The sequence below is a fragment of the Talpa europaea genome (genome assembly GCF_964194135.1).
Source record: "Talpa europaea genome assembly, chromosome: 7".
In the NCBI taxonomy this organism is placed as follows: domain Eukaryota; kingdom Metazoa; phylum Chordata; class Mammalia; order Eulipotyphla; family Talpidae; genus Talpa; species Talpa europaea.
In genome coordinates this window covers 136,702,281-136,840,134 of record NC_140074.1, presented here as the reverse complement: position 1 = coordinate 136,840,134, position 137,854 = coordinate 136,702,281, and the positions used below count along the sequence as shown (strand labels likewise).

Sequence of the window (137,854 nt, the reverse complement as noted above, 5' to 3'; positions counted from 1 at the left end):
TGGCTTCAAATGACTTGAGAAATACTTATGTCATAATGTTAAATGAAGGAGGAAAGACATAAAATTGTAGACATCGTGTTATTCCAGATATAAAATGAACATAATATGATTGATTTAAATTTTAAATACCAGACAAAATTAAAAGCATGTGTTAAGTCTACAGTTACTGACACGCACTTAGGTGATGACTTGTCGTGAAGGGCAAGGGAAATACTTACAGTGACAGCCACACATTGGTGCTTACTCAGAGGGGAAGATTATGACACAGTGTGGTCTTGTGTTTCCTCACCCAGTTAATGGAGTTCATTTGGTAATTCTAAAATTTCACGTTTATACTGTCAAATAAATGTCACGTTTATAAATGTCACGTTTATGTCTAAAATGTCACGTTTATACTGTTTACACGGATACAGCACCCAGAGCACACCTGGAAACTGTGTCCCCTTCTTCACTGACATCCAACCAGCTGCCCCAGTCTCGTGGGAATCTTGTGATCACAACATGGGAATAGAGGATATTATCACACACGACACAGACACACACGAATAGGGATGCCCCAGACACAACGAAAGTGACAGATGGTCTGTTATTATCTTACTTGAATCAGGTTATGTTCAAGTGTGTGATGCTTATAGATCTTTTCTGGTGGTTTCCTTTTCCTAAATACATTCTAAAAATATGATTTAAGAAAAAAGAGAGCTGTATTTGGAAGTTGATTTTTTTTTTGAAAAAATGTTTTATTTATCCTTTGTGCTGAGCTATAATTTATAATCTTTTTAAAAAGATTTATTTATTTATGCTACAAGAACTGGGATGCAGGCCAGAGTTGCAGGGGGTTAGAACAGTCACCAGAGAGAGCGCGGGGAGCAGCACAGGCAGACGGACCGAGAGCACCACTGAGGGAGCAGCGGGGAGGCAGGAGAGGTCTGTGCCCTGCAGGCAGCTCCCTGGCCGGGGATCGAACTCAGGCCGCAGAGGCTGCCGACAGCTTCACAGCGCTGACGCTTAACCCTGCGCCACCTGGGAGGCCCGGGGATTTTATTTTTCGCTGAAAATATTTCATTCTAAGTGAATTTACGTCAGGTTTCAATTTAAGAGGGTCGCTCATACCACGCAGATGCCTTTCACGACGTATGTCCAGGGTGTCCCGGGCCACAGCGGGAAACCCACCCTAACCCTGACCCTCACCATGACCCTCACCATGACCCTAACCCTGACCCTAACCCTGGACAGGGTGCCACTGGAGAGAACGCCCTCTTCTATATGGGCGCCCCCAGGAGCCCGCGGCCCTGTGCCTGGACAGGCCCCACCTTTCCAGCCAAGCCCTCCCGCCACCGCAGGGCTCAGAAGACGACCAGCACACGTCCAGGTGCTTTCCAGGGCTGCCTGGGAAAGACGGGGGCCCCCCGGGCACCCCTGAGTGCTGCCCCTTGCTTAAACCCTCCCTCCCCCTGAACCCCTGGGGCACAGCTGCCCGCAGCCCGTCTCTTCCCGCCAGTCAGAAACCGGCTTTGCCCGCAGCGAGAGGCCGCAGGACACGCGCCGGAACCGCACAGCTGCGGGCACAGCCCCGCTCGGCCGGGCAGGGGGTGCTGAGGCGACGGCGCGAGGCGGGGGGGGGGGGGGGCAGCGTTTCCTGCAGCTGGGCCAGGGGCGCCTGCAGGACAGCTTGGGGTTCCCAGCACCAGAGATGCATGTGAGTGCGTGTGAGTGTGTGTGCATGTGTGTGTGCATGTGTGTGCACACGTGCATATGTGTGTGTGTTGCATGCACACGCGTGGATTTACAGACGTCTACAGGGCAGGGCAGGCGCGATCCCACAGGGGGCACCGGGGTCACCGAGGCCCGCCGGGCTGTGTCACCACAACAGACTAGAGCCGCAGGCGAAGCGGGGCTGGGGAGCCCCCATCACGGAACAGCCCCCCACAGGCTCGGGAAGGGAGGAGCGCGGCAGAGGGGGGTCTGGTTAGAGGTCGAAGGGGGACTTGGGGCTCAGGACGGGTGACTCGCCCGCAGCCGGGCTGGCAGCTGGAGAGGGGCAGAGAGGATGGGCGAAGGGCAGGGGCGGAGCTGGGGCAGCCAGGGCTGCGGGGCAGGAGGGGGTGGGGAGGGAAGACGTGCAGGGGGGGCAGGGGTTCTGGATGAGAGGGGGGGATGGAGGAGCAGGAGCTGGAGCCTCTCCCTGCAGCTCGCGCCCCACACACACACCAGACAGCACCCCACACTCCATAAGTGCGCTCAGCCCCCCACTTCCCTCCCCTGCTCCCCTGTCTTTCAAGCCGCTGGCCCAGGGCCACCCTCGGTCTCGGGAGGAGGAGCCGCCGGCCCCACGACACCCCCATCTCGGACAGGGAAAGGCAGGCGGGAGAACGCGGTTTGCACCGGGAGGGCAGAGCGGAGAGGATGGCTGGAGGGAGCCTGGGGGCCCCTGGGGCGGGCAGAAAGCCCGGGAGTGCTCCAGAGGGACCCTGGGGAGGCAGGGAGGGCGGGAAGCCGGATGCCATTGGCCACAGGCTCCTCAGTCTGAGAGGGGAGCCTCCCTGGCCGGGGACCCGCAGGTCATGTAGGTGAGGCCGGGCCCTTCCTGCTGGGGAAAGGAGGAAGAGCAAGCGCCAATGTGGGGGTGCAGGGGCAGGCAGGTCCGTGGGGCGCGTGTTACTGCCCAGCTGGGGCAGAACTCAGAGAAGCCAACTTGCCCGGGTCAGCAGACGCTGAGGTCCCCTGGTGCAAAGGGGAGATGACCCTAAGGAGACACAGGCCCAGGTCCACGGCCTGCAAACGGGCCACGGTGCTTCCCCTGGGGCACAGGGGCTGCCTTGGCCTTGCGCTGGCGGGCACAGCCACACCGGGCATGGAGGGCAAGGCGCTCTGTGACCTGCCCGGTTACAAGGTCGCTCCGGGCCAAGGGTGCGGCTCGGACCCTCAGGCTTTCCAAAGCCATTAGACACCCCGAGCCGTCCCTGAAGGCTCCTCAGGTGCCACCATAAGGGGGAGGGTTCTGACCTCCTCTGCCCTGTGGTGGATCGGGTTCCAAAGCTCCCAAGGCAGCTTCCCTGCCCCAGCAGCACCCCCAGGATGAATTTCCAAGGCTTTTGGCAGCTTGAGTCCAGCCCCCCACGCAACCCCCTCCGAGCTCCTTGCCCGTACACCAGAAACCAGAAATCCTCTGCCAGAGCGCACCCATGTCTGCCTGCTTGGGCACGGAGCCTGTCCCAAGGGCTCTCCAGGCTCGGCCATGGAGGTCTTGGGCGGCGGCACTGAGTCCCAAAGCCGGGAAGGGAGGTGAGGGAGCCAGCTGGCAGCGAGGACAGAGGGCAGAGTAAGTCAGGAGCTGCAGGAAGGAGAGGGAGGAGATCCTGGCTCTGAAGTCCCGATGTGCCCCCCAGTGTGGAGCTGGTGCAGCAGGAGGCAGACACACCATCCACGCAGCAGGTGGAGAGGCATGTACCGACCTCGGGGCTGACGCTCCTCGGGGGTCACCAACAGTGATCCTGAAAGACAGCACGAAATCAACATGGCAGTTCACACGCAGGGATGAGGCAGGCCTGGGGGTGGGGGCACGCACATGCACACGCCAGGCTGCAGGGGGCCTTGCTGCCCCAGCCAGGTAAGACACTGGCCAGCAGCTAAGAATAGGACCTCACACCGTGGGGCTGAAGAAAAAGGGCCTCACACCGTGGGGCTGAAGACTTTTAAAGAGCCTCACACTGTGGGGCTGAAGATTCCTTGTGCCTCACACCGTGGGGCTGAAGATTAAACTTCCCTTTGTTTTTTGCTCTTGGTCATAAAAAGAAAAAAACTCGTGGAATATACACTGGGCAATAAATTACACATTTAAGAATATTGTAAGTACATGGCATGGAAAATTATTTGCTTATAAATTGAACACTGAATAATTTGGCTCACTTGACAATGGGAAATAATTGTTGTGCAAGGGCATGTCTGATAAGCAACCCACAGCTGGCCATAATATTCCTCATATGGAAGTTCCGTAGAGAAACCTTGTAATGAATCACCAAGTTGATTACGCTAGGAGTTTCTAGATAGAAAAAAGTTCTAACAACTGATTACCGGAAAGCAACTGCTCTCTGGCTACAGGCCATATAGATAGCAGAGTCTCCTGATATTGAAGCCTTGGCCATAGGGCGGTGCCAAGGACTGTTAGCTGACCTAGGTAGTTGTTTAGGCTGAAATAATGAGTCTAAATTTTAATTATCTATTAACTTTTTTTTATAAAGAGGCACGTATTTTATTTATTTGTTTGTTTGTTTGTTTATTTGTTTGTTTATACATGCACTGGGTACAGTCAGAAGTGCGGGAGGGTGAGAGAATTCACCAGAGCCAGAGCGGGGAGCAGAGCAGGCAGAAGGACCGAAGGACACTGCTGAGGGGAGCAGCGGGCGGCAGGAGAGGTCTGCGCGCCATGTGGGACCCTCCTCCGGTGGCCGGGGAGCAACTGGGGATCGAACCGGCGCCGCAGAGGCCACGGGGAGCTTTACAACCCAGTGCTCCACCGCTGCGCCACCGGGGAGGCCCTCTATTAACTTTTAAGGTTGTTTCTTTTCTCAAAAACACATAGGCGCCAAAATGTCTATGGGAAAGGAACGTACTAATTGTTTTTGTTTTGCTTCTATGCATATGATGATGTAATCCCATCGCTTGCCTTAACGTATAAATAAAGACCCGCTGAGACCCTCAGCAGGAGATGCTTGCACCAATATAAGAGTGTCTGTGTCTGCCTCGCTCCCCTTCCCTTAAGCCCTTAAAGTTTGGCCTAGGCCGTCTCATCCTTTCAGGGACACCTGACCCGACATTTTGCCGAAAGCTGGTCTTCGACAGGGCGAGAAGTGGTAACTCGCGGCCCGCATCCTGCCTTCCAGGGCGCCCCCATGGCTGCTGCTATGGCCCCGCCCAAGTCTGCACCTGCCACGTCCTGCCTCAGAGCGAGGCAGTGCCCACCGTGAAGGGACCCCCCCCCCAGCACCGCGTCCCAAGGGGAGTGGACACCAGGTGGGCATCTGCACTCACACCAGGGCACAGCAGGCAGGGCCACTGCGGACAGCCAGCTGCATGGATGGACACTTGACTCACGCACGTGCACACATGCGCGTTCACACGTGTGCGCACACACCTACACATACACTCACACTCAGTGTGCACACTCACACATATACACATGCACATCTGCTCACACCAGTACACACCCACATGCATGCTCATGTATGCACACATACACACTCATGCTCAGTGTTCACACTCCATACATACACAGGCATATCTGCTCACACATGCACACTCCACAGTGCACACACACCTGCCCAAAGGCGCACATGCACACAAACGTGCACATGCATCCGATCACATGTGCATACCTCTACAGTGCACACATATACACACACCCACATACACATGTGCATACTCACACACATGCACACATCAGCTCACCTGCCCACACACATGCACACCCATCCACACTCACATCTGCACACACGTGTATTCACACATATGTGCAACCCACACAATACTCATGTGCACATGTGCTCACGCAGAGATGTACATCCCTGCTCACACATGTGTGTGCACTCATAACACATGCACACTCAGAGCATTCACATAACACGCAGTCACACACATAACAAACATATTCACATGTAACACACAACTACAACCAGGCTCACTGACACCCACACTCAAACCCACAGTCCTCCCCCCAGATTATCCGGTCTCCACTGACAAGCTCATCCCTGCCAGTCCTCTCAGTAATGAACCCTGTGATGTCCAAACAGACTGTGCCGATGTTCCAAACACCTGCGGGGTCAAAATTTGGATTCACTACTTTGCCAAAAGACTTATAAGGGATACCAGGTTATTCAGAGAGGAATCCCGTGCTGCCTGTGATAGGCTCGTCCCAAGCTCTGCGGTGGGGACGGACGGTCACTCAGCAGCAGGCCTTACTTTACATGGGAGCAGCAGCCTCGCTTTACATAGAAGCAGCAGGCCGCAGTTTACGTAAGGAGCCACAGGCCTCGCTTTACATAGGGGCAGCAGCCTCGCTTTACATAGAAGCAGCAGGCCTCGCTTTACATAGAGGCAGGAGCCTCACTTTACATAGGAGCAGCAGGCCTAGCTTTACATAGGGGCAGCAGGCCTAGCTTTAAATGGGAGCAGCAGGCCTCGCCTTACATAGGAGCAGCAGCCTCGCTTTACATGAGGAGCAGCAGGCCATGCTTGCATGAGGAGCAGCGGGCCTTGCTTTACATGAGGAGCAGGGGACCTTGCTTTACCTAGGAGCAGCAGGCCTCACTTTATACAAGGAGCAGCGGGCCACACTTGATGAGGAGCAGTGGGCCTCACTTTATAGGAGCAGTGGGCCTTCTTTACATGCGGAGTCACAGGCCTCATTTTACATGAGGAGAAGCAGGTCTCACTTTACATAGGAGCAGCAGGCCTTGCTTTACATGAGTAGCCCTGGGCCTCACTTTATAGGAGCAGTGGGCCTGGCTTTACATGAGGAGCAGTGGGCCTCACTTTACATGAGGAGCAGTAGCCTGGCTTTACCTGAGGAGCAGTGGGGCTTGATTTACATGAGGAGCAGCAGCCTCACTTTACATGAGGGGCAGCAGGCCTAACTTTACATGAGGAGCAGCAGCCTCACTTTACATAGGAGCAGCGGGCCTTGGTTTATCAGAGCGGCAGTCCTTGCTTTACAAGGATCAGCAGCCTTGCTTTACATGGGGAGCAGCAGGCCTCACTTTATAGGAGCGGTGGGCCTAGCTTTACATGAGGAGCAGCGGGCCTCACTTTACAGGAGGAGCAGTGGGCCTCGCTTTACATGAGAGGAGGCATCAGGCAGGGCTGTAGTGGAATGACCCTTGAAACGGAATCGGTCAGGTGAATGGGGGGCAGGGAGAGGAGGTTGTCATCGAGGGGCCGCGGGCCTGAGACAGCAGGAGTAGATGGCAAGACTCTTGTCAGCTCGTCTGGAGGCTTGGACTTTAGCCTGAGCGTGGACAGTGGGAGCCACTGAAGAGCTTTTTGAGGCTTTAAATAATGACGTGACAAACAGGTTGTCTTGTGAGGGAGCGAGGACCGAGGGAAGGACTGCAGACAGCCCTTGAGAAACATCTGGTTCCTCCCTTTCCTCTCCCCAGCCAGGTAAAGATAGGAGGACATGAACCAACCCACCCAGGACAGCAGCGACGTGCCCTTGCCCTCCAGGTAAATTCAGACCCCAGGCCCAGCTTCAGAAAGGACCATCCACGGATGAGTGGGTCTGGCCCTGCCTTGTCCAGCAGCAGGTGGCCAGCCCACAATCAAGGACTGTGGATTTTATGGACACACATGACCAGAGATGTGGTTCTATCTTTATTATCAACTTCATGTTTTCCAGTTTCACTGGAAATTTGAATTGAATTTGAATTTCCTGACTTAATTCCTCTCTTTGATTCCTTTATAAAGCATACTGGCACTATCCTGCAATTAAGTCACTTAAGTGCAACATTTTTTCTGGTGGCACCATGAAGGAGATGACAAAAGGATGATCTTACTTAGCATTCCATCAGCGGAAAGGTGGATTAGTATCCTAATATTATACTATCAATAACTTGTCATCTATTATATGATAAAATTCCTTTGCCTTTCAATCTGAAACATTCTTCATCTCTGGAGAACAGACCTACTTTGTCTTTTTAGAATTTATAGAAAATAACAACTACATTTTTTATTACCGCTCTGTTTTATGAATGTTCCATAATTGAAAAAGAGTAACATATCTACATGGGACTTACTATTTGTATATAATTCATAGATTCAATGCAGTTCCAATAAACATCTCAATTGCATTCTTCAAAGAAATGGAACCAATATTGTTGAATTCATATGGAATCACCAAAAAAATCTCTAATAGTAAAAGTTCTCCTGACTAAAAGTGGGAAGAATGGAGATCTTACACTCCCAGATGTCAAACAAAACTACAAAGCTATTATAATAAAAACAGCATGGTAATGGAACAAAGACAGAAACACGGACCAATGGAATCAAATTGAAAGCCCAGAAATGAAACCACACACATATGGTGAACTAATCTATGACAGGGGAGCAAAGATTATACACTGGAACAAGGAAAGCCTCTTCAGTAAATGGTGTTGGGGGGACTGGGCTGCAACATGCGAAAGTATGAAACTAGCACCTCATGGCATACACAAAAAACAACTCAAAATGGATAAAAGACTTGAGTGTAAAACCTGGCACCATAAAATATATAGAAGGGAACACAGACAGAACACTGCATGACACAAACCTCAGAGACACCTGGAGGATCCCCTCCAGAAGCAAGGAGGACAAAGGACAGTGTGATCAGCTGGGGCTGCATCAATCCACATCCTCAGCACAGCAAGAGACAGTCATCAAAACAGAGAGACACCCCACTGAATGGGAGAAAATATTTATACACCATATGACAGATAAGACATATCGAAGACATATCTTTGATATCAGTCCCTGATAACTACAAAGAGCTCACACAACTCAACAAACATAAAGCAGACAGCCCAGTCAAAAAATGGGCAGAATAACTAAAAAGAAGAAATAAATGCAAAGAAATGCAAATGGCCAACAGGCACAGGAAAAATCGTTCCTTGTCACTACTATCAGGGAAATGCAAATCCAAAACCACAATGAGACACCACCTCACACCAGTGAGAATGGCCCACATTAAAAAAAATGGAAACAACAAATGCTAGAGAGGATGTGGAGAAAAAGGAGCCTCCTACACTGCTGGGGAGATGCAAACTGGTCCAGCCACTACGGACAGCTGTGTGGAGGTTCCTTAGAACATTAAAGATGGATCTGCCACATGATCCAGCAATTCCACTCCTAGGAACCTGCCCAGAGGACACAAAAATACTAATTCAAAAAGAAACCTGCAGGCCTTGCTGGTGGCACAAGGGGTTAGTCTCAGCACTATGAAGCTCTCCGCAGCCACTGCAGCACAAGTTTTATCCCCGGCCAGGAAGTGACCCATAGGGCACAACAGACCTCTCCTGTCTCCCCACTGCTCCCTCAGCAGTGTTTTTCAGTGGCTCCGCCTGTGCTGCTCCCCACTCTCTCTGGTGAGTCATCTCACCCTCCATCCCCCTCCACACACCTCTGGCCCGTGCCCCAGTTCCTATATGCATAAATAAATAAATATTTTTAAAAAATAAACCTGGGGCCTCCCTGGTGGTGCGGGCAGTTGAGTGCTGCACTGTGAAGCTGTTCACAGCCCCTGCAGCATGGGTTCCATTCCAGCCAGGTGGCGAGAGTCCCACATGGTGCAGCAGACCTCTCCTGTCTCACCCGCTGCTCCCCTCAGCAGTGTATTTCTTCAATCTGCCTGTTCTGTTCCCCGCTCTGTCTCCAGTGAATCCTCTCATCCTCTCGTGCATCTAGCCTGTACCCTGGTTCTTGTATAAAAATAAATAAATCTTTTTAAAAAATAAACAAATAAATAAACCTGTATGCCTGTGTTTATTTCAGCACTATTTACAATAGCCAAGATATGGAAACAACCCAAATGCCCCAAAATAGACAAATGGATCAAAAAGCTGTGGTATATTTCTATAACAAAATATTACTAAGTGATCAAAAAAGACAAACTCGTTCCACTTGCAGCAACATGGATGGAGCTGGAGGGATTATGCTAGCCAAAATAAGTCACAAGGAAGAGGATGAATATTGGCTGGTTTCACTTATATGTGGAATGTAGAGAAACTGAACAAACAGTGAAGAAAAAGACAAACTGGCAGGCTGACCAGAGATCTGAGGCATGTGGGGAGGGGGAGGGAGGGGGGTGAATGCAGGGGAGGGAAGAGCACCAGGGACTGTGGTGACGGCCATGGGGGATATGGTGGCGGGAGCACTACGGGGACCACTCTGGAGGGGAGAAGCCAATCACTGCACAAAAATGTAAGGAAAAGAAAAAAAAGAAAGGGGCTTCCAAAGGCAAGGAAGGCCCTAAGATACTACCAATAAACAAATGAATCCAAAGGGGGTCTCACCCTGAACACTACTGCAGGCACTGCCAAAGCAGCCCCGCCTCACGCCTCACCAGCTGCTCCGGATGTCCCCCCAGGTAGGCATGGCAGCTAAGCCTGCTGTGTGGGAACAAGAGGAAAGGCTGTGTTGAACTGCAGTCTCTCAGGGTCACCTCACGTTTGGGATTAGAGCTGTTCTAGAACTATTAAGCAAATTAGGGGTATCTGCATGGGGCTCTGTAGTGGCAGGAATGGGCACAGGGTAGGATCTCTACGACCCAAGCAGACAGGGTAAAGGAGGAAAGTGTCCTGGAGCCCTCAGTGGCTTTTGCAGGCTTTTATTGGGATTACCAGGTATACGGCAGGCAGGGGCACTGGGGGGCCGGGAGGCTGGCAGGCCTCCCAGCCAGCCTTCACTCTATCTGGGCTCTCCGGCAGCGTTCTCTCTCTCTCTCTCTCTCTCTCTCTCTCTCTCTCCTCTCTCTCTCTCCTCTCTCTCCTCTCTCTCCTCTCTCTCCTTCCTCTCTCTCTCTCTCTCTCTCTCTCTCTCTCTCTCTCTCTCTCTCTCTCGGCTTCTGTTCTGCTTCTCTGTTTCTCTGCTTCTGTTTGTTCTCAGCTTCTGCTGGCGTCCCTGTGACGCTGCCCTTAAAAGCCCAGTCTTAACCCAGGTGAATCCAATCGACATATGCCCACACCCTATTCCAGGTGTCTGCCATCAGGCATGCATTTAGGACCGCAGGGTTCTGTCATCTATCCCAATGGCAGGAGGGCAGAAAAGCCTGATACTTTTACCTTACCCTACAGGCTCAATGACACTTTAAAGTTTTGTTCTGTGTTGTTTTGTTCTTGTGAAGGAGGGTGCTCCGCACCCACAGAGCCATCCTGAGGACAGAGAGGGGAGGGGGTGCAGCCCACAGTCCTTGCTTCCCTGGCCCCCCGGGGAGGGGGATGTTCCACAGTTTACCCTCATTTGACAACCTCTGGTTCAGCACAAAATACAGAGATTCATGAGTCCAAAAGTATCTGACCCTTGTGCGTATTTGTGATCTTAGAGAAGTTCCTGGTCTCCTTTCGACCTCAGGGCCCACGACTACAGAGTAGGACTGATACCACCATAGCGTCATGAATAGAGCTCACGTGAATTAAATAGCACGTGCACTGCGATGCTCAGGTAATCTCCAGCAGGTGCTCAAGAAACGCTGAGTCCTTCTCCTTCCCAAAGAAGTTGAACTTCTCTCCAAAGCAAGCATAACAGAGGGATGGGCAAGGAAGGAGGTAACAGCAGTTTAACACATTAAAAAGGTTAAAAAGTAAAGTGCATTCAGCAAAAGAGACAATAACAAAAACAAAGAGAAACCCCACCGACTGGAACATTTTTGCACACAACACTAATGATAAAGGACTGATCACAAAAATCTACACAGAATTGATGAGACTCAACAAAAACAAAGAAAATAACCCAGTCAAAAAATGGGCAGAAGAGCTAAAAAGAAACTTCTCTGAAGAGGAAATGCAAATGGCCAACAGGCATATGAAAAATGTTCAACATCACTTATAATCAGGAGAAATACAAATCAAAACTACCATGAGATACCATCTCACACCAGTGAGAATGGCACATATTAAAAAAACTAGCAACAACAAATGTTGGCGAGGGTGTGGAGAAAAAGGAACTCTCCTGCACTGCTGGTGGGAGTGCAAACTGGCCCAACCACTGTGGAGAGCTGTGTGGAGATTTCTGGACCTACTAAACATAGAGCTTCCACAGGATCCAGCAATTCCACTCCTAGGTATTTACCCAAAGGACACAGAAACATCAATTCCAAAGAGCACCTGCACCCCTATGTTTATAGCAGCACTGTTTACAATAGCTAAGCTTTGGAAACAACCCAAATGCCCAAAAACAGATGACTGGATCAAGAAGATGTGGTCCATAGACACCATGGAATATTACTCAGCATTCAAAAAAGATAAACACATGCCATTTGCAGCAACATGGATGGCGCTGGAAGGGATCATGCTTAGCGAAATAAGCCAGAAAGAAAAAGAAAAATACCGGATGGCCTCACTCATAGCAGAAATCTAGAAAACCTAAATAAGGGACCAGGAAAAAGAATAACTATAAGAAGAAAAAATCAAAATCAACAAACAACTATGAACCAGAGACACTCTATGGGGGGTGGGGGGTGGGGAAAGGAGGGATTGGGGTCAAAATAAGGGGGTTGTAATTGTCTGGGGAATATAAAAATAAAATTTAAATTAAAAAAAAGTAAAGTGCATTATCTACAAAATGCCCAGTCCCAGGTGAATGAGACATTGTGGCTTATTCAATCCCTGAAATAGGAGGAATCCTCTTAGCGCCAGGTATCAGCAGAGAAAAGATCTCAAGAGCTCAGGCAAGGGCCCTTCAGTGTCTCAGATGATTCCCCATGAAGAATTTTCCACCCCCACTCCCCATCCCCCACGTTGGTGACAGCACCCCGCTGTCCTGCTGTGGGGTTTCTCAGGTGTGTCCTTCAGTGATTCAGAGAGGGTCATTGCTTTCACACCGAGTCAATTTATAATAACCCGTTTTGGAAAACCAAAGACTTGCAGCCAGAGTGTGGCAGCCACGTGGCTCCTGGTCCCTCAAGGCTCAGGAAAGCCTGGATTCTATTCAAGGGTTATTGCAAAGTCGCCTCATGGGGCAGTTTCCAGGGTCAAACCCCCTTCAAGGCTCTGAATGGCCACATCACCTGCAGCATAGGTAGTGACGCCTCGGCCCCCAGGCGTGGGCCCAGGCTCAGCCCGGGCAGCACCTCAGACCCCATGAGAAATGCAGAGCCCCGGGGGCCACGCAACCCCCTGGGTCAGAACCTGCACCCCGGGAGACTGGGACTCGACTCTGCCCTCCTGCCTGCCGGACCTGGCGTGGGGCGGGGGTGTCACGCCGGAAAAGCTGACCGTGCGCTCCCCAGATTGCACGATAAACGGACCAAGACAGCCCAGAGCCTCACCCCGGCGTCTCGACGCGCAGCGCCGGAGGCAGCAGCCCGGCCTTCTCCGGCGGCCTCCGGGGCGGGCGGCGAAGCGCGTCCACCAGGACGGGCCCCCGCGGCCGGCTCCCCTCGCTCCCTCCTGGGCGCCGCCCCTCACCGTTCTCCGCAGCCGTCCAGGCGCCGCCCCTCGCCCGGGTCCCCGCGCTGCGTCCCCCCGCGCGCCCTCCGGGCGGCCCCGGCCTCGGGCCTCGGGCTCTCGCTGCGTGTAGCTCACCGCGGCCCCTCGGCCCTCGCGCCGCGCCGCGCCCGCCCCGGCCCGCCCCGGCCCGGCCCGGCCCGGCCCGGCCCGCCCCAGCGCCGCCATCACAGTCTCGGGGGCCGCTTCACGGCCTCCCCGCCAGGGGGCGCCCCCGCCGTTTCTCTGCCTTTGTGCCCCCCCAGGACGCTCCAGCGTCCCCCTGCCCGCTCATGGGCCCCCTCTAAGGCTGCACCTCGTCACATGCACACGCAGGGGTTCCTCGCCCACTCCCGGGGTGCTCCTGCCGATGCTGCCAAACATGTGTCACTATGAAGCAGGTGCTGGTCAACAGGGTTACCCGTAAGGATCATGAGTATTTCAGCATCTCCTCAGGTCGCTTCCCAAATACACAGGATTTCCACAGCAGGCAGCGCACAGCGCCTGAATTCACAGTTCCCTGCAGAACGTTGGCACACTGATTCTTTCCTCAGGAATGGATGAAAGCACATATTTCACCTCACCCTGGCCAACATTTCATTCCGCCTACCAGTCAGTCTTCAAGATTTTGATGCTACCTTTGCACTAGAAACACGTACACAAGGTTTTATTATGCATAAGAAATAAATACTTTAGACTCTCAGAAAAGGAGCACCATTAGCTCAGTAGCACTAGTAAGTGAAAATTTAAAGTGGCCCAAATCTTAGGTGGCCCAACGAAAGAGTGAAGGAACAGAACCACAGCAGGATGCCCATGGCCCTCCACGCACATGTTCCCTGGGGACCTCGCGATCGCATCACCTTCACGGGATCCCTCAGCTGCAGCCTGAACGCAGCTCTGGCCACGGGATGGGAACCGAGGAGGCGTCACCTCAGCCCTCCTCCTGTCTTCCCCGTCACCATCCTGAGGCTGGATGCAGGCGGCTCCCTGGACACCGAGGACAGAATCACTAAAACGAGAGCCTGAGTCCTGTATAATCATGTGGACACCGCCTGCCAGGAAGGCACCGGCACGGGAGCAGCGGGATCCTAGTGGGTGAAGCATCTGGAACTCCATGTTGAACAACAGCTGGGCTCACTGGCTGCGGCCATGACAAGTGACTTCTTCAGTAATAAACATGTTCTGACACTGTTCAATGTGTCATGTTTTTGTCTTTAATCCTCTCATTCTATGCCATTCTTATGCCATTCACCCCATCTTAAAGAAACTGATTTGCCCAACATGTATTTTAGGGGTCAGAGTTCATAAAGAGGTCAAGCCTAATTATTTGGGATCATGGAGGCATCAGAGCTCATGAAGAGGTCAATCCTAAGTACGGGGGGGTTATGAAGGTCAGAGGTCATGAAAAGGTCAACCCTAAGTACTTGGGGTCATGGAGAGGTCAGTGGTCACAAAGAGACCAAGCCTCATGACTTGAGGTCATGGAGAGGTCAGAGGTCATGAAAAGGTAAACCCTAATGACTTGGGTCATGGAGAAGTCAGTGAGTTCAGTATAGATTTCGCTGAAATCAGAGTTGAGCCTTTCTGGCGACTGTGTGGAGGACGTCAGGGAGGTGGTGTCTGGGTGTGGAGGGAAGCACTGGTGTGTGGGGGGCACACCAGCTGACTCTGTGCCTGTGAGTAGGGCAGGGGGAGAAGGCAGACGGTGTGAGCACCTGAGGTGCTCACAGAATGATTTAGTGGCCCGACCTTGACCCTGGCCCTGGCCCCGGCCCTCTTGTCCTGGGGCAGGCAGAGGGCTTCATGCAATGTCCAGGTGACTCGACCTCAGCAGCGAGCAGCTGGAAGTCACTCAAAACCAGTCGGAACCAGCAGCAAAGACAGGGTTTGCGGCGCCGCCCCGGGGGTGGCAGGAGAGTCTGCGCCTGGACAAACAGCACAGCTGGTCCACGCAGTGTCCACTCGGGGGTCACAAGATGTACTCATACTGCCATGACTCCACCAAGGGTCTCCTGATGGCCGAGAACCCCACGGGGGGCGTGGTCGTCAGCCCAGGCCTCGCTCTGCAGGGCGGCTGCGAGCGTCAGGCCCGCCTGGGTGCAGGGCGTGGGCTGAGCTGGGGTTGGGGGCCGCCTGCCCCCGCTGGATGCTGGGCCCTGATCGCCTAAAGGGAGCGCTCCGCGTGCTGGTTGGCACACCCCAAGGCCATTTCCCTCACTGAAGCAGCTTTTCAAAGTGTTATCTGGCCCCAGGAATGTCGAGCTGAGGCGACAGGACACCAGCACTGGGCTAAGTTCTGGCACGGTGGTCAGCGCCCCTGCTGCCCAGCTCCCCCAGGGCCAGCGTCTCCTGCCATGGGCTCACCCGGCCCGACACCCTGCTTTCAGGGTGGCTCTGAGCCAACACCGGATGTGGCTTCCATGGAGATGGCCCTGGGCGTTGCCAGCAGCCTGGGGATTGGCTGCGGGAGTCGCTTAGTGTCCCAAAGTCACCATTTCCTCCTAATCTGTGAGGGGACCCCGGTTCCTGACCCAAGCGGTGTCTGGCATGGCTATGGGACCCACCATGAAGGTGAAGTCCCCCTGCTTGCACCCCAGCTGCACACCCCCCAACATGATTTCAGCACATAGGAGGAAGAGTCCCCAGCAGGCCCCTGCTCCAGGAACGTAACACTTTGGGGAGCGGTGGGGGACAGAGACCCCCCTAGGCCCCACTGGATGTAGTGCAGGCCCCAGGCCTGTGCTGCTGTGGAAGTGGCCCAGCGGACTCCTTGTCCTGGGCTGCAAGATGCTGCTCATCACGCTCAGGCCAGGGCTGGCAGGAGCACCAGTTGGCCAGGACCCCTGCCCTCGGTGCACCGGCCACAGCAAGCCACAGGGTGGCAGTGGGCGGACCAAGCCCCCAGCACTGGGGCCTGCCTGTCCCATTCAAGTCCAGTCTCCCACAGTGAGGCCCACCAAGAGGAGGGAATCAGCTGACCGGCCGTCCCCCAGCACCGGAAACACACACCCCTATGGCCATGGGCCTGGTGGAGAAGACCCAGGCACCCCACAGCCAGGGCCCTGTGGACAGGGCAGGGCCAGCCTCCAGGGGAGCCCAGTCAGGCCAGCCTGGAGCAGCGATGGCCCTGGGGAGCCAGTGCCGGGGAGCAGAGAGCAGAAGGCCTGGTAGGCAGTGGCCTGCCTGGGCGGCGAGGCAGGGCCCCAGAGCACCGGGGCCCCCCTCCCTGGCTCTGCCCTGCTCCCTAACGGGGTGGGGGTTCTGGGGTCTCTTCCCTCTCGGTGTTTCACTCCAAAGGTGGGTGTGGACACGTGGGCTGTGCAGCTCAGACAGGCCAGCTCGGCTCCATTTCTCTGATGTGGCCACTGGGTTCTGGGCCCTGGGGTGGTGCTGGCCGCCTCTGGCTGACCTCCCGCTGTGCGCCCAGCACCCGTGGGTGAGGCCTCCCCACCTCAGCCCTCTGTGGGAACTGAGTGAGGGCGCTGGGCAGCCACCACAGCCCCACCTGCCCCTCAGCGCTGCGCGGGCTCCCCCCAGGCCCCCTGCTGCGCAGCGGGGCCTCTCCTCTCTGCGCACCTCCGCGCCCCCACCGCGGCAGCAGGCCCGGGCGCCTGGCGGCTCTGCCGGGCGCGGGCGAGCGAGCCCGCCGGAGCGGGGCAGAGGCGCGGTGTCCCCCCGGGCCTCCCTCAGCTTCAGCTTCCCAGGACGGAGGCTGTTTCCAGCAGCGGGGAGAGGGGTGTTCGGGGTGGCTCTCTCTGGGGTTCCCGTGGCTGGGGAGGGCGAGGGACGCCAGCTCAGGCTGCGGGCTGGGGCGCTGCGGGGGCCGCGCCGGAGGCGGTGCAGCCCCGCGCCCTCTGTGGGGTGAAGCTGCCGCGCCGCTGTCCTCAGGGTCGGCGCCCCCGGGGCCCGCGGAGCGCGTGGGCACCCGGACAGCGAGGGGCCGCCGGCCCGGGCGGGGCGGGGTGCAGAGGACGGCCGCCCCGAGGGGCCGCCCCGAGTGGACACAGCGAGGCCCCGGGGGTTGCTGCCGGGCCCGCGCTTCACCTCGCAGGCTGCGCCCTGTCCGGGCCGGCGGGCTCGGCGTCTCCACCGGCCCTGGGCGTCCGTCCCTCCCGCCGCGAGCGGCCAGCGCCCGGCGGCCAGCAGGGGGCGCCGCGGGAGCGCGGGAGCGCGGCCTCAGGTGGGGGCCCCGCCCCGCACCCCCTTCGCCCTCCGCGGCCGCCGGCGGCCGGGGCTCCAGCGCGGCCTGGTCCCCCCAGGCCCGCTGCCTGGGCCGGAGGCGGAGGCTGGGGCAGGGCCCAGGGCGGCCCGGCGCCGCCCGCCCGGACTCGCTGCCCGCGGCCCTCCCCCGCCCGGGGTGCGGGCGCGCAGGGCATGTGCGCGTGTCGTGTGTGTCTCTGGGTGTGTTGTGATGTGTCATCCCTGGGTGTGTGTCTCGGGGTGTGTGTCTCTGGGACGTCTCTGTGTGTGTTGTGATGTCATCCCTGGGGGGGGCCTCTGGGTGTGTGTGTCTCTGGGTGTGTGTGTCTCTAGGAGTGTGTGTGTCTCTGGGGTGTGTGTGTCTCTGGGTGTGTGTGTCTCTGGGTGTGTGTGTCTCTAGGAGTGTGTGTGTCTCTAGGGTGTGTGTGTCTCTGGGTGTGTGTGTGTCTCTGGGTGTGTGTGTCTCTAGGAGTGTGTGTGTCTCTAGGGTGTGTGTGTCTCTGGGTGTGTGTGTGTCTCTGGGTGTGTGTGTGTCTCTGGGTGTGTTGTCTTGGGTGTGTGTGTCTCTAGGGTGTGTGTGTGTCTCTAGGGTGTGTGTGTCTCTGGGTGTGTGTGTCTCTAGGAGTGTGTGTGTCTCTAGGGTGTGTGTGTGTCTGGGTGTGTGTGTCTCTGGGTGTGTGTGTCTCTAGGAGTGTGTGTGTCTCTGGGGTGTGTGTGTCTCTGGGTGTGTGTGTGTCTCTGGGTGTGTTGTCTTGGGTGTGTGTGTCTCTGGGTGTGTGTGTCTCTGGGTGTGTGTGTCTCTAGGAGTGTGTGTGTCTCTAGGGTGTGTGTGTGTCTGGGTGTGTGTGTCTCTGGGTGTGTGTGTCTCTAGGAGTGTGTGTGTCTCTGGGGTGTGTGTGTCTCTGGGTGTGTGTGTCTCTGGGTGTGTGTGTCTCTAGGGTGTGTGTGTGTCTCTAGGGTGTGTGTGTCTCTGGGGTGTGTGTGTCTCTAGGAGTGTGTGTGTCTCTGGGGTGTGTGTGTCTCTGGGTGTGTGTGTCTCTGGGTGTGTGTGTCTCTAGGGTGTGTGTGTGTCTCTAGGGTGTGTGTGTCTCTGGGTGTGTGTGTCTCTAGGAGTGTGTGTGTCTCTGGGGTGTGTGTGTCTCTGGGTGTGTGTGTGTCTCTGGGTGTGTGTGTGTCTCTGGGTGTGTTGTCTTGGGTGTGTGTGTCTCTGGGGTGTATCTCTGGGTGTGTCTGTGTCTCTGGGGGGGGGTGTGTCTGGGGGTGTTGTCTCTGGTGTGTCTGTGTGTGCTGTGATGTGTGTCATCCCTGAGGTGTCTGTGTGTGTGTGTCTCTGTGTGTGTTGTGATGTGTCATCCCTGGGGGGTGTGTGGTGATGGGTGTGGGTGTCTGTGGTGACGTGTCTGGGTGTGTCTGCAGGTCTGTGTCATCTGACCTGTCCACTCAGCATCCTCATGCTGTCCACGATGCGGGGGCGGGGGGGGCAGCTGCTCTGACCCAGTCCCCTCCCCCCCAGGGCCAGCGGACCCTCCAGCACACACCCAGGGCTGGGCCGGGGTGAGGGTCCCACCATGTCCCTCGGCGGTTCCTGTCGGGCTCTCAGACCGGAGGACGCCCAGTTCATCCACCAGAGCCTGGTGTCCGCCAGCCTCTCTGTGCCGGCCCCGGTGGCCCCTGCGGGTCCTGGGTGGCTCTGGAAAGGGCTGCTGTGGAGACAAGCCCCCTCAGGCCTTCAGAGCAGCGGCCACTCTGCTGACAGTCAGCAGAAAGCCCCGCTGCCTCGCTCCGAGGTCACATGGCCCGGCTGCCTGCACCAGAGGGTGACTCAGCTGCAGAAGCTCGGGCTGCACCCACCCTCCCGGCCCTCCCCGCCTGCTTCACCCACGCAGCCACGGGCCTCTGCTTCCTGCTCGCCCAGCCTGAGGCCCCGGGGCATGGAGGGCCCGAGGCCCAGCAGGGGTCAGTGCCCCGGGCTCTGGCTCAGTCAGCTCAGCCCACCCTCAGGGAGCTGGGCAATGTGTCCCCGGGGAGGCCCCGGGGAAGGTGGGGGATGAAGCTGAGGCTGGCGACCCCAGGGCCAGAGGCTACCAAGAGCCTCTAGTGGCCAGGCGCTCCCTGCAGAGCTGGGCCACAGGCCTGGCCAGCCTGACGGACACAGGGGGCAGTGAGAAAAGGGCTCTGACCCTGGTCTAGGCGGAGCCCTGGCACCTGCTGGGGGACAACTCAGCAGGGTGACGACGAGGCGATCAGCCCAGGGTGACGAGGAGATCAGCCCAGGGCGTCCAGGGAATGAGCTGGTGGAGCCTGCCTGATGTCCGCTCGCCTGCCGCGGGACTGTCCCTGGGACCTGGGGCCTCAGCCAGCCTGGACAGGGCCCCAGGGTTCTGGCCATCCTCGGGGAGGGCAGGCAGCATGTAAGCCAGAGCTGCCCCAGACCCCGCTGGTCCTGCCCGCCCTCCCTAGGGTCTGGGGCCCTGGTCCTGGCCCAGCTGGGCACATGGGCCAGCTGCTGTCTGGGGTGCTGGAGGCTCTGGGGATCACACCCCAGCCCCTTCCTGCCCCCAGGGGCGCCCAAGGGCTGCTGGCAGTGGCCAGCTCTGCAGGATGGCAGGAGCCAAAGCGGCCCTTGCTCACACCAGGACGGGGCTCTTGCTGAGAGTCGCCCCTTCTGGCCAGTGCCGCGGCCCCGGGCCTCACCAGCCCGACACAGGAGAGCCCTGGGCTCCGCGGCGCCCCCTGAAACCTCCCATCAGTGGAGCTGCCTCCCCAGGGGGCCGGGCATGCCTGGGGGCCTTGGGTTGGGAGCTGGGAGCTGGCCGCGCGGGCTCACAGCCACCAGCTGCAGCCCGGGCGCCACTGCTCACTGTGGCCACCTGAGACTGAGCCCCCCTGTGGACGAGCAGCCTGGGTGCTGGAAAGGGAGCCCACCGACAGGAACCCGTCTGGGGAGCATGCAGGTTCTGGGGACCAGGGGGCAGCCCCAGGTGAGGGGGACATCAAGTCTGCAGCTGGGAGCGGGCTTCTCGGCAGGCTGCTGTGGGGCGCCCCTGCCTCTCCCAGCCGAGGCATCACCAGGGGCCCCCGAGCCCGCAGAGCCGCAGCTGAGGGGCCACACCCCCCCAGGAGCAGGCCACCGGCTCGCCCCTGGCTGGTCCAGCAAGGCTGCCTGCAGGGCCAGCTGGGGGGGGCGGTGGCGGGGGACGCAGGAAGACCAGGACCCGCCGCAGAGGGTGCCCACCCGGGCAGCGAGCCGGGGCGCACACGTGAGGGAGCAGGGCAGGGGAGGTTTGGCGGGTTTTAAAGGCCTGTGCGCTGGGGCCGGGCGCCCTGTCGGCTCTGAAGTAGGAAAGGAAACCGCTGCCAGCATCCGGGCCGCTCTCCAGGGAGACCACACAGCTGTCTGTTGGGGTGTCCTGAGAAAGACGTGTCTCCTAACAGCCCTGCCCCACGGGGTTGCTTCTGCACGCCCTGCACACCCCGATTCCTCTCAGCCAGGAGCAGAGAGCCCGGCAGCCACCCCCAAGCCGCCCTCCCGCTGCGCTGAGACTTGGCTGATGTTGGGAGCACGGGCTGGTGAGCGGGACACCAGCCTGCCCCGGTCCCAGCCCCAGGCCAAGAGGCCATTGGGCAGCCACGGCTTCCCGGTCAGGTCCTGGTTCAGGACAGGCAAGCCCCACGGAGGTGCCCCCACCCCAGGAACTGGAGGCGGGCGACTCACAGGACTCCCCAGTGGCTACTGTCCTGGTCACGCCTCCCAAGGGGCCTTCTCTGCTCTGAGCTGCATTTCCCTGGAGCCCTGGGGTGCGCACACTCCCAGCCCTCAGTGCCCCAGTCTCTCAAGGCCAGCGTCCCTGCCCATGCCCCAGTCAGGCATGCCCCCTGGTGACCTCAGGGCCACCGCCGTCCCTCGCCCCCTAATGGCCACACTGGGCTCGGAGGGCACCCTCCCGGCCGGCCGGCCCAAGCCGGGACTGAGGGGCAGCTGGACATCTCTGCCCAGTGCCCAGCACAGTGACATCCTCCACGCTGTCCAGAGGCCTGTGCCTGCAGGCGCTGCCCTCCCCTGTGTGTGGACATGACCCTGGCCAGCCCAGCAGGCACCGCCCACAGCCATCCCTGGCCGCAGGGACAGTGTCCAGGGCCCGCCGACCCGGAGCCGGCCCCGCGGTGGGCAGGGCCTGAGCAGGAGCCCAGGCAGGCAGAGCCTGGCGGTCAGGCCCAGGGCCCTGACAGGACCCCCACGTGCCCGGCCAGCCTGCGCATCCCCCTTCCTGTCGCTGGGATGAGCCTGGCTCCTGAGCTTCCTGTGACAGTGCGGCTCCCGCACATCCGCCCTGAACTATTTCTGACTGATTTATGTATTTCTGATATGAGGAAGATATCAACTTCTGTTTTAGTCAGTTTTACAGGAAAGTGCCGCAGCCACTCAGCCCAGCAGCGTCCGGCCCTCCCTGGCGGGGGCGGGGGATTCTGAGGGCCCCAGCCGCTGCGGCCGGCACTGCCTCTTGAACAGGGTCTCTTGGGGCCACCAGGGGTGGGGTAGAGGCCCCAACAGCCCCCGGAGTCGCTTCCAAGGCCAGCCCCTGAGTGTGTGAGGGCCCAGCACAGCTGGGCCAGGCCGGTCTGCCTCCTGCCGTCTGCCCACTGGGGCTGGTCGTATGCCCACGCCCTGGCCGCCCTCAGCCGCTACCCTGCCTACTGCTGGCCTCAGCCTCTCCCTGCGGGCCCAGGTGACCACCCGACTCCCAGCTCCTCGCCGGCACGCCGCAAATACCACGGGAGGCCCCTGCACAGGGTGGGACCTGGGGTCAGCTGGGGCAGCCCAGACCCAGTCAGTCAGGGGCTGGACAGAAGGACAACCCCATAGGGCCACCAGATGGCCTCCATGGAGGGCTGGTGCCCAGGGCCTCGGCTGGGGTGTCCACACCGTTGGCACCATGGGCCCACGCAGCGCAGAGGCCCCGGGAGAGCCGAGATATGAGCGGGTCCAGGGGCAGCCGGGCAGCCAGGGCGCCGGGCCTGCTCGGGCAGGAGCGTGTCTGTCCCTGGCCTGTGCCCCCAGCTGGTCGAGCCCTGGCTCCTCCCAGAAGTCTGCAGCTGTCCTGGAGGGGGGCACCTCTCAGGCCGGCCGTGTGGAGGCGGTGGGCTGTCCTCCCCCCCGGTCCACCCTCGTCTCTACAGGAAGACGTGGTGGGTGCCGGCCTGGGAATCGCTGGGCTGGACCCTGAAGCTGGACCCAGTCACGGGAAGGCAACCGTCCCCCACACACCGCAGTCCTTTCAGGGAACAGGACACCGAGGCCGACAGGGCGTTGACTGCAGCCGTGGCTGTAACCTGTGTGCTCCGGGCGCAAGATATTTAGGTGGAATGAGGGAAAGTGGTTCCACTCCGTCTCACCCCAGACCCAGGCTAGAGGCAAAAAGCACCTTGCACAAGCACCAGGACCACAGGGTCAGGAGGGGTGAAGCCAGGTCTGGGGACACGGACATCGCCCAGGCGCCCAGGGCCGCAGCCACAGAGCCGCCCCCCAGGTTGTGGGGGAGGACCGCAGGCACAGCTCTGAGTGGGCAACGCAGGGCAGAGGCCAGAGGCCGGGCAGGAGGCAGCGGTGCGGCCAGTGAGGAGGTGCCGTCGGGCCTGCCTGGGCGCTCGGAGCCTTTCCGGGAGCTGAACGTGGAGTGGACACGCAGCTGGAAAGGTGTCTGTGTAGGTGCTTAGGCAGCGCCGAGGACAGCTCTCCCGGGGCGACCAGAGCTGGGGCCCTGCGGCCTGGGCCCTCAAGGGCCATGTGAGCCAGAGGCCGGTGGTGACCCCCGGGGGCCACAGCCAACAGGCAGGCTGAGCACAGGGGCAGGTCCTGCCCTGCTCCCAGGCCCCAGTGACCCCCCCACCCCCACCCCCTGCCACGGTTTCCATCCTGGTCCTCACCAAGGAGCCCGCACAGCCCCTCCCTCTGCCCCCGTCCAGCCAAGGCCAGGCCCGGTGTCCCTGCCTGGGGCCCTGCAGGGCTCCCCGGTCCCCCACCAGCAGTCCTTGTGGCTGGTTCCCTCAGGACCTGATGAGGTATGAAGGCCCAAAGAGGCAGCAGACACACCACCCGGCTGCGGGGTCGGGGGCCGGGGCGCCCAGCTCTGGGGTGAGGGTGGGCTGTGCCCTCAGCAGCGCTGCTCCCTGTGCCCGCCTCCCTCCCGGCTGCCGGGGCCCACGTTCCTTCCGGCACAGCCCCTTCTCTCCTCGGGCTGCCCTGGAGTCCCCGGCGCCACCCCCACTCCCATCGGATGAGCTGGGGGGCTTCCGGCGGCGGCTGTAACCCACACCCACTATCAGCGTTATTTGATCCAGATGCTGTGGCTGTGCCTTGGGGCAGGGTCCTGCGGGGGTGGGGGCCGAGCAACCAGAGGAGATCTGAGGGGGGGACCCCTTCCTGGGAAACTCAAGGGACTCGGGCCAGGTGCTTTCCCGCCCCGCCAGCCCTGAGGGTATGGGGGTGTGAGGGCGTGGGGTGCGAGGGCGTGGGGTGCGGGTGCAGGGCTGCTTGCTCCCTGCCTCTCCGGGCCCGGCTCCAGGCCTGAGGAGGGGCTTGGCCCCGCCACGTGCCCTGGGCCTGGGGTCAGCCCCGGAAGCTGAGAGGCTCTCAGGCACCCCCGGGGGCTCAGGGCCCATCGGAAGCTGCCCCCCAGCCCTGCCTCCTCCTCTCCTGGCTGCCCCCATGGGCGCTGCCTCCAGCTGGGACACCGGGCCAGCTGGTCTCTGCTCTGCTGGCCGCCCTGGGCTCCTGACTCACTCAGCATCAAGCCAGACCCCCGGGCAGGGCTGCACCCCACACCTCAGGCAGTGGGCCCCGTGCAGATGGCCCTCAATGGGGGTGTTCAAGAGGCCTTCCTCTGGGAGCCGCCAAGGGCAGGCGGCATTGGGCCTGGCCTCAAACGTGGTTCTGGATATTTAAGAACAAAATATGGTTGAGGTTGGCGCGGCCGGAGCCGAGTTCCTCCAGCCGGGCCAGGGCTGCCTGTCCCGGCCGGGGTGTGCCTGCCGCGCAGAGCTGGGCCCCGGCCAAGAGACACAGCCCGTTTCCTCCGGGGGTGGAGACCGCAGGCCGGGCGGGGAGGACGGGCCCAGGGTGAGGGGGGGCGCCCTGGGCAGGGGCCGGGAGCAGCAGGGGTGCTGGGCTGAGAGCGGGTGTGGTCCCGGCCACCGTCCCGGGCCGCCCGACCTCTGCCGGCTCGCCGCACTCTCCCTCACGGGCCCGGGCTCCAGGCTGACCCTGCCCGCGGGCCCGGCGGCCACAGCGTGGCCCACACCAGCCTGGCCCCAGACTCCGTCGGGGAGCAGGGAGCCGACACCCAGCTAGAGGCAAACCCGCCGGGCCCATCTCAGTTCCTGTCCCCAGACGGGGCTGCTCTGGGCTCCCAGTGCCTCAGCCCCTCCTGCTCCTCACGGCCCCGCCTCTCTGAGACCCACTGCCAGGCCCCCCTCAGCCCCCACGCTGCTGAAACGGGGTCTCCCCAGCCCGCCAGCCACCCCAGGGGCACAGCACCCCATCCATCAGCCATTCTCAGGCCTCCCCCAGGCAAGACCCTGGGGTCTTTCTGGGTGCAAGGTCACAAGGGGGGGCAGGGTCACCATGGGGGTGTGGTCACCACAGGGGCAGGGGGAGTGGGGTGACCACAGGGGAGGGGCAGGGTCACCAGGGGTGGCCAGCGGCCTTGAGACCCTCCGTGAGACCCTCCTGGGAGCACGAGGTCCAAGTTAGAGGGACAGGACCGGAGACCCTGGCCCCCCTACATGGGGCATCCCGGATGCCTCCATCTGCCTGGCCCCACTCGGAGGCCGCCCAAGGGGCAGCGCGGCCTGGCGGGCTGTGGGCAGGCCAGCTGCCCTCCACTGTCCCTCTCACTCCCGACTGCCCCGCCCAGGCGCAGAAGGGGAAGTGAGAGTGGGGGGCAGGCGGGGCTTCAGCGGTCTGGGCCGGGCGACACCCCCGCCCGCGCGGCTTCCGGTGAGTGCACTCCTGGGGGGGCCTGCGCCACGCTCCCCTCGCCTGGCCTGGGTGTGGGCGCCGACACACCCCAAGACGCGGCGTCGGCCGAGCAGTCAGCTCACGTCACCCGGGCCGGCAGGGACAGTGGCCGCGCGGCCATTGCGCTCCCCAGCAGACGCCACCCGGTGGGGACAGCGAGGGCCGGGGCCACCGGGAGGCCAGTTCTGCACACGCCCCTGCCCAGGCCCTCCCCGACCGCGGAGGACAGGGCGCCGAGGGTAGTGGGCGATGGACACGCCACGACCCAGCCCCGCCCGCTGCCGTGGCCCCCGCCCAGCAGGGCAGCAACGGAGGCTGCACGGGGCCCTGGCCTCAGCCTTCGTCAGCCCCCCGCCTGCCGGGCCCGCCGGCCCCTGACTCCCAGCGGAGGGGACACAGAGAAGGTGACCTGCGTGTCCCCGCCAGCCTACCGGGAGACAGTGCCCCATGAGTGGGTGCTGTCCTCGGCCAGTGCCCCCCAGTTCCCTCCCCAACCATCGCCCAGGAGGCCCCGCCAGCAGGACTCTGGGCAGGCCGCTTCCAAGGGAGGCTGCGTCCCCGCCACGTCTGCCCCAGGCTGCGCTCCTGCTTTTTCCCGCCTTCCAGCCACACCTCCCAGCCCGCCAGTGTCCGCGCCTGCCCGCGCCTGCGGTCAGCTGTGAGACAGACAACAAAGCCCTCCGGCCAGCAGGACCAGGTTCCAGCCGCGCATCACACTCACTCCTCACCCGCCTCTGCTTTGCTCTGACACCAGGGTGTGAGGCCTGCGGCCGCAGCCAGCCCAGCACCCCAGCAACCCGTGCTGGCCGCCAGTGAGCTCTGGGCTCCAGGAGGCCGCTGCCGTGGAGACAGCTGTGGCCATGCGGTTGCCACGGCAGCGGGCGGCGCCGGGTCGCAGCAACATCTCACCTCTCCCACTTGCCCAACTGCTGGTTTCGTTTGCACAGAAGTTCTGCACCGAGCCCCTGGCCTGGCTCCAGGGCAGGCCCTGCCAGCCTCTGTCCAGCTCCAGCCACCACCCAATGCAGAAGGGTCCAGCACTGGGCTGTGGGTAGAGGAGGCTCTGATCAGGAAGACCCTGGACTCCTCGGGCAGTGACCTGAGGTGCTGCGAGGCTTCGTCCAGGAAGAAAGAGGACAAGAGGCTGCAAGATCCACCCAGTCCCCCGTGCCTGTCCAGCACCACCCACACTTGACCCCCCCGTACCCACCACCAGCCCACCGCGCCCCCACAGCATCCCCAAACCTCCCAAATGGCCTCCCCTCGGCCACAGAACCCCTCTGGCCACCTGGTAGCCCACGCCCTGGCCACAAGGTGCCCCCCCGCCCCTGAGCGGCAGCGCCCAGGGCTCAGTTGGCCCCTCCTGGCCACGTGGCCAAGGCCCTCCCAGTCTCCACAGGCCCAGGAGGTCAAGCCCGTCCAGGGCCGTCAGCCCGGCGCTGCCCCGCGGCCACTCACCGACAGAAGACACGGGGCGGCCGCCGCCCGCCTCTGGACCCAGGTGGCCGCGGCTCTCTGGGCACGGTCCCGGCGCTGCAGCGGGTGCCGGGGGCCGCGGAGGGCACCGGCCGGAGGGCACCGCCCAGCACCGCCCACGGGGGCCAGCGCGACCCTCTCCCGCCGACCTCGCGTCCCCTCGGCCGCCCCGACGGACCCCGCCCCGACGGACCCCGCCCCGACGGACCCCGCCCCGACGGACCCCGCCCCGACGGACCCCGCCCCGACGGCGGCCCCGCCCACCCCGCCCGGCCCCGCCCTCCGCCGTGGCCCCGCCCCTCCCGACTGGCCCCGCCCCGCCGTGGCCCCGCCTCCCCCAGGTGCCAAAGGGCGCGGGCGCACCCACGTCACGGGCGCCCGACGCTCCCCGACGCTCTCCGGGGTCCGGCCACGCGCAAACGCCGCCCCGCGGACGCCACGCCCCTCCCCGCGCGCCCCCAGCCCCGGCCCCACGGCGCCCCCGCGGGGGGTCGGGGCTGGCCGGGGCTGGCCGGGCGCCTCGCAGACCCTCCCGCGCGGGGGCGCACCCGGCGGCCGCACGCGGGTCACCGGCCCGGCGCCTCCGGGAGCGCCCCTGGGGCGCCTGGTCTCAGGGAGGCGGGGGGGCACGCACCCCCGAGCCGGCGGGGGGGGCCGGAGCCGCATGAATGAGCCTCTGTGCCCGCCCCCGCGCGGCCCGCGCCAGGACGCCGGACGGTGACCGGCCGCAGCCCCCGCGCCGTCCCCGGGGCGGCCGCCAGACCCGGCGCTTCAAAGCGCGCGGCCGGCAGGGCGCGGGCGGCCGCCTCTGGGCCCGAAGCCACGGCCGGGCCCGGGCTGCCAGCGGCCGGGCGGGGGGCAGGGGCTGTCGCGGGGACCTCACGGTCAGCGTAGAGGACAGAGGCCCTGGGACGCCCAGGCCCTCAGCCGGCCATGGCCAGTCCCTCCGCACACGTGGGACACGGGCATGTGGGCACACGCGGGCACACGCGGGCACACGCACAGCTCAGCAGCCTGGAGCAGGGCTCGGCCTCCCCGCGCCTGCCCCTCGCGGCGCCGCCGGCCTCCGCCACCCTCAGCAGGGCCCTTCCAGCGGACACCCCGTGTCGCCAGCTCTGGCGGCGCCAGAACCGCTGCCCCGCAGGCCTGCCCCTGAGCCAGCCCCAGCCCCTGCTCCCAGGCACATCTCGGGCCGGCCAGGCTCGTGCCAGAGCCCCACCAGCTTCCTGCATTCCTGGGCCCTGACACCACCCCCGCCCGGCCGGCCAGATGTGAGCGGCCAGGGCTCCCCGCCCCTCCCCCTCCACGGCCGGCAGCGCTGGGGTTCCCTCCCCGCAGCTGAGCCCGCCGGGAACTGCTGCGTCCTCAGGGCAGGAGGGCGGCAGGTGACCACAGGGCTCCCCGCGGCTCGTCCAGCTGACTCCAGCCACCGAGCTGCCTGGACCTGGCCCCCTGGAGGGGCCGGGGAGCCCCATGGTGGGGGCCCGGGAGCCTCCTGTCTGGCTGACGAGCCCCCCAGACAGCACCACAGAGCCCAGGGCCCTGGGGGGAACTGGGCCTAGGCCCCTATCCTGGAGAGGGTTGGCCCCTCTGTGACCTCCAGCCCCTGCCTCTCCGGAGCTGTGGCCTGGGGGCTCTTGGGTCCCTGCCCAAGACTCATGCGGAGGCCCCCATTCTGCTGGCAGCATTGCAGCTTGTGCCTCTTTCTGGGGTCATCTTGCCCCTCGGCATTCTGAATTCTGGGGACACCACTCTTGGGCTCCAGGACACCACTGGGGGGCACGGGGCAGGGCCTGCTGTACCCCGGGCCTGGGCAGGCTGAGTGGCACAGGACACGCTGTGAGGCGTCCAGGCCCTCGCAGGGGTCTCTACCCCCAGGGGACAGGCCTCGGCTTCCCGTGCATGCTCTGCCCGGGCAGCCCTTCCTCCCAGCCCCTCCAGGGAGTGGCCGGAGCTGGACCCTGCGGGCAGCGGGGGCCGTCCTCTCCTCCAGGCCAGATCATCCTGGCCCACGAGCTGGGGAGCCCCAGAGTTGCTGGCCAGCTCAGGGCCTCAGGACAAGGAACAGTCACACAGCCCTGCGCCGGCGGCCCCGGCACCTGCGGCTCTGAGGGCTGTTCCCTGCCTCTGACTTGCCTCCGCTTCCGCCTCAGAGCCCGCAGGCCCCTCCTCCCTGGCTTCAAGCCCACAGACCCCCAGGCTGTGGCTCGGCCCGAGCGGGGTCAGCGGGCTGCGGAGCACCCCCGCCCCGCTGGAGCGTCTGGCCCAGGTCCACCAGCTGGGGCCGGACAGCTCAGGGGCAGAGCGTCTCTGTGGTCCCTCCTGCGTGGCCTGCCTCCTGGCTGGGGCCATGCTCCCTGGCCAGAGCTGACCACTGCAAGACTCGCATTGCACTGGACCTGGGGTCACGTGGGGGACAGGAGCCCCCAACTGGGTGGGCGGGTGAGAGGCAGGGCTGCAGGGCGGCGAGCAGGGGGCTGCTCCCCTGCAACCCTCTTGCCATGCCGAGGCACCTGCTCCCCTCTCTGCCCCTCTCCTGGGTGGGTAGAGACAGCCCTTGGCAGTCAGGGGCCTTGGAGGAGCAGTGACCGCCTGGGCTAGGGCCAGCAGTGGGGCCAAGCAGGCGCCTTCATCTCTGGTGTCGCTGCTAGCGCAAGTGGGTGTCGGGCCGTGGGGCCAGCAGGGCAGGAGAAGCAGTGGTGTCCAGGAAGGCTTCTGTGTGGGCACGGAGGGCGGCTGCCCTGGGAGGGCTGGGGCAGGGCCAGCGAGGCTGCTCCCACAGGCCCTTGTGGCCTGGACGCAGACCTGAAGGGCCCGGAGGGGCAGCCTTGCGAGGAGCCAGGACTGGTTGTTACTTCAGCCTTCTCTTCCTCCTGACAGACGGTGCCAGGGATGTGCGCGCCTGGGCAAGCATGGTCCAGCCGCTGTGGCCACCCTCGCGGATCCAACTCAACCTGGGTGTCGTCACGGACCCCTGCTGCCTGGGCTGCCCCGACACCCCTGCAGGGTCCTGCCGGCCACCTGCCCAGGCCTGCAGTCAGGGGGAGGACGTGCCGTGCCGGGGCCAATGACCCCAGCCACACTGACCACAGCCCAGGGGCTTTCAGGAGGGACAAGGCCCTGCCCTCCTCCCTCCAGGGGAGAAACCCTGGGGTGGGAGGGACCCTGGGGAGGGAGGTGTCCTGGGGAAGGGGAAGGGCATTTGGGGGGGGGGGACCTGGGGGAGGGGCCAAAACCCAGGCTGCGCCCCAGCCGGCCTGTCCAGTATCACTCCAGGGTCCACCGCTGGGTCCCTAAGGCCCAGCTGAGACCCTGTGGGGACCGCTGGTGAGTGGCCCCTTCTGGGCTGGGTATCCCAAGTCCGAGCCCAGCCCCCGCCCCCACAGCAGAGCAGGAGAGGTCTTGACTTTCCTCCTGCCCCAGCTGCCCGGCCCACACGGAGCAGGGAGGGGTGGCCTGAGGCTTGGAGTGTGGGGCGCCCCAAGGCGCAGGTACAGGCAGAGCCCAGCCAGGAACAGGCCTGAGCATGTCCGCAGACAGGACAGCAGCAGGGGCACACATGGGACCTTCGGGGTCGCCAGGGGAGGCGGGATCTGGACAGAACAGGAGCTGCAGGTGGGCCCAGGGGGCCAGTGGGCGCCACCCACAGAGGCGAAAGCAGGAGCTGCCCTCCCCTGAAGTAGGTGCAGGGGGTGACTCAGGACAGGTGACCCCAGGTGTGGGCAGGTGTGTCCCAGATGGAAACACCTGGAGCCAGAGATGGCCTCAGGCTGGGAGGACCCCACCCCCAGTGCCAGGGGTAGCGCAGGCCTGAGGGCTTCTCCTGCCCTGCTGGCCTTGCAGACCGAGGCTCCTTCCGGCAGCACAAGGCCTGGTGCGGCGGGGGGGCTCGTCAGGGGGAAGGGGTGGCGGTGGGGGGGCTCGGCACCCCTCAGCCTCCAGCAAGACATTGGGTGCCTACGGCGGTCCTACAGAACACTGACCAGGCACGGGGCCGCTGGCGTCCTCAGGCCTGGTGCGCGCTTCCCCAGGATGGACACACAGGGCAGGAGGTTGGCCCCCGCCCTGCCCTCCCCACAGTGGCCGGAGCTGTGCCCCACCAGGCTCCTCACAGGACAGCACCTGCACAGGCCCGGAGCTGCCCGCCCGCCACGGGTCAGGGGTCCTGAGCCCCGCAGAACTCAGACCATGCAGCGCCGCCCCAACTGCCCCAGCCCTTCCTGACCCTCCACATGGGTGGCGGACACTGCCTGCGCCCTGGGCCTGCTGTGGCCCCAACCCCCCGAGGGCCGCCAGCCCGAAACTGGAGCCAGCGCCTGGTCGTGCGGCACCTGCTCACAGACCCACCCACGCCGGCGCACCTGAGCCGGCACACCTGAGCCAGCACACCTGAGCCAGCACACCTGAGCCAGCACACCTGAGCGGCACACGACTCCCCCCTGTGGCCACACGCTGGTCTTCAGCACCCGCTGGTCAGGATCCCTGAGTGCTCACTCCCTGTCCGCTCTGCAGTCAGGAGGCGGCGCCTGGCCCCGGGGAGGACTCGGCGCAGACCAGACGCCTTGCCCGGGGTGGGAGCCCCCAGGCCAGACCAGCAGGAAGTCTGGGTGCGAACTTGTTTGGAAATTGGGTCCTGGTGGGCAGAGTCGTCCTGGGTCGGGGCTAACCCAGGAGCAGGGTCCCCAGGGAGGGGACCGGGCACACTGGCAGATCATGTGACGCTGAGGGGTTGGCGAGCAGGTGGGGAGGGGAGGCCCCTGCCAGCTTCCAGACAGCCGCAACACCTGGGCCTTGGCCCTCAGGCCTCTAGACACAGATGGAGCCCTCTGGGGCACAGAGGCTCGAGGTCTGGGTGTTGCAGGGCCGCCAAGGACACCTGCTCATCCTCCGGGGCCCTGGGGAGCCCGGGCCTCGCAGTGGCTCAGGCGTTCAGGGCGGCCAGTGTCCGAGGGCGGGCACCACGGGACAGGAGGAACAGGGAGCGTCTGGGGGCTGGGCGGGAGCCTGGGTGCGGGTCTCAATCTCCGGAGGGGCCGTGGGCCCGGAACCAGGGATCGCACATTGCAAACCAGGCCTGGAGAAGACACGGAGTATTTATGGATCCCTGCCCTAGAGATGGCCCTGGGGCAGCCCGGGCCGGCTCACCACACGGGGGCATTTCCTGCGGACACTTCTTTTTAAAAAAAATATAATAACTTAGTTAGCATTTTACATGCAGCCAAGCAAGGGCAGGGCGCCCTGGGCCACGTGGCCCTGGGGTCAGGTGCCCGCGAGGGCGGCCGGGCCCACGTCCTCAGACCCCACCTGGCAGGGGTTCAGTGCCCGCTGCTCTGCGTCCCTGTATGCCCGCTGGAAGTCCTGGAAGCGGGGCGCACAGCCCAGCTGGGCCTCCCCAAAGTGCATGTGTCCGGTGAAGAGGAACTCGCCGGGACCTGGCCGCACCCCGCACCGCAGCAGTGTGCTCACTCGGCCCCGCCAGCCGCCCTCAGGCGCCGGCCGGAAGACGCGGCTCTTCTGCCGGTATACCCGGCTCACTCGCAGGTGGATGGCCGAGGCCTGCCGCTCCGGCTCATGGGACACGTCCTGGATGGCGCCGCGCACGACTGTGGGGGGGAAGGAGGGATGAGGGGTGGGTGAGGGGGCCACCTACCCCACTCCCCGCCCGCCTGCGCCCAGAGCCAGCCACATGCCCGCCGGCCAGTAGGAGCCACCCTGGACCTGGGGGACCACGCAGCAGAGCCCGGGTCCACCGCTCCTCCCTCCAGGCTGTGCCCACCCAAGCCCTGCCCAGGCCTGGCCCTCCCAGCCAGCACCTCCCAGGGCCAGTCCCAAGTCCACCACCAAGGGCACGAGCTGCAGGCAGGCAGGCCGGTGGCTAGCGGTCACTCACCGAAGTCGCTGGTGCAGGCAGCCAGCAGCACCTCTGCATCGCTGCAAGGTCGGCAGGCGGCTGTGAGAGGGCAGGGTGGTCAGCAGCCCACGCAGGACCCGGTGGCTGCCATGGGCACTGCCCGTCCTCGCTGCCCACCCCTCTCTGCCTCGTGGCCAGGTGCGGGGGACGGGACAGTAGATGGGCTAGGGGCAGGTTGCATCCAGCCGATTCAGGGAACACCTGGGTGCACCCCAGAGCGTCCCTCACCAGGCCAGGCTACCTGCACACCCCCGACCCGGGTCCCACCACCCCACGGGGCCACAGTGGTGCCACCCACCCTCCTGCTGAGGCCGTGGGGCCTCCAGCTGACCAGCAGGTGCAGAGGGGCCCCGCCTGGCCTTGGGCTCCAAACGCCCTTCGTAACACCCTTCACAGTCAGCCCAGCTCTCAGCATCCCCAGAGGGCCCGGGGCTTTCCGCAGCCCAGCTGCCTCCCGTGAGGGCCTGCACCTCTGAGGGCTCGGCTGCGCTGGCGGAGCGAGAGCAGCCTTCCTGCCAGCCCCCACGTCCACACCCGAGCCTCTGTTGCACCTGCTCTGTTTCCCAGTTTGGCGCGAATCCCCAGACGCCACAGGCGTGAGCATGCAAGGAGACTCAGCCGCCCTGAGCCGGGACGTCCGGCACCCCCCCAGCACCCCTCCCCCGCCTCACCTGACTGCCCACCGCCAGGCTGCCCACCGCCAGGCTCAGGGTGGCCACCCCAGGCGGGTGCAGTCCCTGCTGGGCAGAGCAGGGTCCTCGCAGGCCTGGGGAGCGTGCCCCGAGGCTGCGTCCTGCCCGGAGGAGGGCGCGTCCCAGCTTGGCTGAGCAAGCGCCTGACTCACACCCGCCCACCGCGGCCGCGTCTGACGCGGAGCAGAGCCACGGAGCAGGACAGGCCTGTCGAGGCCCGGAGCCAGCCCGGCCCAGGCCCAGGCCGGCGGCCAGCGCCTCCCACCGGCCTGCCCCGTGCCTGCCCCCACGGGGTCCTCGGAGGGTCACGAGTCGGCTGGGGAGGGGCACAGGGTCCCCAGAGGGGGCTTCCTGCCCGGCCACATGCCAGGGGTGGGTGGGGAGGGCCTGTCCCAAGGTGAGGGGGCATCTGGAGATCCCGCACGGGCAGCCCGGGGCTGGCGGGGCGAGAAGCCGTGAGCCCCAGACCCGCGGGGTGCAGCGCCACGACAAGCCCGCCGGCCCGGCCAGCCCACCTTGGAGGGCGGTCAGCGCACAGGCCAGGCGAGCCGTCCGCCGGCCCCGAGGCTTGCGTCCCGGGTCTGAGCTTCAGGAGCTGCGAAGCTACGGAAACAAACCCTGATGGGCTGGGGCCCCGGGCAGGGGCTGGGGTCTCGGATGAGCCCTGGGGGTGCACAGGAGACGGGAGAGGGGCCAGTCAGGGAGTGGGGGACAGCATGTCCCCAGCCCGGCAGGGGCCTGCAGTGGTGCGTCCAGACCTGCCAGGTGAGCGGGAGGTGGAGGGCGCCGTGTTGACCGGCAGCCAGGAGACAGGGCAGGGGATGCAGGCCGTGGAGCGAGGCCCAGCTGCCCAAGGCCCACGGCCGCGCTGCCCCGAGGTGACCCCATGGGAGCTCGGACTCACCAGTCGTCCCCTGCGCCTGGCCTCACCCTCCCTCCGTCTTCCTGGCCAGGAAGTCAGGGAGCCACACCCTCCCTCGAGCCAGGGCGGACGCCAGGGCCACGCTGGGCAGAGGAGCCGCCAGGGCAGGCCCCCAAGCGCCACCCACAGGGCAAGGAGCTCTCCCTGTCACTCCTACCCTGGCCACTCGGCCCCATCAGGCGGGGCTGCCCCCAAGCTCTCAGGTGACAGAGGGGATCCGCAGAGGGGCTCTGAGGTCTCCAGGCAGGAGGGGAGGCCTGTGGGGCCCAGGTCCTCCCAGCGCCTCACTGGCCCAAGCAGCAGAGCGAGGAGGCCCTGTTCTGGGGGCCTAGCTGTGGGTCCAACGGCCGCCCCAACCCCAACCCAGAGTATGGGAGGGGCCGGGCGGGCCCCACTCCAGCTGGGAGAGAACCCCGCAGAAGGACTGCACCCCAGACTGCACAGCCGCCTTGCTGGCCGCACCCGTGTGCCGTCTCCATGGCCCAGCTGGTGCCCACATTCCTGGATGTGCTGGGCCGGGAGGAGCCACTGGCCGCCTGGGCTGACCTCAGCAGGGGTGGCCAGGGCTTTGCCCATGGCCCAGCGGCATCTGGCCGCTTCCTGCCACCCCAGCCTCCCGCCAGGGAGCAGCTGCCCTGGCCTCGCTCAGCATTGGTGCTGCTGGCGCATGTGTGCCGAGACTGGACGTGAGGCCAGCAGCCCAGCACCCCACACCGGCCGGCCGCAGCCATGGGCTCTGTCCTCTCGAGATAGCACAGGCCAGAGCCAAAGCCTCATCCCCAAGGGCGGGGGATGGTGGCCATCTAGCCCCAGGACAAGCCTCGGACCTCCAGCCCCAGCAGGGGTGGGAGCCAACACTGCCCGCCAGGGGCACCGGAGGCTGGGAGGAGGGGACAGTCCCCCGTGTGCGGCCGTCCGGGCACCACCACAGCCCCAGACTGCGCCAGCACTTGGGTGTGGGGGCGCGGGGCACCTCAGAACCCAGCCCCTCCAGCCTCCCATCCCACGCAGGCCAGCTCCCATGCTCACCGGAAGGCGCGTGCAGGTGGGAGCCAGCGCGGTGGCCCGTCAGCTCGTACTGGAAGCCGGTGGCCCTGCGGCTGATGTCCAGCTGCGGAGTGGCCTCCACGAACAGGCCGCCCTGCTCGAAGGGGAAGCACCGCACCTGGCCAGGCCCGGGCTCCCCGTCCCGCACCAGCAGCTTCAGTTCTCCAGTTTTTTCCAAATAAATATTGGCCCCCGAGGCGTCCTGGAGGGGCTTAACGCACAGCGTCAGGGGCCGGAGCGGGGACAGGGTGTTGGGCCGCAGGTTGACGATGAGCGCGCCGGTGGGGTACATCCACTCCACGGCGCCCGCGGCGCAGCGCAGGTACACCTGCTCCACCTCCTTCCTGTGCGCCTCGTGCGTCAGTCCGCTGCGGGGGAGGGACACGGTCAGCAGGCGCCCCGCCCCAGGCCAAGGCCCCGCCCCCACCCCAAGGGGCCCCTGCCACCATCCCGCAGGAGGCCGGCCACCGCCATGTCTCCTGCAGCTCGGGGCCACCCAGCATCGGGCAACAGTAACCCCGCACATCTCCCCACAGGCTCCCCCAGCGCACCTGCTGCAGGACTCCAGGGCTGCAGGCCGGCAGCTGACCCCTCCCTCCAAGCCCAGTGCCTGCACCCCTGGCCTAAGGCGCACGAAGTGGGGAGATGGGGGAGAGGTGACAGCAGAGAACAGGGCTCTCCTGCATCAGCCCAGCAACAGCAGGGGCAGTGGAGGGAAGGGTGACCCCAGCGCCTGGCCCCCTGCAAGAGCAGACCGCTGGCTGCAAGGGTGCCCTACTGAGTCCGGGCAGGATGGGGTGCCAGTCCAGCCCATCGCCAAGACACCACTCTCTCTCCTGAGAGGCCACGTGGCTTCTCTCTGCCGACCACACTTTTTAAAATAAACTCAAGCATTATCACGGCCAGCCTGGGGTGGCGGGGAGGGTCCGCAGGCAGCGGGGGCCTGCAGGAAGCCGCGCTCTCAAGTCCGCGCGAGCCTCACTGCCGTTGTGCTCCACTGGCTGCTGGGCGCTGGCCGGGTGGGGCAGGCCTGGGACGTGGCTGGTGTTGTGTGGACAAGGCAGAGCCCCGAGGCCGGCCGGCGGGGACACACTGCAGCCCCGGCACCCGCACCAGCGCCCCGCAGCCAGCCAGCTTTCCCGCATGGGGCCTGGTTCTGATCGGGGCTCAGACAGGTTCCCCCACATTCTTGGGATTTTTATGTGGCGTGAACAATGCCGCATTGAGTGTCCAGCCAGCCGAGGGAGCCCAGTGACCGCCACGGGGAGAGGCCCATGTCCTCGGCCCAAAAGCCTCACTGCCCGTGGATAGCCAGTGGCAGACCAGGGCTGCAGTCCGCCCGCAGGTCACCCACCGCAGGCCTGCAGGGCCGCGGGTGCAGGGCAAACCCGAGGGCCAAAGCCAGGGGACGCTCACAGGCCCTGTGAAGCTGGGGCAGCACCTGCCGGCGCGTGTGGGGTCAGGCCACGGGCGAGGGGCTGACCGCGCCATCATCGCCCACTGGACACAGCCAGGCTAGTCTGCCCCGGGCGCCCGGCCCGGCCCCAAGGGCCAGTGGGGGACCTGCCCCGTATCCAGGCACCGGCCCTCAACTTTCCCCAAAACCCCTCCTGTCCGAGGGATCACCTCCCTCCCGGCAACCCTGGGGTAGGGGAGCCACACGATAGGCCGTGCACCCCTCACTGAGTGGCCTTCATCAGGCAGCTCGCACCCCACCTGGTGGGCCAGAGGGAGCCCCATGGGCACAGGCGGGCACCCCACAGCCGCCCAGGATGGAGACCTGAGTGCGCACAGCGGCCCCTCACCTGCACGATGCCCATGGCGTCCCCGGGACCAGGTACAGGGTGAAGGCCCACGTGGGCCCAGGCCCACCACCTCCCCTCCCCCAGCACCGCGGGGCCCACAGGACGTCAGGCCTCACGGCCTGCCCAGAAGGACCCCAGAGAATCCAGCCTGCAGCAGCCCTCCGGGTCTCCAGCACCTGCGGGCAGGAGGAAGGCCAGAGCCACCAAAGAAGCCAGCACTGCACCCCCGATGGTCAGCGTGGGGCGTCCCCGACATTCCCAAGAAACGCGGGGGGATGAGGCAGGACACAGCTCCACGTGGACCAGTGGGGCCCGGATGGTGAGAGCTCGGCTTCCGCAGGGGGAGCGTCCAGTGGCGGCTCCAGGCAGACACTCCTGGAGCAGCCTGACGGGCAGAGGGCAGGGCATCCACCTCGGGGCCTTGGAAGGGTGGGTGGGTGGCTCCTGCCCACGTCACCAAGAGGAAGTGACAGCCGCTTGTTCGCCCCGTCAGGAAGCCCTCGATGGACCCCGGGAGCCACAGGCCCTGTGGCCAAGCCCCCGCGCGGGTGCAGCAGGTGCGGCCCTGCCCCGCCCCGCCCCGCCCGGCCCTGCCACAGCGGGAGTCCATGGTCCGCCTTTATGGCCACGGCCTGATAAAGCCCGTCCCAGGCCCACTTCGCTGCTTGGAAACTCAGGAGCACGTCCCGGCGCATCACATGCGCCGGCGCTATGGAGAGCCGCTCCCCCGACCGGCACAGTCGGCTGCACAGCGGCAGCCAGGCCCACCGCCACCCCGCCAGCTCCGTCGGCTGCTCCAGACACGGGCTGAAAAGTGGGGGGCAGTGCCGCCAGGCAGAGGGGGCTGCTCTGGGAACACGGCCCCGACTCCTCTCTGGACCCCACCCCAAGCTCCCCCGCCCTGCAGCCAGGCCTGCCTTTGGGCTAAGCGGGAGAGGACTGGAGGGAGCCCACGACCGAGGGCGCGCCGGCAGTCCTGAGGGTGCACAGGCACCCCGCTTCTCCTGGCAGGGACAGGAGGGAAAGGAACTCCTCCCGCTGCAAACACCCGCCCGGTCCGGCTGGAGAGCCCTGACCGGCTCTCCGTCCGGCGGAGACGCAGGCTCCCAGGCCAGGACTGGGTTTCTGTTTTTAATCGGCAGAGGCAGGACACCCCAAGGCTAGTGTGGGGGTGCGATGACTCGTCCGGCAGAGGCTGTGGGGCGGGGAGCGTGGTTCGCAGCAGGGGAAAGGGCAGGCCAGGAGTGTGTCAGCCGGGGCTCGCGGCCAGCTCCGCTCTGGGGCTGCCCCCCCTGCAATCTCAGTTCCTCTACCCTGCTGGGGGGGGCAGGCGGGCGCCTCCCCACGCAGGGCCCGCAGGCTCTTCGAAGGGGGCGGGAAGGGGGCGTGGGGCGCGAGGCCGGGGCCCTCGGAGCACTGGGGCTGCCAGTCCCCCGGAGGGCGCTGCCCGCTGCGGGGCACCCTCTGGGGAGGGCACCAGGGGACCCCGCGAGGCCCGGCGCGAGGTGCCCGGAGCCTCCGGCCAAGGGGCTGGGCGAGGCCCGCTCCGGGCACCCCGACGCCCAGGCCCGGCCGGCCGCAGCCACGAGGCGTCGCCCCGCAAACGCGGGCTCCGCGGCGGCCCCGGCGCAAAACCGGCCCCGCGGAGGCGCGCGCAGGCCCGGGCCGCTCTCCCGCCGGGCCGCGCCCTGGCCTCGCCCGCGCCCCGGAGCTCCTCGCCCGTCCCTGGCCGGCGACAGCCCCGGGGCCGCGGGCGGCGGGGCGGGGGTCGCGGCCCGCGCTCCCCAAGGGCGGCCCGACCTTCCCCGCGGGGCGCAGGTGTCGCCGGCCCCAGGTCGCCGCCGCCGGGCTCGGGGGACCCTTCCCGCTCGCGGCCGCGCCGCCCGCAGGGCCCGAGGCCGGCGCCGACCCGCGGGCGCCCCAGCGCGGCCGGCCGGGCGGGCGGCGAGGGACCCGGGGGCCGCGCGGGTGTGGGCGGCCGGGCGTCCTCGCGCGCCGGGCCGGGCCGGGCCGGGCCGCCGCGGGCTCTTTTGTTCTAAGGCCGGAGCCGGGCCGGAGAGCGCGCCCCGCCGGTGCCGGCTCCGCGCCGCGGCCCCGCGGGCCGGAGGGAGGCGCGAGGCGGGGGGCGCGCGCGGACTCACCTCCCCCGCCAGCTGCAGCGGTCGCTGGAGTACTGGGCGCCCGCGCCGGCCAGCAGCGCGGCCAGCAGCAGCAGCAGCGGCAGCAGCGGCGGCGGCGGGCCGGGGCCTGGGGCGGGGGGCCGCGGCCGCAGCTGCCCCGCGCGTGCCCCGGCCGCCCGCGCCGCGCCCCGCATGCCCGGCCGGCTCGGCTCGGCTCCCGCTCGGCTCGGCCGCCGCCCGCGGCCGCGCGCCCGGAGACGCTCGCCCCGGCGCGGCCGGCGGGCCGGGCTCCGCTCCAGGCGGGTCACGGCGCGCGCCCCTCGCGCGCCCGGCGCGGCCGCCCGCCCATCCCCGCCGGCCCGGGCGCCCGAGCCGCTCGAGCCCCGGGAGCGCGCGGCCCTGACCCGCGTGGAGCCCCGCGTGGAGCCCCGCGCCGCAGCCCAGCCGCGTCTGGAGTTGCAAGTCCGCGGTCGGCGTCCCGGCACAGCTGGGGGGCGGGCCCGCCGGCGCCCCGCCCCGGCCCGGCCCGCCCCGGCCCGCCCCGGCCCGCCCCGGCCCGCCCCCGCGCCCCCGCGCCCCCCGCGCCCCCGCCGCCCCCGCCCCGCGCGCCCCGGCCCCGCGCGCCCCGCCCCGCGCGCCCCGCCCCGCGCGCCCCGCCCCGCGCGCCCCGGCCGGCGCTGGGCCGCCGTGGAGGGGCGGGGGCGCGCGAAAGGCCGGAGGAGTCAGGCCGGACCACGGAGTCGGGGCGGGCGGGGCGGGGGCGCGGGGGAGAAGGGGGGGCGCGGGGGACGAAACTGAGACCCGGGCCGAGCGCCTGGCGGCCGGTGCCACGTCTAAGCCCTCGCGGCCTGCGGCCCCTCCCGGCCAGGCGCCCGCGGTGCCGGCTCTGAGCCCCCAGCCTGGGCGCCAGCGTGTCCTGCGCCTGATCCCCGCGGCCGGGCCTGCTCCCCGCAGGTTCGGCGGGGTCCGGTTCTGCTGAGCGGAGACCCTGCTGTGGCTGATGGTGTAGCCAAGTGGCGGCCGGTGCGCCCTGGACACCGCCCGAGTACAGGAAGGCCCCGGCCGGCACCCTCCTGCGGGCAGCGCCGCCCCTGCGGCCGGCCGGGCCTCGGGACAGTGCAGACCGGCCGCTGTGCTCTCCGGCCGATCGCCTTTAACGAGGCAAACCGCCCCCCATACTGCAAACGCCCTCGGAGACCCCAGGACCCAGCTGCCGAGGCTGAGGGCTCAGCCAACACCCAGAGGGGCACGGCAGCCCGGCCCCGGGGCAGCGTCTCCTGGCCCGGTGCCCCCGAGAGGAGGGCGAGGGCCTTCCGGGCAGCACCACGGCCGTCCAGGCCCTGCTCCAGCCCAGACACACTCCAGGAGCAATGTCGCTGCCCCCGGGGCTCCCTCACAGTGATGTGCAGGCCGCAGCTCCTCAGCTGGACGGGGGGTGGGGTGACCACACTGGGCAGGCTTGAGGCGCAGGGCCCAGCATAGCCAGCGCAGGCCTGGGAGGGGGAGGCGGGCCTCGGGCTGCCAGGCGAGGATGCCGGCTCACCCTGGAAGGAGTCCGCCTGGCCCTAGGACTGAGCAGGCCTGTCCATCCCCAAAGGGTCCTCTCACAGCGTGGAGGGGTGGGATGGGCTGGGGGCTGCAGGACCCCCGTGTCACAAATGCGGAGGTGGGCCTGCTAGGGCTTCGCCTGCCCGCCAGCCCTGGTGGCGGAGAGGCCGTCTCTGGGGCCCTGGAGCTGGCCAGCCCAGGCCCAGGGCTCCGTGGCTGCGGGGAGCTGCTGCCCCCAGCCCAGGTGTCCTCTCTAAAGCTGAGAGGATAGAGCAGGCGCAGCCACAGGTCGCCCCCGAGTCAGCACCGCCTTGGGCCCGCACGTCTGCTGGGGGCTGGGGGGCTGGGAGGGCCTGGCCTTGCTGCTGTCAGGCCTTCTCCCTCGGAACCTCCCTGGGACGCAGGTGCCTCCAGATTCCTGGAGGGTCCCTGAGCAGGAATTTCCAGATCCCCTCCTGACAGGCGAGGGTGGGGCTGCAGCTGCAGAACTGGTTGCCCGGCTTCTCAGGCCTGGCAGGTTCCTGCTGCCAGCAGGCGGCCTCCTTGACAGCCTGCAGGCCCTGGGGGCCGAGGAGGGGGCCGTGGCTGTCACCCAGGGCCCAGCCAGGACACAGACCCCTGAGGGTTCTGCCTGGGGGGCCTTGCCAGTCACAGAAGAGGGTCCCCCTGGCAGCGAGAGGACCTTGGGGCTGTTACTCCACCATGGCTGGGCTGGGGAAGCAGTGGGGGCCTTCCCAGTGCTTGTTTCACCTGATGAGCCCCGGAAAGGGCCATGGCCAGGCCACCCCCAGGGGAGGAGCTGGACATCGTGGTGTCCCGGCTGGACCCCTGGCTTCTTTCCGGCCCCCAGCCTGAGGCAGCTGAAGCCAAGGAGCAAAACTGCTCCCCACCAGGCCTGTCCTGCACCCCAGGCCTGCAGGGACCCCTGCGGACAGCAGCCACAGACCCAGGCCCCCAACCCAGGGCTGCCTTGACCACGCCCCCCCACACCCAGGGGCCTGGGCACTGAGAGGCCAGTAGAAGGGCCGCAGCAGTGAAGGCTGAGGCCTGTGGCCACCTCCAGCTCCCGGGCCCAGCCTCATGGGCAGTGGTGGCTCTGTAGGTCGAGCTCACCTTACTCACCACTTCTGGGTCAGGACCCTTGCCACCCGAGAGGGCCGCATGTGGCCAGGCAGGGAGCCCGGCAGTCGCCCATCCACTGTCCCCGGTGCTGTCCCAGTCGGAGCCACCTCGGGTCTGGCTGACTGGGCTGCGGGGCCAGGTCTGCTTTTGTGTCCTGGGCACCTGCCGGGGCTTCGGGGGTCCACATGCAGCCGGGCAGGCGGCCATGGCCCCAGCTCGCCAGGGAGGGGTGGCGGCAGCTCTCGCTGGCCCACGGCCCCCAGCACCTTCAGGACCTCCAGGTCATGTTCCCAGATGCCCCCGGATGTCGCACTGCTTTGGGGACCAGCCACCCACACCAGCTCACTAGAGCCTTCTCGCCCCACCCGCCTCTGCCTTTGGGGTCGTGGCCTGGTTCCAGCCCACCCCCTGTGGTCCCCGCCCCCGGCCTGCCCGCCCCTGGTGGGTCCATTTTGCTGATCTCTTGCGGGACATGATGGTTGAACTTGTAGTCGGTCGACAAACAGGCCCAATGCTATGATTAGACGCGCAGGCGCCGCAGGAGCCAGCAACGTGTAATTACAGCGCGGCCACGCCCAGCTGCGTCGGAGCTGGACCCCACAGCCAGCACAGCAGGGCGGGCTTGGTACTGGACTCCCCTCCACCGGACCGAGGGCCCCGCCTTGAGGCAGCGCCCAGCAGGGACTTGGCTGGCAGGGAAGCTCTGGGAGCACCTCAGGAGGGGCTGGCCGCAGCAGAAGGTGAAACCGCACCTGGAGGGGTGGCGTGACATCGAGTGGCCTCCAGGGCTGACCACGGGTGGCCAGCAGGTCTGCACAGGGGCCAGGGCTGTGAGTGTCCGGAGTCCCCAGGGGCTGAGCCGGAGCTGGGCCTCTGCCTTCGAGGCACTGACAGCCCCCGGGGCTGCCTTGGGAGGGGGCGCGGGGTCCTTCCCCACCAGGAGCAGAAGCCTGAGAGGGGGAGTGTGGTCAAGCAGAACTCTTCCCGCAGAGGCCCAGCCTCCGCCCCTGTCCCCACACCTGCCCGTCTGCAGGCCCTGGGCCCAGGCCGGTGGCTCTGCCAGAGGGAGCATGGCCCTAAGGGTGTGCTGGGGCAGTCTCCAGGCGCGACATCTGGAGGACAGGGCCCTCGCCCAGAGACCCCCTTCCGTGCCGAGGCCCCGCCCCTCTCCCTGCGCTGGGCTCTAGGCCAGAAGTAGAAGCCTCCGTGCTCCCAGGGGGTGCTCCCACGGGGTGCTCAGGGGGCCGCACCCCACTGGAATCGGGCTGCAGCCACAGCACGCCCTGACCGCGCTGGCCACTGCGTAAAGCAGCTCCTTCACCTGCTCACTCAGGGCTGCCGGGCTCACCACTGGGCCAGCTTGACGGAGGATGGAGACGATGACGGACCGGGCTCATCCTCCTGGGTCTGCCGGAGGTGGACACCAGCCCCTGGTGACCTTTCAGTGGGCGCCAAGTGGGAACAGACAGTGGGGGGGGGGCATGGGGCCGAGCCCCGGGTCTGAGTCAACTGTCAGCGTGCAGGGCAGTGGCCCCCAGACGCCACGGGGCCTGCAGGCTGCCCCCAGGACACAGCAGCCTTGGGAGTGTCCAGACCCAACAGTGTCAGTCCCAATGGAAAATTGGCAGGAGGGCACCTGCCTCTCAGCCCCGGGCACCTCTCCTTCCGCACATGTGTGGGCAGGAGGGGGCAGGTGTGGGCACGAGTGGACTTGTGTGGGCACCTGTGGGCAGCCCTCCCGCAGCCCGAGCGGCCCTTCACTGCATACGCGAGCAGGAGCGGCCAGGGCCTGGCGCCATCACCCGAGGCCGCCTTGCTCGCTGCAGGGAAGTCCACCTTCCTGAGCATCGGGGTAAGGGCCACAGCCCCTGCTGGGCACTGCCAGGAGCCTCAGTCCCTGTAACTGTGTCTTCAGCCTCTGCGGGGCTCACTGGACAGTGCCGCAGCCCCAGCAGCTGCGTCCTGCCCTGAGTCAGCCCATTCACACCCCGATCCCGGCCAGGCCTGCGGGGACCAGCCTCTGCCTGCGGGGTGGCCGTCGGGTCGCTAGGTCTGGCACAGAACGTCGATGGGGCCTCTGGGCATGCCAGGGGATGGGGGAGAACCAACCCCACCCCTGTGGGGCCCTCACTGGGGTACCCCGGGCTGCGGCAAGGGCTGGGGGGGACAGTGCACATTGTGTTCACTGTCCAGGAACTGCCACCCCAGGCTTGCCCTGCTATGTGCCCGGGTTGGCCCTGCCTGGCTGGCACAGGCAGCTTTGGGTCACACCCGTGACTCAGCGGGGCAGGCAGGGGCGGCCATAAACACTTCGTCCAGGCCAGCAGGTGGGGCCGAGTCTCCCGCAGCCTCCCGCCTGCAGGAGGCCAGACAGCCAGTGACTCAGGGTCGCCCCCTGCCAGGAGGTAGTGCAGGGAGGGCAGCCCGGGACAGGAGGGCCACTGCCCCCTCACCCAAGGTCCTGTGGGGCAGATAGCCCCAGCCAGAGCCGGGGAAAGCAGGCAAAGCGGCCTGGGGGACGGGGCGCCCCGGGCACCTCAGCCACCTGCCCAGTGGGGCCAGGGATGGGGTGGTCCAAGGGGTGCTGGCCACCTGCATGCTGCAGGCCCTGGAGACCGTGGCTGCATCAAAGCTGAGGCTGGGAGGGGCGAAGGGGCAAGCCGGAGTGGGGACCCCAAACCCCACTAAGCCGCCTGGGTGCGGGCTGTGGCATGGGCGGGACGTGGCTGCAGCCAGAGCCGGCCCCCTGTTGGACCTAAACCAGGGAACGCAACGGTGAGTGAGGCTGTGGCTCCAGCGGGGAGGACGGGAGGCTCCAGCTGGACCCCACTGCAGGCCCCGCCCGCCCCGCCGCCCTCGCACCCCGAGGCGGTGCTCGCCCAGCTGGACATACCCGCAGGCCAGGGCACCACGCAGGGGCGGGGCTGGAGGTCTGGGGCACCTGGAGGAAGGACTCAGGTGAGGGGCACCCTGTTCCGCCTGGATGGGGCCTCGGGCCCCTGGCTCCGGATGGACCTGCCTCCAGCCCGCAGGCTGGGCCGCCCCGGCTAAAGGACACTGGGCAGCGCTCACGGCGCCAGAGCCCTCCCTGCCCTGCGGCCCCACCAGGACCGTGGGTGGGCGCTGCTGCAGCTGTGGGACCCCCAGCCCCCAGCACAGCTGGCATCATTTGGGGGCACCACCTGTGCATCCATCCACCCTCCCCTCTGCAAAGGGGTTTTGGCATCCCAGCGTGGACCCCACGGGGGCCGGCACACACGGCTCGGGGGCAGGGATGCGCCAGCCCAGGGCAGCGAGGGCAGGTGTCTGCATGCCCGGCCCAGGGGCTTGCGGGCAGCAGGGCCTCACAGCCTCGGGTGCGGCCTGGGTGAGACGGTCCTCTCGCCCGGCCCAGGCGCCCGGCGAGTCCCTGCGCTGTCTCAGACGCCAGGGCTCCGGCGCCGTGCGCACGCGCTGGCACATCTTGGCGTGCACGTGTAGCCCACGTGTGTGCCGTGAGTGTGCACATGTGTGCTGCGCAGTGTGCCGGCATGTGTCTCTGTGTGCCTCGTGTGTGCGTGTGCCGTGTGAGCATCACACGCGTGTGTGGCGCAGGGTGCCAGCGTGTGTCTGCAGGAGCCTCATGGGAGCGTGCTGCGGCTGGCGGGCTCCGCGCCGGGTCTTCCCGGCCCGGCCCCGGGGCAGAGCTGGCGTCCGACTGTGGGGCTGGGTGTCCGTGCCCGAAGCGCCTGGGGGCACAGCGGCCGCGGCGCCAGCTCTGGGGCAGAGCAGAAGGAGCCAAGTCTGCTGGTGTCAACAGGAAGCTCTTTTGTCGGCGCTTTGGAACCCGCCTGCTCCGGCCTCTTTCAAGTCCGGCCGAGGGGCGGGCAGAGCGGCTGCCATCTCCCTGGGTGACCAGCCTCTCCGTGTCCACAGTCTCCTTCTTGGCCACCCCAGCTGCTGCCCCACATTCCCTCCCGCCCTGCTAGGCCTCGGGGGCCAGCCCCACAGCAGACGGGGCCGCTGGGGCCGGAGCCCACTGTACCCTGCTCTGCCCGCCCTCGCGGGGACTTCACCTCGCTCCCCTCAGCCCTGCCCATGCCCTTGAGGGAGACCAAAGAGCCATCCCAGAGCGCCTGGCAGCTGACGCTGGGCTCCCCGTCTCCCCAGGCATACCCACACTGACCCCTTACCCAGAGGCGCCAGCTTCTGCCATCCAGGACTCTGATCCTGCAGCCCAGCCCGGCCCCAGGAGGCAGGACCTTGCTCTGTGCTGCCCCGAGAAGCCCCTCCCAGGTGGGAGGCAGGGCCTGGTGGGTGCCCAGGGCTTGCAGCGCACGCGGCCAGTGGGGAGCCCGCAGCTGTCCAGCGCCTTCTGAAGAGGCCTGCTCTGCTGGGGGTCCCGGCACTCCGTGCCCAGCCTCGCTGCGGTCAGCATCCAGGCACCCGCCCACGATGGCGCAGGCAGCCGCAGCCCCCAGACGTGCAGTGCCCGGCACACAAGCGCTGGTCCTCGCTCTGCCCGTCCCCTGCTGGCACATGTGGTTTTCAGGGACTGCAGGTCACTCTGGACATTTCCTGAAAAACAATCATTTTGGTGAATGTCGAGGATAGTTTTCCAAAAAAAGAGGGTGTAGGATTGTTGAGCTTTCTAGCAGCCGGTGGGGCCGCCACATGCGGGGCCTGGCGGCCCACGTCCACACGGGCCCTGCCCGTCCTCCCTGGCCAGCTGCTGGGTTTTACGTGCTGCGGACACAGCGTTGGGCACGGGATGGCTCCGGACACTGTCTTCGTCCGATTGACGAGACTTCTGCACTTCCGCGACGTCCCAGCAGAAAGCGCCAACCACAAAAGGCAAAACGAGCTTCGCTGGTGCCGGCGCCATCTCAGCCCCACAGCCGGCCGAGCTGCCTCCCGCCCCGCCCAGAGCACACTCCTGCGGCCGGCGGCCACGGGGACCAGCCACAGGTCTCCCCAGGGGCCTGTGATGCCTGTGGGTGGCAGGAGCTGCTCCGAGAAGGGGCACAGAGCAAGGGAGCCCCACGGGGTCTGCCGGGGAGTGTGGCCAGGAGAGGATTCTCCTGGTCCCCGGAGTCCTGGAGCAGGGCAGCCAGCCGGGGCCAAGGTCCACTGTGTCCATGCGGTGAACACAGCCTGGGGGCAGGCAGTTGTGGAGCCAGGCGGGGGGGATCCTGGCCGTCACTGGCGCTCTGCTGTGGGAGGCCCAGCTGCCAGGTGCCCACAGGAAGCTGGCGCACCCAGTGGGGTCCAGGCAGGCACCCAGACTATGAATGTGGGCCGGGGCTCTTCACGGGCCAGCAACAGGCAGCAGCACCCAGGCCTGGCTCCCAGGGGTGGGGGGCCCTGCCCTGCCTTAGAGGGTGCTGGGGGTGGGCCCCTAGGTGGGCAGTGGCCCCCACCCCTGGCTCACCTGGGGCCCTCTCCCTCCTTCCAATTCCCTGTTCTGGCTCCGCATCAGCTGCCAGCTCATGTGGGGCTGGACTCCGCAGCCTCTGGGGTGGGTGGTGGACAGAAGGACCCCGTGGGGGTGGCCTGGGGCAGGGTGGGCGCACTGAGGTAGCCCCACAGGGTAGGCAGGGTGGTGGGTCTCTTGGGCGAGAGGGCAAAGGCGCGGCTCAGGGCTTTGTGCTGAGCCTTTCCTTACTGGGAAGACGGTCACCGGCATGGAAGCGGGCAGAGCGCCGGGCGTCCCCCAGGAAGGCAGCTCAGCCCTGGGCTCCTGGTTCAGGGCCGCCTGCTCTGGGCCCACAGGCCGGGAAGCTGCCCCAGGCGGCCATGCTGTCCGCACAGGCACCAAGCCTCTCCCCTGGGTGACCTAGCGCTGCTCTGAGCCAAGGGGGTGGCCGCTCAGGGCTGGCCACTGTGGGGAGGGGGCTCACGGCCGCTGCCCGTCGGGGCGCACCCTCTCCAGCGTGGACAGAAGTCCCGAACCCGGTCTGGCCCCTCATTAAGTGAGCAGGCAGCGGAGCCACGCCGGCCGGGACTGCTCCTCGAAGCTCACCTCCCAGGGCCTCCGTGCTGAGAGGCACAGGGGTTCTGCGTCCTGGGCTGCGGCCGGGATCCCCAACTTCCAGCGTTTACAGAGCCGCTGCCAAGTGCTGGCCCTGTGGGGCATGTGGCCCAGGAGCGCCCACTAGACACCGCCCGGTGACCCTGCCCCCTCCTGAGACTCTGTCCCCTCCTGGACCTCACCTACTCCCGGACTCCCTGCCCCCAGGACCCCCTCCCCGGGAACCCCCAGCCCTACCCCCAGCAGTCGGGTTTGGGGAGGCGTGGCATTAGGACAGCGCGTCCACTTGGCTGCGCCACGGCTGTGGAGAGTCGGCCTGGGCTCTGCCGGCGCGGGCACCCGCACCCTCCAGGGCAGCCGGCGGGGTGGCGGGCATGGCCTGCTCCCCAGGGACCCAGGCGCCGGGCACAGGGCCGGAGCGGCAGGTGTCCTGTGGCCTGTGTGCTGCCAGCCACACCTGAGGGCTGGCGGGAAGCCTGGTGTCGGGGTGCAGGCTGTCCCCATGAAACGTGACCCGGTCCTCTGGCACTCACAGGCCCCCAGACTCCAGGCGGTGGCCCCCCAATCCCCACATGCCTTTAGCCCGGCTTCGTGGAAGTGCCACGTGCAGGTCTTCTTGTATTTTCGTTTTTTTAAGATCTTATTCGGGGCCTCCCTGGGGGCGCAAGGGGTTCAGCACAGCGCTAGACGCGGTCGCGGCCCCTGGGCACGAGCTGGGGCCCGGGCAGGGAGCCGCCCGCGGCCAGCAGACCCTCCTGCCTCCCGCGGCCCCTCGGGTGTCCGCGGTCCCGGGGGCGTCCTCTCGCGCCCGCCGGCCGCGCCCCGGCTGAGGGGACCCACAGGCCGGCGGGGCGGGACGGGCGCCGGGGGGCTGCGCGCCGTGGGCATCTCCGCGGCCGGCTCGGGCCGCCCTTGGGCAGGGCCGGCGGGCGCCCAGCGGGCGGCGCGGCCTGGACAGGGCGGGACACGCGGCCGCACTCGGGGCCCCGGCGCCCTCCGGCCCCGCCCCCCGCCTGCGCCTCGCCCGGGAGCCCCCGGCGGCGGGGTCCGCGCCAGCCGGGCCCGTAACTCGGGCGACCTGGCCGCGGGGCGCGGGGGGCGCGCGGGGCGCGGGGGGCGGCGAGCCCCGGCCTTGACCACCGCCGGCCCCGCGTCCGGAAGCGGCCCCGCCCCAGCCCCGCCCCCAGCCCCGCCCCAGCCCCGCCCCCCGGGAGATCCCGGCGTCTCACCCCAAGTTCCGTCGGGTCAGCCCCGCCCCGCGGCCCCGCCCCCGCCCCGCCCCCGGCGGCCCCGCGCACGCGCCGTCCGGAGGAGGCGGAGGCGGCGCGGCCATGGCGGCCCGGGGGGGGCCCGGCGCGGCCCGCGCGCTCGTGGTAGGTGCCGCCCGCGCCCCCGCCCCGCGCGGCCCCCGCCCCCCGCCCGCCCCCCGGAGCCCCGGCCCGGCCCGGCCCCCCCGGCGCCCCCCGGCCTGGCCGGGGCGCCCGTCCCGCTCGCGGCTCCGCGCCTCCTGCCGCGCGGCTGCGGCTCCCCCGGCCCGGGCGCTCTCGGGGCGCAGCGCCGCGGCTGGAAACCCGGGGCCCCCAGTTCCCCGCCTGCCGGCGGCCGGGCACCGTTGGAGGCGTCTGGGCGGGGCGGGGCGGGGGGCGGGAGCAGCGGGCGCCGCGGACGCGGGGGCGCCCTGGGGCGGCTCGGGGTGCGGGCGCGGCGGCGCCGGCCTGAGCGGGGCGCCAGCGGGCGCGCGGCCGGGGTGCGCGAGGGGTGCCCGCCCGCCGCCCCGCCGCCCCGCCGCCCCGCCGGCCCGCCGGCCCGCCAACCCGCGCCCGCCTTCCAGTCGGTCATCCTGCCGGTGCGCAACGCGGCGCGCTGGCTGGACGCCTGCCTGCGGTCCGTGCTGCGCCAGGACTTCCAGGGCCCCTTGGAGCTCTCGGCCTTCGACGACGCCAGCACGGTACGGCCGCGCCTCGTCTCGTGCTAGCGGGCGGGGGTCGGGCGCCCCGCAGCCGGCTGCGCCGCGCCGGAGCTGTCTGGCCTTGATGGGCCACGGCAAACTGCTGGGGGGCGGCGGGCCAGCCGCCCGCAGGGCTCGGGCGGTCAGCACAGCCCGGCCCCTGCCCTGGGAGCCTGCGCGGGGAGAGTCTCGGGTGCCGCTGCTGTAGCGGGAACGGGGTGACGCCCCACAGGCGGCTGCGCCCCAGCCCTTGTCTGCAGACACCGGAGTCTCTCTGGCCCCCCACAGTACCCCTTGCCAAGCTTGACCCCCTGCCCGCGTCAGCGCCTCCTCGCCCTGGGGTGCCTGGCCCCGCGAGGCGGCCGGGAGAGGCCGTCCTCCAGTCTCTGCGTACACAACTGCTGGGGTGTCTTGGGCTGTTCACCCCGGTCTCTGTATAGTGACGCTCCCCTGGGGGCCACCCTACCACATTCCACCCGCCCGCTGCCCAGTCTCCCCCGCACCCCACCCCGCGCCCTCACTGTACACCCTGGGTGGACGGTCGATCACCCACGAGCTCTGCCCTTTCCTGGGCGAGGACCTGCGCGCCTGACCACAGCAGCCCGGGCTGCCCGACCCCAGGGGCAGGCAGGCAGGTGGCCGGGGCAGCTCGGGAGCCTCCCAGGGGCAGGCAGGTGGCCGGTTCTCCAGCCGCCATGATGTTGCACCTCCTGTGGCGCAGGAGACTGTCCTCCTCGCTCCAGGCCAGTGTGGCCTCCCGGTTCCGGGCCCCCTCGTTCCCACTGAATGTCCTGCCCGTCCCGATGCCCATCACGTGCTGCTGCTTCTGAGCGAGCACTGTAATTCTGGGGCTGGGACCCCAACTCCCCACAACTGTTGGGGGGGAGGTTCCCCGTGGCGACAGACGCCAGCTGGTGCTCGAGCTACCGCCTCTCGCCTCCTTTCGCGGTTTCCAGCTGGAAGGACGCGCTGCTGAGAGCCGGCCAGAGGCCCTGACTGCCGTGTCCCTGTGCTTTCAGGACAGGTCTCTGGCTATCCTCGAGGAGTGGAGAGTGAAGCTGGAAGATGCCGGGATCCTCGTGGTGGTTGGAGGCCACAATGCTCCGTCTCCCCGGGGAGGTCGGTTCTGGGGGTCCTTGTCCTGCCTGGGGTGGGTGCTGCTTCCTGCAAGGTCCGCTGAAAGCCACCTTGGGGGTGCTCGGGCTGCTGCTGGCCCAGAGGCCACCAGGCCTGGACTTCTTGTTGTTTGGTGAGGACTCAGGCCGGGGCATTGCGCAGCCGTTGCGTCCCTTGTTTGATGAAGGCTGGTGGGTGTTTTTACTTCCGGCGCGATTGTCATGGTTGGTCACCTCCGCTTCTCTTTGCTTTTAAGATTTATTTTTATTTATTTATTTATACAAGCACTGGGCACAGTCAGACGCGCGGGAGGGCGAGAGGATTCCCCAGAGCCAGAGCGGGGAGCAGAGCAGGCAGAAGGACCGAAGGACACTGCTGAGGGGAGCAGCGGGCGGCAGGAGAGGTCTGTGCGCCATGTGGGACCCTCGCCGGTGGCCGGGGAGCAGCCGGGGATCGAACCGGCACCGCAGAGGCCGCGGGCAGCTTCGCAACCCAGCGCTCAACCGCTGCGCCCCCGGGGAGGCCCTTGCTTCTGACTTTTTTAACATGGGGCGACCCCTGGGTGTGGCTGGGGCCTCACCGCAGCTCATGTGTGCATTTCCTGGACAGCCACACTGACCGTGGGCGCGGCCCTGGGACAACTGCCCGCTCAGTGCCTCAGCCATTTTGGGGGGGTGTTTGCTGTGTCTTGTTGAGGTGAGTGGCTCTTAGCCCACCCTGGTGATCATGATCAGTCCCCAAAGGGGTGTGCCCAGCACCGACATCCCACCCAGAGCCACCCGGCCTTGGGCGCCGTCTTGCCTTGGTCACTGTCCCAGCGGCGGCCCTCCCGCGAGGACGCGTCCTCAGGGTGCTGCTGGGCGTGAGCCACAGGGTCTGGCCAAGGCTTCTCCATGTCCGTCTGGGTTCCTGCTCTTGCATCCAAGCCTTTTGTCCGTTCCAAGTTGATCCTCACACGTGCTCAGCTCGTGGCTGCTCTGTCCTGGGTGAGGGGAGGCCCCGCTTCCAGCCCCATGCATGCAGCGGGGTCCCTGCTCCGCACAGGTGCTGGCGGGTGGCCCTGGCCCGGCCAGCATGGCCCTTGCCTCCCACTGCCGCCTGCTGGGCCAGCAGGGCACCCAGGCCGGGTGCTGGGTGTCACGGAGGAGACTGTTCTGGGCATGCTGGTCGGCGCCCCTTCATGCTTCCTGACCTGTAGTGGCTGTGGTGTCCCCCTCGTCCCCACCAGCCCTTCAGGGCACCCCAGTGGGAGCTGCCTCATCCCCTGCCCCAAGAGGTGCTGCGGGGCAGGCTGGGCAGCCCTGGGTGGGCACCTCCCGGGCCCGCGTTCTCCTCAGACCCTCCTCTGGACTGCAGCTGTCTGGCCACTCGGCCCGGCTCAGCCAGCCTCTGCTCCAGGGAGGCGGGTGCCCGCCTGGCCCCTCTGGCTCTCACTGCCCCTCACTACCTACCAGAGGCTCCCGCTGGGCTCGTGTTCCCTGAGGCCACTGCTCAGAAACCTCCCCGCCTGCCTCCCAGGCTGAAAGCAGTTCCCACAGGCTGCGCTGAGCTCACCTGCCCTCTCACCTGCTCTCTTACCACACCTGCCCTTGTGGCCCACTCTCCGGGCTCCAGCAGCCTGTGGGCCTTGCTGCCATAGACTCTCTCAGTACCACTGCCACTGGGGCCCCCAGCGTGGCCTCCAGCGGCCTGGCCTCCCTCCTGCCCTAGCGGGCGGCAGGGAAAGAACCACGGGGGTCTGAGTCATAAGAGAACATTTCTTTTTCTTTCTTGAACAGTCGGATACTCCAGAAACCAAGCGATAGCACAGAGCTCGGGGGCCTTCCTTTGCTTTTTGGACTCGGTGAGTGACTCTGCCTGGTTTAGAATGCACGGTGTGCGTGTGGGGTGAATGACCGAGCTGAGATCCGAGCGTGGTCACCCACATGCTATGGTCAGGAGCGACGGTCGGGCTGCAGTGGCAGCTGTGGTCCAGTCGCCGTGGCATTCCATGGCTTTGGACAAATAAGATGACGTGGCATGAAGCACCACAACCGGAGGGGCTGGGGGCCTCGTGTCCCGCCTGTCTGCGCGTGCCGATGGACTCAACCTCAAGCCTTCCCCGTCTGTGTCGGCCTGGCCTGCCCCTCATCGCAGGGCCCGACGGGGGCGGCCTCCGGCACTTCCTGTCTTCAGGGTCTTCGTCTCTGTGGGGATGGGGGGATGGGCCTCTGGCCCCTTGTGCTGTGGGAGCCTCAGCTCACAACCACATGTTGAAGGAAATGGGGTGCTTGCAGGTGCAAGGGGCTTAATGAGCTCCCCTGGGGCCGAGGGCATTTTGTCGGCCACCAGGGATACTGCCTGGCGGCCATTAGCACCCACCCAACCTGTGGACCGGGCCCCCTTCCTTGGCGTCAGTGCCACCCGCTGCCAGGTATAGAGACGGGATGGGACGAAGCACAGACAGGAGGCCGGGGCCTCCCTGCTTGTCCACCAGTTGGCCGTGCCACCCAGCACCAGCGCCTGCCCCAGGCCACCTGGCTGTCCCTGCTCGGTCAGGCCGCCCCTCCAGGGGGCTCTGGGCTTGCTTCCTGGCGCCAGCTGGAACTTGGCACGTCCCGGTGGCAGCTGCTCTGTGGCCTCCTTCTACGGAAGGAGGCTCTCGCTTCTCCCCCAACCTCTGGCTACCCTGCCCATAACGCAGACCCCCAACACCCCTCAGTCCCCAAAACCCACTCACTTGCCTTCGGTGGTTGGGGTGGGCTGACACTGCCTGTCGCTCCCCGTCGCCAGCTTCAAAGTTTGCCCTCCTTAGTCTCTGGCCCCAGCTGTGTCCGCTTGTTTAGTCCACGCTTGTGAGGTGACACCTTGTCGCCGGACTCTGCCAGGGGGCCAGTGCCACTGTGGTGGTTTCCAGGTGGTTCAGCCTTGTAGTTAAGACATCCACATACTGTAATACGGTGCCCTCCTTTAACTGAGCCTTCCTGAGAGCCCTGGCTAGTATCTCCCCAAAACAATTGGGGCGTTCTCAGACCCCCGTTGAGGACAGCCCAGCAGTACTGGAGTGTGCTCCTGGACTCAGGGTCTTGCCATTCAGAGGCAAAAAGGGCCAGCTGCGCGACGCGGGGCAGGCGCTGGTGATGGGCTGCGCGGGCAGCTGGCAGAAAAGGGAGGCCCCGGCCTCCTGTCTGGGCTGAGGCCCGTCCTGTCTCCATACCTGGTGCCGTGTGTGGGTACCTGCTGCCTGCCTTCCTCCTGGGCCCGGCCCGCCTGGCTCTTGTTTGCGGAGCTGCCTCAGGTGCGTGGGACGGCGTTCTCTTGCAGGACGACGTGATGATGCCTCAGAGGGTGCGGCTGCAGCTGGAAGTCGCCATGCAGCACCCGACCAGTGTGAGTAGGCGTCCTGCTGCCGGCCCCTGCTGCCCCCCCCAGGTGCCCAGCGGGTGCAGCCAGGCCAGCGCCGTGTCTGACTTGGGCTGTAACACAAGGGCGTCCACCCTTAAGGACACATGCTTCCGTCTGAGTGGCGCTCGCCCCTCGGGTGGGGACGCGGGGTTTGTTTTGCTCCTGACGGGGCCACGCGTCCGTCGTGAGTTTGAGCACCGCTCACAGCAACGTGTCCTTACTGTGCACTCGGCAAAGGCCAAAAGTGGCCCATCAGTGACCTCCGTGAGAAGAAGGGGTCTTTGTTGTGGCATCAGCCCATTGCTTGGCTGCATCTATCAGCGGCTGCAGTGGGCCTTGGTGCTCCTCCTGGCCAGGTGCTCCCTCCTGGGTAGGTGCTCCCGGGCCAGAGCCACGAGGCAGCCTGCTCTGGCTCACCGCCCTCTTGAGAGGACCTTCGGGCTCCTGGGGCCCACGGCCAGAGCGGGGCTTGGGAGTCCACGCTCGGGGGGACGCGGCCTCAGCCTTTGAGCACCGGAAGCGCATCTGTGGGCCCAGCCAGGGCCGGCCGGGCCTCCGCATGCTTGGGAACACAGGATTCTGCCTCACGGGTTTGGCCCACTTCCCCCGTCCCCGATACGCTATCACAGCGGGTGCAGGCCGGGCAGCTGTGCTGCGTGTTCCCGCAGGTGGTGGGCTGCCGGGTGAGCAGGGACCCGCCCGACTCCACTGAGCGGTACACGCGGTGGATCAACCAGCTCTCACCTGACCAGCTGCTCACCCAGGTACTTGCCGGCCCTGGGAGGGCTCCCGTGCAGCAGGGCCTGTCCTGCTGCACCTGCCGCCGTGGTTGAGTGGCTCCGTGTCTGGCTGAACCCGCCCCATGCCGAGGTCTGAGTCCGTCCAGACCGCCTGGGGCAGCAGGCCCGGCATGGCGCTCTCCAACTGCCCTGGCAGGGCTTGGGGCGCAGGCAGAGGCCCACGCGCCTCCCTCCCCGTCTCCCCAGGTCTTCACCTCCCACGGCCCGACTGTGGTCATGCCCACCTGGTTCTGTTCCCGTGCCTGGTTCTCCCACGTGGGCCCGTTCGACGAGGGCGGGCAGGTAAGTGTGGGTGCCCGTGGGTGTCAGGTGAGGGCGCCGGCCTCCAGGCAATCTCCCCAAAATCCTGCTGCCTAAGGCAGGGTTTCTGCAGGAAGGCGCCTGGCCCGGCCCCCTCCCCTCCCCTGCTCGGGGCTGTCTGGGGACATGGGGTGCGGGCAGGTCAGGCCCTGTCCTGTGGAGGCACCGGGACTTTGTGTCCAAACTATTGCTCTGTTCTGGGCCACGTGGGTGCTTGGCCTCGCTGGCTCTGGCCTCCCCGGGTGGGGCCTGTGTCAGCACCCCAGGTCTCGTCCCTTCTGCCTGGAGAGGCCCCCGTGCCCGGGGCTCGGTAACCCGGCGGCAGGGGGAAGCCAGGGCCCAGACCAGGCCGTGGGTCTGGCCGCAGCCCTGACAAGTCTCGCCACCCGCAGGGTGTACCCGAGGACCTGCTCTTCTTCTACGACCACCTGCGGAAGGGCGGCGGGGCGGTGCGCGTGGACCAGAGCCTCCTCCTCTACCGCTACCACCCACATGCAGCCACACACTCCGTCCTCGAGTGCGTAGACCCAGAGGGCGGGCAGGGGCCCTGGACTCCCGGTCCACAGCGGCCTGCTGGGCCTGCGGCTGCTGCAGTGCACGTCTCATGGGGCCGGGGAGGGAGGCCCCTCTGTGCCCGAAGGCTGTGCCGCCCACATGGCGGTGACCAAACCCCAGTTCCACGTGGGGTGACAGCCCTGGGCTCCCGGGGGGCCGAGCCCCCGCGCCCTGCTGGATCTTGGCCATGTCCGTGTCCACATGTCCAGGAGAGGCTTCATGACGGCGCAGGGGAGAGGCCCAGCCCCAGGGGCAGCTGCTGCCTCGAGCCTCCCATCTGATGACCACTGCCCTCGCCCACCGCCTGCTGCTTCCCAGAGTCTGCAGTGTCCCCGGGATGGGGCTGCACACCCTGCCTGCTGCCCAGCGGGGTCTGGCTCAGGCCTTGTGCAGGGCCAGGTCGGGCCTCCAGGCACAGCCTGGCTGGGCAGCTCTAGATCTGTGGCTGCCCTGTCTCTTTCAGTGGAGGATCCACCCCGGGACCCCTGTGGGTGTCCATGCCCATCCCCTCCACCCGAGGTCTGCCCTGGTTGGCTCTGGGGGGCGGTCAGCCCCAGCGGTTCCCTTAGTGGCCTGGGCTTGGGGACACCGGGCCTGGCCTTCCAGCCCTCGCGCACAAGTGTCTGCATGTCAGACCCCGGCCGCCCGGCCTGCAGGTCGCCCACGGCCCACCATCCACACCAGGCGGTGGCCGCACGTGACCCCTGCTGGCCCAGCTACAGACCCCCAGGAGAGGGCCTGGGTCCTGCCTGGGGGCAGCCAGCGGTCAGGACAGTGTCTGTGGGTGGGGCGCAGCACCCTGTGTACCTCCCCAGCACCTCACCCTGTCTCACGCGCCCCTGAGCCAGCGGTCCTGGCGGGGGAGGGGCAGCTGAGGCCCTGCCCCGTCCCCTCCGACCCCTGCAGGGCCACCATCTGGAGCCACCGTGTGCGCTTCCTGGAGGAGCGGGCCCTGCCCCACTGGGCGGCCTTCACCATCTGGAACGCGGGCAAGCAGGGCCGGCGGCTGTACCGAAGCCTCACAGCAGGGGCACGGAGCAAGGTGGGCCCCCGTCCCCTGCTGCCCCGAAACCCCCACCCCTCCGAGACCGCCCTGTGTCCCGAGACCACCCCGTCCCCCAAGACCCTCAGCTCCCATCCCCCCAAGACCGCCCCCCGACATCCTAAGACCGTGCCCCACACCTCGCCCCCCGCAGGTGGCTGCCTTCTGTGACGTGGATGAGAACAAGATCAGGAAGGGCTTCTACAGCTACGAGGACTCCCAGGTGGGCACCCGGGGCCCTGGTCTAAGACTGGGGCACCATCCTACCGCTGAGTGGACACTGCCCGGGAACCGCCTCCCTGGGCCAGGCCCCCTGAGCAGTGGGTGTGTGTCTGGTACCTCTGCCCGTGCGGTCCCTTCTGAGATTGGGGGACCTGCACGCTGTCAGCACTAGGACCATGTGGGGTGTACCCCAAGCGGAGTGGGCACCCCAGCTGGACCCCCAGGGCCATGCTGCCAGGCGCACACCCCCGGGCAGGAGCAGGCCCGACCCCAGCGGTCTCTCAGGACAGGCCTAAGCCCCGGATCCCCATCCTGCACTTTCGAGCTGCCCGGCCACCCTTCGTCATCTGCGTGAAGCTGGTGAGTGTTGGGCGGGCCCCAGGCGCCTGACGGGGGGGCTCGGGCCCATGAATGAACCCCCGCACCCACCGTGGCTAGCTCGGAGCCACCTCCCACCAGACCAGAGGCCAGCAGAGCCCCAGGTCCCAGTGTCCTCATCCAGCGGGCACGAAGCAGGGCCATCTCTTGCAGGCCGGGGGCCCTGTCACGTGACCCTGGCAGTGTGGCCACGGCCCCTTCAATCAGCCACACACTGCGTCTGCTGCCTCCACCCTCTACTGGTCTGTCTGGCCTTTCCACTCTTGACCGGGCAGCGTCAGCCTATATAAGGTCCCAGGGCCCGTCCAGCCCGACTGCTCCCCTTCCTGGCAGGGGCCAGGCCCCACCAGCCCACGGCGACACTTTGAGAGCGTGGGGGGGGGGCAGGCAGGGCCACACTGGCATGGCCAAGGACACATGGGGCCTGCCTGGGAGTTGCAGGCTGAGCCCTGAGCCTCCCGCCTGCCTTGGGGGACCACATCCTCTGCAGGGCCGGGGGTGATCCCCTCCCAAGGGCATCTCGAGGCTCCAGGCTAAGCTGGGGGAAGGCATCCGGGCCAGGCTGCCCGGAGTGGGTGCTTCCAGTAGAAGGCCAAGAGCACCACGTGATGTGGGGCGCAGGGAACCTGACCAAGTGGACCTGCCCCCAGGACCTCACCGGGGGAGCGTTTGAGGACAACTTGCAGTCGCTGCAGCTGCAGGAGGGCCGGGACTTCATCCACTTCAGCTGATCAGGTAGCAGCGGGCTCAGGGGAAGGAGCTGCAGGCCCTTGTGGGTGCTACACAGGTGGCTGGCCACCTCCCAGGGGCAGCGGTCCTCCTGGAGACCCACGTCTGGCAGCTGTAGGCCGGTCTGGGCCACGGGGTAGGGCTGATTCTGCAGACCAGTGGCTGCCTCATCTCGAGCCCCTGGACCAGCATGAACCCTTCGCCTGCATCGTTGGCACTGCTGGACACTGCGCCCAGGCGGAGCCAGGGGCACCTGCAGGGCTCGCAGCGCCCTCCTGAGGCCCGAGAGGGGTCCTGGACTCCACCCCCCTAAAAAAAAAAACACCCAGGCCTGGAACCCTTGCCTGCTGCCCCCTGCTGGCTCCAGGGCTGGGCCGGTGCCTCTGCCCTCTGACTGGACAGTCCTCCTGAGCCCAGTGTGCTCCAGCTGCACCTAGCCGTTGGCCCCCACTGGATGTGACGCCATGCCTTATGTTGCCCTCATGGCCTGAGGCTGGACAGAGTCCATCTGGTCATCTGAGACCCCTCACTGAGTGACCTCTGCCAGTCCGGGGCTCCGGCGAGTGTCTCGCCTTCGCGTGAGCAGCCCAGGCGAGGACAGTTCCTCCCAGAGGTGGCTGCAGGCCCCCACTGCCACCCCAGGCCCCCACCCCTGCACTCCTCACTGCACTCCCTCTCCACGTGTGACCCGGTCAGGGGCCAGCGGATGGGAGAGCCCCAGGCCGAAGCGGGCTGCTCGTGTGCGCTCAGCCTTTCGGATGGGTGGGCTGGCCCAGAGGACAGCGGCCCTGGCCTGGCGTCCTGGAGGAACAGCAGGGAGCAGAGCCGGCTCTCTGGAAGTGCCCACACCCCAGTGGCCACAGGCATGCGCGGTCTCTGCTGTGTCCAGCCCCTGGCCGGCACTCAGCCTGTCTAGCCCACTCTCCGCCCAGGCGGCCCGGCTCACACCACTGCAGGCGGACGGCTGCTCGTCTAACTTTATGAGATGTGGGTCAAGGCTACTACAAAAGCACTACCACCCCAGCCAGCGCGGGCCACAGCCACTGCCCAGCCCCGCCCTCAGCACCGCCATCCTCCAACGGTGAGACGTGGGTCCAGGTCTCCGTGCTGGACAGGTGCAACAGCTCAGCTCCAGGAATGGACTCAGCGGGCACTGGGCTGCAGAGGACACAGGGCAGAGGTCGGCCTGAGCTCCCGAGAGCAGGCGGGGACGGCTGCCGGGTTACCCTCCATGCACAGACGAGGACAGCAGCAGCCGCTTGGCCCCAGCAAGGTGACAGCAAGCCCGACGGTCGGTGCTCATGGGTCAGACAGACACCCCAGGGACAGAGATTTCTGAGCTGAGCTTCACAGAGGACCTGCCTGTGATCTCGAGAGGGACACACAGAAAGTGGGGGCAGGCACCAAGCCACCTGGCTCCTGCCAGCTCCAGAGGCCTGGGCCCAGCTCTGGGTGGTGTGGGGCCGGAGGTGGCCTGGAAGGAGGTGGGAACTGCGTCCCTGACCTGCACTGGGAGACCAGGTGCTCGGCCTGCAGCCCAAGCAGAGCCCACAGGATGGGGGGCCCAGCCTGCCCCCACGCCTCTGGGGCCTGAGAGGCTGGCCACAGCCCACCGCCCTGGGACCTGATTACTGCACTTTCTGCAAGCCCCGTGCAGGAAGCTGTCCCCAGCGCCGGCAGGGCCGAGGGGCAGGCTAGGCTGCTGAGCAGAAGGCACGCCTGCCTCGGTCTGTCCAGAGCCACGGTCCAGCCCGTGTCCAGAGGGACATCGCCAGTGGGAACAGGATGGGGGGCAGTGCTGGGTTCAGCTGTGGCAGAGCCCACAGGCTGGAGACTGGACAGCCAGGGGGCCTGCCCCTCTGCCCGGGGTACCACGTGGTGACCATACGCGCCACGAGAGGCGCCAGAGCCCTGACTTCAGGGAACCACAGCTCTGAGCAGATGTCGGGCCATGGGGAATGGCTGGGGGGGCAGCCCCAGGTGGGAGGTGGCTGAGGCTGGCATGGCATGGGGTGTCGAGGGCTCTCCCCACATGGCGTAGCAGGAAGCCCAGCCAGCACCAAAGGCCCTGGCAGAGGGCGGGTGGAAGGACCCAGATGGGGGTGCAGGCACCGTGGGGCAGGTCCCCAGGTCCCCATGCAGCCTGTGGGGGTGTGGTTACCTTGGGGACCAGCTGAGGTCGGGGCACACCAAAGAGGTCACACAGGCGGTTGCGCTGGGCTCTCACCAGCGGGAGCTCTGCGTCCCTGGTTGGGGTTGGAGGGGGTCGGGGGTGTCAGCAAGGGGCAAGGCCCTGGGAAGCCCAGCCCCACACCAGCGGTGGCCGCTCTGCTGCTGGCACCACCGGGCCTGCAGGCAGACGAGCCCCCCAGCCGGCCCCCAGGACGGAGGGTGGGGGGGCCACAGCTCTCGCTGCATGATTTTAAGAAAATTTTGACTCTGAAGACTGTTTCCTTAATTCTCGTCACACATGGAAATTAAGCAGCACCGGCTCTGCAGACATGCGAGTCCCGCCCCCACCAGGGGCGCAGCCCCTGCACACGCACAGGGAGAAGGCGGGCCTGGGAGCGAGAGGCCCTTGACCCCACTGACAGTCACCAGCCCACGGACCCCAAAACATTGTGCCTGGCTCCCCGGACCCCTTGTCTCCCAAGGGGCCCACCCGCTTCGCCCTGTGCCTGGCCCGCGTGTTCTCTGCCAGCGCTGAGGGCGGCTGTGGCTGACCCAGGGGCACCTGCGGGTGGGGTGGGCGGGGCTGGCACGGCTGCTCCTGGGGGCTCCGTGCCACGCGCAGGCCAGAAAAGACAACCTGGAGAGGCCCGGGCCTGTCACTCACCAGGCCGTGTCGCTGAGCACAGTCAGCACCTCGTTCAGCACGTCCACCCCCACAACGTCCCCATAGGTCAGCAGCATCTCATACACCTGGCTGGCCGTGGTCTTCCGGATCTGCAGGGCAGAGCCACAGTGGTGGGAAGCGGGCAGGACATGGGTTCCTGAGGGCACTGACCACCAGGCGCCGCGACGCAGCCCCTCCGGCCGCCAGATCAGGAGGCCAAGCGGTCCCTGCCCTGGGCCACACATCCTGTCAGGGGACGCATCTGTGCCATCCACCTGGTCGTGGCCCAAGCCCTGCCTCAGCTGGCTGAGGCTTGGCGGCCTGGGTACCCAAGGGGCCACTGGAAGCCAGGTCCACCCCCAGGTGGACGGGGACACTCACCATGGGGAAGGGGTGGCAGAGGAGCAGGGACAGCTGCAGCAGCACCTTCTTCCGCACGGCGCCAGGGAACTGCACCATCCCACAGAACCTGGGGGAGGCACGGGTCAGCGGGGCGGGCGGGGCCGGCATGCGGGCATGTGGGGTGCCGGCTGGGGGTCCGGGCACGTGCATACCCGCATGCACCAGGGCATGTGTTAACACTGGCCTGGGCTGGGAGGATGCCCAGGACACGTGGGGGTGCCCGTGGGGCGCAGCCTCAGGGCTGTCTGCAGGGGGCACATAGGCTGAGGCTGGGCTGGCCCGTGTCCACCCCACACTGCACAGCAGGCCCTGGGCCAGAGGGCTGATCTCCAGGGGCCGGATCTCCAGGGCGGGGGCGGCACTCACACGGCCACGCTCGACCGGAGTTTCTGGACATCTTTAGACTTCTTGGTCTCCTCCCTGCAGAGCTCCAGCAGCTTCACGCAGAAGGGGTGGCTGCAAGGACAGCGCATGAGAGCCCTCGCCCCACCCACCCCTGCTTGTGCCCGTGCCCACGGCCCTCGTCGGTGGGCATGCTGACCCCGGTGCCCACTGGCCTGCTTGGCGACACCGACGGCCAGCACCCCTGTGGGCACAAGGAGAGCCCAGGCCAGCAGGGTGACTGGGACCCCAGAGGAGGCTGGCTGGTGCCCGGGGTCCAGCCGAGTGCTGGGCTGAGAAGGACGTGGGGCCAGGGTGGCAGGGCCAAAAGGGTGCCCGGGAGACGTGCCTCTTCTGGGGTTCCCGGCCAGCAGCTATGCCCCCAGCCCCTCAAGTGAGCTACAAACGTGCAGTGTGGGCTGAGGGGGCCACGAGCCCTGCTCCCCGATCGTGCCCGCCGGCTGGAGGTTGCCCCAGGCAAGGGTGGAAGGGCGCAGAAAGGGGCTCCGCGCCATGGTGGGAGGGGGCCGAGCAGGAGGGGCCGGCCGGAGCTGGGGGCTGCGCTAAACGCAGCAAGTCAAGGCAGCCAGCATCATCCCGAGGGGTGAGGAATAGCCTTAGGCTCTAAGGACGAAGCGGGGGCAGGCGGGCGAGGTCACTGGCCCAGGGTGGGCTGTGTGGAGAGGCGGCGCAGGGCGTGGCTGGTGGGGGGCAGGTGCTCGCAGAGCCCAGCACACGGCGTCGAGCCCACTGGCCAGCGCAGGCTCAGAGTCAAAGGAGCAGCCGAGGCCATGGAGGTGGAACAGGCTGGCCTGGCCACCTGGCCCAGAGAGCGGCCGTGCCCAGTCACAGGAGGAGGCCTGAGGCTGAGAGCTCCAGGTCAGCCCAGGCCTAACCACAGGCCGTGTCCGGCATGAGTCCAGTGCCCAGGGGTGTAAAGGCCACCCAGGCCCGTGACCAGGGGCCCAGTCTCAGCCCCACCCCGGCTCCATCCACCGGGGTGACCGAGTCCTCCTACCACACCGGAGCCAGCCATCACAGGCCCCGGCAGGGACCGCCCACAGCCGTCCCCTGCCAGGGGCCCCAGGCCTGCTCACGTCCATTTCCCCTGGGCAGCAGGTGGGCGCGGAGCCCGCAGGAGCGCTTTGGGAAGGGGCACGCGGCCCGGCACGTTCCCAGCGTGGGCAGCGCAGGCCCTGGCGAGCCTGTCCCGCGCGGCGGGCCAGCGCACTCACTCCTCCTCCAAGGTGAAGGTGTCGAAGCAGCCGTTGGCCAGCATCTGGTCCAGTGTCCTCAGCAGCGGCACGGACACCCTGGGGAGAAGACCCGCTTGAGAGCCAGGCAGCAGGGGTGAGGGAGAGCGGCGCGGGGCCTTTCACCGCCCCGGGACCCTGGAGTCCGCAACCGCAGGAGCCCGGCGCCCACGAGCAGGCCCCACCCCAGACGGCCACGGCACTCCCGCCGCACCGATGCCACGGCCGTCACGGGGGGCTGGCGCCCCGCGGCTGCCAGGAAGGCCAGGGCCACCGCGGCGGGAGGCGCAGCCCAGAAAGGCCCCGAGCACCCGGGCCGGCCTGCGCTCGCTGCGGGAGGCGGGTCGTGTGCGGCCTCCACAGGCAGAGTCAGCGCAGCCGGGACCAAGGAGCCGCTTGCCCCACCAGGCTCCACTGCTGGTGCCACTGGCGTCTGACCGCACCGCCCAGTGCCCATGGGGGACCCCTGCCCCCCCGAGTCCCGGCGAGAACGGCCCCTCCTCACCTGTCATTCAGGAGGTTGTCCTCAAACACCTGCAGGAGGGTCCCTGCAAAGCTGTCCAGGGCCTGCGTGTCGCCCTGCAGGCCCCTGGTGAACTCCAGCAGGCTCTGGGTGGAGTGCCGGACCTGAGGAGAGCCGTGCTTGGAGGCTGCCGGGGCCTGCGGCGCCCCCTGCATCTGCTGCGGGGCAGGCACCCAGCAGGCCTGGCCACCCCAGAGACCCAGGGAGGGTAAAGCAGTGCAAGGAGGAGGGCACAGTGCGAGGGTGGGCCTGAGGGCAGTCCCCACCCTGGCCAGCAGAGATGGGGGGAGGGAAACAGACAAGGAAGAGGAGCCCGGGGCACAGCAGGCTGCAACACTGGGCCAGGAGCCCGCAGCCACCCGTGCTGGGCACCTCAGACACGGCCAGTCCTCACCAGCGCCCAGCAGCACCCTGGATGGAGGCCCCAGGACAGCCTGGGGAGCATGAGGACCTGACGCCCCCAGGCCCATGGCAACACCCCAGGACACGCGGCCCCCCCAAGACCCACCCAGGCCCCTCGAGCCCTAGGGCGGAGACCCCAGACTGCCCCTGAAGAGGACCTGGCAGGGCAGGGCCGGGGCCCCTCACCGTGGACTCCGTCAGGCCACCCACAGACACGGCCAGCCCCAGCAGGACGCGGTAGCGGTAGGCGGGCAGCCCCAGGAGCCGAGTGATGCGTGGGAAGGCCTGGGAGGCGGCGCTCCAGTCCACAGCGGCCACCTCCGACCTGCGGGGAGCGAGCACAGCTGGAGTGCAGGGCGAGGGGAGCTGGGGCTGCCGCACGCTGGGGGGGAAGTGCCCGTGGGAGTGGGGCAGGGCTGCTCCTGCTCCCCGTGGGGGCCGTGCCCTGGGTACCTGGGAAAGAGCTTCTCCAGCTCCTCGCGGTGGGGCACGTGGGGCACGGGGGGGCCGTCGGGGTGCAGCAGCCGCAGGAACACGCGGGCGGCGTGTGCGCGGAACCGGTCGATCTTCTCACTGGCCTGCTGGGCCAGGCCGGCCATGACCTGCTCGCAGCTGTGGGTGGGGGGAAGGAGGGTGGCCATCAGCACCCAGGACACCCCGGCCCCAGCCTGCACAGCAGCCCCACAGCTGGGGGAGGCCAAGGGCTTTGTTGGGGGCGGTGGGGGGCAGAGGGCAAGGAGGGGCGGGCATGAGGAGGCAGAGGAAGAGCGGGCTGGCAGGTCAGCGGGTCGGGGCGCAGGAGGGCATGGACATAAGAGGCAACCGCTGGTTGGGGAGCTTGGGTGCCACTGAGGGTGCAGGCGGGTGGGGGTGCAGCGGCACACTCACACGCTGGCCTCGATCAGGTCAGGCTGGTCCCTGGCCAGCAAGAGCGTCAGGTCCATCAGACTGGTCATGGCGGCCTCACGGACCCTGCAGGCACAAGGAGCAGTGAGTGAGGAGCCAGGGCCCACCCAGGCCCTTCCGCGCCAGGAAGTGCTTGCCAGCGGAGCAGGGAGGGCAGGGCCAGCCCCCAGACCAGCCACAAGAGCCGCCACTCCCAGGGACCCCCGGGCCAGGGCGGGAAGCCCTGGGCTGTTCCAGGAGCAGGACGCCGCTCTGGACATGAGCCCCCATGCTGAACCCCGAGCCGCGGGCCCAAGCAAAGCAGCACAGCTCCGGGGACGGGAGGGCAGGGCCTCTGCAGCTCACCCGTGCACAGGCCGTCCCCCAGGATCTGGACCCTGAGCTTGTCCCGCTCAGCAGAGCCCCGAACCCAAAGTCCAGCTGGACCCCAGAGCAACCAAGGTGGATCAGGCAGGACGGCCGGGCCCTCCTCGTGCCCAGGTGGCCCCGCCAGCTGCCCACGGGACACCAGGGAAGCAAAGCTGCTTACCAGGCGCCCACATCCCCGCGGCTGTCGGTGGTGTAGTCCTGCAGGCAGGCCAGCAGCGTGCGGTACACCTGCGGCACGTTCGCCTGGCACAGGGCCTCAGCCGGGCACCCTTCTGCCTTCACGCCGACAGTCTGGCAGACCCTGAAACATGGCATGTGACCCGTCCCTGCCCCATTTCAGGTCATCTCTGCCTGAGGGTGCAGGACAGGCCTGGAGCCCCCCTGGCAGGCTCGGGTCACGCCCCCTGCCTGGCCCCAGCAGAGAGGCCTCCTGCGTGGACTCCCTGGAGCTGGCCCCTGGGGAGGAAGAGCTCTCGTGGCCACACCAAGGCGTGTGCCCCTCGGCAGCCGGGAGCAGAGCCCCGGGTTGAGGCCCAGGGTCAGCGGCCAAGCCAAAAACCTTCCGATAGCAGAAGCAGAGTGAAAAGAACTGAGCTTTGCCTCCTCGGGGCCAGCGGCCAGCTTCCCACCCACACTCCCATGGACGGCCGTGGCGTCTGGGGACGGGCCGTGAGAGGACAGTGCCTGTGGGGAGCAGATAGGCACTCACCTAGTGATGGCCTTCAAGGCGTCCCGCCGGGCCTCTGCGAAACTCACGTCCGCGGGAGAGATGTGGGTGACAGCCCCCAAGCCTGCGAGGACCTGCAGAGCCACAGAGCTCTTGCACCCAATGAGGGGGCAGCCCCCAGGAGAGCACCCAGTGTCCTCTGGTCCCACCCTCTGTGGGGGGAACGCCCAGGAGACCCTGCAGTCCAGCCCAGGTATGCTGATCCCAGATAGGCCACACGTCCTTCAAGGTGCCATTAGCTCCAAGGCCAGTGTCTCTAGCGGTAAGCAGCGCGGGGCCGTATACCACCCTACTGGGTGGCAGTGAGCCCACCCTCACCCCCGCAGATTCAGGGTCTGGGCCCGATTTCCCAGCCATGCTATGTGGGGGTGGCCTATAGGTGCAGGCGCTGGAGCAGGACATGGGGGGGCGGGGCGGGGCAGCCAGGATCCTGAAGGGCCCCGTCAGGTGTGAGTGTGGTGGACTGAGGTCAGGCTGGGGTGCCGGGCAGTGGGCAGCCCTCCTTGGAACTGTCGGGGGGCTCAGGACCCAAATCAGGGCCTCAGGAGGGCAGCGGCCAGCCCTGAGAGGCAGAGAGCGTAGACAGCACAGCTCGAGGCACAGGGAGGCGGAAGGCCCTGGGGCGGGAATGGGGAAGTTCCGGGCCAGTGTCCTGGATTGCCACAGTGGGGGGTGGGGCTGAGGAGCAGCGCCAGCCCTGGGGGGGGGAGGGCGGGGGGGGCGGCCCATCTGGTGGGGGCAAGAAGCTTCCGGGGTGCCAAAGCGGGCCGGGAGACACGGTAGAGACCGCGCGAGCACCCCACCGTGGGGTGTCCCCACCAAGCAGCTCCCTCCTGCTGGGCAGCCGCTCCCGCCCCAGGATGAGAACCCCACCCCTCCTGTGGCAGCCACCCTCCAGTACCCCCTAAGCCAGGCGCACCACAGGGCACTGAGCTGCGGCCCCTCCCACCACACCGGATAAGCTCCTCAGCCGCTTTTTTGGGCCGGATGTCAGAGCAGGACGCCTGCCCGCTCACCTGCTGCAGCCGGCCCCGCAGAAGGAAGCCGGGGAGGGCGCCCAGGGCCAGCGAGAAGCCGCAGCGCGTTGTCTCCTCCGGGCTCCGCAGCTCCACCAGGTACTGCTCCACCAGCGCCTCTGCAAGGAAGTGGGGTGTCACTGCCCGCGGCGCCTCGGCACACGGCCTGCAGCGTGGAGGGGGCAGCCCCGCGGCTTCTGAAGCAGACTCTATCCAGGGTAGAACCAGAGCGTGTGAACAGGGAACCTCTGGGAACGGGGCTTCCAGCTTCCGTGAGCACGAACACTTCCGAGCTCACTCTCAGGAAAACAGGTCCACGAGGTGTGAGTGACGCTGCCCGACTTCCCCCTTTCACTCACTAAGCCTGTTACAGAGCAGCCCCGATACAAAACGGGGTGCCTGACTGTGGGTCCTCTCCCTCGCGCTATTTTCCCCTAACAAGACCACAAGTTATCGGGGACGCCTCCCTCAGAAACGAGTGTCCAGGAAGGCCGGAGCAGGTGCAGCCCCAGGCTGACGCCAGGGCGCAGCCAATGAGCTTCCCAGGCAGGGCGGGACAGGGCAGGGCTGCCTGCCGGGGAGGGTCCCTAGACATCCACGAAGGGGGGGGGGGCGGGGGTTAGGCACCTCCCGCCTCTCCTGCAGCCCTCAAGGCACCCCGTGCCACAGTGTGTCTGGGAGCGAGCAAGGGCGCTTGGCTGTCGCAGGCACTGCTGGGCCGTCTGGGGGTGCAGTGGGGGCAGCAAGAGCAGAGCTCCCCTCCTCTGGACCCTTCGGCGAGACCCCAGCCGCCAGGAGGGGCTAATTTCAGAGAATACTTTCGCCTTCTGTGCAGATGGAGGCGGCGCGCCCCGCGGGTGAAAAGTAAAGTGTGGCCGCCCCGGACACAGACAAGATAACAGACAAGGTAACGTGCTGACCCTGTGTGAACGTGCCCGCGGCTCGCTCGCAAAGTCTGTTAGGAGGTTACGGTACGGAACATGATTTTGTGTTTCTGAAAACCACAAAGCAGATTTAGACTTCTGTACACAATGTTTTTGAACACTGAAGACGATTTGTGAATCACCCTTCACACGCCTTTGAGTAACTGTCGTGCGTGCTGCATGAAATGGGGCAGTAAAACATGTGAGCACGGAGGTTTAATTCCTGCGTGAGACCATGGACTGGGTCCCAGAAACACACACGGTCAGGGACTCCCAGAGGCGGCTCAGGAAGACCTGAGGCCCAGCTGGGCCGGAGGCGGCTGCCAGAGGCGCCGTGGAGGGCAGACGGGTGACCTCAGGGCAGACGGTGCCAGCAGAGCTCAGTGAGGAGATGCCATGACAAGACAAGGGGCTGAGGACAAAGATAGGAGAAGGAAACCTGAATGGACAGAAGCACGAGAATGAGGTGACACGGGAGGAGACGTTCACGCAAAAGCACAGAGGCTGCAGACGGGTGGAGGGGGGTTCAGTGCAGCACGCGGGCTCCGGAGGACGGGGGTGGGGGAGAGCGCAGCACGAAGGCTCCAGAGGACGGGGTGGGCGGGGGGAGGGGTGCGCAGTACGCGGGCTCCAGAGAACGGGGGTGGGGGGCGGGATGCTCCGGAGCCTGAGCATGCACCTGCTGGGCCGCAAGGGGCCCGCCCAGCACACCCGGCTCCGTCCAGGGCCGAGGCGCATCCTCAGGCAGGTGCTTGGAGCCAGTGGGGCCGAGGGTCACTGCGGCGCGTCAGTAGGTGTACCCCCCGTGGCTCCTCAGGCCCCCACGCCCATCACCCTTGGTCTACAAGATCAACCCCAAATGGACCCGGCATGACTGCCCAGCTCTGCCCCCCAGTGGCAGCCAAAGCCCCGCTGCCCGGGCCACTCACCCTGCCTGGGGGCCCCGGGCTCCGTGCGGTGGTACTCACTGCAGAGGGCGGCCAGGGCAGCGACGGCCGCGTCCTGAAACAGAGAGGGCGTGAGGGCTGGGGGGGTGGGGTGGGGGGTGGGGTGCCAGGGCCTTAGGCCCAGCAGCCCAGCCACATTGCCCCTTCCGGGTGCCCGCTCCTCTGTCCTCTGTGGACAACGACTGGACAGGGGAATTCTGGGTCCCTATGCGCCACAAGCAGAGCAGACTCCAGGAGAAGGGCTGGCCAGGGGCCCAGAGCACGGGCAGGCCGGCCACCCTGCTGCAGGCGAGAGGCCATGGAAAGACCTGGACACGATGCTCAGAGACCACGGGCACAGCTGCACAAGGACCCGAAGGATGGAGCCCTGGGGGCCCGGAGAGGCGGCCTGAGCCGGGACAGCTGCCACGCCACCCGTGTCCCGCCGCGCCCGCAGACAGCCCGTGCAGATGGACGGGGTCTCACCCATGCAGGCGGGGGACCCGGCGGCCTGCCTGCTCCAAGCCTGACGCTGCCAGGCCGCCGCGTGGGCGCTTCAGAGGCTGGTTCCAAGCCGACTTACAGCCCTGGACGTGGCACTCGTCAGCGCCAGCGTAGGGCATGCTGACGAGGTGATTACGGTGAACGGGCACAAACAGCCGTACAAAATTTAAATATGCTGCAAACCAACGGCTGCGCTCGTTTCCTGGCTGTCGGCAGCGTGCACGGCACCATCTGGAGGCCCCAAGGGGCGCAGGTGCTTACCGGGCACCAAGTCTCCACGTGGGGCCTGGAGCCGCTGGGACAGCTGCAGGTAGAGCTCATGCCCGTCTCTGCAGGCAGCAGCCGGAGCGCACGCTCACCTTGATCTGCTGTCGGGAGTGACTGGAAACGAGATGGAGATTCCTCAGTGTGTCGTGGATGAGCCACTGCCAGCCCCCTGCAAGGGACGCCGCCGTCAGCCCGTCAGCTGGCCACGAGGACCTGGAGCGGCCTGAAGCGAGTACCCTGGGGCCGGCGTGACTCACAGGGAGACGCGGACGCCTTCATTGACAGTGGAGAAGGGGAAACTGCTCTGACCCCGCACACTGCCAGCCCCTCAAGCCCCCTGCGGCCCCCAGGTGAAAGCCTACACCCGTCCCAACAGAGCCAACCCGCACAAGCGTCTTTTTCTTTGACGCTCCCGAGCCTCTGAGGCTGCAGAGCAAACAGCAGAGCGGGCCCAGTTGAAGGTGGCCCGAGGCCCACCGCCCACAGCACAGGGTGAGGGCGGCCGGGCGCTGAGGCTCCTCGGATGGGGTGCGTGGTATGTTGGGAACACGGGGCTCTTGCACCGGGAACCCTTATCCTCCATGCAGCCAGGCCTACTCTTACGCTCAGTGCAGGGGCTCTGGGGGCGCCACAACGTGGGGAGGAGGAAAAGCACTGACCGACCACGGCTCCATCCTTGACGGGCAGGCCGGAGAGCGACAAGCTTTCTATCAGGACGCACACTGGGAGACAGAGCACAGGCCGACGTCACTCCCCTCACGGTGGCAGCCCTCCCCGAACCCCGCCCCGTCCCCCGTCCCCCAGGCCCCGTCCCAGGGCCGCGGGCAGCCGAGGCTAACCGAGAGCACAGCTCTGGGGCGGTACAGGGGACCCTCCCCCAGCCGGGGACGGGGGTGGTGGGTGAGGGCCCGCGGCAGCACGTGTGGGAAGGAGCTGGCTGTGCGGGGAGAGGGCCTGGCCACACGGAGGACGGGCTCCCGCACAGGTGGGCAGGGCGGCGCTCCTCGAAGGCCGAAGAGCCTGCGCCCTCGGCCCGTGCCCCAAAGCCAAAGCGTCCTGGGGCTTTCTCTCCAGACCTGTGATCGGCTGCCACTGGCTGGAACTCTCACCGCTACAGGAAAGCGCAGGGCAGGAGGGAGGCTTGCGGACGCCCCGGAGCGCGCCCTTCCGCGCTTCACGTACCCAGCCGGGGTGGTGGCCTGAGCCAAGCAGACCTGGCCCAGCCCACACAGCAGCCCCTTCTGGGACCCAGGCTGTGACCTTGCCCCAGCCTGCTCGGTGTCACTAGGTGGGCCGCGGGGCCCCTCCCCACGCTCAGCATGTGCACCCGCCTCCGGCCAGGCCAGCAGGGTACAGAGGAGCCTCGGGAGTGTCAGGGCAGACGGCAGCACGGAGCCCCTGGGTCACCAGCAAGCCCAGCTGGCCGCTCCCACCAGCTCCCAGCACGGCGCAATGGGCCCACTGCAGCAGCCTGGAGAGCGTGCTCGGGCCCTGCCGCAGCAGCCAAGTGCACCTGGGCCTCCAGGATGGGGGCAGAAAGGCCCAAGAGGACACCGCATGGCCAGTTAGCTGGGCCTTTGCTCAAGCTGGCCAGAGGGAAAGGGGTCTCTCCCCAACTCCGTCCCATTTGAGTTCCGACTAGAAGAGCAACATCCCCGTCACCCCTGCAGCAGCCCCGGCGCGCCCACCGCCACCCCTGCCTGCCCTGCCCGCGGCCAGGCCCGCTGCCCGCCGGACATACACGCAGGCCCCGTCCTTCAGACCTACCTGCGGCTCTCATGAGCTCGCCTCCCAGGCCCCTGAAACGAGGAAACACCCAGTCACGCTCCAGAAGCCACAGCGGCGTCCTCACTGCCACAGCCGCACCTCCCCAGAGCAGGGGCCGCTCCCTCAGGGGTGGCGGGACCTGGAGGAGACGCCACCGCCGCCCCGCGGGGCCCCTGCCGACGCCGTGCCGACGGGGCCCCACATGCCGGCCTCCCCACGAAGGTCCCCCCCGGGCCCTCAAGCTGCGCCCCAGAGTCTGAGGGGCTGAGCGTGCAGGACCGCATCGCCACAGAACCCACGGAAAAACCGCCCGCTCCAGACGCCTGCCCGCGCTCGGGCTGGCCAGGGAGCTGGGTTGTGGACGGGACACTGAGAAGAAGACAAACCAACACGAGGCTCTGGGCTCTCCCCACGGAGCAGCAGGGGTGAGGCTGCCTCCGCCCAAGATGGGGTCAGGCGCCAGGATGTGTCCACGCGGCACTGGGTGAGCCGGGGGCAGCAGCAGTGGCCGCCAGAGTGGAGGGGTGGCCACAGTCTCTGGTGGCCACAGGCCAGACCCGTCATCATCAGCTAGCCCGGCATGGGGCCAGGAAGAGCAGGCGGTGCCGGCAAGGGCTGCGACGGGCCTCCACCAGCACCATGGGGTGCCGGTGGCAGGAAGGGGTGGCACGCGGGCCCCACCACTGCCGGGGTGCCGGGCCCCCGCGGAGGAGGGCAGAGGGTCAAGAAGCACAGCTGCGGTCTGGAGGAGCATCACGTGGACGTGGCAGTGGGGCAGGCCAAGGAAGGGTCACTGTGCAGATGCAGACAGCATGGGTGGAGCCGCAGGAAGGACACCAGGGACGCTGAGGGGCCAGCAGCTGCAGGAAGGCAGGCCACGGGCCTCAAGGGACAAGCTGAGTGTGGGCTCATCCTGCCAAACTCCCAGAGACAAGGACAGATTGGGGGGGGGGGGGCGGTTGCCTGGAAGAGCCCACTCCTCGTAGTTGCCCACTGGCCACTCACCATGGGGCCGAGCCCACACACACTTGGGGTCCACAGGAACTCCACAGCCCCTTTGTACATCACACAAGCACCCACGACTGTCACCCCATCACCCGGGCATGTCACCTGAGCTACCCTGGCCCTGGAGGAGCCCTGGCAGAGGCAGAGAAGGCTGTGGCTGGACCACGGCCTGGGCTCTACAGCAGACCCCCAGGCAGGCCAAGCCAGTGTGGGCACAGCAGGGCGCGAGGGAAGGCCCCTCTCCCGGGGAAAGCGACAGAGAACACCGCCGCCACCCGTTGTGGCGTGGAGCTCACCCCGAGGGTCAACCCAGGCCACGCAGAGCTCCCTGGGCCGCTGCTAGCAAGGCCACCCCCTGGATGACAGCACCACCCAGCCCGCTGGACACCCGCTGCCCTGTCCGTCCGCCAGCTCAGGCAGAGAGTCTGTAGGAGGCGCGGCCCCAGGGCTGGCGCAGTGTTAACACCTGAGGGCCCCCTGCAGAGGGGGCTGTCCCCACTACCAGGTCACCTCAGGGGAGGGTCTTATGGAGGAGGCCCAGGGCTACCTGCAGCTCTCTGGGCCAATTGAAAGGCCTGCCTGGCCAGGCCACCTGGGGCCGCCACGGGGTCACGCATGTTCCTGCATGGAGCAAGGCACCTCGGCAGGAGATGAGGGTGGGGCTGGGGCCAGAAGCTTCGCAGCCTCGGGGCGCCCACCCAGGCCTGCCTCACACCGTTCACAGGCACAGCCTGGGCCTGGAAACCGCCCCCTGCAGCTGCCCTCGGGTCCTGTGGCCTGGAGAAGTGGCCAGTAAAGCACCGAGAAGGAGCCACAACAGCCCTGGGACACGGCCACCACGCAGGACACTGCGAGGGCCTGGCCGACAGGCAGAGGACTGTGAGGCCGCAGGAGCCCGGGGCCTGGCTGACGTCCACATGGAGACCAGAGAACATGGAGCCGCAGGGCAAGCAGGGAGGCCACTCAAGGCCATGGCCCAGCCCACCATATGCCCCACAGGACGCCATGCGGGCAGATCCTGGAGGCTGGTCTGGAAAGCGGCTCTGCGCACAGAAGGGTCAGGGAAGCCCAAGGCTGACTGCAGTGCTGGTCAGGGGTGCCGGGCAGAAACACGGTCTGCGAGGACCGGGGGTGACACTCACCTGTACAGCTGGCGGTCGAAGAGCTGGAAGTGAAGAGTGGACAGGGAGTCAGCGGGAGGCCGGCCGGTGATGGGACAGCAGGCCTGGACAGGGGAGCAGCCCCCAGGCCCCGCCGGCCACCCCCTGCTTGTGCCGCCTGGAGCCTGACCCACAGGGCCCAGGGCTGACCCCCACCTCCCTCATGGCCATGGAGAGGGCCTACCCCACGGCTGCGCCCACTGTGGGCCGCCGAGCCCCAGGCATCCCACACGCCCCCAGAAAAGCTCAAGTGGCAGGTCTGCCATCAGCCACACTTCACAGATGGGGACGGCGCGGCTGGGGTCCCCGCTCTCTCTCTCCCCTGCGGGTCCCGCTGCCCCTCGTGGCCCCGAACATCGGAGTGAAGCCTCCAGTCTAAAGGGAGGACTGTGAGCGGCCTGGGGGGCCAGACCCTGGAGCAAGCTGATGGCCCGTGCAGGACGTAGGTCTGGGTTAGGAGGAGACAAGGGCACCGACCAAGGCATGGGAGGCCCCCACCCTTTGGAGTGACCCTCACGCTGCCCTGCACTGGGGAGACCATGTCCCGTGAGAATCCCCAACCAGGAAAACGCACATACCACGGTGCCCCCCCCACCCCTGTGGCCCTCTGGCCCTCCCCCGGCCCCCGCCCCCCCAGCGCCCCGCGGCCCTCCCTCCAGGTTCCGCCCCCAGTCCCCCCAGCCCTAGCAGGCAAGCACTGGGTGCAATTTCGGGGGCTCAGAGGCGGCCTAGACTGCCGGGCCTGTGCGCGAGGGGAAGCAGGCAGTTCCCCGCGAGGAAGTGGCTGGCCGGACCGAGGGCCGGGCTGAGGGAGGGGCCGCACGCACTCTCCAAGCGGCACCTGTCCTGGCACATGCCCGAGGACATGGCCTCACGAGGGACACAGCGACGAGCCTAGAGCCGGGCGCGCCGGCGGGCCCAGGGCCGCAGGGTGGGTCCTCCCGCGGCTGGGACCCTGGGCCTGGGCAGCGCAGGCGCGGCCCACTCACCTGCTGGTGGGTCTGCCTCAGGCCCTCCATGACCTCCTCATCCAGGTGGGCGGCAAGGGGCCTGCGGGCAACGGCAGCCAACTAAGCCCACGAGCCCCACTCAGACGTGTGCCCTGGAGCCCGACCACGCGCAGGCCAGGCCCTTCCCCACTGAGCCCAGTGGGGCAGGGCAGCCGTGCTTGGGCTGCCTGGGAGGGAGGCCTTAGGGCAGCTGGGCCAGCTGGGGGCTGGTGTGTCAGTGTGGGGCGGATGAGTGGCCCTTGTCCAAAGGGAAGGTGCCGCCTTCAGGGACGAGGCAGAGAGAGCTGCTTGGGCTGGGAGTCTGGGCCGTGCCTGCCTGCAGCTTGGGGACAGGGCCGAGGCACCCGCGTGGCTGCCCTGGGGACAGGGACGGCCCTGGTCTCCCTGCAGCACAGAGGAACTGCCCAATTATCAGGTGAGACCGGACACAGCCCCCCCGGAGTGGAAAGCTTGGGGCAGGCCGTCCCCCGGGGCTCCAGGCTTGTGCCTGCAGAGCACTCAGGGTGAACGAGCTGGGGGCGCTGGCCACGAGTGACAGGACCAGAGGGTGCAACCCATGGGCAGCCGGCAGTCCTCGGGCAGGGCCGAGAGGGCCAGGGGCGAGGGGCAGTGGAAGTGGGCGTGGGCAGTGGGCGGGTTCTGGAGGCTGCTCCTACCTGCCCTCCTGTGCCGCCAGCATGTGCAGGCCCCTGGTGACCTCGGCGCAGGCCAGCAGGGCCCCGTGCCGCGTGTGCAGGTCGGAGCTGCGCGTCAGGGACAGCAGGTGCGGGAGCACTGCGGGGACAGTGGTGTGAGTGCCTGCCGCCCGCCAGGCTCGGCGCTGCCTGGGGAGAGGTGCCCCGCACTGGGCCAGCCAGGCTGTGCCCTTGTGCACACGTGTGCTGGGAGGTGGGGGTGCGTGTGGCATGAGCGTGCGTGTGTGCGGCCATGGCTGAACCAGCACCTACCGTGAGTGGCCATGTACTCGGGCGCCTGGGGGGTCAGGTTGCGCAGCGCCTTGGCGGACAGCTCTCTGATGATCCTGCGGGAGAGGACGGTCAGCCCTCCGCCGGCGACTCCATGCGCCGCGCCTCCGAGCCGGAGAGCGGACAGACATGCGCCAGGAGCCAAGTGGCCACGTGCCGACGACGCATGGTGACACTCTGCTCAGTGACCATAACTGGACGAGGCCCAGCACGGCCTCCTCCGGGAACGGCGGCTTCCGGGTGCCTGGCAGCAGAGCCTCCAAACTCCCAGCAGGATAGCGACCCCGCCAGGGCCCTGACCTCCCGCGGTGGAGAAGGAAGAATGTCACGGGGGGGGGGGGGGGGGGGGGGCGCCCGCCGCGTCAGCACAGGCATTTCCAGCCAAATCCCACCTGACGAGTTCTCGGCAGGGGACCAAGGGAGATGCGCCCAGGATGGGAGGGAGCTGAGCCCCGCAGGCCAGCCCTGGTACCAGGGGCTGATGGACAGCCCCTCTGGGCACCGGAAAGCAGGAGGGCTGGGCGACAGCCCTGGATGGAGCAGGAGCTGCCCTCGCCTTGGTGGTCAGGCAGCGGCAGGACCACACGGGTGCGAGACAGGCCCCTGGGAAGCCGTATCTAGTCTTGCCCCTTAACAGGTGCACGGTGCAGGGGGAGCACAGGTGGGGAGCGGCTGCCATGGAGGGCTTGGCCCAGAGCGCGCCCACAGCCTGGGCCCCGTCTGGCAGGGCCCTGTGCGAGGGTGGGTGGCCAGCAGGTGCCCTCGTGCCAACACCACCACGTGCAGCTGCACACATGGCGCCTCGCGCAGGCCCCATCCAGTGCCCAGCGGGATTGTCTCTGGAGCGCAGGGGCTGCCAAGGCTGCAGGGAGAGCATGGACCTCGGCAGGGAAGACCTGCTGCCGCCGGGTCGCGGGAGGACAGTGTGGAGGCCCTGCCGTGGGCTGCACGCCACCGTGTACATGGCCGCCTGTCAGCCAATCAGAGGCCGAAGCCGTCAGCACTCAGAAGAGGACAGGAGGGAGTTTAACGACGGGTGTCTGCAGCACCTTCCCGACAGGCCACACAAACAACAGTCCGCCAAGGCGCCGGCCCCTGGGCCAGCAGGCAGCAAGGATGTCAGAGCCCGCCAGAGCAGCCCGCGGGCAGAGAGCAGTTGCCAACTGCCCCTGGCAAGGGCCAGCCTCGGGGTGACCAAAGAAGCCAGACCCGGCAGCAAACACCAGATAACGTGATTAAAAAACGGTCAAAGACCTTGAAGAGACACTTCTCCTGAGAGAATGGAAACAGCCAATAAGTGCGTGGATAGAGACTGGCGTGGCTGGTCACTGGGAGCCCCAATCAGACCACGACGGGGGCAGCTCATAGCCACCAGGATCACAGCCATGAAGCAGCGACCGGGACAGCAGGGCTGGCAAGGACATGGACACACGACTGAGGTGTGTGGTCTCGGGGAGTCGGTCTCCTCAGGAAACTCCACACAGGATGACCCCGTGACCCGCAATCCCGCGTGGGGTCTGCACCCCGGGAATGGGCAGGTGGCAGGTGAGTGGGTGAGTGAGACGTCTACCTTGAGGCAATTCCGGCCACAAGAGTGGGTGCCCCCAGGGCATCGGGTCACAAGAGCCCAGCCAGGCTCAGGGCAGACACCAGTTGCAGCCCGGGGCCGAGCGGGGCAAGGCGGGCCGGGGACCCTGCGGAGGACAAGGGCGTGGGGAGGCATCACCACCGCAGGGCTGTGTGGGAGGCAGGACAGCGCCGGCAGGTGTCCCAGGCTGAGGGCTCCTTGGTAGGACCATGGCCAAGGATGGAGTTTGCATCTTTAAACAGTTGCGCAAATGAAAACAAACATCTTTACGTGGGACGTGGGGTCCTCTGAGGAGCCTGCGGTGGCTCCTCACACTGGCCGCTCTCCACACGAGGAGGCAGACGAGACGAGGGCGTCCGGGACGCGGGGCGCCGCAGCCAGGAGGCAACTACAGGAGTCAGCCAGGCGCGCGCACCCGAGGCCACACCCAGGCCGGCCTGCTCTGGGGACAATTCCAGGTCAGACTGACTCGGGGCCCAGGACCAGGCCGGGCCTCCCTGCTCCAGGGCATCCAAAAGACAAGCGCTGTGGGGAGGAGGGCGCCCACCGCAGCTCTCCTCGGGGGCCGCCTTTCACCCGACACAAGCTCGTGAGATACAGTTTAAGGCCCACGCCACACAGACCTACCCATCCCAGTGGCCGATCTTCATGGTCAGCAGGTGGTCGATCATGGGCCGCGTGTACTCGGTGAAGCCCGCGATGGTCGTGCTGCGGGGACAGGGCAGAGGTGGCACAGGGTTGGCGGCCGAGAGGCGGGGCGGGCGGGACCGAGGGACCCAATGGGTTAAAAGCACAGGCCGAGAGTCCCCCGGCTTGAAGGAGCTGCTTTGCAGACCCAGACCGCCCCCCGCAGGGCGCAGGGACGGGCTCCCTCCAGGTGCGGGACACAGGCAGGTGCCGAGGCGGCTGTGCACTCCCCTAACTGCACCGGGCCGCGCGCCCACCCTGGTCCCAAGCGTCGGCCCGCGCTGGCTCACCAGCCATGGGAAGTGCTGTTTCCACGGGACAGGAAGAGTCACCTCCAGCCCCACAGCCAGGATTCGCCCCACAGCCCCACCATGCGGAGCCCAGACCCCAGCCCAGCCCACACGGGTGCACACAGGGGCACACGATGGCCAGAAGGTTCAATCCAAGGCAGCACCTCAAAACTGCCCACTTGAGAAAGGAAGCCAGCGTCTCCCCAGCGACTCCCCGCGGGGCCAGCACCCTGGGGTGCCTCTGGAGGGGCTGCACCTCCACTCACCCCCACCCTGGGCACCGCACCCCCACACCAGCACCCTGCCCACCCCCCCAGCTTTCACGCAGGTGAAAGGCGGCTCCGGCCGGCCTAAGGGAAACGTGTTGACGCCTCCAACCCCACGGCTGCTCTTCACACACAGCGCCATCGGCCCTGAGACGCACGGGCCTGAGCTGCCACAGCTAAGTCAGAAGCGACACGTCTCGCGACAAGTCGCGAAGCCTCACCTGATGACGAGGAAGCAGTTGGAGATGTTGCCAACAGCAAAGTAGTCAGCTGCGGTCAGAATGTCGATCCCGTGAGGGAAAGTGCCCTAAAAGACAGGGGGGCAGTGAGGACCGGCCGACGGAAGGCCAGTCCCCACGCTCCCGTTCACCCCCGCTGGCGAACACAGAGGCACAGCCGCCTGCCCCGGCGGGACAAGCGGGGATCACGGGGCCACTTAGAAACTCTGCACTTTCTGTCAGATGGCCCCTCAGACGCTGTGGCCCGGGGCGTGGTGAGCGTGTCCGTGGAGCCCACGGCATCAGCCTGCTGCTCCCGGCGGCCGCGCACTGCGGTCTCCGCCCTCCCGCCTGGAGGTGCCCCGGCCACTGAGGACAGGCTGACCAGCAGCGCCCATTCACACAGCTGCAATGCCCGCGTCCCACACCACTCCCCGGGGGCGCCAGTGCTACCAGACGTGCTGGCCGCGGCTCGGCGCCCATCTCCAGGGCGCGGGGCTGGCCAAGGTCCCCTGGAGACGGCAGTAGTGGCTGGGCGCTCGCCACGTGTGGCCTGCCCTTGCGCGCCTCCCCTTGCCCTCAGCTGCCGCCTCACACAGTCCAGGTGGGTCCTGGGCAGCAGCGGTCGACGCCCCGCAGGCGGCCCCTCCACCCATGGAGGTCGGGGTCACGGCTGCCTGTGCCTCGAGGCCGGGCCCGCAGGCCCCTCCCCCAACACGGCCCTCAGCAGCACGCGTGTGTGAGCATGGGCATGTGTGCACGCGCACTGCTTGCGCGCCGGGGCAGGGGGCGCCTCGGCGCACACGCAGGCTCCCTACAGGAACTGCCGCAGCCCGGCCGAGGGGGGCCGGTTCCAGCCTGGGCTCCGCGCCAGCGTATGCGGCTCCCAGCGCCCCCTCCAGCCCCCAGGAAGCTCCAGGAAGGAAGGGTCGGGGTCACCGTACCTGTCTCCCCACGTTCTCCTGGAAGGCGGCCTGTGGGCAGAGAAGAGCGGCGTCAGGCTGGCTTCACGGCACCGAGCGGTCAACTGGAGCAGACGCGCCGGGAAGCGCCAGCCCTGCCGACAGCCGCAGGGCCCGAACCATGAGAGCGAGGCGGCTGCTAAACAAGAGCCTGACGACCGGCCTGGGGCGCGGCTGGGTGGCGGGGCGCATTGCCTCGGCTGCTGAGCGGTGGGCGCGCGGGCCCACAGACGGTCGGAGGTCTCAACGTGGCGGCGTCGCAGGCAGCATCCCTGCGACCCCAGCCCCCGGAGGGACCCCACGCCTGCTGCCCACCCCGGCATGGGGATGGCGAGGGCCTGGGCACGGCAGGGCTCCCCCACCCGTCGTTCCTCCCGAAGTGGCGGGGCCCCCTCAGGTGACAGGGCAGGTGACAAGGTGCGTGGCCGGGGAGGGCGGCACTCCCGCTGCTCTGAAGGGGAGTCCTCGGCAGGGCCTAGGCTGTCTCACCTGCCTCTCAAGACCCCCTCATCCCCGGCCCCCTCGCGGGGGGGGCCCCAAGGCCACGAGACCAGAACGCCAAGCTCCGGCCCCTGCCAGTGCCGCCCGCAGCCGTCTCAGAACACTGCCCCGGACAAGCCGTGGCTCAAGGGGAGGCGCTGGCCCCGCCCCCGCCAGCCGCCCCCCGCACTGGCACCGTGGGACCCCAGAGTCTGCTCTGCCGGAGGAGTGCACTCGGCTGTGCCTCAGCCCCTCCATCCGGACCCCGCGCCCAGCTCTGCTGCTCCACGTTCGAGGCCCAGTCAGCGGGTCCAGAGGTTGAGGGTGGCCAGGATGCCAGGGCCTCTGCCTCCTGAGCCACCTGCGCTATGTCCACCAGGCCATGCCCCAGGGGCCTGTCCTTCCACAGTTGGGCAATGGCCGGGTGGTGTCGCCCATGATGCTCAGGACGTGCCCCACAGGGCACCCTCCTGGCCCCACAGACCCACCACAGACCGCGGCCTTGCCCCAGTGGCCGCTTAGGCAGCCCCAGGTGCTCTCAGGGGCCGGCTGGAGCTGCCCGCTGCCCGCACCCCCAAGAGAGGCCCCGCTGGGACTCACGGAGGCGGCCCGCCTGCAGTTCACGTTCCGGTCAAACAGCGCGGCAACCACCAGGGCGCTGCGGAGAAGAGGGGAGAGGTCACTCGGGCCCTGTGTGGGCACCCAGGCCACAGCAGAGTCCTCCTCCTTGCTTTCCCTCCCAGGTCCGGACATCGGCGAGGCCGTGGGCAACGCCAGGGCCCCAAGGGACACGACAGCACCAGCAAGGGGGGCCCAGTGACAGGCAGGCCCCCTGAGAAAGCAAGGGGGGCCCCCTGAGAAAGCAGGTGCCCCAGTGCAGAGACAGCTAGAGGGGGTTGCACCCCACTCTAGGACGGAGGCGGGACTGTCCCTTGTGAACGAGGCCTCAGGGGCTCTGGCAGCAGGAGGGCCCGAGGCCAGAGACCCCAGCAGGCACAGCAGATGGCGACTGGCTGTCACAGCCCTGGGAGCATGCCCCCCACGCTCCCAAAGCGGCACTCCGCTCAGCCGCGACCAGACCCCGTGCTGGCCACCGTGGTAGATGCCTGGGAGGTGCTCACGAAGGACCGGGGCGCGGGGACGACACGTCTCCGCGTGACCTGCGAGTGTGCACGTCACACCCGCCTCTGGGGAGAGGTTCTGCACGTGGATTTCAGACACCCTGTCACCCCGAAGGGAGCCCCGCAGCTGGGGCCTCACGCGGCCAACGCGACCACGTGCGCTGACCAGCTGACCTTGCCGAGGGCGTGACCTGCAGACACAGTCGAGGCCCAGGACCTCAGGGTGTTAGGAAGCAGGGGCTGGGAGACACTGGAGGAGCCCAGTGGCTGCCGGCCTCGAAGGGGGAGGGAGAGGCCAGGGGCCGAGGGGCAGGGCGGCGCCTGGCGTCCTCAGGAAGAAACCAGCCCCACCACACCCACGTGGCCCCTGCGACCCAGGCGGGCCTGTGGCCACCGCATCCAATCGAGAAGACCCCTGCGCAGTCGGGGAGCCGAACGCGAGCGCGTGGAAGGGCTGACCACACGGCGACCACTGCCCGCAGCCAGAGCGGCGCTGCTATGGCTCCTTCTCCCCCAGAAGGCACCTCAGAGTGCCCGCCCCAGGGGCGGCAGGCGGCATCTGGGCCCTGTGCACAGTGTCGCTGCCGCGGCCCTTCCACACGAGAGTCTGCACCCCGCCTGAGCGCACGGCGGCCCGGGTGCACCCCTTGGCAGTGTGGCCTGCTTGCAGGCTGGCACAGGCACAGTGTGAGGGCCGGGAGTGGGGCAGGGGCTCGGTGTGTGGGCGAGAACGTGGGCTCCCAAAACACGCGCCTGGCCACGGGGGGCAAGGGTGCAAGGGAGGGCACGCGTGTGCATGTGAGTAATGGGGGTCAGGGTGAGAGGCGTGACGTGGGGCTGCGCGGGCTCAAATGTGAGCAGGACCAGGCCTCGGGCCGCAGCCATCTCCCCAGAGGCCCCGGAGCCTGGAGCTGGAGATAAAGCACCAGGGAGGAAGCCGATGAGGGCGCGGGGCATAGCCCCGGGAGCACCCTAAAGGCAGCGCGGGGCCACCAGACATGCCAAACAGCACGCAGGGCGGCCAGCACGCCGGCAGGAGCACGCGTCACGAGGGACTCTGACGCAGGGAGGCCCACAGGGCCTGCTGGACGCGGCACCGGCCGGCTCGAGGGCACCGCCCTCCGCACACCACAGCCGGGGCCAGCCCTACCCACCCGCCGCAGGGAAGCGGGGCCGGCGGGGACACCGGACGTCACACGGCCCGAAGCCCTGTCCCTGGGCTGAGGTCTGCCTTGGCTGGCACAGTCTCAGCAGAAGCCTGCCCCCCCACACACACACCCCACTATGACGGACACTGCCAGGGCGCGGCTTCCTCAAGGCACAGCTTCTCCTCTGACCTCTGCTCTCTGACCGCGCGCTGACGCGGGTCTCCTGCACGAGCGTCTGTGTGGACGAGGCAACGTCGGGCTCCCGGGGGGCCCCTGGAGGGGGGCTGGCACGGGCCGGGGTGCGGGGCGCGCGGACCGGGAGGGCCGGTCGGAAGTGGTGGGGAGCCCGGGGGCCCCTGACCCCGACCCCTCCAGGCTCGGGGCCGCCCGCGGGCGCGGGGAGAGCGGGCGGGAAAGGCGGGCGCGGGCGTCTGGGCGTGGGAGGCGGAGGGAAGAGGCGCCGCAGCCCAGGGAGAGCCCGGGGTCCCCCCACGCAGGAGGAAACTTGTGGGTTTTTCCATTTTAAAAAACTCAAGAAAATAAATAAATAAAAATAAAAAATAAAAAACTCAAATTATTTAGTTCTAAAATACTAAAAAGAAACGAAATCCACCTACAGTTGATCCACTTCTAGCTGATTCTATTTCAATATCAAACTGCATTTGTGAACACAATCTTAGAAACCTTTGCACGGACGCTGCCCTGACCGAACTTCACCAAACGTCACGACACACAGCACAAGCGCAGCAGGACTTAGAGGCGCAGCCTTCAGTCAGCTGGACGCTGAGCCAACGCCGCAGATGGAGCGTGCATACCCCCCAGTTTCGTAATATTGTTTTCATTTAACTTTTCTTTCAGGTGCTCTAATTTCACACTTTCAGAATGAAACTGGCTCTTCTAGAAACACTAGTCTTCCCGGCACAAGCAGGTCTGACAATGCGGGTTACAGAGACACGGAGGCTCCCCGGCTCCACGGCCCACGTGTGCCTCGCGGTGCTGCTGCCCAGGAGCCGAGCCCCAGTCCGCCGGCCGGCCTGTGGGGCCTTGGCCCAGGAGGGGGCGCGGGATGCGGGGCCTCCCGCCTGCTTCTAGGCAGAGGGCTGAGGGGCTCCCCACACAGACAGGGTCCGTGCCCGACAGAAAGGGGCCTTCTTGTCCCACTCGGGGGAGTGCCAAGTGCCCGATGCCTAAGGCCAGGGACAAGCCTGCCCAGCTTGGCTCCACAGGCCGCGCTGCTCCTCCGGCAGCAAGGACATGCTGCTTCCGGCTGAAGCCGCAGCACCCGCTCGTCGGGAGTCCGGGCGTTTCAGGTGTCAGGCCAGCAGTTTGAGTCCCGCCCCCGCAGCGGAGTGTTGCCCATCGTGCCCTGTTTTGAGGTGAGCGGCTGGCGGCCTTGTGGCCGGGGACCCTGCCCCACGCTGGGCACGGGGGCCGACGGGCTGGTGGGCCAGCCGGTTGGGGCACGCCGGCCAGCGGCTCCCACTCCGCCTTTCCCGAAGCCCCAGAGGCTGTCTTCCCTCTGGAAGGCGGCCACCAAGAAACGCTGAGTGTGAACAGGACGTAGCTTTGAGCAACGCTTGCCTGTCCTGATTTTTCAGGACAATCCTGCCCTCAAGGAAGAGACCCGGAGCCAATCCCAGGCTGCCCACACCAGCTGCCCGCCCTCTGCTGCAGGGGCGGGGCCGACACTGCCCGTTGGGGGTGGGGGGTGCAGGCTGATGTCACCAGCCTGCTTACAACAGAGTTTCAGGTGAGGAAATCCGCACGGGGCGGCGACACGCCATGGCGATGGCAGACGCTTCCTTCCCTTCTCGCAGGCGCTCTGAGTCCGGGGCCGGCGTCTCTGGGCCATGCTCGGCCCTCCCGGCCGCGCTGGCCGGACGTGGCCCGTGTTCCTGGATCACAGCTAGCTTTTCAGGAAGCCTTATTTGCTTTTCCACAAAACATTCCCTCTCTTTGTGCATCTGTGTGTGATGTTCAAGAACCAGGGATCCTCGGAGCCACCGAAGGCCAGTCCAGACACAGCAGAGCAGACCTGCCCGGCGGAGCCGCAGGGGGCAGGGGCGTAGGGCTCTCATGCTGAGGGGAACGCGGCCTTCCTGCCATCGAGAGTACGCTTCATCTCCACTGGCTGCCTCGCAGGCTCCCTGGAGTTTGTGAAAGTACTTACAGGTATCGAGATTTTATCACGTGCCAAGATTAATGGGCTTAAAAGCTGACAATTAAAATGTGGTCACTCATTACAAACCCAGGGAGGCAGATCTCAAAGGACACACCCCAACCGATACTCTGGGGCAGGGAGGCGCGCGCCAGCAGCGTCCTGCAGGCTCACCTGCTCGGTGACTCACCTGAGCCCGCCCTCCCGCCCCCGGACGCCTGCGGCCCAGATGGACCAGGCGGGCTGTGTACAGGCTCCCCAGAACCGGCCAGACCGGCCTGAGGAGCCCGCGGGCACGACTCTGAGGGCACCTGCTGATCTGGGCCTGAGGTGGGTGCAGGGAGTGGGGCTGCGAGGGGCCTTTTCCAGCAGAAACCCCAGGGGGCCACTCCACTCCGCCTGGCTAATTAGAAGGAACGGGAAGGGCTGGGAGGCAGGAGCCGGGAGCCCCCGGCTTGTGTGAGAGTGGGCCAGTGGCGCCCACGTGGGCATGCCAGGAAACCGGTCCTCCTCCAAGATCAAAGGGCCAGGGCCCGGGAGTTTCTGCAGCCGACGCGGCCCGTCCCCCACAACCGTGCTCAGGTCACCAGGAGTGACGCGGAGACCCAGGTTGGCTTGGAGCCCCATGAGGTCCCACTAGCCCAGCCCCTTCCTCGCCCATCGTGGTTCCTTAAAAAGAGCCCCAGCTCAGGAAAGCCGGGGGGCCCAGCACCCACCTCCCGCCCACCCTGCCCACCCAGACAGAAGCGGTGCCCTCACCCTCAGGGAGCCCCTGGGGTGGACTCAGCTCCGCCAGTCGGGGACAGGTGTCCAGTCACTCCCCCGTGCACCATGGGCGTGGCCCCAGCACCCACAACAGCCCCCATGTGCCGGACCCTCCCAGAGGAGCTGGCTGGTGGCTTCCAACCTGCCTGTCCCCCTCCAAGCGACAGCGGGCGGACTGCAATGGGGAGAGCAGGCCCCGTGCCCCCTCCTGTGGCGACGCACGGGCAGGAGCGGCCCGGTGCGGCCTCCCAGCAGGCATGAGCCAAGCACACAGCAGCCACGCCTGGGACAACAGACCATGCCCCGCCGCTGCTCAGGCCGGAGGGGCTCAGGGCCGAGGCCTGTATCAGCAGCTCTCCTGGGGGACACTCTGCTTCATGGACGCTCATGAGGCCAGCGCTGCTACGTCATGTCCTGGTGCAGCAGGAGCAGAAGGGACCTGCGTGCAGCTAAAAGAACCTCCCTTCCAAAAGCCCAGGGCTGGGCAAGACCCCAGACCTGCGTCCACACCATGGGCCGGACACCAGGGCTGAGGCACCAAGGCTTACCAGCCGGTGGCCCCCACGGAGCCGCGAGGGGCAGAGGCGAGGCAGAACCTGGTCTCAGCCACCCTGCACCCTCCTGGCCGCAGGTCAGCTGACTGACCTCGAGGCTCTTGCTCCACCCGCCCCTCCCAGGTGGACAGGAGCAGGTGAGGCAGATGCCACTGCTTCCGGAAGCGCTTTATCTCCTCGAACAGGGAGTGGGTCCTCGGGCTCTGTGGGCTGCTTTGATGTGCGTGTCAAGATGGAGATACGCGGGCCGCACGCCAGGCCCCAAGACGAGACTCCCGCGGGAACAGATGGCCGCACCCCAGGCCCTCCACACACACGTCCCTGGAGACCACGCAAAGCTCTGGGGCCCTTCCTTGCAGAGCCGTGGAGACAGCATGCACACCAGAGCACCATCTGTCCTGGGGAGCCCATCCTGGGGAGCCCATGGTGGAGGGACCATCCTGGGGAGTCCATCGTAGGAGCACCCATCCAGGGGGAGCCCGTCCTGGGGTACCCATTCTGGGGAGCCCGTCCTTGGGGAACCGTCCCGGGGACACTATCCTGGGGGCCCCGTCCCGGGGAGGCCATCCTGAGGAGCCCGTCCTGGGGGAGCCCATGCCGGGGTGCCCATCCTGGGGAGCCTGTCCTAGGGAGCCCGTCCTGGGGAGCCCACACTGGGGAGCCTGTCCTGGGGAGCCCATGCCAGGAAGCCCGTCCCAGGGAGCCCATCCTGGGGCGCCCGTCATGGGGAGTCCATCCTCAGGCCTCACCAGGACCAGGCGGGGCAGCCCCAGGGCAGAGGGCTCCTCTGGCGCTAAGGGAAAGGCAAACCTGGGTGAGCCAAACGCGTGTCCTGGCGCCCGGGAGCGGAGCAAGGACACGGCACGGAGCAGCGGGGGCCGCGGGTTGGCTCGTTCCCAGGCCAAGACAGGGGCGCGCGGCAGGCCCAAGCAGAGGCCAGGGTTGCCTTCTGGGGCTAGGCGCACAGGGGCGCCTGCTCTCCATTGGGACCCCAAGAAGCCGATGCCCCCCCCCCCGAACTGCCATGCAGCCTCAAAGCGGTAGTTTTGGCGCCGCTGTCACGGCGAGCACCCAGGCGCCCGACACCCCCTTCCCTGGGACTCCTGCCCAGGCCGAGGCCCCGAGAGCCCCCTCCGCAGAGCATGTGCCCCAAGAAGCACCCCTGTGTCCCGTGTGTGCCCACTCATGTCCCCCATGCATCCCCACGCCAGCACCCGTGTCCCGGCGCAGCCCACCTGGAAATGGCGGCCACAAAGGGCTCCAGCTCCCGTGGCTCGTAGGCGCGAGCGAAGGCCCAGCACACGTAGCAGGCGGCATCCCTGACGTTGGTGCCCACGCTGCAGGCGCCCCGCTTCTCGTCGTAGGCCAGCGCCTTCAGGATGACGGGGACCACTGCGCCAGGAGACAGGTGTGAGTGCCCGCCCAGCCCCTGCCCACTGCGAGCCGCGCACAGCCCTGCAAGCCGCGGCCCCGCAGGAGGAAGCGTCTTTAGAGGTGACCCAAGAGACCTGTGGTGAGGCTGCCAGGTGGGGCAGGGCTGCGGGCACAGCCTGGGGGCGGAACGGCAGGCGCGGGGAGCTGACCCAGGGCTGTGGGGAGGTCGTGGCTGCAGGGGGTGGGGGCACTGGAGGCCCTGGGGCGAGGCCTTCCAGAAGGAGCCACTGCCCGTGCCCACCCAGCGCACACAACCCCGGCACAGAGCTGCCCTGGGGGTGCAGCAGCCCAGCGGTGGGCGGCCAGTCCCCCCGGCTTTTGGGTCTAAGCATCACGGGCTGAAAAGGTGGATTTGGTTCATGCGGGTAGTTTTGAGGCTGGGGGGGCGGGGGGGGCTGGGGGGCACAGAGCCGGGGGCATGAGGGGCATGGAGCAGGGGGCTGGGGGCTCGGGCTGAGGGGCTGGGGCGAGGCTGGGGGTGCGGGGCAGGTGACTGGGCACCTCCTACAGGGCTACCTGGCTGACGGCTGGTCTGGGCCCTGGGTGGGTCCCGCACCTGTGCGGGGAAGCCTCAGGCTCCCAGTCCAAGCCCAGGTCCGCCCAGGCCTCCCTGGGCCAGCAGTGGGGGAAGGTGGGTCTGTGCAAGGCCGGGAGCTGCACAGGCACATGGGGTAGGAGCGGCAGAAGCCCCAGCAAGGGCCCACACTCCGGCCTGGCCCATGAGCTGCCTGCTAACTCCCGGCCACGCCCGCCCCCCGGGGCAGAGGAGAGCCCACGGGGCCTCCCCACAGCCCTTCCGAGCAGACTGTACCCTCATACCCCCAGGCGCCGTGGAGGACCCACACCACACCAGAGGCCATGCCTGGGCACGAGGATGTGGCGGCCGCAGCCCGGAGCAGCGTCCCTGCTGGCCGGGTCAGGCAGGAAGGGAACCCCCGCCCACCGTGAGGCGCGCCCGCTCACGGGGACCTGGCAGCACCCTGCAGTGTAAAAGTGAAAGAGCTCGGAGGACAGCAAGGCACAGGCAGACACAGGCTTCGGGGCGAGACACTTGGAAACGGCTGTCAGCACCAGCACAGCCCGGGCTGCGAGAGCGGAGGCGGCGGGGTAGGGCGGCCGCACGGGGCTCTGCCCGGGCCACTGCCCAGGCCACACCACCAGCTGATCCCGGCCTCCCGCCTCTACCGCGCCCAGGGCTGCCCGCGTCTAGGGGCCTGGCCAGGAGCCGCCTCAGCGGCCATGCAGGGCCTGGGCAGGAGGCAGCACACAGAGGAGCAGCAGTCTTCGCCCCAGAGGTTCACAAAGTCCTCGAGAACAACTCCCGACTCCACGGGTTTAGCACAAGGAAGCTCTTCCACAGCCTGACCCCCCCCCGTGCCCCCCCTCCCCGCAGTTACACCTGCAAACGCGTGTCCAGCACTCGGCCCCAGAGGGCTTCCCTCTGGCAGCCCAGGCCAGCAAGGTCGCTGGGCGCCCTGCCCCGAGGCGGCATGTCAGCTGTGTGACGCCAGGGCCTCAGGACAAGCAGCCTCCGGGCGAGAACCGACTTAACGCTGAGGGTGCCAGCCACCCCCTGCACCCCCCGCACCCGCCCCATCCTTCTCTGCCGAGGCAGAAATGCTCTCCAGGAGAATCACCCTACAGGCAGCACAGGGGCAGGGCCCTGGCAAGTGGCAAGTCACACTAAAAGAAAGACAAACGTCCGCAAAGGCCTCGGCATGGGGCCGCTCTGGCCGGGCAGGACCCTGCGCGCCGAGCGCGGCTTCTGGGAGCGGGTGTGGCCACCCCACAGCTCCCACCGCAGCCGCCGGCACAGCCAGCCATCGAGCCTGCGCAGAAATGCAGCCCAACTGGCTCAGGAAGAAGCCAGCACTGGATTTGCTGGGGGGCAGGAGGAAACGGTGGCCAGAATATCTGGTTCCACAGATGTTTGGGTTTTGAGCTCCCACAGGTCAGTCCTGAAAACCGCCCCAGGCCGGAGTGGCGTGGTGGCGGGTAGCCCCAGGAGTGCCCACCTCGTCCGGGCCGCTCCCCAAGCGCGGCCATGCCCCAGGCACCCCGGGAGGCCAGGCCCCACTGCCCGCAGGCGGCACCAGGGGCCAATGTCACGAGCGCCTTGTCCACTGAGCGCACGGATGTCCCCGCAGAAGCAGCCCCCAGGCGAGTAGAGGCCTCGCTCCGGCTGGCGGCCAGCCAACACCTCCCAGAGGGGCTGAGCCCAGGCGGGGGCGCCCAGAGCCCCAGCCCCCTGCACACGAGAGGCCCCGTGGCCACAAGAACCCAAGCCACTGAGCAACGCGCCCACCAAGCTGGCTGAGCTGGTCCACGGGCACCAGGCCTCTGGGACCCGGGGAGACTCCAGATCGGTCAGGGTCTCCCTGAGCCTGAAGAGGGAGCAGCGGGCGGCAGTGGCGGTTGCAACGTCACGCTGGAACCCACTGCCCGCGGCGGCCCTGCCCAGCTTGCCCTGTCTGCCACGCGGGTGAGGCTGAGGCCCAGCGAGGCCCCAGAGGGCACCCCGGGTGGTCTTGAGGCGCCACACATGCCTCTCTTCAGGGCTCCTGCCATCACCCCCTCATTTGTTCAAACATGGAAACCAGATTCTTCCCCAAGAGCAAGACATTCCCCTCCTGAAACATCTCCTGGGGGGCCACACACAAACCCCAAGGGGAGAGGAGGGGCCAGTGCCCACCCCACCCCGCCCCCGCCGGCCCTCACACCAGGCCCTGCACACACTCCAGCTGGGCTCGCCAGCAGCTGGCCCTCACCAGCGGGGGGACGCGACCCACAGCCAAGACTAGGAGGCCACTCGTCAGCCCGGACTAGATGGAGCCGCTCCACGGAGGCACCACGGCGTCCCTCATGCCCAGGCCGGTCAGTCAGGTGGGGCTCAGGGATCTGGGGCCCAGCAGACCCCAAAACACAGGGATAAGGGAGGTGCTGCTCACCACGCCCAGAACCGGCTGGTGCCACCACCACAGCTGGTGAGGTCCGGCAGCCCCACCAGGCCGGTGGCCTCCAGGGACGGCCTCTGCCCTCTGGTCACCACCTGCGCAGGTGGGTCAGAAGGTGCTGCCGGACGGGCCGGAGCGCGGCTCGGGCGGCCTCGCAGCTGGCGGGCACACAGGCATTGCATCCCCCTGGACAACCCCTGACCAACGTGTTGCTTAGAAATGTTTTCAAATTGAAAGTCCTTGTCTGACCTTTGCCTTTCCACACCCAGTCCCGGGCTGCCCAGTGGCTGAGGACGCGGCCTCCCACAGTGGCCCTCTGGCACATGCCACGTGGCTCTGAGCACCCGGGGGACAGCAGGGCCACCCACTAAGCTCTGCTCCCTGCCCTCAGGGTGACTCAGGGCCGTGCGGCCTGGGAAGAGCAGAGGTCTGGGCAGGCAGGGCCTCCGGGGCAGGGGAGCGACACTGTCTCGTCAGCCTCTATCGGCAGGGCCTGGCACGGGAGGCCTGCAGGGTACCGGAGCCCGAGTGGGTCTGGGATGCTGCGCCTGCCCCGTGCCCACCATGAGGGCGTGTGGGTGGCGGCGGGGCGGTCGCTCCTGGCTCAGTTCAGCGGTCCCGGGGGGGGGGGGAAGGGGGACAAGAAGACAGGCAGGGTGGGGGCAGCAGCAGCAGGGGGTGCACGCGGCTCAGAGCACTGCTCTGCACGCACACGACGCCAGAACCAGCGGGGCGGAGCCTGGCAGAGGGGCCACAGATCAGCCGGCAGGATGAGCAGCCAGGGCGGCAGCAGCCGCTCCCGTGGCAGGACCCCGGGCATCGCAGACTGCAGAGTAGCCCCCAGGCTGGACCCTTACTCACTGGCAAGTCCAGCCGCAGAGGCTGGGTCACCCCCTGGGCTGAGGAAGGGTCCTACCAGCCATGCAGATCAGGATGGGTCTCTGACCACCGAGCCCCCAGTGCCCAGGCCACGCCAGTGCGGGGAGGGGGCTCTGTGCGGGCACGGCACGGCCTGGGTGGCAACGGGCCCCAGACCAGGAAGCCGAAGCCCCTTGATGCTGCGAGCCGGGCGGAGCCGGAGACCAGCCGCCCGGAAGTCAGCAGGGATACGCCACACGTGTACACGCCTGGCGGGCGCGTCCATGGCGGCGCGGAGCTCAGCGGCCGGCGCCGAGGCCCCAGCCCCAGCCAGGACCAGCGGGGAGCACAGAGTCAGGAGAACCTGACACGCACCCGCTGGCCAAGTGGGCACCAGACGGAGTGGGCGCAAGGGGCGCACGACCCTCACCCGCCCCCACCACGGCTCTCCAAGGTCTCGGCGCCTTTTTTTGTCTCTGCTGCTCCGGCAGCCGTGGCAGGAAGGACAAGCGGAGAAGCAGCCTCGTCCGCGCTCCCCACAGGGTGGCCACAGCTCCTCCCACGCACGAGCACGAGGCGGCCGCGGCGTGGGCCTGCTCCCCGGGCCGGGGCAAGCCCAAGGCAGGAGCGCCCAAGCAGGACACGCTGCTGCAGGGCGGGGAGGGCGCAGCGGTGGAGGGAGCTGTGGGAATCGCAAAACTTGGCCCAAGTTCACCACCTGGATCCGTTTCTCAATCAAAGACAAAACCAGCCGCAGCTGCTGGTTTCGAGTTTCCCGGAGGACCGAGGCGGGAGGGCCCCGGGGTGGGCAGCGCGCACCGCAGCAGCCACGGCCCTGCAGGCCAGGCAAGAGGGAAGGCCCTTCCCGGGGGGCTGACCAGCTCCACGTGCACGCGCCTCGGGCGTCCCCTTCCCACCCGCCAGCTCCGGGCAGAGGCTCCGCGGGGGTCGCCTCAGAGCGGGCAGCACAAACGCATGGAGGCCACACACCCAGAAACCGAGGCCTCTGCCCACCCACATGGGCCGCACTGCCCGCCAGACAAGACAGCCCAAGGCAGAGGGGCTGTGCACTCCGCACCCCCAAGACAGAGGCCCCCAATCGGCAACGCAGACGCCGGCACGAGGTGGGGACGTCCAGCCGAGCCTCAACGCCGTGTCTCCCGCCGCAGGCCTGAGGGACGAGCCGTCCACTCAGCATTGTCAATAAAGGTCCACAGCAAGACCCTCCACCCCCTGGCAGCCATGGCCAACCCACCCAGGTGCCCCGCTGCCTCCTGGCAGCGCTGTCTGGCCCTGGCTGGAGGGAAGCTGAGGACAGAGGCACAGGTGGCCTGCGCGGCAGGAGGCCCCGCAAAGCAAACCACGGCCAGCGCCGTCTGTCGAAGGGGGCTCCGGTCTGGGGGGCATCCAGAGGCCACGGCGGGGGGCCCAAGACCACTGCCTCCTTCCCAGACACGCGGCGGCGCCAGCAAGGAAGGGCTGAGGGGCAGGCGCATGGCGATGCAGGCTCAAGGCCTCCAACCTGCCCGCCCAGCCTGGACGTCCATGTGCCTGCGCCAGGGTGACCGGCAGCCAACAGATGCCAGCTTGTCCGCAGCGGTCTGGGGATGGTCGGAGGCCTGGCCAGAAGGCAGCGGGGGGCCCCGGGGCCTGGCCACCCCTGCCCCTGCTCAGGCACCCGCAAAGGCACGGTGGCACCAGGACTGGCCCCGGCATAAGGGCGGCGCCCAGAGGGTGGGCAGAGGCAGCAGGTGGCGCGGGAGCCACAGCCGCTCAACACCCACGTCCCGCAAGGGATGTCGCCCAACAGACCGGCACCCGTGGGCGTGTGGGCGCAGGCAGAGCCCTGCTGCTGCAGTCCAGAGGGCCACACTGGGCTGAGGGTCAGGGGCCAGCAGGGGTGGGGCGGGCGAGGGCCCAAGAGGAAGGCTCCCACCCCCCGAGACAGGCTTCTGGGGCAGGAAATGGGCAGGGTGGGGACCCCAGCGCGGCACGCCGCTGCTGCCCCGCCAGCCCCCACCGTGGCCGGCGGCAAGGCAGGAGCCTGGCCAGGGAGGTGCGGGGTCTGAAGCCGCCGAGCCCGGGGTCGCAGCAGAGAAGGGGAGCGCGGCTGGCCGCGGGGCACGCGTGCACAGGCCTCCCCTCGCGCTCGGGCGGCAGCTGTCAGAGCCGCACGCGGCCGGCCCTGACGAGGGTGACTGAAGCAGCATTGCCAGGAGCTCAACAGAAAGGGGCAGTGAAGGAAAATCCTGAAACTTCAACGTTCTTTAGAAAGTGCCCGGCCTGGCCCGCTCCCAGCAGGAAGACCAGGCGGGTGCCCGGGAAGGGGCGAGGGAGCCACTCGGGGTGGGGGTGAGGGGCGCGAGGGTGCGGGCCGTCCCCAGGGCGGCCGCTGCTCCCGCCCTCCAGTGGCCCGGGGCGGGCGTGCTGCAGCAGGCCCCGCGTGGTGCTGAGGTGAGGAGGCCGGCGGGAGTCCCGGCACGGGCGGGGAGAAGTCAGCAGCAGGAGGCGCCTCGGACCCCAGGGCGGGGGCCACACCGGGGCCCCCTCCCAGCCAGGTGGGTGGTCCAGAGGTCCCAGGGGCTGCCCGCGGTGCCCAGTGTCCCCACGGCAGCCTCCTGAGTGAGAAGAGCCTCCCGGAGACCCACCTACACCCGGGGGGGCTCCCTGCTGCCAGCAGCGTCCCGAACCCACGCCCGTGTTGCCCCGCAGTGCAGAACGGCACCCCGAAACCCGCGCCAGAGGCAGGGAGTCGGCGCCGTGACGCTGGCGGGGGAGCAGCACATGAATCGTAGCTGCGGGCGGGGAATATCAGGTGCATCTCTACGCCCCGAGGGCCCGACTCCTGCCCTTAAATCCCGCCCACCGCGGCGGCGGCTCCAGTTTCAGCGAGCGCGCGTGAGAACAGGTCCTCTCCAGCCAGCCGCCGCCCGCAGCCCGGCCCGCAGCCGCCTCTGGTGAGTACGGCGCTTCTTCTCAAACCCCAGCTTCCTCCCAGGCCCCACAGGCCCCCTGAGCCGCAGCCCCGCGCCCCCCACTGCGCCCCCCACTGCGACTGCGGGTGGCAGGTGCGCCGGAGCGCCAGGCTCTCTGCTCTCAGGCCGGGAACAGGTTTATCTGGAAGTGAAGTTCTTGTTTCGACCATAAAATTTAAACCAAAACTCAAATTTTTACTATTGCTTATCTGCTCCTTAGCTTAAAATAAACTTCGGTAAACGTCAACATCAAAGCAGCAAGGACGACACATGCGTTTACGTGTAGGATCAGCTGCTGTTGTAATTTATGATTTCTTGAACTTTAAAATCTATTGTTTTAAAGAAAGCACTTTTCTGATATAAGCGTGCCCCCCCCAGAGACCTCAGTTGGACCGGCGCCGCGCGCGTGTGAGTGTGTGTGAGTGTGCGTGAGTGTGTGCTTATTTACTTACTTAAGGGGCTTCTTCCCTCACAGAAAGTGCCTCAAGCCTGTGCGAGAACAATTACTGACCCAAGGCAGACTTGGCTCAGACAGAGCCTGCCTGCGTCTGTTATGCTGATTTTATGCCGTGAGCAGAGCCCCGACCTCGAGCCCGTCTGTGGGGACCACGGCCGGTGCCCGGGGAGGGCCAGGGCGGCCAGGGGCAGGCCGGGGACTTGGGCTCCGGGGCTGAGGAACGTCCCAGCTTGTCCTTCCGGGTCCACCCTTGCAAGTTCTGTTTGGCCTTTCTGGGAGTCCTTCCGAGCTCCTGCCCAGAAAGCTGCCACCTCCTGGGTCATGGCTGTCCTGAAGTTTGTCCTTCACTTTAAAGAACCGAAAGTCTGGGAGGGAGTGGTGGTTAATCACTGGAAAAGCTCAATTGGAGTAAAACTCACAAATCTCGTTCTTGCGACACCCCGGTGGGTAGGTGACAATGGCGTGTCCTTGGGTTATGCAATGACGCCACATCACAGCGCTGTAATTAAGGCATGCCCTTCAAAGCGCTGTGCTGCCGGGCTCCGGGCCAGGCAGCTGGACACACGGAGGAGCGTCGCGGCCGCGCACTCGCCCGCCTGTCACATCCCGGCCCATAAAGTGAAGCCATAATTACCTCCATTGTGTCCTACCAGAGTCCAAAAAGCCTCCCCCCGCCTGCTTTCCAGAGCCAACTCCTCAGGAGCTTTTAACACACGCCGGCCACCCTCGCTGGCCCACCGCCGGCAGCCGTGCTGGTTGGCGTGAACCCCGGGGACCTATCTATCAGGAGCCGGTGCCGGGGCCCCAAGCCCCCCGAAACGGGCAAACAGAGCCCGTGGCCGAGTGAAACCACAGGCTGTTCAAGGTGTCGTGGGGGCAGGGTGCCCGCCGGCCCGCCAGGAGCCAGAGGAGCCGGGCCAGGAGGCTCTCGGCCCTCGCAGGAGCTGGCCAGCCGCAGACAGGCAGGGGCTGGATCGCGGGGCCAGATGCGGCGCCAGCTCCTCTCAGGCCAGCCGACCGCCCCTGCTCGTGACAGCCACCTCTGACCCCGCCAGGGATGGGGCCAGACGTGGGGGCAAGTGGGAAGTGAAAGGAAGGGGCGAGGAGAGAGCTAACTTCTGAACTGTAAACCAGCACAGGGGATCCACGAAGCCAGCCCTCGAGGGCCCCGCCCTGGGGCAGCACCCGAGGTGGGCACAGGGCTGGGGGCCTCAGCCCGTGCAAGCAGCTCAAGCCCCAGGCGACCCTGCTCTGGCGGCCACGGACTCTCTCCAGGATTCTGACCCCGGCAGCTGCCCAGGAGCAGGTGCCTAGCAGCTGCGGGCGGAGACGTCCGAGCCCTGCCCACAGGCGGCTGGCAGCGCCCCGCGCAGAGGCCGCCACCCTCAGGAGCTTACAGAAGCCTCCACCTCGTCCCACTCGCCCTCTGACATTGCTGCGTCTTTACAGCCCAGGGAACGGCGCCGTCTCCCGCGGCCTCCTCAGCAGCCCCATCTCCTTCCTAATGAGCAAACGGGGCTACCCTGAGGTCGGTTTACACAGTCGCTGGAGGCACCTCACCAGCAGACTTGCCCCCAACACCAGCACCCAGGGCGCCCCCCGCCCGGGGTCAAGGAGCCGTGCCCCGAAGCAGCCACTTCCCTCCTGCGAGCTGACACGGGCAGGAATCCAGACAGACACCCGGGGGCCGCTGACACAGACGCGGCCCCCCGACTTTCGGGCGACCCGCCCAGCGGGCGCAGGGCGGCCTCCCGGCCCCTGCGGGGAGGGACTGGGCGGCGCAGCTGCTCTGCGGCCGGTGTCGCTGAGGCTCGGGCTCGCACTCGCACTTGATAAACGTTTTGCCACTGTCATCATTTTGATCACGGCGCTTGCAGCGAGTGATGAAATCACCGTTTCAGATCTCTGCCGTGACATATCCTGCACAATCCTGGGAACCTGACTCGCAGAGGTTCTCACGCCTTCAGGACCGGGAGCCGGACGTGCCGGCACAGGCCCGCTGACTCACCGGCTGGCCCGGCCGGGCTGGAGGCGCTTCCTGGGGGCGAGGAAATCGGGCACTGACGGAAAGCCGGGCGCGCCTGCCCCCCGCAGTGGGGACTGAACTCAGAGCACGCTGCGAGCTTTTCCTTTAATAAGAGGGGAATTAGAAGGAGGCAAAGCTGTGATTACGTGTTTTATTTGCGGCTGTCACTCTGCCTGGCACCCCTGGCGGCTGCGTGGTGGGAGAGGAGGGGCCGGGAGCGACACCAGGCCGCCGCCCAGCTGCCCCTGAGCCTGAGGCCGCCCGCCTCGCCCGGTCATAGGCAGCCAGAACCTCACTCTCCTGCAAAGTGCCTGCCCAACCGGGCCCTGCAGAGGCCGCTGGGGCGACCTTTGTGCCCAGGCGCCTCAGAGGCTTCTTGAAAAGAAATGGAGGACAGCAGGGGTAGGGGTCGGAGTGTGCAGCGGGACGGCTGCCTCGGCACCACGGCACCCGAGCGCCCCTCCTGGCTCTCCAGCAGGTTTGGTCTCTGGGCAGGTGGGCTGCAGGTGGGCTTGGCCCGATCCCGACCTTGACCTCTGACCTCCACAGCCCAACGCTACTGTGGCATCATTCTGATTTCACTTTACTTTCAAGCTGGCTTGAAAATATTGAAATACGAAAGAGCTTTTCTTTCTTTTTCCATTTTTATGCAAATGAATGCCTGGGCCTCCATTCCTCACCTCCCTCCACACACCCCCACCTAGTCTCCCTTGGAAGTCAGTCCCGCCGGGGCTGGGCCCCAGATGCTCCCGGGCTCCCAGCTCCAGGGTAGGAGGTAGAGTGAGCCCCAGGGATGCAGAGCCGCCTCTGAGGAAAACCCGGGCCAGGCAGGGTGCAGGAGCAGGAGAGGGGACACTCTGAGGAGGTATCTGGAAGGCCAGACACACCTGCAGCCCCTGGTGCGCCCCAGGGTCCTGCGGGAGATGGCCACAGACTCCACTGGCCACTCCATCCTGCCGGTCACCTGCAAGGGTCTGAGGGGTGTGGTGGGAGGCCAGGATACCCGGGGCCTGCATCCCTGCAGATGACAGGAGCGGCGCCACCCCCCACACCCTGACCACCCCTAAACCAGGCAGCCTCACTCTGGTTGCTCTCCTTGCAACCAGGGGTGCAGGCTTGGTTCTGCCCTGGGGAGGAAAAGCCAGGAAAGGCAGGGGCCTGGTCGGCCATGCCCTGCTGTCCACACCTGACGGGTGGCGAGTGCGTGGACAGCAGACGCAGGCCGTGGGGGGGGGGGGTCAGTGGCAGGGCTAAGACATGCTGGGCGACACGCACGCCATAGCCGCGCTCATGTCCACGTCCACGTCCCCACTGGACGCCCACCTGCAGACACCACAGACTGGGCCACACGCACGTCGGCTCCCGGGAGCCCCAGGGGCATCAGGGCGCAGTGCCCACTCTCCACAAGCTCCTGGGTGGGCCCAGAGGGCACAACCCTCCTGACCTCTGAGGCCTCGGATGGCAGGATGAAGGTTCTCAGAACCCAGAGGATGGCAGATGAGCCCAGGCTGACAGGAGACACTGCACATGCTGCGGCTGGCACCCCAGGCCATGCCCTCGGCCGGCTCCAGGGGAAGCCCGGGCCCAGCAGGGCTGGCTGCGGGGCGCACGCCCCGAGTGGGCCAGCTCCTGGATGCCGGCCCCTTGCCCTGGCCCCTGCCCCCTCCCCAGTGTGCGAGGCCCTGTCCGGCCCGGCCCTGACCCTGCTCTCTGCCCTCCATTACAGCTCCTGGCCGTGGGCCTCAGCAGGAGGAACACCTGGGAAGCAGGAGGCGTGGCCACAACAGGACAGGCAGACGCCCCCAGGCAGCGCCCAGGAGCGGGCCGTGAGCACAGAGGGGACCAGCGCCCCCCGGAAAGATGAGTCTCCTCAAGGAGCGGAAGCCCAAGAAGCCGCACTACATCCCCAGGCCCCCCGGGAAGCCCTTCAAGTACAAGTGCTTCCAATGCCCCTTCACCTGCAACGAGAAGTCGCACCTGTTCAACCACATGAAGTACGGGCTCTGCAAAAACTCCATCACCCTGGTGTCGGAACAGGACCGTGTCCCCAAGTGCCCCAAGTCCAGCTCCTCAGACTCCAAGCAGCCCCACCCACCCGACCCCACGGCCAAACCCTCCCCCGCCAAGGCCCCCACGGGTGGGCTGGCCCCACTGGACGCCAAGCTCCGGGGTCTGGCCGCGGATGAGCTCAAGGAGAGCTTGGAGCTGCAGGCGCGGGGGCCCCCCAAGGGCCCGGGGCCCAAGGCCACCCTCCACAGGGACGCGGCAGCCCCGAGCCCGGGCACCGAGGCCGTCATGGGCGCCCAGCCTGTCCTGGACAGCACAACCCGGCCGTCAGCGTTTGTTCCTGTGGGTGAGCACAGGCTCAAGGGGCCGGAGCACGCCGAGGGCCCCGAGATGCTGGCGCTGGCCGGGCCTGCTGCCAAGGCCGCCTCCTTCCACGCCAAGTCGGCGTTCCACACGCCCGGCTACCCCTGGAAGACCGGCGCACCGTTCCTCCCACCTGACTTTCCGCATAAAGTCTCGTCGGCAAAGGGGTTCGGGGCCATGTCCCCGTTCCTGCACCCCACCATCCCAGAGTACCAGCCCCACTTCTACGCTGAGCACGGCCTGGCCACCATCTACTCGCCCTACCTGCTGGCCGGGAGCCCGCCCGAGTGCGACGCCCCTCTGCTGTCGGTCTACGGGGCCCAGGACCAGAGACACTTCCTGCCCCACCCGGGGCCCATCCCCAAGCACCTGAGCCCGGCGCCGGCCACGTACGACCACTACCGGCTGCTGCAGCAGTACCACGCCAGCCTGCCCCTCCCCTACGGCTTCTACAGGCCGGACTCGGCCTTCTCCTCCTACGGCCTCCGGCTCCCGGCCGGCACCGGCGTCACACGAGAGCACGGCTCTCATCTGCTGGAGGAAGCCGCCCTGGTCTACCCGGCCTCCAGCCCGCCCAAGGCAAGCCCTTCCAGCGCCCACAAGAAACACACAGAGTTTGAGAAACAAAGCCCGACCCCTGAGGCGAAAGACCCTTCCAAGGACGGGCCAAGGGCCGCGGAGGGGGCCAAAATGAGTCCACGCGCCGGCAGCGCGGCCACGGGCTCCCCGGGGAGGCCGAGCCCCACCAACTTCACGCAGACCAGCCAGCCGTGCGCAGGGCCGTGCGGGCTCGCGGACAAGCTGAGCATCGGCGCCCCGGGGCGGCTCCACCAGCCTGAACACAGCCTCGCTGGCCCCCCCCACGCCCAGGCGCTGGCCGGCAGGGCCGGGTCGCCCACGAGGTAGGAGCGGTTCGCGCCCAGCCCTCCCAGCGCCGCGCAGCGCTTCCCAGCGGCTTCCTTCTCTCCCACCACGGCCCTCTGGCCGCCCCAGCAGTGTGCGAGCCGGTGCTGCCAGCTCGCCTGCTCAGAGCCGCGCTTGCCCCCTGCCACGTGACTGTCGTCACTCTCTGGCTTGCTCCCGTGCGAGGCTCCCCGCACGAGGCCCCGCCTCAGGCTGGCGCCCTCCTGCTCCCCTTTCCCGGGCACGGCCCCCCTCACGCCAGCAGGTCTGCGGGAGTCAGCGCTTCCAGGCTGCACCCGCCACAGGTGACGCCGCGAGGAGCGGGAACCCGGGCTGGCACGCTGGCACTCCTTGGGGGAGTCCCAGGCGGGGCCCGCGGCAGCCCCACTTCCAGTCCTCCGCGGTCAGTCCAGAGGGCCGCCCTGCCGGGCGGAGGCCCCCTGGCTGCACGCGCCCTGGTGCCGGGCGGCGCCCTCAGCACGGGTCTCACCAGCTTTCTCTCTGCCTCCCCAGCCTCGATGCGGCAGGTGCAGACGCGCCCTTCCGGCCGGGCAGTGCCTCTCCGGACGCGGAGGCCGCACCCCCCAGCCCAGAGGACAGCTCCAGGATGGCCCCGCTGAACCTCTCCAGGAGACCGGAGACGATGCCCGCGGCGGCACCCGACCCCCGGGGCGAAGACCCCACGGAGCTGCAGGACGTGCCCCTCAACCTCTCCGTGAAGGACCCCTGCAACGCCCGGACCCCACGGCCATCTTTCCACAGCCCGCCCCGCACCGGGGTGGCGCCAACGACCGAGGCCGGGAGCTCCGGGGAGGCACCTGGGCAGCCCCGGGCAGCGGGCAGCAGCCCCGACGCCGAGGCGGCACCCACCACATGCGCCCCCCAGGGGGCCCCGGAAGCGCGGGGGGCGGACAGCAGCGACGAGCAGAAGCAGACAGCGGCCGTGGCCCTCTGCCAGCTGGCGGCCTACAGCCCCGGCAACGCCCGGCCCGGCGACGGGGAGCCCACGGCCCAGGGGGCCCCGGATGTGCCCAGCACCACGGAGCGCCAGGAGGCGCCGAGCGTGCTCAGGGCCAAAGGGCAAAAGAGGACGAGTCCAAGGGAGGCAGGAAAGGCCCAGCAAGGCCCAAAGCGGGCAAAGCCACACGGCACGGCCAGGGTGTTCACCCTGCGGAAGAGGACTCGGGTGTCCTAGGGCACCTGGCCAGGTTGCTGCTTGAGGGCACCTCACGGCGTGGCTTTTCTGGAAGACCACAGAAGCCGGCGCTGCCCGGGAGGTGTGTAAATAGTGAGCATGCGTGTACAGGTGCTCGGCCTCCCGGCTGTGAAAGTGCAGGAAGGGCGGCCTGGGAAGCTGACCAGGGCCGTGTACCCTGTTGAGGGGTGGGCAGAGGCGACTCCCCCCGTGCGCCGCCATGGAGGACGCCTCCCGGGCCCTCTGCTGCGTGGTGTCTGCTCGGGACCAGGGGCTCCGGCCTCCCCGCGGTGAGCAGCACTGACTGACCACAGGGCCGGCCCAGCCCCGCGTGACAGAGACTCGCAAACGCCAGGGGCTATTTATGCCGTAATTTATTTCCCCAAGGGAAAATACCTTCTGGTGAAGGGACCATGATGTACCCTGCTTCCCCGTAATGCTTCATGACTCTTGTGACCCCCGCAGCCCATCTCCACCCCATAAACGGTGTCTGTGTTGCTGCCATCCCTGCACCTCGCAGGAGGACTCCGAGGACCCCGGAACAGAGCCATGTGTACCGCGTCCTGCCCCAATAAAGATGCTGGATGACGAGGTGTCCAGAGCCGAGGTGGTGCAAGCACACTGGTGGGCATGGCTCCGTCCCCACGGGATCCAGCACAGGCCGCCCCGCTGCTCGCAGACCCTGGGCTGGGGCCAGCGGAGAAGGCCCAGGCCCAGCAGCCGAGAGGCCGTCCTCCGGGGCACCCGTGGCCCTCTCACACCAGCCTTCTGTCCCCGCCCTCGCCAGCACAGCTCCTGGGGTGCCAACATGGCCAGCGAAGAGGCTGCTGGGCCAGTGGGCAGCCCCTCACCTCAGGGGAGCCCCGAGAGCGCCCCAGCCTGCAGCCCCACGGGGGCGTGGCCAGGGCCTCAGCATGGAGTGCCTAGCACGCGAGCACTAGGCTGCGGGGGCCTAAGCCAGAGCCCACCTCGGGAATGCCTCCCCCAGAGCAGCGTTGTCCTGCCAACACGCTGCTAGTAACGGACTTCTGGACAGCTTCACCTAGAAAAATAGTTACCCAGACCCCGTGGCCACAGGGACCGGGACAGCTTCCCGCGTGGACTCCCTTCCCTGAAGGCATGGCCGGGCCCGTGGAAGGCTCTCTGGGCCAGGCAGGGCAGCCCCTGCGGACAGTCCACACACTGGGCCCATGGAGAGAGGGGCAGCGGGTTTATCCTGCTGTAGGATGTGGGGTAGGCACAGCAGGACCCAGACAGACGTGCACGTCACACGAACCTGACACAGCTGCTGATGCAGACTCAGGAGGGCTGCGGGGCACGTCCCTTTAGGGGGAGCTCGAGGCCCTGTCCAGAGCCCTCCAGGGTTAAGGCTGCCTGTGCCCCAGGAGCCGCACCCAGGAGCGTGCCCGCCCCACCACCAAGCAGGCCATGGGTGCACGCGGGCTCACTCCCACCAGCTCCTTGGTGTCACGTGCCACATGCGCTTTGACAGAGGACAAGAGGGTGCCCTGCGTTCTGGGCGTCAGCACCCCACAGGAGGCGAAGGCTGGGGGAGGCGACACCAGCATGGTCCCAGAGCCCTGCACCCGCAGACAACCCCCATCCTAACCCAGAGCACAAGCCCTGAAATTCCCACAGGCGCATTTTATGGCACAGCCAGAAGTGGCGGGAGGAAGCGGGACAGTCGGCCCCGAGAGCAGGCGCTGCCCGGAGTGAGCCGAGGATAAGCGGTCACGCCGCAGCCTCCGCACGTGCCACACGGAGCAGCCCCGAGCCATGTGCTCTAGACAGAGAGGTGCACGCAGGGGAGCCGCTTGACACGAGGACCCTGGGACTGAGGAGGTCCTCTCTTAACAGGCTGCAGTGGCCCTGGCCACCCATCCCCACCGCGGTCCAAACTCAATCCAATGCCACCCCCACAGGCGGGAAGCGGGTGGGCGCGATACGCCCGTGGCCTCCAGGAGCAGAGACGTCACCACAGAAACAGGGTCTCGACCCTGCACTGGGGACACTTCCCTTCAGATCCATGACCTGTGGCTCAGGCCCCCACAGGACCTAAAATCCAGAGCAGGCGGACATGAGCAGGGCACCCAAATGCCAGGGCCAAGGTTCATGGGCCGAGGGGAGCAGCGAGGCCAGAGGGCAGGGTCCTGCAACCCGACAGCCACGCCACGGCTGGGAGCACAGCAGCCAGCCGGCACCGCCCTCCCTGGGACCCCGCACAGGGACTGATAGGGCCCCCTCCTGAGCCCCTGCCCTGCAGGCAGCACGTGGCCATGCGGCCTTCCCAGACCCCACTTGCCCCACAGGCACCCCCAGGAGCCCCACCACCCACGCCTGCCTCGGCGGCTGCTTCTTCACAGAGCTAGAGACGGCACTAGAGGCTGCTGATGCTCGACGGGGTGAGCTGCAGAGTGTGGACGCCCATGGGCCAGCCCCTCCAGCACAGCAGCCGTCGGGGGGCAAGAGCGCTGGCTCGACACAAGCACCTCCAGGCCAGGGCGCTCGCAAAGAGCCGCGTCACCGCACAGGCACCGGGCCTGGCAGCCACTGGGAAAACCTAAGAGGCCTCTGCTGTCTGCCGCGCCCAGTGCTGGTGCTACTGGGCGACTTTGCGTGCTCGCTGACCACTTGGGTGCCCCCTGGGAAGACATCTCTTCAAGTCCTCTGTCCACCTGAGACGTCAGGTTACCGGCCTCTGCTGTCGGGAGTGTCAGAGCAGACACGGAGACAAGCGGGAGTGCGCAGGCACAGCGTCCTCGTGCTCCAGCGCCACAGGCGCCACCTCTGGCTCCCAATGGCCGGTGCTAGGCGGGGGGCTGTGCCATGGGTGGTGATGCCAGAGAGGCCACAACCAGGGACAGTCCCCATCAGCCACAGACAGGGTTTCACGTGTGGCCAGGCCCAAGAGCCAGGACACACAGGGCCAGGGCACAGAGTCCTCTGCCTCAGTCCCCGCAGCCCCGCCCGCTGCACAGCTGGTTAGGGCTCCTGCTCCCTGCAGGGCGATCTGGGACCTCAGACATCACACATCACGTGGCTTGTGGCCTGTGGCATTAACATCTCAGGGGGAAAAGCTGCCCTGGGAGACACAGCAGCCTGGTCTCAGCGGCGGGGGCGGGGCAGGACGCGGTGTCAGGAGGCAGCGCAGCACTGGGGCAGGACAGAGAACCACCCACACTGCACAGAGGCAGTGGGCAGCAGCTACTCACCATCCGCCAGCCGAGAAGGGAGCAGCAGGCCTCTTCTGCCCAGTTCCGCCAGCGCCAGGCACCCACCGTGCCAGGCGTTGTCTGTCTCCTGGAAGCTGAGGGCACAGGGAACCTGAGACGGCAGCACCAGCCACCCTGCAGCCGGTCCCCAAGTCTACACTGTCACACCTGGCTTTGCTACCGGGTGCCCGCCAAGGAGATGGGTCCTGGGGGAGCAGGGGCCTGAGAGGGTCTCCCGAGAGGGTCTCCTGCCCCAGCCTGCACGCCAGCCACTGTGCGAGTCCTGGACCCACTTGGGGCGCTGACCCTCGACACATGGACTCGAGGCCACGGGCCCAGGCCGCCCACCCACGGCCGACAGCTGACTTCAGTGACGGAAGCAGGAGTCAGAAAGTCCAAAGTGGCATTTAGAGAATCCCTGGCACTGTTTGAAGTACAGACATTAATAAAAATCTGTGACGCCAGCTAGTCAGCCATAATATAATTTTACTTCAACAAAAACTCCAAAGCGGTTTGGGAGGTGGGTCTGGCGACAGAACCGGCAGCTCCTCCCCCTTGGTCCCCAAAGCCAAGGAAACTACGGGGCTCTTTACTGCATTGATAAGTCAACGTGATGCCAGGAAATGCTCAGGAAACCGCCTGGACAGCTCTCCCTGCGGGCGCAGGGCTCCAGACCGGTGTGTAGCAGGCGGGTGCCGCTCTGAAAGAGCCGGCTCTGGACCGACCCTGAGGGGACGACCGTGCAGGCCCTCTCACGTCTGACCCAAACTTCAGTGTGGGCGCCCAGTGTCCCCCAGGGCTGTGACTGGGAGAAGATGCTTGCGCTTTTCAGAGACACAGTAACGTCTGAGACAGACATGCAACCCCACCCTCACGGAGACCCACGTGGACGCTGTGTGCCAGTGGCCGCAGGTCAGCTGTTTGACAGGCGAGTCCGTGCAGGCCCAGCGGCTCGCAAGGGCCCAGAGGCCCACAAGAGCCCAGAGGTTGTGGCCACCGAGGGCAGGTGGGTGATCAGGGAGCGGGAAAGGGACCCTTCGCCTGCATCAGTGGCCCTTGAAAGACCCAAGAGGATCGGGGAGGGGGCTCAGGGGCCAGGATGGGGCTGGGGGGTGGGGGCTCTCACTGTCTTCCCTTCCATCTGACGCCAGGAGGAGGCACCTGCGTGCAACTCCCAAGGGGCCAGCACTGCTCCGGGGCCTGGTCGCTGACGGGCTCACTCGGCCGCCCAGACAGGCCCTCTGCTCTCTGGACCCAGGACCGGGGGTGCCAGTGCCATCAGCCACCACCAGAGAGGAGCTCCGGGAACACCAGGCCCTGTGCTGCCGGCACCCGTCCTTGGCCAGGTGTACCCGCAGAGCAGCAGGGCCCCCGCGTCAGCTCTGGTCCTGAGGCAAGGCTGGCACCACAGCCCCCAGCTGCCAAGGTAACCATCAACTGGGCCGGAGCAGGCCACTCATGGCATTCACAATTCACGCACACCAGTGTGCCCAGGCGGACGCACATCTCCACAGCAGTGCAGCCTGAGGGACGTGCCACCAGCAGGCCCAGAACACCGAGCAGCGCGTGCTCAGACTCAGGACACAGACCCCAGAGCCGGGGCACTGCTGACACGGCCACACGCCACCCAGGAGCCTGGCCCCCGCATACTCACACCCCCAGCACACTCACGCCCAGGAGCTCATATCCCCAGCACACTCACACACACCCCACTCCCGGCACACCCACCCCCAGCACACGCACGCTCACGTGCCAGAGAACTAGCGCTTTGAACGAGGAACGCCTGCCTCTCATCTCCTCACCTACCTGAAACAATCCAACACGGACCCAACCACGTCGTCCGCCAGCTCTCTGGGAAGCCTTCCCGCCATCCTGCCAATTCTGGGAAAGGGAAGGAAACGCCCGGCACCATCAGGACCACCCGCACGCCTGGACGTGCAGGGGAAGGGCCACGAGCCTTCCCACCGGGGCGGCAGGAGGGGGAGGCCGACGTGGCCAGCCCCCGGGGTTCTGCGCCCACCCTCAGGGAGCCCCTCACACTGGCACTGTCCAGAGGCTGAGGACCACGCGAGGTGCAGCAGCCCAGGGCAGGCAGCACCTCACCAGCAAGGCACCAGCTGTCAGCCTGGACCTGCCGCCCCTCTTGCGTGGGGCCACCTTGCTAGCATGCTGGACGCCGCCTGCTGGAGCGTGTGTGTGGTCGGGCCCTACCCACGGCAGGTCCTGCCCTAGCACCTCCGGGAAGGGCCCCCCGCAGCCTATCCCACGCCAAACAGACATTTGGGCTCAGGGCCTGCGACCACTGAAACAAAAACAAACCCCCACAGGGTGCCTGCAGCCCTGCTGGCCTCTCTGAGGCAACGCACAGAAGCCCAAATCCAAGCTGAGGCCCGTGCACCACCCCGCCCCACAAACGCAGGTCTCATGGACGCTGGGGTGCTGCTCCACCCCTGAGCCCAGAGCCTGCCCGTGGGCCTCGCAAGACCGCAAGCTCCACGGCCACCACCCAGGTGACCGAGGGGCCTCTTGGGGCCCAGGTGACGGCTCTGTGGCACCTGCATGCCAGGCCTAACTGTAGGCAGGGAGGGCCGTGGTGATGGGGACGTGGGGCCAGGGAGGCAAATCTAGCATTTTCCTGCGACAGCAGGAAGAAGATGGAGGCACGGACGCCAGACTGGGCACGGCCTCCGGAGCATCCAGCGCAGACGCCTCCTGAAGGCCGCCCTGCATGGGGCAGCAGGCGATGGAGCGGGGCCCGGCTGGCACCTACCCTTTGGCTGCAGACCACCGGACAATGGTGTCCTTGTCCTTCAGGCCAACCAGCAGCTGCTCTGGAAGAACACGGGGTGGGGGGAGCCTGAGCAGAGCCCCCAACCGGGGCCGCTTCCCCGCCCACCCAACCCAGCCAGGGCCCTCCCCTGCCGCGCGCCCAGTCTCCCAGTCACTCCCCCTCAGCGGGAGGCCACGCACCTATCACACTCTCCACCTCTTCGGGCACGTTGTCCTCGTCATCCTTGCCATCATCGCTGCCGAGAGGCGGGGCCTGCACGGCCGGTGGGCTCTGATGCTGGGCCGGGAGCTGCAGGTTTGCAGCCAGCGAGCGGCAGCCACGCTGGTACCTGCAGGACAGACACAGCGGGTGGGTGGTCACGGCTCCCAGCTCGAGGGAGGACAGCCTCACCACAAGTCAGAACCGGTCTCCTCTGCAGGGACGGGGGCAGCCGGGCACGCGCGTGGGAAACGCCCGGCTCGAACGAGCTCAGAAGGGCTCGCGGGGGCCACGGCACGGCCTGACAGAGGCGGCACCAGCCACCCCCAACCAGGGACCAGCACTTGTGGGTAGCCTTGTGGGGCTGAGCCCTTCACCCGTGGGGGATGGTGCTACGTCCAAGGAGGACGGGCCTGAACCCAACCTAGTCGCAGGCGCGTGGCCAAGAGCTACGGGCATGGGTGGTGCTGTCCCCAGCCCCTGCAGCACCACCCACATGGGAGTGTGACCCCCCAGCGCCCAGTGGCCAGACGCCAGGCAAGCTGCTGTGACAACAGTGCAGTTGCCCTGCCTCGGCCTGTAGCCGCAGACCCCAACACAGAGTAGGCAGGTAGAGCCTCAGAGCGGGAGCCCCCCTGGGGGTCACCCTGGCCTGGCCTCACCCCTGACTTCAGGTACCCTCTGAAGTCAGCCCAGAAACAACAGGCAGAGGGCAGCCGCCTGGTGGGGCAGAGTGAAGCCCAGGCTAGGAGGGCTCGTAGGGGCAGACGCTGGAGAAGGGAACCCTAAATTCTTCACAAAACCCACTGGCTCCTCAGGGGACCCCAAGGAAATGAGTCAGGCAAGACCCGGTGCCAGCAGAGAGCAGCTGGAGCAAGAGGGAAGCAGAGGCCACGGATGCCAGGAGGCCCCAGGCGTGGAGGCAGGGGAGGAGCCTGAAGGGAGGTGCAAGGGGCTGAGGGAAGGGACACGGGTGTCCTTGGCCCGGCCGCACGAGGCCCACCTGAGACCAGGTGGGGACGGAGCCCAAGAGCCCTGGCCGGTGGGGGCTCATTCCCCCAGGGGAAGAGAGGAAACACCGGGCGCGAGGGCGGACAGCGGTGAGCAGCGACATAAAGGCGCGTGGAAGCAGACGGAACAAGCGCGAAGCTGAATTATTCTCCTTCCCCGAAAAATGCTCATGGGACGTATGGGGGCCTGTCAGCGTGTCAATCTGACTGGGTCGGACCAGACAGGAGGTCTACGCTGCTCGGCCGATCTGGGAGGATGTGGTGGGGGGGCAGCAGGCGGGACTGCGCAGGAAGACAGACTACCCCGTGCGCCATCCCCCGACCCACTGAGGCCTGGAAGAGCGCAGGCGACACCCCCACCCCAAGAGACAGGTTCTTCCTGCTTTCGCCTCCAACTGAAACGCCACTTCATCCTAGGCCTCGAGCCTGTGGCTTCACCCTAGAAAGACACAGCCGGTGCTCCCGGGCCAGCATGCCCACCACCCTCTTGATCTGAGCCAATCCCCGTCACTGCGGGCTAGCTCCACCCGCCCACAGCCTGGCACCTCGGGCGCCACCTGCCAGCATTCAGTCCCGAGCCACGCTGTGCGGGAGCCGCCCTCAGGCCTGTCCTTCAGAAGGTCCCATAATGAGACAAGGGCCAAGCTGGGCTTGACCAGATCATTCCTGCCCACACCACACACGCTAATGGCAGGAATAAAACTCAAGACCGTTAAGAACACACTAGGTCTGTCTCTGCAGCAAAAGCCACGACGCACCACGGCAGGCTGCCGGCGCGCTGCCTGCGGACAGGCCCAAAGAGTTTTCTCTGGACGCCGCCGGGACAGCCACGTGTTGCGGGCCAAGGCGAGCTGTCCCCACAGCCGGCCCTGATGAGCGGGGACGCGCTGCGCCCGAGGCACGGCACATGTGCGAGGACCGGCCTCCCTGCGACGGGCCGGCCGCCCTTCTTCCAGCCGAGGGCTGCAAGGTCAGAAACAGCCGAAGGAAGCCGCTCCTTTCAGAATCAGGAAGACTCCTGGGACTGGGAAAAACGTGAAAGCAGAACGCATTTTGTCCTCCCCCTTGAAGCCCTACTTGGTCTACCCACCTCCACTTGGCTACCCGGGGCTTCAGGAAGGTCAGGCCCAGTCGCTGCACGAGCTTCACCCCAAGTTTCCGAAGCAGAGTCTGGCTGCTGTCGGGGAGTCTGCACCCGTCCAGGCACTGGAGCACAGTGGCAGCTGCAACGACAGCAACGGGCTGGCATGCCCCGCACATCTGTGGCGGGCACTCATGCGCAGCGAGCCCAGCCCAGGGCAGCAGGGCCCAGCTTCAGAGGCCCCTCGCCACGCCATTCACCAGCTTCCTCACTGGGAGGCAACTATCCTGAGGACGGCAGCATCCAGTGCGCAGGGACACACGGGCAGGTGTGGGCTGTGCACATTACGGGGAGGCACACATGGCCAGCAGCCTGGGCTGGGGGGCTGAGCTCAGGCCTGGCAGGGATGGGCGCTACACACAGGCAGTGGCACCGGGCCCTACACCACCAAGGCCATTAACTCACTGCGGTGAGCATCCAGGGGAAACTGAGGCAAGGAGCACATGGGCAACATCTCGTGTGAAAGGCGGGAGTGTGGGAACACAAGGCAAGTTATAAGAGCCTTCGGTGAGTTCCCAGAGGCTCCAAACAGCACAGAGCTGAGGGGCACAGTCAGGCCAGGTGGGCGTGTGGGCGGGGGTATGGGGGGCCATGCGGGGCTGCGCCCCTCTCCTGGGCCCTGTCCTTCAGACAGACATGCGGAAACATGCAGGCAGCACAACAGGATGTATGAGGGGCGAAGAGAGGGTGACACAAGAGAGCGTGAATTCAAGCTGTGTCCACTATGAGTCTCTCTTCCTCTACGTGTGCTTGAAATTGTCCATAATTTAAAAAAAAAAAAAAAAAACTATTGAAGCCCGATTCATGTGTCTTCTAAAATACAGAAGTGGGGCCTCCCTGGTGGCGCAAAGGGTTAAGCACCGCACTATGAAGCTGTCCTGGCCGGCCAGGGAGAAACCCACAGGGCGCAGCAGACCTCTCCTGTCTCCCCGCTGCTCCCCTCAGCAGCGGATTTCAGTCAGTCTGCCTGTTCTGCTCCCCGCTCTGTCTCTGGTGAATCCTCTCACCCCCTGCACCTCTGGCCTGTGCCCCAGCTCTTGTACGCACAAATAAATAAATCTCTTTAAAAAATAAATAAATAAAATACAGAATCGTTGGGGCAGCCTGCACCCCAGACCCAGCCCAGACGCTGACAGGACCTTCGCCCAGGATGTGGGCACGGGCAAGTTGGCCAGGGCAGGCTCGGGTCTGAGAGGGTCGGCACAGCCTGTGGCCTGAACTCTGCACTGGCATCAGGGAGGCTCAGGGTGCATCCAGGGGCTGCTGGGAGGGGCAGAGCAGCGCAGCCATTGGGGAGGCCTTTCTCAAAGGTGTGACCTGGGGAGAGGACTTATTTCCATAAACTGAGGTTTAATCTAAACAGTATGTTTCAGTGGATCTGTCTGTTCTGCTCCCCTCTCTCTAGTGAATCTTCTCACCCCCTGCACCTCTGGCTTGCACCCCAGCTCTTGTATGCAAAAATAAATAAATCTTTATAAACAAGTAGATAAACAAACTAATTAATTAATGAAAAGAATGAGGCCAAAGAGCGGGAGAGGCGCCGTGGCCAGGCAAGAGCAGGCTTCAGCGGCAGCCCCGGGACACAGGGGAGCCTGGGAGTGTGTCCATGGCACTGAGACCCTGGGACCAAGGCCCAGGAGCAGGGCGGGAGCCCAGTGCGCCCCCTCCCCAACAAAGCCAACAGCCAGTGGCCAAAGGTGCGTGCACGCACAGAGCAAGACACTGACGTGCTGTGATCACATCCACACAGTGAGCCACAGATTTTTGTGCCCCCGAATGAAGCGCACAAAGGAGCATGTGAAAGAGACACACTTGGTCACACCACATCACAACACACCTTACAAATAAACTTACCGTAGGGCAAACAGTCTTCACGTTTTCCGTGCTTAAATATTTGTGCCTAAAAAAGAAAAAATGAGTATGCTGCTAGCACATTACAAATTTTAAACCTAAGTTATCCAAACAGTTCGTGTGTTTCCAGGATTTTTATTCTAAATGCCACCAAATAGGAAGAGACCAGTTTCGAAACCAGATACAGGAATTAAAAGAGACTGGGACAGAATCTTCTGGAAGCACGTGCTCACCCCCAACGGGGACACCCCGACGGAAGGGCAGAGGCGTGGCCACGGCAAAGTGGCCACAAGGAAGCCAAGGCCTGAGCCCTGGAAGAAGAGACTGAGGACCTCCCTAAGCCTGCAGTGTCCCGCTTGCTTGAGCGTCACGGGCAGGAGCGGCAGAACTGTGTGGCCCAAGGCGAAGCCCCAGAGGTGCCTTTGGAGTCGCCTTCACGCGCAGCCACCTGCTCACAGCTCAGGGCAGCAGCCAGGGGTGCCCAGCCAGGCATCTCCTGACCTGCTGGCCCCATCCCAGAGCCCCGTAACCAGCAACCACCCGACTCGCGTCCCCGGGAGGCCCAGACCTGGGCTCACCCCGCTGTTTCACCTGGAAGACAAAGCAGGCGGGCATCCTCAGGCCTCGCCGACAGAGCAAAGCGCGCGCGAGAAAGGGCTGATGGTGTCTTCCCTCCAAAGGCGCAGGGGCAAGGGAGGGTGCGTCCACTCTGGTCACCTGCAGCCGCCTGGGCCGGCCCAACAGGTGCCGGCTGGCAAGACCAGGCAAGAGATGCCCAGCCCTGGGAAAGGGGCCCCCGTCCCCATTGGCGGCACCACGCACAGGCACCCGGAGTCAGCAGGAGGGTGGTGGACACTGAGGCACACGGGAGAGCCAGGGCAGGCACGGCGGGGAGCTGCCGCACGCTCAGGAGGGCCTTGCAGCCGCCTCCCGCGCCTCCGCCGGGGCCGGACACTCACACTCTTCACTCTCTCCCTCGTCTTCTCCCCCACCAGCCCCACTCCCACCCCGTGACCCTGCCAGCCCATGGGGGCCTGCAGCGCGCTCATCTCCTCACCCCCCGAGCGCCCCCAGCCCTGGAACCACAGAAAGGCGGCCCCCACCACCGCGCCAGGTGCTCATGAACGGCAAGAGGGTGCCTCCGCCATCGGTTTTACACAGGCCCAGCTCCCGCCAAGGACTCCCAAGGAGGCAGGCGGGGTGGGTGGGTGGGAGGGAGGCAGGCGGGGGCGCCCCACCCTGCAGCAGCTGGTGAGCCCGGGCCCCCAAGCCGAGATGGCCCAGCCGCTCCTTCCCGCTCCAGCAGCAAGTGGGCGGCTTGCCTGGCCCGGGAAGAGCCAGGCAGGGCCGGCGCCGCCATGACACACCCCGAGTGGCTCGACCGTCTCTTCGAGCGCGGAGTGAGAGTGCAATGTGTGGAAAGGGTGGGCCCTGGCTCCCGCCTGACCCACTGCCATCAGGCAACTGGGTTCTTCCAACCCAAGAACCTGCCCCACGCGCACCCACTTGTGTCCGTGCCAGGTAGGAGTGACGGAGCCACACGGCCGGTCCTGTCGGGGTCAAAGCTACGTGGCAGAGAAGCAGCGGGAAGGCGGCTTTGGGGCCAGAGGAAGGGGCGCCGGGCTGGCAGGGGCACACACTGGCTTGCGGGCCAGGCACCTGGGCAGACAGAAGGGGTGCGGACACCACCCCGGCCCGCAGTCCCACGGAGGCTGCCACCGCGCCCGCACCGGCCCAGGCCCTGCCAAGCGGCTCGGATGCGGCGAGTGGTGGTGGTGGCGGCGCCCTGACTCCTCCACCGGCCCAACTCGCCCACCTCACCCCCGCAGCAGGCGTCTGGCTGCTTCACACAAGGCAGGCAACGCCACCCTCCGCGGGGCGACCACGTGCTCCTCACACTCGGCCCAAGGGCCACCCCCTCTGCCACCGGGCACCAGGGCCTCACAAGACCAGGAGTGAAATCCCCACTTGGAACCGGGGCCCGAGGGTCCCCTGCAGGAGAGCGCTGTGAGGGTCCTGGCCTCGGGCTGACCGCACGGCGTGGACACAGACGGGCAGCCCGGCCCGGTGTCCTTCACACCGGCATACCCAGAGGGCTGAGCCCCACAGAATCCCAAAAACGCTCTCCACGTGCACATTCTTTCTTCCTCACAAAGAGAACGTGAGAGAACAGAGAACAGAGCCGGCGAGTGTCAGGAGGGGGCTCCGCGCTCCCCTAACTGTGGGCCTCGGTGAGGCCCCGGCAGCTCCACCCCACCCAACCCGCTGAGCTCCGGCTCCCGCTGTGAGACCCCACAGTCCCAGGCCCGGCAGGAGGGCGCGGCCACCTGGGACCCTTGGAGAGGGCCCGAGGGAGGGAAGGAAGTGGCACTCGGGGACCGGGCTGTTGAGTCTGGGGGCTCTCACTCCTGAGCACGAAGACAGGGTGGGAGAGGCCGCGCCCCCTACAGACACGCGGTCAGCTGCACCATCAGTCACACAAACGCCGCCCTAAGCTGGGGCGGGAGCCGGCAGCCTGTTTTTGTTGTTCTAGAAACCAGCCCGGTGCCCAGTGCCAACAAAACCAGTCTCGGGAGGGCGTGCCCCCTCCACCGCGCCCACCCAGCCTCAGCCTCCCTGCCCGGGGCTGTCAGCTGTGGGGGCCAGTCCACCCTGCTGGCAAGCGGGGCGGGGGGGGGGGGGAGGTCAGGGCTCCCTGACGACACCAGGTCAAGGCTGAGAAAAGCAGCTCGACCGGCCCTGGGTGTTGCTCACCCCAACCCCTACCCTCTCCCACAGGCTGGTGTGGGGTCCGCCCCCGCCCCCAGGAGGACCTGCAGGGATCGTGGCCCCCCCCCCAGCAGCCGCGCTGCTCCCTCCGCGTCCTGTGTCCGGCCGGGTGCTGAGAGGCAGCACCAGGTACCCCCCAGAGGGGAGGACCCGAGAGCCCACACGGAGACCCAGGGAGACGCCGCTCAGGAACCCACAGCCTGCTGGGCCCAGGAAGCACCTGGCGGCCATGCTCCCATTCCACCCAGGCCGCCAGCAGGCTGCACGGGGCACCCCCTCACACGAGCAGGCCTCAGGGCCTCCACCTCCCCACGCAGCAGCAACTGACACCGGACAGGAAGCCCAGGACAGCGAGACAAGCGGGCTGAGGGGGCCGGCAGCGAGCCCCACGCCAGGCCTGGGGGGCAAGAACCTCTGTCCCGATGCTGCGGCTCCAGAGGCCGCGCCACAGAACCTGAGGTCACCCACCGCCGGGGTCGGTGGGTCTGCAGGCAGAGACACGCAGCCGGGCCACCCACAGGGGGACCTGCAGCCCCCAGCTGGGGCCTGAACCGGGCCTCCCCCGACAGGGAGGGCCGGCACCGCACGCGGGAGCAGGAAGCACAGGGGCCGGTCTCGCCCCGAAACTCATAGCGGCAGCCCCGCCCGAGCCCCGCGAGCTTCTCCCGCCGCAGGCTGAGGTTCGGAGGAAGCGGCCGTCCCCACCCAGGAGCACCAGAGGGACTGACACACGTCCCCCGCGAGCCGACAGCTGACCTAGAGACGCCAGGCACCGGGGCCATGGGGACCTACGTCCCGGGGGGCGTCCCCAGCTGAGGGGCCGGGGACTAGGCATGGGGAGGGGATCGCACCGTTCTGCACACGGACGTCAGGCCCAGAGCTCAGTGGCACCAACCTGGCTCCCGGCCCAGGGAAGGAAAGCAGGAGCAGAGGCCAAGGCGGGGGGTGCAGGCAGCCGGCGCTGTGGAAAGGGCAGGTGGCCGGCCCCTGGGAACCCTGGGCAGGGTGGGAGCTGGGAGGCCCCGCGGCCTGCGCCAGCAGAGGAGCCACCAACTGGGACCAGGGAGGGCGCGGGCCACACGGCCCCTCGCCGGGCTCCTGCCACACAGTCCCGCCAGCCCCACAGAAGCGCTGAGCCAGAGCCGCCGCCCTCATGACTTCGGGCTCCAAGGACAAGGAGGAAGCGCGCCTGAGTGACCCCAAGGCCCACACGCCTGGGGCTGCGCAGCGTGGCTCCACCCGCGCCCCGCCCCAGGCGAGCGCCAGGCTAAAGCCCCAGCCTGGGGAGTCTGTCCTCGGTAGCTCCAAGCCCAAGGAGCAGAGACGGCAGAGCCTGGGGAGACCTGCTACACCCTCAGGCGGCTCCTCTGCTCCTCTGAGCACCCAGCACACGCGAGGGGCCTCACGCACCCTCTGAGGGGCGGCTCGGCCAGCTGCCAGGGCACAGGGGCTCCCACAGGGGCTCCCGAGGGCAGCAGGCCCTGCCTGGGGTGAGGACGGCCGGGACCCGGGCCGGGCCGCCCCCACCTCTCCCGAGGTGCGCGCAGCACCGGGACGTTCTGCTGAAGAAGACAGCTGCTTTGGTCAGTGAGAAAATTACGGAACTTCGCGGCAGCGGGTGGGCAGGGAGCCGCCCTCTCGGAGAGCAGCAGCATCCAGGGCCTGAGGACGCCAGGGTCGCGAGGGGAGCAGAGACTGGCCAAAGGGCCCCGCAGCCTGGGGGCTTCCACCCTCCAGCTGGCCCTGCCCACGGGACTAACAAAGGGCTCCTCAGCGGGCACTGCCGGGAGTGGCTGCCAAACACTGGCTCCCTCCCACAGGGCTGAGGTCACCGGGAGGGAGCCCTGGCAGGGAGCGGGCGGCCCCAGTTTCGACGGTGCTTGTCAGGTTCACCTGTTTCGCCGAGCGCGCACTAATGAGCAGGTGGATGGAAAGGCAGCCAAGTGCATCAAAGGCGACGTGCACGTCTCGTCACGCAGCGGCCACCTCCCCTTCAGGTCTGACGGGCTGTGGCGAAACCAGCTCCGCTCCCGCGCCCAGGGCCCAGCCCACCTCCCCCGCCGGTGGCAGCAGCATCAATTAGGCCAAACTGCTCTTCAAAACAGAGAAGGAAACAGCCCGAGTCCCAGAACAGGCCTGCAGAGGCGGCGGGAGGACGTGGGAGCAGGAGGCGGCCTCGCCCCGCGGCCCTGGCCCACTGCGGGTGGGCAAAGCCAGGGCCGCCGAGCCCAGGCAGGGGTGGCCCTTCCTCCCGCTCTGCCAACAATGGCGGCTCCTCTGTGGCCCAACCTTTCTATTCCACAGGAAAAAGAGAGACCAGGCCGGGGACAGAACTTGGAGATGAGGGAGGAAGCCCTTCCTGCCCCTGGCTGGTGGGCGGAGGGAGCGGGGCCGCAGCCAGCAAGTGTGTCCTGCTGAGGGAGGGCAGGCAGAAAACTGGCGAGAAGCCCAGAGGAGAGGGAAACAGCTTGTAAGAAGGGACCTGTGGCAAGTCAACTGCAGAGCTGCCCCACCGTGGCTGGCCTTCCCTCCTCAAGGCCGAGGCACCCGAGGCCTTGCACCCAAGGGGACCGCTCTCTGGCAGCTGAGGGACGGCCATCTCCCACCCAGGCTGGGCCATGCGGCCTCTAGGACCCGACTGGCCCCAGCCCCTGGCCGAGGCGCCGACTGACCTGCGGGCTGCCCTGCAGGGCAGAGCAATAGCCCAGGAGGACGGCTGCGGCCGCATTGCTGGATACCAGGAAGCCTGTCGAGAAGGCGGACTTCCAAGTGGACTGGGATGGTCTGAGGCGGGAACCCAGCCCCAGAGGCAGCAGGGCAGAGGACGCAGGCCCCGGCAGGGCTTCCTCCACCTCCGGGGCCCAGGCTGCCCAGTGCGCAGAGTCCACTCACACCCAGACCTTCAAACAAACCCTCGCACCCACCCCCACCTCCCGGAGCCCGGGGCCGACCGTGCTCAGCCCATCGGGCACCCTGCCCCGACCCCATCAGAGCAAGCCAGCCCAAAGTCCCAGGAGGTCCGTCCACACGGCGGGAAGAGAGCCCCTCGGGCACAGACAGCCACCCCACCGTCCTGCACACCCATGCGGCCGGGGAACATCTTAAAGGCCTCAGAGACGCAGAAAAACACATTGTTAAACTTTTTTTAAAAAACTACTGTTACCCAAGGAAACTGAAAATCCATGCCCATGCGAAAACACACCGGCCAATTCAGACGAGCACCGTTCACAACGGGACACCCCTCCCCAGCGCGGGGTGCCACACCGGCTCTGGCCGGGCCAGACGTGAGGTCGGGGCAGCAGCTCCACATCGTCACGGGAAAGGCCAGGACAGGCGCAAGGCGCTGAGCGCGGGGCCGGGGCAGGGGGCGCTACGGGACAGGGCTCCTGGGGGCAGCGCGGACACTCCGCCATGCGGGAACAGTGACGCGAACAGCCCCGTGTTTGTGCAGAATCCCCCTGAACGACGCCCTTTAGCCTCGAACGCCACGGCCGTGAAGTCTGCCTTTTGAAAGCGCCGCCTGACACCCGTTCACAGAATGGGAGGAAGCACAGAAAAAAGTTATGACCTGAACAGAAAACAGGAATTCAGGAAATGTTTATTTTTCAGGCTCTTCTTCCCCTCACCTGAACCACAGCCCTTCGAGATGGCAAAGGCAACACGAAAGGGAAACAGGTGATTCGGGGCAGGGCCCTTCCGAGAGGGCCCCGGGCCGCTCAGCCCCAGTGCGCGGGCCCCCTCCTGGGACCCACGGCGCCCGCCTCGTCAGAGCCTGCACGGGCAGAGGGCAGGCGAGGACGGCACTGAGGGGACGCTCAGGCGCGCTGAGAGACAGCCCTGGAGCCCTGTTCTCGGCAGGTGGCTGCGGGCCCAAGAGCACCAGATAGGATGAGGAGCAAGTGTGCCCCCTGCAGGTGAGGAGCGGGAAGGTGCCAGGGCCAGGATGCCCAGGGCCAGGGGGCTCAGAGCTGCTGGCTTGAGGGAGGGGGTACTGACAGGTGACCCACAACCAAGCTTCACGGCCTGGCAGCCTGTCCCCTTCCACAGCCTCCTCACCCCCCCCCCGTTAGCATTAGAAAGGGCAATGCCACGTGGCAGCAGCACAGGCTACCCAGAGCGGGAGGTTGGCACCTCCCACGTCCAGTGGGGGGTCTTGCCTGTGTTTGCCACCAGGGCTAGAAACGCCCTGGCCTGAGCCCCTGGACAAAGCCAGACTCAGGCACCTGCCCACTCCACGTGGGCTCCAGTCACCATCCTCCGTGAGGCAGGGCGGGTGGGGAGCCAGAGGTGGACGTGCCCCTGCCTGCCCAGCCACTCCAGGCTCAGCAGGCACCACTGCCCCCTGGCGGCCACTCGGCTGACATCAGGGCGGGCCCGCAGACGCACGGTCCAGAGCAGGGAAAACAGACACGGTGCAGCGCCGGGCAGGTTTGGGGCATGCTACCAGGCCAGCTGCCAAAAATGGACGCAAAAGCCAATGGCATGTCCACCGGTCCCTGCACCCACAAGCTGACCACTGAACACCTGACCACTGAACACCGGACCACCTGCACACACAAGCTGACCACTCCCCGGGGCAATGCTTACCAGGGCCTGCAGCGTCCCGTCCATAGCAATGACCCCCTCAATAGTCTGGAAAGAGGAGCGGGCCAGGGTGCACAGGCTCCAGTCCAGGAAACTCGCCATCTTCTTCTGCTTGACGTCCGGCCGCGTGACAAACCTGCCGGAGGAAGCAAGGGCAGGTGACGGCTCCACAGAGGCCCTGGCCCCACCAGCCTCCACGCCAGGCACCTGTGCTCTGCGCTTTGAGGCACACCTGCATCCCTGTGCTGTTGTCCCCCCAACACACATTACGGCACCCCGGGAAGCTCCTGGTGCTCCTCGCTACCCCTCCCACCCTGCCGCCCACAGCGAGGCCCGCTGCAGAGCAGCCCACCCACCTCTCCCCACCTCGTGGCCCCCTGCTATACAGCCCCACACCCCAGGCTCAGCCCCACCCTGGGGAGGGCTCAGGACCAACACCCTGGAAACACCCTATGTAGGGTACAGTAAAAAAATATCAGGCTTTTCTGTCCTCCTGCTTTTCTGCCTTCCACGGACGATGGAACTCAGTAGACCTGAATGCATGCCTGATGGCGGGCACCTGGGGTAAAGGTGGGTGTGAGTAAGTGGGTACACCTGGGCTAAAGCTGGGCTTATAAAGGCGGCATCACGGGGACACTAGCAGAATGGAACAGCAGAGCGAAAGGAGCAGAGAACAAGGCCACAAGAGAACGCCAGAAGGAGTGAAGGTTTGCTGGGGGCTGGGAGGCCTGCCAGCCTGGCACCCCTGCCTGCCATGTAACTGGTAAACCCCAATAAAAGACTGCAAAAGCCACCGAGGGCTCCAGGACTCCTCCTTCACCCGTCTGCTCGAATCATAGGAAACCTGTCCTGTGGCCCATCCCCCTGCGACACCCTATTTCAAGGTGACTCGGCCCACTGTGGCCTCCAGCTCCCCAGAGCAGCACGCGGCACCCCTGCGGGACCCTTCGCCCTAGCCCCAGTGCCCGGCCCCTTGCCTCTCTCAGGCTGCAGATCTCAGGCAGGCCGCCTGTTAGACTTTATATAGTGTAGATGTCCACGTGAGGAGAAAAGTTTCTAGAGCTGTCCTCCTGGCTGCCCCATGACCCGAGCCTCTAAGGGGTCGGGAGACCACAAGCTCAACCGCACTTCAGGGTGCTGGTCGTAAAGGGACCCCGAGCCCTCCCCAGGACCTCAGCGGATGTTGTAAGAGGACCCAGGGATTTCACTGAAAATCTGCATTCCGCTGTCTGCGGTGAGGACTCAGCATGGAGAGCGCCCCACCCACACCCTTGTTTACAACCCTGCCCGCGGGCCGAGGGCAACACCTGCAGAGCCCAACCTGAAGAGCCTGACCCCCAGCCCAGGCAACCCGGAGGCACCAGGGAGCAGCCCCAGACTCCTGCAGGAGGGGCCACACTCCCCACGGTGCGGCTCCAGGGAGGCCCCCACGTCCCAGAGCAGCACATGGTGGGGCATTACAGCAGGGAGCAGTACACGGGGTGCTACACACAGGGGAAGGGGGGCAGCACAGGGCACAAGGCTGTGCCTACCCTCCCCGAACAAAACCACACAAGGTGAGTTTCCAAGTTAAGGTAAAAATCCTAAGATTGCTCTGAAAGATTTAAGGAAATAGGTTACTTTGTACTTTTGTGTCCTTTTATTAAAAAAAAAAAAAATACATGCTCACAGACGTGTTCACAAGCCAGCAGAAATGGGCCCCACCACCGCCTTCCCTTGGGGAGCCCGTCTCCCGTGCAGGCTAGCCTGCTGCCTCTCATGGGCGTCCACAGACTCGGGCAGTGAGCCCCGGAGCCAGGCACCAGGAGCTTCCACAGCAGCCGCAGGGCCTTGCCCAGGTCAGTGCGGACGGCAGGTCTGAGACATGGCGGCGCAGCAGGGAGACAAAGCACCATCCCAGAGCTGGATGGGGACAGCAGCGCGAAATGGCAGCAGGTGAGAAGCTGGGCTCCCCGCACGCACAACCAGCCTCACCCAAACAGAGACCATGGTCCTGAGTGGCACCCGGGTGGCCGGTGCATGCACGGAGAGCATAGCCGGGTGGTGGGGGGGAGGCAGGAAACCCCGAGGGGTCCTCAGCCTCTGCCTCTGCTGCCCCAAGGGCGTGCCCCCACCAGGGCTCTGGACCAGCACCTGACAGAAGGAGGTGTGCAGGACACGAGAGCACAGCTGAGAACCCAGGAGCAGGGTGCAGGCAGAGGAGGCCATGGCCCCCCAGACCAGACAGCTGGAGCGCACGCCTACGGGTGTCTGATGAGCCCCTGCACCTGCTGTTGGCTGTGGCTGTGACCTGCAGAACATCTGCCTTACACCACCCTGGAGCTTAACAGGAGCGAGCACCCCAGGACTGGGGTCCCCAAGGAAAGGCAGTGACGACACTGCAGGCCCGTGGCTCTGTCGCAACCATGATCCTGTCCAGCGCTGATCTGCTGCTCAATCACAGCCCGGAGGTTGAAATCGGCGCGAGACTGAGGGACACATTTCAGCGGAGGAGCTGGCCTAGGGAAGGGCTGCAGGATCCCCACCGCGCCGCATACCAGGCACCCATAGCACAGCAGGGCGCTGGAACCCTGGATCGTCACTTAGAGGAGGCCTCTCAGTGCCCCGGTACCCTGGCTCCACCTACTACCCATCGCTGGCACAGAGCCCAGGCCATCTGAACAGGCGCAGACTCCTAAGGGGCCTGGGTGGTCCCTTAAAAGCCATGACTCGGCCCAACTTCTTGTAGGAGGGGTTAGAGAAGAAAAAGAAGCTCCCGTTACCACTCATAAAAACTGAAAATGAAGAGAAAGAAGATCATTAACAAATACTGGAGCAAAAGCAAACAAACCCAGACTCGTCTCAGGCCAGCAGCACTACGGGATGCGCGAGGAGGAGCGTGAGGGAAGGGCCGCGGCAGCGGGGCTCGTCAGGCGACCAGAAGAACAGGCCGTGGAAAACGTAAACGCAGTATGGGCAAACAGTTAACAGAGCTAACTCTGCAGTGGAATTAAAAAATACAACATGGGGGCTCCCCGGTGGCGCAGCGGGTTGAGCGCCGTGCTGTGAAGCTGTCCGCAGCCTCTGCAGTGCAGGTTCGATCCCAGCCGGCCGGCAAGGGTCCTCTCGCAGACCTCACCCTCCCGCGCATCTAGCCTGTACTCTGGTGCTTGTATAAAAATAAATAAATCTTTTTATTTTAAGATTTTTATTTATTTATTTATTTATACAAGCACCGGAGTACAGTCCAGATGCACGGGAGGGTGAGAGGATTCATCAGAGACAGAGCGGGGAGCAGAGCAGGCAGAAGGACCGAAGGACACTGCTGAGGGGAGCAGCGGGCGGCAGGAGAGGTCTGCGCACCATGTGGGACCCTCCTCCGGTGGCCGGGGAGCAGCCGGGGATTGAACCGGCGCCGCAGAGGCCGCGGGCAGCTTCGCAACCCAGCGCTCAACCGCTGCGCCACCGGGGAGGCCCCCAAGAAAACCTATTAAAGAAATAACCGTTGGGAATCACCTCAATCCAGGAACTGAGCCGGGCATCCTGACCCAAGAGACCCAAAGGAATCAAAAACAAAGTGGCAGCACGCCAACAAAATCCAAGGCACGTTATAATTAAAATATGGAAAACCAAGGACAAAGAGCGAAGATTAAAAACTTGAAGCGTGAGGGCGAGCACCTGTCAGCGAATACCCACCCGCCGCAGACCACTCAGTGCCAACCTCACGGCAGGCAGGGAGTGGCAGAGACAGCAAAGCCCACCGAGACAGAGGCCAGGACCAGGACACCACCCCAGACGGCCACCCAGGCAGGGCAGGGTGAGGCACTTAGCTGAACACCAAAAGTAAAAGAGCCTGTCAGCACCGAGCTGCTGGTGAGGAGGCGCGAACGGGGCAGCTGCCACCTGGAGGTGACGCGTCTGAATTACACCACGTTGGGAGGAGGGTGGCCCTCAGAGCTCGCTGGGAGCCAGGCCACCTGAAGGGCCACACAATGGCCTCACACCCCACCTCAGCAGAGCCGGCAAACAGAAACTCAGAGAGCACGTCAGGGAGCAGAAGCAGAACTTAAGCAAGCCTTAAAGGGAAGACCTCAGAAAATAAAAGCCACTTGAGAAGATCTCTCAAAATAAGTAAAAGAGGGCCTCCCTGGTGGCGCAGGCGGTTGAGCACCGCACTGTGAAGCTGTCGACAGCCTCTGCAGCATGGGTTCGATCCCAGCCAACCGGGGAGATACCCACATGGCGCGGCAGACCTCTCCTGTCGTGCCCGCTGCTCCCCTCAGTAGTGTCTTCAGTCTGTCTGCCTATTCTGTTCCCCACTCTCTCTCTGGTGAACCGTCTCACCCTCCTGCACCTCTGGCCTGTGCACCAGCTCTTGCATGAATAAAATAAATCTTTAAAAATATATATTAAAAAAAATAAGTAAAAGGGGCCTCCCTGGTGGCGCAGCGGTTGAGCACTGGGCTGCGAAGCTGCCCGTAGCCTCTGCAGCACCGGTTCGATATCTGGCTGCTCCCAGGCCACCGGAGGAGGGTCCCACATGGCGCGCAGACCTCTCCTGCCGCCCGCTACTCCCCTCAGCAGTGTACTTCGTCCGTCTGCCTGCTCTGCTCCCTGCTCTGGCTCTGGTGAATTCTCTCACCCTCCCGCGCTTCTGACTGTACCCAGTGCATGTATAAATAAATAAATAAATCTAAAAAAAAAAAAAAAAACCCACAGGTTTATATAAAACCTCAATTCTTTAAAAAAAAAAAATAAGTAAAAGAGCAGGGAGTACCTGTATCTCAGTGCTCACCTTACATGCAGAGGGTGAGAATTCACAATCAAAGGTGCAGAGTGGCTGAGCAGCTCTCCAAACAATTTCTAACCCATGACTATCAGCAAGAAACCACGGGCAGACACGCAACGACAGAGCCAGAGGTCAGAAGACGGTCATACCAGCAAATGATGACTGGGACGGCTGTACTCACATCAGACAAAATAAGCTTCCAATTTAAAAAGGTAATAAGAGCCAGGGCTAGACATTACAATCAAGGGCCAAATGCAACAAGGAGATACATACATACACACCGAATGATAATATAGCTTCCCGAGATACAACAGCTGTTAGCAGAACTAAAAAATATTGACAGAACAATAATACCAGAGAATTTTAATACCCCACCCACAACTGTGGACAGAAGAAGAGAGAATAAATCCGGGCACAACAGCTTTCAGTGAGGCCCCACAGACGTCTACTGAGCAGCTCACCTGCACACATGTGAAACACCTCCAAGAAAAGGCCACATGGGGGCCTCCCTGGTGGCGCAGTAGACTGAGCACCGTGCTGTGAAGCTGTCTGCAGCCTCTGCAGTAGTGGTTTGATTCCCGGCCGGCCAGGGAGATTCCCACATGGCGCAGCAGACTTCTCCTGTCTCACCCGCTGCTCCCCTCAGCAGTGTCTTCAGTCCGTCTGCCTGCTCTGCTCCCCACGCTGTCTCTGGTGAATCCTCTCACCCTCCCGCACCTCTGACTGTACCCCAATTCTTGTATAAATAAATCTTTAAAAAAAAAAAAGAAAAGAAAAGGCCACATGTTGGGAACACAAGTCAATGTCAATCAAGTTGGGAAGGGTGAAATCACACCAAGTATTCTTTCTGACCCTAATGCCATAGGGCGAGAAATTAACTATTAAAAAGGGAAACTAGAAAAACCTTTAACATGTGGAGACTAAACATGCTTAGCAGCTTCTGGATTAAAGAGAAAATTAAAGTAGAAATCAAAAATTACTTTGAGATTGATGAACCTGCGGATACAAGTGATCAAAATCTGTGACGCAGCAGAAGCAGCTTCGCGAGGGAAGACACCTGCCACGCGGGCCCACATTAAGAAGAACCCCAGGCCGACAACATACTGCCACACCTGAAGTACCTTGAAAAGAATAAACAAGACCTAAAGTTTGTAGAAAAAGGAAATAATAAAAATAAGAGTGGCAATAACGAAGATAATAAAGGACTATGGAAAGATCGAACAAATTGAAAGTTGGTTCTTGAGAATAAAATTGACAAATCTCTAGCAAAGCTAACAAAGAATATTAATAAACAATTAGAAATGAAGAGGAAAACTTACCACAGATGGCAGAGAAATGCAGAGGATCATGAGATTACATGTACCACCAAACACCAATAAATTTGATAACCTTAAAGAAACAAATTTCTAGAACAACATAGTTTGCCAAGACTACACCAAAAAGAACCAGAACAACTGAATAAACCAATTACAATCCCGGAAATTGAAAGAGTAATCAAAAAGCTCCCTAAAAACAAAAGCTCTGGGCCTCCCCTGGTGGCACAGCGGTTGAGCTCTGGGCTACGAAGCTGCCCACAGCCTCTGCAGCACCAGTTCAATCCCCGGCCGCCGGCGAGGGTCCCACATGGTGCGACAGACCTCTCCTGCCGTGCCTGCTGCTCCCCTCAGCAGTGTGTTTCCTCAGTCTGCCTGTTCTGTTCCCCGCTCTGTCTCTGGTGAATCTTCTCACCCCCATACCTCTGGCCTGTACCCCAGCTCTTGTGTGCATAAATAAATAAATCTGTAATCTGTTTAAAAAAAAAAAAAGCTCACGTCCAGACAGCTTTACAAATGAATTCTATCAAACCTTTAAAAAAGAACATGGGGCCTCCCCGGTGGCGCAGCAGATTGAGCGCCACACTGTGAAGGTGTCCGCAGCCTCTGCAGCGCTGGTTCGATTCCCAGCCAGCCACGGAGATTCCCACATGGCGCAGCAGACCTCTCCTGTCTCCCCGCTGCTTCCCTCAGCAGTGTATTTTGTCAGTCTGCCTGTTCTGTTGCCCGCTCTGTCTCTGGTGAATCCTCTCACCCTCCCGTGCATCTGTCCTACACCCCAGTTCTTGCACAAATAAGTAAAAATCTTTAAAAATAAATAAAAATAAAGAAGAATGTATGCCCATCTTGATCAAATTACTTGTGAAAATCCACAGAGGGAACACTCCCTAGGACAGCTTAGGCCAGCAGTACCCTAAAACCAAAACCAGACAAAGTCAGTACAGTACTCCTAGGAGAATCCTCAACCAGGCGTCAACAAATCAAACCAAACAACAAAAGGGCCACACCACGCATCTACCCAGGCACGCAGGTGCTTTAGCATGCGCAGTCAGGGACATGTACAGGAACCGCAGGACATAAAGACAAAAAGCAGACGATTATAACAAGAGGCAGAGAACAAAGGGTCATGGAAAAAAGATAAACTTGCTGACCAGAGACCTGAGGCCTACAGCTGGGGAGGAGGAACAGGAAGGAGGGGCAGGCAGGAAAGGAGGCACTCGTGGGCCCTGGGGAAGAGCCCCGGTCTGCGCTGGGGAGCCACAGGCTACACCTGAGCGTGACAGCAAATACTGCGGGAAAACACACAACGATGTAGGAAAACAAAATTAACATTAAAAAAAAGAGATGCAGAAAAAAAAAAAAAAAAAAAGAGATGCAGGGCCTCCCCGGTGGCGCAGCGGTTGAGCGCTGGGTTGCGAAGCTGCCCGCGGCCTCTGCGGCACCGGTTTGATCCCCGGCTGCTCCCCGGCCACCGGAGGAGGGTCCCGCATGGCGCGCAGACCTCTCCTGCCGCCCGCTGCTCCCCTCAGCACTGTCCTTCGGTCCTTCTGCCTACTCTGCTCCCCGCTCTGGCTCTGGTGAATTCTCTCCCCCTCCCGCGCTTCTGACTGTACCCAGTGTATGTATAAACAAAACAAACAAATAAATAAATAAAACATGCCTCTATTAAAAAAAATAATAATAAAAAAAAAAAAAAAAAAGAGATGCAGGGAAAGCCTCTGACAGGACTGAGCACCCGTTTATGAGAAAACTCAACAACGAGGAAAGAGGGGAACCTACCTCATCACGACAGCCAGGGAAAGCCGGGTGACAGCACTCCGCGGCGGTGACACGCCAGGAGGCCGCCAGGGCCCCACCCGCCCAGCTGGAACCCAGACGGCACAGAGCGAGAACATGAGAGAAGCCCCTGGAAGTCAGCCACATGGCGAAGTGGCTGACAGAGGGTCGAAAACCCGAAAAGCTCTTGCATTTTAATATACAAATAACAAGTGAGCAGAAAAAGAAATTGAGAAAATAATTCCATCCACCAGCGCATCAAAAAGAATCAAATACCTAGGAATTGACCTGCCGGGACGGTGAGGGGTTGACACAGTGAGGACTGAAAGACAAGAACGAACGCAGACCAGGATAGAGTGAGAAAGACAATCCGGGCCGTGAACAAAGCCTCAACACAGTGAGATGAACGGTGCACCGAAGCGACATACAAATTTGATTCAATCTCCATTAACACACCAGTGACGTTCTCCAAAGAACCAGAACAAAAAATATAAAGATTTCCATGGAACCACAACAGGCGTGGAACAGCTGTGGCAACGCTGAGGGAAAGAAGATGCGGGAGCATCTCGTCACCTGACGTGTACTGCAAAGTGATGAATTAAAAACACAGCCTTGGAGCAAAAATACACAGGAGCCAAGGGAACAGGATCAAGAGCTAGAAGTCAGTCCACACGCAGCCGACGCTCAGCTCACGCCAAGGAAGTCACAGGACACCACAGGAAAGAGCCCACAGAAGTCGCTGGGGATCCGAGGCTCCGTGCAAAGAAGGGGTGGCTCACCTGACTCCAACCCAGCAAGTTCCAAATGGGTTAAAGACTTAGAAATAAGACCTGGAGTTAAGAAAATATAAAGAAAACTTTGGTGATACGTTTCACGACATCAATGATAAAGACGTTTCTGCAGACGGGACCTCCATGGCAAGGGACATAAAAAATAAATCATGTGATCGCAGCCAAAGGAAAGGCAAGTGAGTGGATACCGCGCTGAGTGGGAGAAGATCGTCACACACCACGCAACTGACAAGGGATTACTATCCAAGATACACGACCACCATGATCAACTGAACAATCACGAGCCCAGTTCCTGGGTGAGCAGCAGGACTGGACAGAGCTCAGGCGCAAGGCCCAGAGGCCGACACACAGAACGCGGGTGCTCGCGCTGAAGAAGGGAGACGCGGGCCAAGGCCGTGATGACGCACCTCACCCCATAAGGAGGGCACACATTAAAAAGTGGGGGGGCGGATGCCGACGAAGAGGAGCCCTGCTGCACGGCAGGCGGGACGTGACGCCCTCCCCCTGCTGACGCGGCCACTGCCATCACCGGGGATCCCGGGACCTGGCAATGCTGGATGACACGGCAGCTCTCACGGACGTCCATCCGACAGACACGCAACCGTCCGCTCAAAAACACATGCTCTAGACGCCCAGTGCAGCTGTCCTCACAACGGTCAGGATGGGGAGAGGCCTAAGCGCCCCCGCTAGAGGGGGTCAAGAGGACGTGTCCACCCACACAACGGACACTACTCAGCCGTAAGGAAAGACAGAATGCTGCCATTTATAGTAAAATGGGATGAATTCAAAGGCACGACGGGTAGGGAAGCGATCAAAATGACAAATACTTGATGTTTCTAAGCAGAAGATTCAACACAGTGACAGACAGCAACCAGCAAACTCTAGAAAACAAAGTAAGGTTTCCACAGTTAGGACGAGGAGGGAGGCAGGAAAGGTCCAAGGGGATATAAGAGACGGAGTAAGGCAAAACTGTGAACGTTCTGTAAAATACATAGATTTCTTAATTTCCAGGGGCTACATAGGGAGACTGTGGCCTCATAATATTTCACATGTTCAAATCCTGTATTTCTAGGACTATAGCAAGATTTCTTTTTTACAGCATGGAGTGTAAATAAAATTTAACCTTGAGTTTTACAATCAAAAAAAATTACAAGTCAATAACAAGATATCTGGGAAGTCCCAGCATTTACAGAGAATTAAAGTAGTGAAATAGTCACAAAACAGTGCTAGAACAACTAGACACTTGCGGGGGTGAGGAGTGGGTATTGCGTACCTGACCCCAAAAGAAATCCCAAATGGATTAATATTTTGTATTAAACAATAGAAAGGTAGAAAAACAAATGACTACTGGTAAGACCGCTTAATAGGGTAAGACTTCAAGCTTAAAAATAAAAATCACTAAATAAAAGGGGAAAACTGCCTTGACATTAGGTTAAAGAAGAAAGTCAAAAGCCACCTAGGGCCCGAGGGCATAACCCAACCACACCTGCACTGAGAGGCAGAGGGCAGGGGTCAGCGCCCCCCAGAGAATGGCAGCAGCACACCCCAGCAGGGACTGCCGGCAAAGTTCTCCCCACGCACGGCCACACCCCACAACGCCGCCAGAGGGCACTTACTTGGACACGAGGACAGCAGCTGCGTCTCGGGCCTTGTCACTGACAACCAAGTAGCACTGCAAGAAAGGGTGACGAGCAGGCCGTCAGATCAGGGACGTGCGTCCCCGCCAGCCCCACCCCCAGCAGCTCCCCAAGAGTGCATCCTCACGATGCTCACAGGAGAGTTTGATCCCAGTCAGGGAGTGACCCCCAGGGTGCAGCAGCCCTCTCCTGTCTCCCCGCTGCCCCCTCAGCCGTGGGTTTCAGTGGATCCGCCTCTTCTGCTCCCCACTCTGTCTCTGGTGAGTCCTCTCCCCCGCCCCCAGCACCTCTGGCCTGCACCCCCGCTCTTCGATGCCTAAGTAAATACATAAATCTTAAAAACAAAAAGGACACCTTTATTTTCCCTTATTGCCCCAGAAACCTCTCATGCATCATGATTATAACAGAGCATCTGTATAACCTACAAAGAAAGGAATCCCAGCCGGTGGCTGGTTGCTGGCACAGTCGCATTTACCTCAGCTATCTGGAGGATGCGGTCCATTATGGACATTCGCGTCTGTCCAGGCTGGGCGATGAGGTTCCCATCAAGGCGTGAGAAGTCGAAAGGGATCAGGCAGGTGACAGAGAGCCAGAGCAACAGCATGTAGCGGGTCTCCCAAGTCTAAGGAATGAAAAGACAAAGGGCTCCGAGGTAGGACAGAGCTGACCAGCCGCCTCACAGAGCTGCTGACTTGCAGTCACTCAGCACCCAGCTGGGAGTTGGGGAGCAGGCCCTCCTCACCCACCTCACACCCCCTCTCCTAAGGACTGAGCTACCTCGGTCGACAAAAGAACAGCAAAGTGGACCAAGGAGAGCAATCACAGCAGTGCCAGGCTGCCCACTAGCTCCCTGAGTCATGCAACCAGCCTTCCGAGAAGGTTGGAAAGCAGATAAAGAGCTAAGTAGGAAAACAGAGGACTTCAGAACAAAGACACTTCCAGCCAAGGTGTGCCCTGCCTTTGAGCAGTCACTCCAAGATTCCAATTGGAGCCTGGATGGCCCTGGGCTGGAGAAGCCACCGCAGCAGGGCTGGGCTCACCTGAAGGCGCCAGGCTTCCCTAGGCCCGCGGTCACTCAGTGGCCAACCCGGGAATCTGGAACAGGGGCTCCGGGAGGATCCCCCCACTCCCTAAGAGTGAGGGTGACTGAGTCTGTGCCCCAACTAGACTGGCCACGAGGTTTCTGCTGAGCGTGCCTTCCCACTGGAAGCAGGAGTTTTAGGGAGCTGCGCAGCACCCACATGAGCAGTCCCCAGGGAGAGACAGGCCCTGGCGCCCCACCTTTCCCAGAGATGACACTTCACACACGTCATCACAACTCAGCCAGGGCTGCGGGCACATGGCGGTGGGGGAGGGGGGCGCGGGGGGGACTCACCTCGTGGTCTTTAGGGCTCTGATTTGCAAACATGTCTAGAACAGGCTGGACGTCAGCTACTTCATGAGGAAACAGACGAAGAAATGTCTTGTAGCCTCGAACCTACCAGATAAAAAGACACTGCGTTATCTTATGCATAGAAAATAGAGAGCAGCAAAATTATTTTTTCTCTGCCATCAGAAATCACCTGTGCCATCCAACGACCAAAGCGGACGCAGGCCGCAGCGGCAGATCTCAGAGAGAACAGCCGCGCTCTCCTCACCTTGCGACTCGGCCACTAGACGTGCGTCCTACGCTTCTGCCCCCTGGGCTGGCAGGTCTCACCTGCGGCCCGTCAGAAACACAGATGTGTCGCCAACGAGAAAGCCAACCTTCCTCTGCCCAAGCGCCACAGAGCTTGTAAGGTGCGCCACACCACCCAGACCTTTCACTCCAGAGCCTGCAACACAACCTACCCAGGACACACACCTGCATGCTGACTTGGAGCAGTGCCTCATTTCCCCTTGTAAGAAACTTTCCTGAATTAGAGCCCCCTCCCCACTCTCTTCCTCCCTCCCCTTCTACCTGGTGGTGCTGGGTCCACTCAAATACAAGGTGCCAAACATCTTGGACACTTTTCAGCGAACCCTGAATCACTAACATCCGATGCCCACATATGATAAAAGAGCAGCAATGAAAGCCACGCTTGCTCCCGTGCAATGACAGCTGAGAAGGTGTCGCTGGGTCAAGGATATCAAAAAAAAGTATCTGTCGAGCATGAAATGCTACCTTGGTGATGATATACAGGAATTTAAAAGCCAGATGTACAAGGTCGGCTGGAGAGGTCTCATCCTGCACCAGACCCAACAGCAGGTTCATCATCCATTCTAGAAAAAAAAATATGAAACGTATGCTACAGAATTAAATGTCTATGATACTAAAATAAAATTCCAAAAGAAAAAAGGGTTTATTTAGAAATACAAGAGGGGTTCAACATCAGCAAACCTCTGTCATCCAAGTACCAACAGAGCTAAAGAAAAAACATTCCGTCTTGGCAGTTTCTAAAGTGTATTAGTTAACACAATGTTCATTCTCTCTTTCAAAATGCAGAGGGGCCTCCCTGGTGGCACAGGGGCTAAAGACACAGCACGGTCAGGTTATCCACCAGCCTCTGCAGCATGAGTTCGATCGCCGGCTGGCCCCCAAGGTGCAGCAGACCTCTCCTGTCCCCCCACTGCTCCCCTCAGCAGTGGATTTCAGTGGATCCACGTGCTCTGCTCCCAACTCTGTCTCTGGGGAGTCCTCACCCCCACACCTCTGGCCTGCACCACAGCTCTTCTACACATAAATAAATCTTAAAAAAAAAAAAAAAAGAGCTAGGAGGAAAGATCTGAAATGAAAAATTATGTAAATGGGGGGCCTCCCTGGTGGTACAAGGGGTTGAGCACAGCCCCATGAGCTGTCTGCAGCCTCTGCAGCACAAGTTCGATCCCCCGGCCGGCCAGGGAGCAGCCCACGTGGCACAGCAGACCTCTCCTGTCTCCCTGCTGCCCCCATCAGCCATGGATTTCAGTCAGTCTGCCTGTTCTGCTCTCACCCCCCCACACCGCTGGCCTGTACCCCAGATCTCATATGCATAAATAAATAAATCTTTAAAAAAATTATGTAGGGCCTCCCCTGGTGGCGCAGGCGGTTGAGAGCCACGCTGTGAAGCTGTCCACAGCCTCTGCAGCGCCGGTTCGATCCTGGCCAGCCAGGGAGGATGCCACATGGTGCGGCAGACCTCTCCTGGCTCGCCCGCTGCTCCCCTCAGCAATGTATTTCGTCAGTCTGCCTGTTCTGTTCCCCACTCTGTCTCTGGTGAATCCTCTCACCCTCCCGCGCATCCGGCCTATACCCCAGTTCTTGTATAAATAAATAAATCTTTTTAAAAAATTATGTAAATGGGATTAACAGCAAATCACACGCTGCCAGAGAACCGCACAGTAATAAAAGGTCCACACTGAGGCGGGGGCGGGGCGAGCGAGAGAAACCGACTGGCCCTCAGCTACACACAGGTCACATACATCAGCGTACGCGTGCAAGAGTCCCGGGGAGAGAGAGTGGCACAGGCAGAAAAAACATCTTAGAAATGGCCAAAGGTTTTCCAAATTTAAGAAAATTATTAACCCCTAATCCAAACGATTCGGCAAACTCCAAACAGGATAAACAGGAGGAAAACCATACCACGCACGCCATGACCAAACTGCTAAAAAGTCTGTGTGGGTGAGCAAGATGTATCAGGAAATCGCAAAAGCAGCTAGAGAAACAGCACCCCTCGCAGGCAGCGGCACAGAGACAAGGATGAAGACCGGAGAGCGGAAACAAAGCAGGCCCAGAACCGCACCCGCAACCTTTCCAAGATGAAATCGAAACAATCGAGCAAAAGCTGAACTCGTTCATTGCCAGCAAATCTACACTAAACGTCAAAATCCTTACAGCAGAAAACACAGGTGGAAGGCAAAAAACAGAGGCAGGAGTGGTGAGCGCACGGATAAATACTGCAGATGTTTTCTCACTCTTAATTCCCGTGAAAGAAAGTGGGCGTTCACAGAGGAAGGCGCGCAGCAGCACACTTCAGGTCACAGAGCCGACGCCACCCCGGGGACGAAGACCCCGACGGGCTGACGCTGCGAACGCCCGCTGTGACGGCCCTGTGTGGGCTACGCGGACCCCCCAAACCCAGAGACAGAAAGCAGAGCGGTGGTGCCAGGGGCCGGGGAGAAGAGTGCGGCGTGAACACTGCTGGGGCTTCTTTCGGGATAAGATGTTCTTGAATCCGATGTGGGTGGTGGCTCGGCTCTGGGAGATACTGCAGGACACGGAAGCGTGCGCCCAATGGGGGTGAACACTAGGGTGTATAACGTCGGCCTCAACAAAGCTGCTATTTTCAGAAAAGTGTATACACACCACTGCAGTGCTGCCAGACACAAAATAAATCTTCACTGTACACCAGAAGGATCAGTCAGACGACAGAGCAAAGATCATTCCACAAAAGTAATAAAAGAGGCCTCCCCGGTGGCGCAGCGGGTTGAGCGCAGTGCTGTGGAGCTGTCCGCAGCCTCTGCAGTGCCGGTTCGATTCCTGGCCAGCCAGGGAGCTCCCCACATGGTGCGGCAGACCTCTCCTGTCTCCCCGCTGCACCCCTCAGCAGTGTTTTCGGTCCGTCTGCCTGTTCTGCTCTCCGCTCTGTCTCTGGTGAATCCTCTCACCCTCCCGCGCCTCTGGCCTGTACCCCAGCTCTTGTATAAATAAATAAATTGTTAAAAAAAAAAAAGCAATAAAAGAGAAAGCACACTTCGAAATAAGCCTACAAAAATGTTTCCAGGAATCACCTAAGAAACTACTGAATTTCACTGAGAGACACAAAAAATCTGACTGGAAACACAATACCAGCCTTGTCAAGACCCCGAATGTCCCTACATGATTTTGTGAATTTCACAGAACCAACAGGACCTGCCAAGGGGTGGGTGTGATCAATGCTCCTGCAGCTCACCTGGGTCGATGCAACCAGGCCGAGACAGACACATGCGGCAGAGCAGAGCTGCCAGCATAAACCAAAACGACAAGGACGAAAGAGCGTGGAGGGGCCGAGGGCACGAGCCTAGACACCAAGGCCACGTACTCAAGGGCAGGTGCAGACCCGAAGGACCCCTCAAGCGGGGCGAGGGGGCGGGGGCAATGCGATTTACACACCCTCAGGAAAAACAAACTTCCGAACAGCCAAACCCAAAGGAAGAGACGGACCTGACAACGTGACCAGAACGCAGCACCCGTTCAGCAGCCGCACGTCGAGAGGCAGGCGCGAAGTCACGAGCTATGGCCAACAGAACAAGGGCCAGCACCCCATGATGTCCTTTTGCTAAGAGGGAGCTCTTCCCAGCTCATTTTAGGGTGAACCCCCCCCAAACCCCTCAGACCACTCAGCGTTCTGCACAAGGGGCCCACGAGAGGCCTGAGGCTGCTCCCAGGGACAGAGCGTGACACACCCATGTTCGCTGAGGAGCTGCACTCCTAGGCGGGCCCACTGCGGCCCTGCAGGCGCTGAGCCTGGCCAGCCTCCTCAGAAGGGCGCCACCCTCCCGCAGCAGAGGCGCCTCCGCAGACCTGAGAACCATGTCCCCTGCAGCTGGCCCTCTCCCGGGTGGTCTCCAAGGGTCAGCTGGCCCTCAAGAGGGCTGCATGTTTTCCAGGAAGGACAATTCGGACGGAGTCCAGCTTCTGAGGATTTTTAAAGCAACTGCTTGGAAGAGCCCCTGAGAAGAATCTGTCCGCTTCCCGTCACCTTCACCTGAGGATCCGAACGGACGGTTCTGGTTCAGCCTTGGCTGGAACACCTACTAGCTGGTCATCTGTGGCCATCTGCCTGCCCTGCCTGGGCTGTGGTTTCATCTACACAGTGTTCAGAATAACTGACCTTCCTTGCGTCGTGTGGGGCTGCCGTGACAGCCAATCTGTCTAAAAAGCCACTCAGGACAAGGCAAAAATATCAGAGTAAATGGATACAACAGGCAACTCGCAAAACAATCTGTGCAAATACAGCAGGAAATGCAGGAAAAAATCACCTTCACTTCAAAACCAACAAGCGCAAGACAAACCCACACGCGGCGCCCAGCGGCCTCCTAGGCAAACATCCGAACCCCCGGGCCCAGTCTCAGCCCCCGTGGCTCGGAACCAGCCCGGGAGTGGGGAGCCCAGCTGGCCCCTCCGCGGCGACGCGGCCCAGTGGGCAAGGGCTGTCCTGGCCGGGCGCCGGCCCGCCCGCCGCTGGGACCCCCGGGGCGGCACGGAGGGGAGGCCTTCCAGACAGCGGGCGGGTGGGGTGGGGCCGCCGGGCCCGCAGGCTGAGCCCCCCCGGGGCTGGGGCCGGCCCGCGGGCCCCAAGCCGCAAGGGTCTGCGTGGCTGCAGTCCCCACGCCCGCGCTGGGGGTCGAGCGCGAGTCGCGTGGGCTCCGGGGAGCAGAGTCCCCAGGGAAACGCGTCCTGCGACAGCCTCAGGGGCAGAGACCCCCGCCAAGTCCACCCTCGCGGCGGAGGCCCAGGCGGCCGCTCAGGGCAGCGCCAGCTGGGGGCGCGCGAGGGGGCTGGCGCGGCCACCCGGGCGTGGACGCGGGCGGCGGCAGCAGCTCGAGGGGACCAGCACGCGGGACGGTGGCCCGGAGAGCGCTGGGGCCAGGACCGCAGGGGCGCGCGCAGGCATCGGGAGCCGCTGGCAGGCAGCGGGCGGGGCCGGGGCCAAGAGGCGCGGCTGACTCAGAAGGGGGTGCAGCCCGGACGCGCCCGCGAGGCGCCCCCAGCCACGGCCCGAGGCGAGCGCGCGCAGGGGGCGGGGCCCCCGGGTCTCCCCACCGCCGCCGCACGTGCCGGCAGCAGCCGGGCTGGCTGGGCCGCCCCGCTCGCGCCGCGAGCCCCGGCAAAGCACGGCGGCCCGACGCGTCCAGGCCCCGACGCTCAGGGCCGCCCCGGACGGCGCCGCTCTGGCCGCGGAGGGGCCCCGCCGGAAGCCCCCGCGGGAAGGCCGGACGCGCGCGCTCGGGGGCCGGGGCCGCAGCCGGGGTCCGGGGGGAAAGGCCCCCAAGTGGCGGTGGGGGCCGGGGAGACGAGGGCGCCGCCCCGCCCCGCCCCGCCCCGCCCCGCCCCGCCCCGGCGCCCCGCCCCGCGGCCCGCGCCCCTTACCCAGGTCGGGGTCCAGCAGGTGCGGCTGCTCCTGGTACTTGTCCATCAGCGCTGCGGGGACACGGGCGTCAGCGCCGCCGCCCCGGCCCGCCCGGCCCGCCCGCCCGCCCGCCCGCCAGCCCGGCCCCGGCCCCGGCCCCGGCCCCGGCCCGCCGCGCGCACCCCGGAACCGCTCCAGGGCCCCCTCCCGGGCCGCGCGGTCCCCGCACGCCGCGCGCAGGCCGCCGAGCAGCTCGCGCGCCTCCGCGCTCTCGCCGAACGCCTCGAGGGCGCCGCCGCGGGCCAGCGCCTCGGCCTCCGCCTCGTCCTCCGGGGGCCCCGCGCCCTCGCCCAGGGCCATGCCGGAGAGGCGCGCTGAGGAGCCGGCGAGGCGCGCTGAGGAGGAGCCGGAGAGGCGCGCTGAGGAGGAGCCGGAGAGGCGCGCTGAGGAGCGGGCGAGGCGCGCTGAGGAGGAGCCGGAGAGGCGCGCTGAGGAGCCGGAGAGGCGCGCTGAGGAGCCGGCGAGGCGCGCTGAGGAGGAGCCGGAGAGGCGCGCCCCTGGAGGCGGCAACCGCGCTGGCCCCGCCCCGTGACCTTCGGGCTCGGCACCGCCCACTACGGATCGCGCCGGCCGCCAAAAGAGCGCGCGCGGAGGGCGCCCCTGCGGAGCTCCGGAAGGGGACGCGGCGGGCCGAGGCCGGGCGGGGCGGGGCTGGGAGGTGCCCGAGGGCCTGAGCGGCGGGGGGCGGGGCGGGGCGGGATCTGAGAGGGAGGCGTTAGAAGGACAGGGCAGGGGCGGGGTCTCAGCACGGGGCGGGTCCTGAGGGTGGGACTCGGGGCGGGGTCTGAGGGCGGGGCGGGGCCTGAGAGGCGCGTGGGGCGGGGTCTGAGGGTTGGGGGCGGGGTCTGAGGCCGGGGCGGGGCCTGATGGTGGGATGGAGTCCGCGGGTTCTGAAACCTGGGCGCGGTTTGAAAACGGGGCGAGGCCCTAGGCGGGGTGTAAGTGCTGGGTGGGGCCTGATGGTGGGCGTGGCTTGAGCGCTGGGCGGAGCCTGAGGCCGCGAAATGTCCTGAGGATGGGGCGCGTTTTAAGGGAGGGGCTAGGCCCGAGGTTGGGCGGAGTCTGAAGGCCCTGCGAGTCGTGTGGGGCGGGGTCTGAGAGCTGGGCGTGGCCTAAGGGTGGGGCGGGGCCCGGAGCGGGGTTTGAGAGCTGGGCGGAGCCTGAGGTGAGGAGGGGTCTGAGGTGGGGCGGGGCCTATAGCAGGGGGCTAGGGCGGTGTGGGGCGGGGTCTGAGAGCTGGGCGGGGCCTGATGATGAGCGGAGTCTGCGGTCTGAGCTGGGAGGGGCCTGTGAGGGAGGGGCCTGAGAGCTGGGCGGGGCCTGGCGGGGGCGGGGTCTGAGAGCAGGGCGGGGCCTGGTGGTGGGCGGAGTCGGCGGTCTGAGCTGGGCGGGCCCTGGTGAGGGTGGGGTCTGAGAGTGGGGCGGGGCCTGGTGGTGGGCGGAGTCGGGAGAGGTTTGAGAGCTGGGCGGGGCCTGGCGGGGGCGGGGTCTGAAAGCGGGGGGGCAGGTGGTGGGCGGAGTCAGCCATTTGGGCGGGGCCTGTCTGGGGCGGGGTCTGAGGGCCGGGAGGGGCCAGGTGGTGGGCGGAGTCAGCAATCTGAGCTGGGCGGGGCCTGGGAGCAGGGCGGGGCCTGGTGGTGGGC

The 137,854-nt window shown here is 65.4% G+C and overlaps 4 protein-coding genes across 4 annotated transcripts; 2 read left to right on the top strand and 2 right to left on the bottom strand.

Moving 5' to 3' along the window:
• Window positions 1–32,118: 32,118 nt before the first annotated feature.
• On the bottom strand, window positions 32,119–39,550 carry METRNL (meteorin like, glial cell differentiation regulator; the record flags this gene model as incomplete). Its single annotated transcript, XM_084238117.1, has 4 exons — window positions 32,119–32,462; window positions 32,750–32,809; window positions 35,414–35,799; window positions 39,378–39,550. 4 exons carry the CDS (start codon window positions 39,548–39,550, stop codon window positions 32,119–32,121), a joined length of 963 nt encoding a protein of 320 aa, XP_084094243.1.
• A 15,950-nt stretch (window positions 39,551–55,500) lies between these two features.
• B3GNTL1 (UDP-GlcNAc:betaGal beta-1,3-N-acetylglucosaminyltransferase like 1) lies at window positions 55,501–58,512 on the top strand (the record flags this gene model as incomplete). The annotated part of the gene is made up of 6 exons (XM_084237604.1): window positions 55,501–55,566; window positions 55,977–56,101; window positions 57,046–57,181; window positions 57,336–57,404; window positions 57,689–57,763; window positions 58,432–58,512. The coding sequence occupies 6 exons, from the start codon at window positions 55,501–55,503 to the stop codon at window positions 58,510–58,512; spliced, it is 552 nt and encodes a 183-aa protein (XP_084093730.1).
• Window positions 58,513–59,539: 1,027 nt separating this feature from the next.
• Window positions 59,540–136,511, bottom strand: TBCD (tubulin folding cofactor D; the record flags this gene model as incomplete). The annotated part of the gene is made up of 39 exons (XM_084236921.1): window positions 59,540–59,668; window positions 60,672–60,756; window positions 61,347–61,456; window positions 61,728–61,815; window positions 62,115–62,204; window positions 63,365–63,442; window positions 63,888–64,009; window positions 64,494–64,632; window positions 64,761–64,919; window positions 65,196–65,279; window positions 65,743–65,883; window positions 66,292–66,383; window positions 67,326–67,444; window positions 69,178–69,250; window positions 70,038–70,114; window positions 70,605–70,667; window positions 71,713–71,744; window positions 73,860–73,882; window positions 74,867–74,927; window positions 75,544–75,661; window positions 75,835–75,908; window positions 78,068–78,148; window positions 78,905–78,990; window positions 79,846–79,875; window positions 80,944–81,001; window positions 87,325–87,481; window positions 104,474–104,568; window positions 106,280–106,354; window positions 107,244–107,304; window positions 107,444–107,592; window positions 109,563–109,695; window positions 111,468–111,513; window positions 118,821–118,953; window positions 129,082–129,137; window positions 129,578–129,724; window positions 130,478–130,579; window positions 131,246–131,343; window positions 136,172–136,222; window positions 136,334–136,511. The coding sequence occupies 39 exons, from the start codon at window positions 136,509–136,511 to the stop codon at window positions 59,654–59,656; spliced, it is 3,579 nt and encodes a 1,192-aa protein (XP_084093047.1). The 3' UTR covers window positions 59,540–59,653.
• ZNF750 (zinc finger protein 750) lies at window positions 98,654–101,261 on the top strand (the record flags this gene model as incomplete). The annotated part of the gene is made up of 2 exons (XM_084236251.1): window positions 98,654–100,065; window positions 100,580–101,261. The coding sequence occupies 2 exons, from the start codon at window positions 98,654–98,656 to the stop codon at window positions 101,259–101,261; spliced, it is 2,094 nt and encodes a 697-aa protein (XP_084092377.1).
• Window positions 136,512–137,854: the final 1,343 nt, after the last annotated feature.